This window comes from Esox lucius, chromosome 6 (assembly GCF_011004845.1).
Source record: "Esox lucius isolate fEsoLuc1 chromosome 6, fEsoLuc1.pri, whole genome shotgun sequence".
In the NCBI taxonomy this organism is placed as follows: Eukaryota; Metazoa; Chordata; class Actinopteri; order Esociformes; family Esocidae; genus Esox; species Esox lucius.
Genome location: NC_047574.1, coordinates 23,749,845 through 23,884,638, shown reverse-complemented (window position 1 = coordinate 23,884,638; position 134,794 = coordinate 23,749,845). Strand labels below are relative to the sequence as shown.

At 42.8% G+C, this 134,794-nt stretch overlaps 8 protein-coding genes and 1 pseudogene across 14 annotated transcripts; 5 read left to right on the top strand and 4 right to left on the bottom strand.

Annotated features, from left to right (window-relative positions):
- The first annotated feature begins 14,793 nt into the window (after nt 1-14,793).
- fgf8a (fibroblast growth factor 8a) lies at nt 14,794-21,001 on the top strand. Of its 2 annotated transcripts, none has more exons than XM_020047112.3 (5): nt 14,794-15,666; nt 15,759-15,795; nt 16,880-17,027; nt 18,522-18,628; nt 19,832-21,001. In XM_020047112.3, the coding sequence occupies exons 1-5, from the start codon at nt 15,635-15,637 to the stop codon at nt 20,114-20,116; spliced, it is 609 nt and encodes a 202-aa protein (XP_019902671.1). In that variant the 5' UTR covers nt 14,794-15,634; the 3' UTR covers nt 20,117-21,001. The 2 variants fall into 2 exon arrangements, with proteins under 2 accessions (XP_019902671.1, XP_010864772.1); XM_010866470.4 differs by having other exon boundaries at nt 14,795-15,666; nt 16,847-17,027; nt 19,832-21,000.
- A 15,598-nt stretch (nt 21,002-36,599) lies between these two features.
- Nucleotides 36,600-58,922, top strand: fbxw4 (F-box and WD repeat domain containing 4). Of its 2 annotated transcripts, XM_010866472.5 has the most exons (9): nt 36,601-37,003; nt 37,792-37,887; nt 38,331-38,516; nt 38,675-38,807; nt 39,005-39,090; nt 46,550-46,615; nt 51,284-51,424; nt 58,488-58,629; nt 58,703-58,921. In XM_010866472.5, exons 1-9 carry the CDS (start codon nt 36,819-36,821, stop codon nt 58,865-58,867), a joined length of 1,200 nt encoding a protein of 399 aa, XP_010864774.1. In that variant the 5' UTR covers nt 36,601-36,818; the 3' UTR covers nt 58,868-58,921. The 2 variants fall into 2 exon arrangements, with proteins under 2 accessions (XP_010864775.1, XP_010864774.1); XM_010866473.5 differs by lacking the exon at nt 46,550-46,615 and having other exon boundaries at nt 36,600-37,003; nt 58,703-58,922.
- A 10,888-nt stretch (nt 58,923-69,810) lies between these two features.
- LOC105008018 (steroid 17-alpha-hydroxylase/17,20 lyase) lies at nt 69,811-73,400 on the bottom strand. The gene is made up of 7 exons (XM_029120486.2): nt 72,998-73,400; nt 72,590-72,728; nt 72,245-72,474; nt 72,069-72,155; nt 71,530-71,918; nt 71,070-71,173; nt 69,811-70,878 (listed from the first exon to the last, which is right to left on the bottom strand). Exons 1-7 carry the CDS (start codon nt 73,307-73,309, stop codon nt 70,625-70,627), a joined length of 1,515 nt encoding a protein of 504 aa, XP_028976319.1. The 5' UTR covers nt 73,310-73,400; the 3' UTR covers nt 69,811-70,624.
- A 356-nt stretch (nt 73,401-73,756) lies between these two features.
- Nucleotides 73,757-79,000, top strand: borcs7 (BLOC-1 related complex subunit 7). The gene is made up of 5 exons (XM_029120488.2): nt 73,757-73,915; nt 77,905-77,967; nt 78,068-78,111; nt 78,288-78,308; nt 78,425-79,000. Exons 1-5 carry the CDS (start codon nt 73,784-73,786, stop codon nt 78,474-78,476), a joined length of 312 nt encoding a protein of 103 aa, XP_028976321.1. The 5' UTR covers nt 73,757-73,783; the 3' UTR covers nt 78,477-79,000.
- Nucleotides 79,001-84,353: 5,353 nt separating this feature from the next.
- Nucleotides 84,354-87,110, bottom strand: LOC114839429 (annotated as a pseudogene).
- Nucleotides 87,111-88,161: 1,051 nt separating this feature from the next.
- Nucleotides 88,162-92,355, top strand: LOC105008019 (BLOC-1 related complex subunit 7). The gene is given in 5 exon segments (NM_001303991.1): nt 88,162-88,299; nt 91,181-91,243; nt 91,344-91,387; nt 91,564-91,584; nt 91,701-92,355. Coding segments are annotated over 5 exon segments (312 nt in total). The 5' UTR covers nt 88,162-88,167; the 3' UTR covers nt 91,753-92,355.
- An 8,396-nt stretch (nt 92,356-100,751) lies between these two features.
- On the bottom strand, nt 100,752-115,068 carry nt5c2a (5'-nucleotidase, cytosolic IIa). 5 transcript variants are annotated; one of them, XM_020047281.3, is made up of 19 exons: nt 114,945-115,068; nt 113,467-113,585; nt 111,208-111,246; nt 109,327-109,400; nt 108,633-108,750; nt 108,030-108,125; nt 107,836-107,927; nt 107,611-107,668; nt 107,443-107,536; nt 107,292-107,345; nt 107,106-107,189; nt 106,986-107,027; nt 106,777-106,884; nt 106,570-106,636; nt 105,909-106,079; nt 105,750-105,801; nt 105,425-105,485; nt 103,320-103,496; nt 100,752-103,158 (listed from the first exon to the last, which is right to left on the bottom strand). In XM_020047281.3, the coding sequence occupies exons 2-19, from the start codon at nt 113,562-113,564 to the stop codon at nt 102,925-102,927; spliced, it is 1,719 nt and encodes a 572-aa protein (XP_019902840.1). In that variant the 5' UTR covers nt 113,565-113,585; nt 114,945-115,068; the 3' UTR covers nt 100,752-102,924. The 5 variants fall into 5 exon arrangements, with proteins under 5 accessions (XP_019902840.1, XP_019902839.1, XP_028976129.1 ...); XM_020047280.3 differs by having other exon boundaries at nt 114,917-115,067; XM_029120296.2 differs by lacking the exon at nt 114,945-115,068 and adding an exon at nt 114,733-114,751.
- Nucleotides 115,069-115,822: 754 nt separating this feature from the next.
- On the top strand, nt 115,823-119,161 carry inaa (internexin neuronal intermediate filament protein, alpha a). The gene is made up of 3 exons (XM_010867189.4): nt 115,823-116,936; nt 118,215-118,339; nt 118,525-119,161. The coding sequence occupies exons 1-3, from the start codon at nt 115,869-115,871 to the stop codon at nt 118,736-118,738; spliced, it is 1,407 nt and encodes a 468-aa protein (XP_010865491.2). The 5' UTR covers nt 115,823-115,868; the 3' UTR covers nt 118,739-119,161.
- Nucleotides 119,162-126,463: 7,302 nt separating this feature from the next.
- On the bottom strand, nt 126,464-131,603 carry pcgf6 (polycomb group ring finger 6). Its single transcript, XM_010867188.4, has 10 exons — nt 131,136-131,603; nt 130,781-130,880; nt 130,582-130,678; nt 129,465-129,520; nt 129,296-129,355; nt 129,050-129,167; nt 127,612-127,639; nt 127,399-127,497; nt 126,701-126,787; nt 126,464-126,567 (listed from the first exon to the last, which is right to left on the bottom strand). Exons 1-10 carry the CDS (start codon nt 131,292-131,294, stop codon nt 126,517-126,519), a joined length of 855 nt encoding a protein of 284 aa, XP_010865490.1. The 5' UTR covers nt 131,295-131,603; the 3' UTR covers nt 126,464-126,516.
- Nucleotides 131,604-134,794: the final 3,191 nt, after the last annotated feature.

Below are 134,794 nucleotides of genomic sequence, written 5' to 3'. Positions count from 1 at the left end.
CAAAAAAGAACAAGGTACCGATCACCTGGACTATACCATCCCTGCAGAGAAGCACTGTGGTGGGAGCATCATGCTATTGGGATGCTTCTCAGCAGCAGGGACTGGGAGACCAAAGCACACAGCCAGGGGGTGAAGATTAATATTTTAGAACAACAACAAAAACACAGTCACGACAACACTGGAGTCACTGTAGGAAAAGTTTGTGAATGTCCTTAGTGGCCCAACCAAAGCCCAGATATGAACCGCATTGAACATCTGTGGGAAGACCTGAAGAACACAGTTCACTGACAATCTTCTGACTCCATATGCAATCTGATAGATCTTAAGAGGACGCTCAAGGAAGACTGTGAGAAACCGCCCAAATTCAGGTGTGCCAAGCTGGTAGAGGCATTACCAACAAAACGTTGATCTGATTGCTGTCAAAGGCACTTCTACAACGTGTAGAAAGGGCCTAAATACTTGCATACATCTGATATTTCATTTTTTTTTTTTAAGGATTTGGTGTACATTTCCAGTATTTTTTAAATGTAATTGTGGGGTATTGAGTGTAGATTGATGGCAACATATATTTTTTCAATTGTGCATTCAGTCTATTATGCTACACAATGTGAAGTGATGGGGTCTGAATACAAAGGTAATTATGGCACAAATGTGACTTCACCCCTTGAATCAGTGCTGCACCAAGGCCCCAAACAGAAAATTCTGGTAGCAGTTTTGGTTCAGTTTGGTACCTGTAAAGTGCTCTCCAGGCATTTTTAAGTACTCTAATCTTCTCACCCTGTTTTAAAGCTAAGTAGTGGTTTCCACTTGCAGTGTAGTCTCTGTAGTTTTGCTGGTGAAGTCTTCTGCAGATGGTAGTCAATGACACATACTACCTCCTGTAGAGTGTTCCTGATCTATCATAAAAATAAAAATAAATTATTATGGAAAGTATTTTTCAGTCATCCACTGTAGAGGTCTTGGCACACCAGAACATTTGCAATCACAGCAGATTCCAAAGGCAAATGTAAAGCCTATAACTAAGACTGAACATTGACAGCTCCAAAAATATCTGTAACTCAGTGAGAAAGTAAAAAAGTGTTTATGTTGATGACAGTACTGTACACTGATGCTCCATGTCCTGCTCAGCCATTTGCACACTTAGAGTCTGATTTCCAATATCTACAAAATTCCCTCATAGAGCTTAAGCTGGTGCTAAATGCAAGTAAAACAATATTAACAATATAAATACATAATTTTCTCAAAGTCCCTTAATGAACATTTACATACTTTCAACATTATCTCCCTTGACGGGTGATTGACTAGTTGGTGAAAAAGCTAAGGGTTACAAATTATTTATTTTTTTGAAACTAAGGGTCAAACATTGGCTAGTCTTGGTATATAGGGCTTTAAATAAAAACTTTCAAACTACCTAAACGCCCAAATAAATGGGAAAATCAGTAGTTATTAAATGCATACTCATGACTGGTTAGTCTTAGGGATACTGCGACTTTTGTCTACAATGCACCTTACTCGCAGATTGTTTTACAGAACAAGATTGAGTGATGTACCTTCGTGCCATTCAGGTCATTCAAATGCCTGATAAGTGACCTTTTTTGTTGATCATTGTGAATGTTTTTGTAATTGTTTTAATATTAATATGTTTCTTTTTATTTGTTTCTTCGTATTTACAGGCTCAGCTGTAAAAGAAACCTATTTCTCAGTCTGACTCGCTGTTTGTAATAAATAATGGTAAATGTGATTATGATGCAACACACCTGATTAACCAGAAACACTTGATAAAAGCCCACTGTCCCAATATGTTTGGTGCCCTGAAATAGGAGGACATCGTATTAAAACATTTTCTTTTTTTTTTATCCAACTTTATGGTGTATTAAGCCCAGAAAATGCCACAATGTCCCAATACTTATGGAACGTGCTGTATATGTATTTTTCAGTCATGACCATGATACAGGAAATATTGAAACTAATGTTTGCCAAACAAAATCCATGCTGAACCATTAAGTCTAGCTCAGAAGATAATTATTACTTATACTGTTCTCCCTTTTTCATCACTATCTGTCCAGCACATCCACAATGTAACAGTCCCATTAACTCCAACGACATTCATGTTATCGGTCCAGTGTCCATTCACTCTTTCATTAGCTCTGCCCGCAACACCCACCTTGGACAGCCTGTGCCCCCTTCTCTGTAGCGAAGGTGTAGGTACTCAGGGTTTAGAGGTCATGAAGTTTAACTCAAGAAGTAAGAAGTTGGCCTGACCTGTCTGTCTCTTTGTGGCTTTCTGTCTGTCTACCGCTTTCCCTGTGTCTCTGTCTCTTTCCCTCCTCTCATTGTGTCAGAGCTGTGACTCTTCCATTTGTAAACATGGTGGCAGGTAACTGCTGAATCTTGCACTTCTGTGCTACCGGGTGTTACAGCCTGGGACTCTCCTGTTTACCACGGCTTTGTGACACACACGGACACACACTCTCATACAACACACACACTAGGGTTGGGAATCAGAGACTTATTCTCTGGGGCCATGGCGAGCTTGTTTTTAGTGCTAATCATACAGCCCTGCCCAAGGGCCACAGACAGCACTACTGATGCTAATTTGGGGCCCAATAAGCATCCCTGGCTGGTTTCAGGGTTTTAGGGAGCGGAACTGGTTTCTCTCGGTGCTCTTGCATGCTGACATGTTTATTCCCGGAGATCATTAAAGCCCTAAGATGTTGATTGGCCCCTTTCAGATTTTGATGTGTATTTGTCAAGGCGTTTCCACCTGTTGGCTTTGATGTTAGTGAGCAGGGTTCATTTCTGTTAGGTCTGCCTCAGCTCTATCTCACTGGTTATTAGATTAGATTCAACTTTATTGTCTTTGAACAGTACAAGTACAGTAAAACGATATGCCGGTGAGGGATGTGAATGTAAGAGGAACCATGCAGTGTTCCTGGAATTAAGCAGTAGCTATTAAGTCTGCTGCACTAAAGTATTTATTGTAAAGGTAGCAATTATTGTTCAAATGAAGAGCTTTCAGCTATTCTAATGGACCTGTACCAGTGTTCCCACAGTCAGTCAGTTTGTCTCCCTGCCTCAGACACGCTGTGCCCAGCCAGACACTAGATGGCACCACAGACACACTCATGTAAACCTACTGCAGGACCCTGGGAGTTACAGGGCCAAAGGTCAGCTATGAAAACTCCTGGACCTTTTGGAGAAACTCAGCTTGAATGCGATACTTCGGTCAGTACCCCACCCCTCATCCTTGAATGAACAAACGACTAGAGTTTCCAGTCAATAAAGAGATACCATTGATGCATTAAAGACTTGTCAGTATGCACAGAATGTTGGTCCGCCGCCAACCTCTCCCTGTTGTTCCTGCCTCACTTGATGAGATCACAGCATTATTAGTCTGTGAGGTCATGACAGATCAGGCCAGCTCTCTGCCATTCACTCACCTCTTACTTTGTTCATTTACAAGGGCAAAAAAACAATGCGCCAATACACAGCCGGCTGCAATACGCAAGGTGCCCGTGTCTGTGGCTCGTCTTGTCTTTTCTTCCACTCAATAGGGAGTTTACCTTGAAACCTATTTGAAGTCATTGTGCCTCCATTTCTCTTTGTGTACTGGACCTAATCTCAACGAGTGGTGACGGTTCACAACTACCTGTAATGGCGGAGTCCCACAGTCAAAGGGATATGGGTGTCTGCTCCTATAAATGACAATGCACGCCGTTTCCCAGTTTGCATTGTGACCGTGGAATCCAGCAGTGGGAGAGGGGTTCTGGGAAGGCTCTTTACGGCTCTAAAGAGAGACACACACAAAAGAGGCTGCAGTCGAGCCGGGTTAACCCGTGACAGGAGCAGGACGTAAAGTGTGGTCAGAGGTTTGACCGTCCGGGGTTAACCGTGTAGGGTGAACTTAGAACCTGTCATTTTAAAACGTGGTAAGACTTTTGACCGTGCATAGTTAATTGAACGGGGGCGTGGGGGGGTTGAGTGTGGTTCACCAGGTGCTATTAGGGTTTTGTTAGTTGTGCTGTGGGTCAGTGTTGAGACCATGCAGAGTTAACCCGTGGTGGAGGAGGTGTGCTCATTGCTTTTATGGTCAAGCTGCGGTACACAGCTTGCTCTTGAAAGTCTGTATAGTACTCTCTTTTGTTTTTCCTGAACAGTCCGAACGAACCAACTGTTTTTCCACATCATATGGTACAGAATACATTATGTCAGACGCTAAATGTAGCAGGTGCAAACTTCCCCACGCGTGAAAATGTTTAGTACACAGACTTTGTTTTAATCTTTGTCTTAAAAGAAGAACTCTTATTTTCTGTCTTTCAATAAACAAATCCGGTACTCGACACCTCAAAAAAAAGAGTTGACTGTGTGACAGGAACGATATGAGAGCTGAAAGACTCTAAAGAGGAGGATTTAGTTATCTTCCCTCCACGGTGTGTGTTGTCGTCCAGCTCTCCATCCTAACCAATGTTTTTCACTCCCGGACAGCCAAAGACATCTCATCACAATTTGTCCAAATCACCCTGTAGGTCAACCTGTTGTTTTCTGTGGCTTGAAAACAACCCAAACTATGGTAATTACAGCAGTGCGACAGTGACTATCACACAGTCATAATATGGTATTGGCTACCGAGCCTTGGCAGGAGGCACGAGGATGAATGAAGGGAAGAGGAGAGAGAGAGCCCAGCTATCCCACAGTGAACACACCCACAGGGCCTGCTATTGCTCATCGGGCCCGAGACAAACAGAGCTTCACCTCAACACGCGCGCAAACGACACGCGCACGCAGGCGACACGCGACACAGACAAATGTCCAAATCCTTCTTCTACGCACATGTTAATGTAACAGCTGATGGACGTTTGCCCACTGATAGGCCTTCCAGCATCCCAAGGACCCTACCATCAAAAGGGCTCAATCAGTCTGTTATGTCGGGTGAAATCACGACACACTGTCACACTGGGGTGTGTTTCTTTCAGACCATTTCCCTTAGGGCCCCTCAATCTCCCTCTGAGTGATGCCTGTGTTTGTGTGTGTGGGTGTGTGTGCGTGCGTGTGTGTGGACATTGACGGAGTTGCGGGCTGTCTTTGTGTGTGGACAGGACAGTGTGTGAGTGGTTCCTGTCGTGGCCTGGTTAGAAGCAGCCTCAGAGCAGGGCTTTGCTCCCAACAGGGGGCTTTTCAGTCTTCTATTTATGAGCTCTACTTTACATATTCATTCTGCTACTGTTAAACAAAGGCCACAAAGAATGTATTGGGACAGGGGTGGTTTGTGGATGTGTGCATCCTTAACCCTTGCTCTGACAACAAGAGGATGATGCCTCATCTATAAGACTACAGCTTGTCTCTTCTAAAATGTCTAGCAAGACCAAATGATTGCGGTGGCAGATCTATGGTTCGTTCCCTCCTAACCGGCCCAAGTCGGGGCTGGGAGAGAAAGAGACAGCTGGGCAGATAGCAAGGCAGTGGTTGTCACGGTGAAGGTGTTTGATTGACGGATCGGGGGGTTGATTGATAAGGACTCCCCTGCTATTCCAGCGACAGCTCCTGTCAGAGAGACAGCATGTCCCACATCAAATGTATCAACTGGTCCTCTCAACATCCCTCCCACTCAACTGCCAACCCCCAAGCCTACTCTATCACGGGGGCCTCTGGAGTAACACCACACTGATGGGTTTCTGAAGACTTGGACAGAGATAATCGTTTTCTTCAAAATAACTTCACTGTTTCTGTGTAGACATTTAAGTAAACCTTGTCTAAAGTGTTTTACGTTGACAGAAAGTCATTGTACCTTATGGATGAGAATGACATGTATTTATCAGTAGTACACATGGCGGTTGGAAGAGGGCGGCGTGACGGCTTAGAGTAATACCTTTTTATTGTCCAATACGACCCTATTGACATGAAGCGCTGGATTTCATGTGAGGTCGCAGCGGGGCAAGTGTCAGACAAAGCTTCTCATTGACCCTGGTGGCTATTTCAGGTCTCTGATAACAGGAAGGAGTTACAGGTTTTTTGAGAATGAGGTCGGGGCGGGGGGGGGGGGGGGGGGGGGTTGGGGGGGGGTGGGGGGGCTAGTATGTAGGGTGGCCCATTACTCCCCATAAACCACTGGAAGACCGTTTTCCTGCCCAACTCACTGGCAGACACTGTCGTTAGCGGCTGAAACAGTTGAATGTCAGTGGACCACCTGTGTTGGAAAGGTAGGTGTACCGCACAGGCCTTGTTGCCCGTGTGTCGGGGGGGAGATGGGCCCTGCATGCGTGTCTCTCGCCGGACAGTTAGGGTCTTGGTCTTTGGGTCCAGGGGTTATCAGGGTCCCAGATATGAGGGTCCCTCTGTCAGCACCGAGGGGTGACGGCCACACCGACAGACCCGGCAGGGAGCCCAGAGATAACGCACCTGATTGACGCCTGAGAGGAGAAAACAGAGGGCGCTGCCGGTGGAATGTGCGCTCTGTCGTTTCTCTTCCACCCTCCTCACCCCCAGCCCCCCCCCCCCCCCCCCACCCACCCCGGCCACAAAACATTCCTCAATGGTCCGCTGCAGCTCTAAATACGGCCTGTTTACCTAATTAGGTATATGCAACAAAGACGGAAAGAAATTCTACACATTATTCACAATATCCATCCCTTTTGCTTGTTCCCTGTGTGGCGGTAGTAGGATGAAATCAGCCTCACTACGTTGTTGTAGTTTTCTAAAAAGTAAAGTCTGCCCCCCACAAAAAAACACACGATTACCCCCTAATTGCCCGGAACATTCTTTTGAGGATGACAACGATGACACGACAGCTCATAGTAAATGATGTGGTAGGAGTGCTATATCCTGGTGTGTTGGTGCTATATCCTGTCAGCAGGACTCCAGCGTTATGGACATACATTTGTATGCAGTATAACAACTGTCCGACAATGAGCAATCAGCAACATAACTGTGAAACTATTGATTTGTGTGTCGTCCCCATTGGGGAGAATGTATGCCGTTTTGGCTTGTTGGAGAAATTAGGCTAATAAGAAGATAATGGGTGCTACATGAAATGGACAAATTATGCAGGTTTGCAGGTATTAGGTCAAACATTGCCATTTTGAATTAATCCATCATTATGAATGTTACACCCTCTGTTATAGATGTAACAGAGTCAGATAGACATTCAAATGTGTCCGATTTCTCTATATTTTCTTTAATTAGGCAATACAGTACATACGTGATGCTTTTATTTGAACAAAAATCCCTCCAAGAATATTCACAGACTCATGATTAACACTCTCATTCTTTAGATTTCGGGCATATATTTGTAAAATATTTTTGACTGAAGTACATAATTTTCAGGAAATGAACCACTACTTTAGTAAAAGTCTAAAGAATACCTCCCAAAATCACCATAAATGTGATGAATCCATAAGTATCTGGAGCTAAGAAATGGTACCGTATTACCCTTCACATCCACAGCCATTCTGGGTGTTACGTATGTCATATGGACAACACTAACAAAAGGATTCTGACAAAGAAAGAAACCTATACTAAATCATGGAAAACCTTCATGAGACTAGGCTTTACAGACTTCTTCTGATTCTATGATCCCATGTAAGAAGTTGTCCAAAAATAAGTGGATGATGGATTGCTTGCCCTATTCACCCTCCAGTCTTTACAAGACCAGAACACAGCAACCAAATCTTAAAACACTTTTATTTAGTCTGTATTGCTTCCTTAACATCTCATCATAATTAATAAGCCAGCCCAACCTTAACCCTAAGCTATGTGTTGACCTTCGCTTAGAGTTGCCAACAGCAAGGGTGTTTTACATGGTTAGGATCAGTCCTGGATTCAAGTTTCGTGGGAAATTACATTCATGACATAAATGTTAGGAAGGTTTCAGGTTCGGAGTCATCCCGAACGCCCCTGGCTTCAACAGAATCGCAGTGGTGTGTGTGTGTGTTCTAGTTTTCTAGTGACCTACAGGGTTTAATGATGTGGTTTGAGTTTTGTACCTGACCCACAACCCAACCACTTTTGAGACCCTGAACCCCACTGACCCATCTCCCCCTTAGCCCCTCCTCCCACCTCACAGGGTCACACTGGCCTCCATAGGTTGGAGGTCAGACCCTGGGGGCATATAGGCGTGCGGCCTGCCGGGTGGCATCTGTGATTATTTCCCCAGGTTGCCTATGGAAGGTAACAGCACGTTGCCTGGACAACGCCACAAAACCTGTCTTTTACAGTGGCAGGGACACTGGAAGAATGAAGGGAAAAGGGCCTGACAGTACGCTTCTGGGAGGGGGGGGGTGTCCGTCCACGTCTGTGTTCGATTGCACAGCATGTGAGAATGTGTCCGCATGTCCCCAGCCCGGGCCTCCGTAAAGACCAGCACAGCTTAGTTCGCGGTAGCACAGAAGCAGTCTCTGCATGGGAAGCTCTCAAGCAGCCGTTATGTCACCGCTATTGAAGCCCCAATGTACGCCTTATGGCTGCTCAGTGCAGGTTCATGGAGAGGGTGACTTTGTGGGCTACAGGCTGTGTGGTTCCAGAGTGCCTAAGTCCCAGCGGCCCTAACCTGGAGTCATGCAGCGCATGGTAAAGACATCAGGCCCTTCGCTTTGAAGGGGACCAGTGAAACACAACAGCCTCTCAACACGCTGCGTCTCTCTTTTCAACTAACCCTTTCCCTCCAAATTCCTGCAAGACCCTGCTCCCCTCTGCTTTTTCAATTTATCCCCTCGCTCGCTGCGCCGCTCGTTCGCAGGTTCCTCTTTCCCTCCCTTTCTCCCTTTTACTGTGCTCTCAGTCACTCAGTCACTCTTCTTAGACCCCCTTCCTTACTCGCTTATTGTCCTCCCTCCCTCACACTCCTCCTTTGCTCCTCTGGTTGTTTCCGTGAGTGCACAGACAGGTCATAAGGTACAGTATCCTCAGAGGTCTCTTGAAAGTGGATATGGTGCTAGCGTTCTGTCGGGGCCGCTGACCGTCCCAAACCCTTGGTAGCGATGTGTCCTGCGCCAGTCACACCGTAAAGCATAGGTAGAGAACAGGCAACTCGTTGACCATTCAGAGCCCCACACCATTGGTCTCAATCAGTTACGACCTTTGTTTCCTTAAATGCCGCCCCTTGGATGTGACTTTGCGCACTGGATGTGACATAGGAGTGGAAGAAGGAGTGAAAATGCAACCATACCAATTGGCAACCACTTCGTTCCATTAGTTGTACATCAAAGACTGTCCACATGGTCTTTAGTGGGTGACATTGGGGTCCCTCTGTGACATTTGGGGATCCTGCCGTAGAGGAATGCAGCGTATCCAGGGTCTGTCAGATAAGTCACACATGCTACTCTACTCAGCTCCCTACCGCCCATATGGTGCTGTCCTGGCCTCCCAGGAATGTGAACACCAGCGCTGACCTCAGACCAGTTAGGGAAACTCTCTAATGTCATTGTCATTGGGATCCTCCCTCCGCACTGTGAATTAATCTCTGACGGGCTGTCTCTGGCCATCCAGGGGAAGGTGGGATCCAACGTGTTATCAGGAACTGCTGTGGAGTTTTGGAATTCAGTTTAGTCATTCATCGTGGTTTGCTTCCTGAACTGAATCGAGCTTCATCTCTGTACTGTCTTCATGGGTTTTCCTGAATCCAATAGTGAGAGAAAAAGGCATCTTTAATAACAGGGATCCAAAGTCAAATAAGGCATTGCCAGACAACAGATGAGACGAAATGAGAAGCGATGAGAGGGTTAGCAGGAGCGGGGAAGAGAGGATGTGATGTTGGGTGGAGTGGCCGGACTGGTTAGGAGTTGGCTGACACAACAGAGGAGAGTCCAAGTCCCTGAAGAACGTGGCATCCCCTCTCCTCCCTTCCTCCTCGCTTTCATCCAGCTTTCAGGCTTCTCCCTTTTCCTCTAGTGTTGGTTTGACCTGGCTCTGTTTGTGCAGACCACATCACTCCACAGACAGCCTGGAGAGGGAGAGGGAGCGTCGTGTTCATGTTTATTGTTTTGTTTAACTGTTAACAAGGTTACTTTGGGGATTTTTATGAAACAGCAGGACATCCCAACCATTTCAGAGACAGGTGCATGGAGAGAGGGAGAGAGAGAGAACAGAAGCTACATGACCTCATTTTCAATTCAGTATCTGAGAGGCCTCTTTATCTAAATAATCAGCAGATAAACTGAGACTACACACACTCCAGTTGAAAGGGGTTGAATAAGGACCAGTTTGTCTAGTGGGTGTTCTCTCTCTGCTGAACACTTTGTCGGACTTAATTTCGTTTGACATACATTACCCCCAACAGTGCATACAGGGTTTGCATGAAGTGTCGTGTGTCATTATAAAATATTAGTATTGAATTGAATTAAATATCAGAGGATATCTGCATTCTGTGTTTGTAGCTAGATTAATTTATGAGATTTCCAGTGGCTTCCACAGGTAGCTTTCTGTCACACTGCCATATGCAGCTTGTATATCATATACTTTGTATGAAGTTATAGATCATATATATATCGGGTCATATATCATATGTAGGTTTGAGACTTCTGAAGTATTGTTACTTTTTTGTGCTGTGTTGTGTTTCTGTGCGTGCACATGCATGTTTGCTTGGGCGTATTTTGGCAGAGTGAGAGATGGTCAACTTTTTTTGTTAACTTACAAAAACACCCACCTCACAGAGTCACCCCTGTTCAGTCATAAGTTGATATATCACATCCCCAGCCGGGCTGCAACATGGCCAGTTTGAATGGGCCACATCAGATGCAGATGTTAAACACTGGAATACTTCTCTTCCCACCTCACACTATAAGCCCATCAGGCCTCTGCTTCTCCATGCCTTAAAGCTTAAACCCACGCAGGTCTGTGCAACGTAATTTGCCAACTGGTGGGAACAATTTCCCACGCTTTTTTCCGTTCCACATAAAGGCCAGACTTTCTTGTCGCGTCTACCTCACTCCTCTCTCCGCTTCCTGTGGCATACTATTTGTTTTAATGTCCCGTCTCAGGCTCAGGGAATGAGCTAGGTGTGCGTGTCCGTGCATGCGCATCCATGTGTGTGCGTATGTGTCCGTGCGTGCGCATCTATGTGTGTGCGTATGTGTCCGTGCATGCGTGTCTATGTGTGTGCGTATGTGTCCGTGCATGCGTGTCTATGTGTGTGCGTATGTGTCCGTGCATGCGTGTCTATGTGTGTGCGTGTGTGTCAGCCAAGTCTGGTCCTTGCAGCGGGTCTCAGACATTCACTCGCTCAACCCCTTTAATTCTGAACAGCGGCAGGTTGCCAGGTATTTTACTGCCTCACAGCTGTCTGTGTGTCGCGCTCAGAGCAGCGCGGACGTCGTGAGCGGAGGAAAGATGTGAAAAGCAGCACGAAGACGAAGAGGGACCTGTGCTGACGCGCTGGGAACATGGCAACGATTGGAAGGCCTCCAAATCCATCACTCCCACGTCTCGCCACCAAAATGCAGACCTGACTGCGTGAAACATGCTAGAACACTAAACATTATGTTGTGACATGAAGTGGAACAGAATGCTCATGTTGCGCAAAATGCTGAAAGTGTGCAAAACATGCTAGACTCCAATGATAAGTGTGAAACAAATGGAGGACTAGATTTTTATTGCATGAAATGTGCCACAACTCAATGGGACAAGAGTGCTAGGGATAATACACGCATGAGCTGAATACTGCATGTACAACAGAACTACTAGGGGGCAGAACTATTGATAGGATTCTCCTGGAGTGTGACCTTGCATTGCTTGGGTCAGTCGAAGTATGGTGAGGGTTACATGGAGAGTCAGAGTGTAGTCTGTAATTGAGTTGGTTTGCAGGTCTGTGTGTGAAATTTGAAGTGTGCGTGAGTTGCGTGTAATCAGGGCTCAGAGGTCACCTTGGTCTGGTCCCTCCTACTGTACAGCTATAGTTCCACTTTAGCACCATAAAAGCTTTACCCTTTCAAAGAACATGGCTCCCACAAAGACTGAGAAAACAACACCAACAACAATGAGGGGAATATACCTTGCATCATAGAAATGGTCCAGCACACAGTTTGGCAAGCTGAGACTTAGCACCTCAGTAATTATTATGGTCTGTTGGCCTGTTTCATACTCATATACTCACATACATTTCTACTGGCATGACGACAGAGACTACTGAAAGAAAGGGCAGGATCCGCTCCCCATTCTATATGCTAAAACCATGGTGTTGCTGGAGTTCATATGGAATAGGTATTACTAGCATGTGTTCAATGAAAACACATATATCTGGGTGAACCCAACGGGGCTATGAAAGCACCTCTGGCTTTGAGAATGGGAATGGAGCTGCTGTCGGGGGCTCTCATAATAAGTAGATGCCAGGGAGGGACCTCTCCTTCTCTCTCCTCTCTCCAGATGGATAAACCGTTGAAAAGCACACCTAATGAGCAGGATGCCTGAGAATGTCACTTGGGCTGGATGACTGCTGGTTTTTAAGTAACTTCAGAGTAGGATACTTTTTACCAAAACTTTATTACTTGGACTCACTGTCACATTTATTACTTAGCTTAGCTAGTACAGTTCCATTGTTTTAGACATTTTATGTGGCACATAAATGAGTATGTCGGAGAGGTGGTTTCAGTGGAAGACACAGTTCATGGGTGGGAGGTTGGAGAGTTGGGGCTAGATAGAGTTAAGTGGCACACGCTTATAGAGATAAGTCTATTGAAAATGTGGCACATGCTACCTCGGAAGGTGGTGTCTCGAGCAATCGACCTCAGCAAGTTTACACAACCAAACAATCTTGCGTCTCTCGAGTATTGTCCTACATATCTCCGAAAATGATGCGTAATGTCAACAAGCTCACAGAGTTAGTAAAGGGGAGGTTGGAGAGATTGAGTTGGAATTAGTGGAGGGGACTTTGGAGAGATTGAGTTGGAATTAGTGGAGGGGAGGTTGGAGAGACTGAGTTAGCAGAGTGGTTAAAAGGAATATAGAAGTAGTGGGTGAGTGATTGAAGGTTTTTTTTGGTGAGAGAGAGTATAGTGGGAGAGAGAGAGATGGGTGGTGGGGGAGGGGTGGTGGAGAGGGACCCCCACAGGGCTGCTGATGGATGTGGGGCTCCCAGGGTTAAGGGGAGGGCAGGCAGGCCTTGTGCCGGGCCATAGAGTGGCAGCTACCTGCCGCTCCTCTCACGAACGAACACACACATTCACTCTCACACACACACAAACAGACTGAGAAACAAGTAGACAATGCTAATGGGAGGGTGGGAAGAAAACATAAATACAAACTAACTAGCAACGAGAGAAGCCTGACAGTTATAAGGAATATGCTAAACTACTCAAAGATTAGGTTCAGCGTGATGAAGTTGTCATCAAATGAGAGCTAGTCAGGTACATAGCTAGTAAGCCCTTAACATCACCTCTCTATACTCTTGCTGAGAATTATTTTGTGAGATTTAGGGAATACATTCTGCTTTCATTAAATAATTTGCCATTTTTATGTAGCAAAAAAGTAGACCAACATAGTGACCTCTGGTGGTTCAGATGAGCATAGTGACAAGGACTATTGATAGTGATTTGTCAATGACAGAATGCTGTGTGCATCCATTATAGCGTGTTTCAATAGCCTTCCATAAACATCAAAAATATTTTAAGCACTCACGTGTATGAGTTATGTGATTGAAAGTAGGATATGTTTTAGCCTGTACTATGTTTAAACAATTGTTGGTCTTTATTGGGTTGACAAATTACTAATCGAACAGATAGTAACCAACACACGACATATTAGACTCCAGGTTACCATGTAATATCAAATGCCATAATCTTGTTTTTATATGGGCTTTTACTGTTGGCTATACAAACTCTATACACCAAAATATGTGTAGCCACATCTTAATTTAAGAACTAAATTAATATTGCGGTTAGTCTGACCATTGCATGGCTGAAACCAACGTCAGGATCTGACCATCTGAAACGTATGTGTGTGCGCGGGACCACATAATTTAATTAATGGCAGGTCATTAATAAACCAGTGGGTCTTTCTGGTGAAGGACGTATTCAAAGTGTGTAGGTGGGGTCTGCATTCAAGAGGTTTCGCTTAACCCAGAGATTTATAGAGATTAATTAGAAGACGTGCCCACTTCTCATATGCCCATTCATGCACTCGAGGCGAGAATGGTCCCTATTTATCATAATTGTTTCTGATTTCTCTCATAATTAAGCCTAAGTATAATTTCGTTTAAGACGTCTATTGCATTCGGTACAGTGTGATTGAATAATCAATTGGAGAGGCTATTCAATGTTCTCGCAAATAGTTTCAGTTTTGAGATACAATACTTTAGTTTCTAGATTTGCAAATATATGTAACCTGGTATGATGATAAATCCTAGTTTGTTTAATAAAAAGCCCTAAAATCAGCACATTATGGGAACCATTGGGTGAGAAGCAGCGGTTTAAGTCGACTGCAAGAGATGAATGCTTCTCCCTTTTTCAAATGGAGGGTGTGTTTTAAAAACGTTAATCGCCTGTAATCCTGTTAATATGTCTCACACTCTTCTCCTGTAATACACAAGACGCAGCTCAAAAGTATGCACAGCTCTGTGACACGTCCCAGTTTCATCCTAAAAACGAAAAACAGGTCAAATGGCTAGTATGATTTCAAAATGCCGTGGTTTTTAAATTAATTTAAATTGTTTATAGTCCTTTGACACCTTTTTTAAAATAGACAGCTTTATATGATAAACTACTCAGAACGATCTATTTTTATGTCATTAATTAGTTCGGCTCTGAAGCGACATTGAGGGCTTAGTATAGAAGACTCCTCCTGCTTCTCCGCTAGTGTTGACTTTTCCTCAGGTGAAGATATATTTTAAATGCAGGGGGAGGGGGTCGCTTTTGTTCTGCAGAAAAAGTGGGCTTGTTCCTCGCAGATCGCCCTTCCATTTTAACCAGGGGTGTGAGTGCGAACAAGGGGTTGACATTGGAGCCTGCGATGGGAGTAGAGGGTAGACGGGAGAGTTGCCAGTCCTGCACTACGGATCAGTGAGGCAACATCACCGCTCTGAACGCACAGGACGCGCACGGTGTCCACCGCGGAGAAGACAGATATAATTTGTCTACAACAGGATAAGCTTGAAGGTAGCGACAGAGGATTCACTGAAGGAATTATAAAAAGACAAAAACTGCAGCTAATGAACTGTCATCGTCGTAGGCATTGGATGACTTTGTTTACCTTTGCATTCGTTATCCTTTTTATTAGGAAACTCGACTGCGCGTTTGCCAAAACTTAAATGCATCTCTCTTAAGTGCTCTTAAACGTTGCTTCTCGAGAGGGTCGTCTGACAGACAGACACTTGTCAATAATCATTCATCATTGTTATCAAGTATCACTGTCACAGTTTCACCTTTTACTGTCAAGGTTGTTGATCAGTCGTGAGCGTCAGCCTCGCCAAAATAGGCTATGGACCTTTATTTGACTTGAGAAATGTAGCATATTTTTTCCTTCAAATATTAGCCACGTCCCCTACCATCATTCATCGTTTTGGATTTTAATGAAGTCTTTGAAGAAAGAGGACTTAATCAGTTGGGACCGAAACCAGTGTTTCACACAGCTTATCTTTACCAAATAACCCCGACTTTCGAACACTGCAAGACCGGTGATTCTGCATATCGAAAGAACGATCAACATTATCAAAATGCGACGTCTCCCATCCCGATTGAGTTATCTGTGAGTATTTCCTGTGACTTAGTTATTCTGTAGGCTTGTGTTCCATTAATGTGCCCTTAATGTAAACTAACTCTATATTATTGTTTTTTCAGGTTCCTTCACTTCTTTGCATTCTGCTACTATGCTCAGGTATGTCTATGATTTTGTATGCTTTGAACTACTTTATGTATTTTATAAGGATAGACTAGGCTGTGTAAAATAATATAGGATTCTTGATTATGAGTTTAATTTAAATTATTTATTCATTTTAAATAATGTACAAACCGTTCAGTTTATCAGTGGATTAAAAAAAAAAAGAATAGGACTGTAGGCCCAAATGTTCTTGCAAGTAGGCTACATTTTTACGCCTCTTAAAATGTTGTAGAGCATCAATATAAATTGTTAAAATAATGGGTAGTTTGCTATGGTTAAACGCACAGTCATTGCAAGCATCGATGGAGAGAGGTGAGAGATCATATAATTTGTGATATAACAAAATATCAGATGGGTCGCACCGCGCAAGGGGCAGCGGGCGCACTGCATGCAGCCCGCGTCACAGCTTGGCAGGTATATTGCGAACATACTGCCCTCGAGCAGGATACGTGGGCACAGAAGGGCCATGGCATGGGGAAATGCCAGTCTGTTAAAAATGTCTTAGGGTTAATTATAACGGGCACATTTACCGTCATCATTCCTTTACAATCTTCCCATGACACGAGCGCATCGGCCTACGGCTTTATCAAAGAGACACTTTCAAGAAAGGCAGTCGTGTCCACTTTTTTAAATGTGAAGAAGATATAGAAAATAATGCATTATTTTTGTTTTAGACAAGTTTTACAGTATACTTACCTTATATACTCACCTACCGTGTACTACATCACCTTAACGCACAAGCTGTTGCAGCTTCCGCGCATTTTATTTAAATTAGGCCTAGTTTTATCTGTACAGTACTTATAAGGAACCCAATGACTTTGCATTGCACTATATAAACATCGTTTATTACAAGTTATATTGCGTTATTATGCTATTGCCTATAATGGCAAGCTGACTTACACTTAATACAATTGGAAAAATTCCTCCAAATTGGCTTCGGTTGGTTTATGAGCAATATTGATAGTATTGCTTAATAGCCTAAGATACTGTAATTACATTGAAGCCATAATTGCAAATACTGATTGTGATGACGTTCAATTTCTGACAGGTAACCAATCAGTCCCCGCCTAATTTCACGCAGCATGTAAGCGAGCAGAGCAAGGTGACGGACCGTGTGAGCCGCAGGTTAATTCGGACCTATCAGCTATACAGCCGAACCAGCGGGAAGCACGTGCAGGTTCTTCCCAACAAGAAGATCAACGCCATGGCAGAAGATGGAGACTTACACGGTATGTCCAATATCGTCGCTCTAAGGCGTTGTTTAAAATATGTCACAAGTTTGAAATTGATAATTCAAGTGTAATATTATTACAACTACAAGCGAACAAACCAAAAAAATAGGTAGGCCTATGTGATACAACAGGATTACAAAGGTGTAGGATATGCACCTTTTGGGCCAACAAATTATGACGTTGGTACAACAGCCTACTTACTATAAATGATACAGTGACTAAATGAAACAGAAACAGTTTTTCTGTCGTGGAATTTGACAGTTAATAACGACCACAGTACCAGCAGGTAGGCTATTGTTGAGAAGTGCTCGCAGACCGCCAAAAATGTAAAATGGATTGAAGATTGTGCTGTAGGTGATTCCCCAGAGAGACACAGGTCTGGAAGAGCTATTAGAAATCATCTTACCTCAACCTCCTGAACATTTCCTGCATAGCTTTCTCTCTTTCTTTACTCTGACCAGCTTTATAACCAAAATAGGCCCCCCGAATTTCCAACCATCCCGCATGCATGTCACGGACAGTTTCTCCTGGACAGTCAGGCAAAATGAATAATTGTCTTAGCAAATTCACAAAGAAACGCATTCAAAGTTGTAATTTTATTTCACCCCTTATCATTATTCCCGTTGCCTAAGTGTAAATTATTTTAATACATTTAATTTGGCGGAAATCTGAACCTTTGACTGTGTTTGTAGGCTGCTGTAATGTATGTCCTTTCTAATGTGGTTTATTGAAGTGTTTGTGGGATTTCGTGGTTTGCACAAGGTGTCTGATCACAGCCTTATATAAAACGGGTAACTCAAGGACCACTATGTGCATTGATCAGAGAAGGTTTAGCTTCTCTAATAAAACACATACAATAGAAGTAGCTAACATTTAGAAATGACCATTTACACCCTGGGTTTTTTACTGTATGTCTCCAAAATCTGATCCAGGAATGTGTGTGTCACTGTCATGATAACTCTTTATAAGTCTATGAAAAGTTCATTCATAATGTCTAGGTGGAAATCTTGTGCTTCTGTGGAAAGCTGCAGAAAAATATATAAATGCATTTTAGTTAAAAAGTAATATAATAAATGAATCATATCAATCAGTCATTGTGAGACTTACAGTAACTATATAAACACTATTATTATTATTTTCTGCAAACTTATATTGTTATTCTGTTTTTAAGTGATATTTGATAGAGATAAATGAGGTGCTTATGTATAAAATGATTACAGAATTTGAAGAAATAGTTGATAGTCCTGCCAAAAAGGTTTCTTTGGTTTTCAAAGAAGTGAAGTACACATGTTTTTATCATTCTGCAAGAATTTAAGCTTGCATAAATCCTCAGGAATGGTCCCCGCAAGTTGTGTGTGTGCGCGTGTGTGTGACAGAATTTGCTTAGTTAAAAATATCAACTCAATCAAGAAAACCAGTATGTACTATCAAAAGCTAACAGTACCGAAGCCCTAATCTCTGATTAATAATAAAAGTATTTTTTTTCCTCAGCTAAACTCGTCGTAGAGACAGACACGTTTGGAAGTCGTGTACGGATCAAAGGAGCGGAGACAGGCTTCTACATCTGTATGAACAAAAGAGGGAAACTGATCGGAAAGGTAAGAACAACCGCATTGGTTCTGCAAGTGCACTGACATTTCTAGATGTTCTAAGGCAGGGGTTCTGCCGTTTGATTATGCTACCTCTGCTCTGGGCCGCTCTAAGGCTGGTGGTTGTGTATGGCATCTTCGTGCAACAGTTCTCACCATTGATTGTGGCTGTGGTTCTTTTTGATGGTTCTCTGTGGCTCCGAAATTGCTCAGAGGTTCTGTAAAGCTCTAGAACAGTCTGTGCCGCTTCCAGGCTCTGATTGTGAGAGGGTTAGAGGCATTTTATGCAGTTAGATATCGACTCCTCTTGTATAGTGGGTTTTGGGTCCGAGGGTGTCTCTACTCCTCTCTCGCTGTGCTGGCTAATAAACAGGGCTGCCAGCTCTGTCCCCCCCTACAGAACGCTGCCAGGTGCACCATCTGCCCTGTGCTGCCTCTCTGCCATACTGGCCCAGCAACAGACTGTGGGTGGTGTGTGTGTGAGGTGTGTGTGTTCACGACAGCGTGTATGTTTGTGTAGGTTGCACTTGTTTTTTGGGATCCTTGGATGTAACATTTATTTTGAACAGCCCATTTTGACAAGCTAGGTTGAGCTTGTAGAGTAACGTTTGCACGGACGTAAGGCTCAAGGGGCTATCGGAGGACGCGGGGCTTAGATACTGCTCGTAGGCCAGAACGCCTCTTTAACTCTCACTCCAGAAGACAAGATCAACAGAAAGAGCATCCACCCTGTCAGACCATTTCAGAATAAGCAAATGGAATAAATACAAGTCAACCATGTATTTGATGGCACCAAGCAGGAAGCAGACTAGTTCCTTTCAGGATTTATTGGTCGATATTCAAGTCGAGGTTCCCTCCGGTTTGGTTCAGCCATGCAGTGGGCTGCTGAGGAAGTCCCCTCATGAAGCTGATAGAATGCTTGGACCACAGAGGCATTTCATCTGTGATGTCCAGCCTATGAGCGGTCCTGGGTACATCTCAGTCTTTACTGAGGGGGAGAGTCATTGCTTAACTGTCATCCCCTCTCTGATCTGGCCTTTAATGACAGTAGCATATGTGTGCAGGGAGGGATGCAAACACACACGTGTGCGTGTGTGTGTGTGTGTGTGTGTGCAGGGACATATTTGGTTCAGGCTTGGCATCTGATGTTTCCCATCCATGAATATAAAGGGATTCTCTTACCAACCCGGCGTGTGCATTTCTCTTTCACAGAAAAATGGGCAAGGCCGTGACTGCATCTTCTCAGAGATCGTCCTGGAGAATAACTACACAGCGCTTCGGAACGCACGTTACGAGGGCTGGTACATGGCGTTCACCAGGCGCGGACGTCCCCGGAAAGGCTCGCGCACACGGCAGCACCAACGGGAGGTCCACTTTATGAAACGTCTGCCCCGGGGATCCCATCCCACCCACCCAGTCCCTCATCGGCCGTTTGATTTCGTCCACTACCCCTTCAGCCCCAGGACTAAACGCACACGCTACTCAGCCGAACGCTGAGGAGGACAGATGGACAGAGGACAAAACCACTGACTGACTGAGTGAACCAGGAACTGACTCCTCTGTCAAAATCCTCCAGGGACATTTTTCTACTGAACTTTCCTAACCCTAACATGTAGTTTTTCGTATGTTTTCATAAAGTATTTTTTTTGTTTGTGTGAAAACAAAAACAAATAAGAAATCTATTTTTGTACTCAAGACATTTAGTACTGACATGTAAAGTTGTTTTTAGATGCACATAACTCATCATCAGACATTTGGGTGCTGACGTTTTAGTAGAGCGTGGACTTTTTATCGTCTCTCGACTCTGAGTTGTATTTTGCTTTGTTTTGACGGTTCAGAGTCATTCAGACTCACACTTGCTGCTCTAAAAGACTTGAAGGGCCCTGATCGAAGCACTGTCAGAGAATGCTGCATTCAGAGACACATACAGTATGTGCTCACAGCACCACTGCTTTGTTCAAGAGCGCTGCGTTTAGTAACATTGTGTTCATTAGTACATACAGGTACAGCACCTCTCCCGAACGCTTTGGCGTGACCTCGCTACTTCTGGAATTCTAACAAACAAATACAGATAAAGCTAACAGAGCTTTAAGCACACACAATGGAAAATGTGGCAGCTACATTGAATCACAGGTTACCTGCTATGGTTCTATCTGTAAATTAGAGAGGTTAAAATGCATTGAAATGTTATGAACCCCCATTGGTTTTGTTTTGTTGCCCTTTTTATGTTTTTATGCATATATGAATATATTTTTATTTGAGGATGTGTACAAATAATTTTAATGATGGAATATTTATTTAAAATGTGTAATAAATGTACATTAGAATACTGATATTAAACTCGTATTTGGCTCTTCTACGGCTTGAGAAGTGGGAATATCATAGGGCACAGCGAAGGGGGTTCACTTCATTATGCATGCACACACATACGTGTACACATACATACACACACCCACACAGGTTTCTAAACAAGCCATAATGTCTTCAGATGGGTGGTATATTTACGGTATATTTAAACAATAAGGCATGAAATACCATATCTAAAATATCATATTGTTCTTCGGCAAGACATGCCTGGTACATCATCTACGTTTTTAAAAGAAGCTTTTTTGTCATACCCATGGTATACGACCTGATATACAGCAACATTTAGCCAATGAGCATTTAGGTCTTAAGCCAACAGTAATGGCCATTATAAACTGGTTAATTTGGGTCCTGGATACAGATACTGAAAGCTGTGGTATATTTAAGTAATATGGGTCTACGGGGGTGTGGTATTTGGACAATATACCACGGGTGAGAGGTGTTCTTAGGCATGTCATATTAAGAAGGGCCTGGAAATATGCCTTATTGCTATTATAAACCTGTTAGAAATGCAATTAGAAAAGTTAAAGAAAATTGCTGACATACACATGGTATTCTGTCTCATATACCATGGCTTTTCAGACATCAGAGCTCAAGATCTTAACCAGACAAATTATAATGTGTTATATAGTTCTCCCGTGTCACTTCCCTTCCCTACCTTCAGGCAATGCCCAAACATGGCATCCCTACCCAAGCTCTTCGCTCTGCCGCTTCCGGCATCTTGGCTGTCCCTCACCTATTGGAAGGCAGCTGGCGATATGCCCAGTCAAAACTCTCCAATGTCCTTGCAACCCAGTGGTGGAACCATCTTCCCCTAGAGGTTAGGATGGCAAAGTCTCGGTCCATTTTCAGAAAACATGTGAAACCCTATCTTTTCAAAGAGTACATAAAAATGATCTTCTGTTTCCCCCTCCACAAAACCTTTGTGAACTTTGTATAAGTATTGTATTTGTATTGTGTACCTTCCATCACTGACTGTTTTTTCAGATAACTAATTAATTGAGTTTAATGTACTTACTGAGTTGTGTTTGTTCCACCTAGCTGCCATATTGTAAGGTATGGACTAACAGCAATGTGCTCTGGATAAGAGGGCCTATATGACTACAATGTCAACGATATACAGTACATACAGCTGGAATACTTTTTCAGCCAATCACCTTTCAAGATCCAAACAATTTGGTTTATAATAGTACATGGCACACAAATTCAGCACTTCTTAGCCTTCAAATCCTTTATGCTTTGTCCTAGAGATCTCCTGGAAAGCAGTAAATGTCATTTTCATTTCTGTAGTTAACTATCCGTCTATACATAGAATTAGTTATAGATTCCCTCCTCTGACCTTTTCGGAATGCACCTCTTAGCCCCCTAGATGGGCATGCTGCAGTCTATAGCAAGCAGTGTGTTTGGTCCTCCAGAGATGATAGCAGTGTGTTTGTTTAAGGCTTTGGTTTCTCCAGGTTCAGTTACTGTCTCTCAGAGTCTTCTCATGTGCAGACGGCTGTTTTTCTTTCATCCCACTCCCTTAACACCCGAGGGCTTAATCTGATTGGACAGCCCTGGTGTGTGTTTATAATCTGATTGGACAGCCCTGTGTGTGTGTATGTGTGTGTGTGTGTGTGTTTGTTTGTTTGCAGACTGTGTCCTTAGGGGCGGAGAGCTTTGCTGAGTGAGGGAGGTTGTGTTCTGACAACTTCTTCCCCACAGTATCCAAGGATTCATTTCATTCCAAAAAGTTGACTTTCAACCCCTTCTTGCTGCCCTTTCTACCCCCATCAGACCAAGTTGAACACAGCAGGGTCTCTGGATGCAGCTCTGCATGGCAGAACATGTCCTGGTGATGCAAATCTGTAAAAGACCACACACCGCTGATGGGCAGCTGATCCATCTCTTTGTTATGGCTGCTATGTGTTACAGGGACCACCTGCAGAGAGGTGGAAAATTGGAATATGAACAGACACTGACATCCAATATTATGAAAAGAAGCCAAAATCACTTCTGATTTTTTGTTTCTACCTGATTGTTAAATACACTCACCTAGTTTTTCATGTCTGAATTTCTGTCAGATCTGTAGAAAAGCTTGAAAAGCAGAAGGGGATTGGAGTTGCCTTCTTCTGACTAAAGAAGTCACCTTGTACTGATTGACAGTTTGCGATTTGTTTGCCGACCAGTTGAATGCTGGTGTATTTTAAGGACTAGCCGTTTTTGGGGGAGACTAGAGGCCATCATTTTCACACATTTCTACATGTAACTTATTTATGACTCCTCCCATTGCCAATCAGTGGTTATGGACAGTTCCTTGTATCGTTATGTTTTATTTAATTTCAAATGTACTCCCATCCAGTCACAGTTATTACATCTCTACTCAGTTGTTTTGTTTCTCAACCTCAATGCTCAATTGTTGAATTCTTGAGTAAAAGAATTGTCCAGGATCAGGCTTCCAACCACCTACGTAAGGACAGGCCATATATTGTATAGTATAATATTCAGGATTCAGACAATTTTGAATGTTTACTTGCCCATACTATTTCATGTCATACTGGCTGATATGTAAATGCCATGGCTACCATCCATTTTGTTCTCCATTGTGACTTTCTTTCCATTAAACTATACTCCTCAAAATGATTAAGGGAATACTTAAATCACACACTGGGTCTCGATGAACAAAATATATTTAAGATCAAAATATTTGCTGTACATTATGTAATTCATTGAGAATAAAATGACGTAACAACGGTCAATGGAAACCAAAATCACCAACCAGTTGAGGGCTGGATTCAAACTCACACCGAAAATCACAGTAAATGATTGAAATCACAGGCTGTTCCAACTTGCGTGAATTTCAACAGGGCAACTCAATGTGACTCAGTAGTGTGTATGGCCCCCACATGCTTATATGCACTCCCCACAATGTCTGGGCATGCTCCTGATGAGATGGCGGAAGGTGCCCTTGGGGATCACCTCCCAGACATGGATCAGGGAGGAGATCCCCCAGGACACCAGACCTGGATCAGGGCAACAGCTCCTGGCCAGTCTCTGGTGCAACATAAAATCCTAGAGGTTCTCAACTGGATTCAGGCCTGGGGAACGTGAGGGCCAGTCAATGGCATCAATGGCTTCGTCATCCAGGAACTGCCTACACACTCTGACCACATGAGGCCAGGCATTGTCCTGAACCAGGAGGAACCCAGGGCCCACTGCACCAACATAAGGTCTGACGATAGGTCTGAGGATTTCATCCTGGTACCTAACAGCAGTCAGGGTACCGTTGGCTAGCACGTGAAGGTCTGTGCGACCCTCCAAGGATATGCCTCTCCAGACAATCACTTCCATCACTTCACAACACATCCATCAGTTCACAACACATTCATGCTGCATGATGTTGCAGGCAGGATAATGTTCACCACCGCATCTCCAGACATGTCTGTCACGTATTCATCTGTGAAGAGAACGGGGCGCCAATGGCGGACCTGCCAATTCTGGTGTTCTCTGGCGAATGCCAATCGAGTTGCCTGGTGATGGGCTGAGAGCACAGGTCCCACTAGAGGACATCATGCCCTCATTCCATCCTCATGGAGTCTGTTTCTAACAGTTTGGTCAGAAACATGCACACCAGTAGGAGGTCATTTTGTAGGGCTCTGGCAGTGCTCCTCCTGTTCCTCCTCACAAAGGAGCAGATACCGGTCCTGCTGCTAGGTTGATGTATTTCTAGGGCACTGTCCAGCTCTTCTCGTGTAATGGCCCATCTCCTGGTATCTCCTCCATGCTCTTGAGACTGTACTGGGAGACATAGCAAACCTTCTTGCGATGGCATGTATGGATGTGCCATCCTGGAGGAGCTGGACTGCCTGTGCAACCCGAATGGGCTCCAGGTGCTGTCTCATGCTACCAGTAGTGACAAGGACACTAGCAAAATACAATACTAGAGAAGAATGGAGGAAGGAAAAGGAAAGAGCAATTGTCTGTGGCCACCACTTGCAAACCCATTCCCCTTTTCAGGGGTTGTCTTGCTGTTGCCTCCCCAGTGCACCTGTTGTCACTTTCATTTGCATCAAAACAGGTGTCATTGATTCACCATCGCTTATGCTCCCTAACTGGACAGATTAATATCCATGAAGTTGGATTTACTTGGTGTTATACTGTGATGTTTACGTGTTCCCCTTAATTCTTTTGAGCAGTGTACTTCTTCCTTTCCACAGATGGTCGACTACAGCTTTCCCCTCCTGCCCAGTGGTACAACTAAATCAACCCCCACCCACGTTCCAGACCACCTAATGAAACCATCAGGTCCATCACAATGACGTCCCCTGCCATTTATCCATATCGCTGCCATCTCAGTCCAAACACAGACTGTTTGACATCTGGCCTTCTACACCGGCTACCACAGACTGTTTGACATCTGGCCTTCTAAACCGGCTACCACAGACTGTTTGGCATATGGCCTTCTAACCCGGCCAACACAGACTGTTTGGCATTCGGCCTTCTAACCCGGCCAACACAGACTGTTTGACATCTGGCCTTCTAAACCGGCTACCACAGACTGTTTGGCATCTGGCCTTCTACACCGGCTACCACAGACTGTTTGACATCTGGCCTTCTAAATCGGCTACCACAGACTGTTTGGCATCTGGCCTTCTACACCGGCTACCACAGACTGTTTGACATCTGGCCTTCTAAATCGGCTACCACAGACTGTTTGACATATGGCCTTCTAACCCGGCCAACACAGACTGTTCGGCATCTGGCCTTCTAAACCGGCTACCACAGACTGTTTGGCATCTGGCCTTCTACACCGGCTACCACAGACTGTTTGACATCTGGCCTTCTAAATCGGCTACCACAGACTGTTTGGCATCTGGCCTTCTAACCCGGCCACCACAGACCATTTGACATCTGGCCTTCTAACCTGGCCAACACAGACTCCAGTCTTTGCTGCCACAATCTACATTGGGTGCCCCAGAGACAAGAATTCTCATCACCCCCAGATTTCGAAGCCGTAACCTCTTCACTGTCCTAACCGTCTCCAGACTCAACAATAACAACACACCTGCATTTGCCCAATAGAAGCATTTGTTTTCATTGCAAAACACACATCAGAAATTGTAATACTGCTATTTGTTTACACAATAAGGATTTACTTGTGATTATGGAGAATGTTTTATGTATATTTGTCTTTTACTTTAAACCAGATTTCAGATTTTATGATATCCAATTCGTAATTAAGGCCCTGCTTCATGTAACAACACTCAGTGGACTGTCTGAATATTGTCAAAAGCATTCACTTTAAGTGCCAACCCAACAGTCTATGACTTGCCATGGACACATTCTTTAAAGTTGCCTACCCGGTCCATAGTTCAGACATTTCCTTGCCTCCCATTGTCTCAGTGATGAATCACCAAGCCACGTCTGATGGGCAATTCCTGCTACTCTGCTCGTCCATCTCATTCAGGCACTTTATCACCCTACAGACATCTACGACCCTTTGAGAGCATGCACTCTCCAATACTGCCAACATCCACTCCTGGATCCTACCACTACCATGGCTACGGCTTCCTGAGATCTCCCAAGCTCTGCTGCTTCCTCCACTACCTATTCCAGCAGCTATCCTTAAAGACCTCATCCTACTTTACCTATTGCTTGTACCTTTTGCTAGCATCCTCCGTCATCTTCTTTTTTTGGGTGGGATCTCCGGAAGCATAATCTTCAGTGCCTCCTGCATGTTTCCTTACATGTAAGTGTTGACACAAATGACATATATAGGAACTGTAGGCTTTAGGAGCAAATAGCCAGACACATCTACCAGAGCGCAGGTTGCTGTTGGAGTAGCAGAGAGGGTATTGACTTAAAAGGAACGTGTAAATATGTTGATCCACGGAATCTGACATTTGTGTATTTGTGCGAGAGAGTAATCCGGAGTGCACACAGATCACAGTGATGAGTGTGGAAGGGGGAGCTGGTGACAGAGTGGATGGCAGAGTGGTCAAATTGAATATATTGAGGAGCTTTTTAGCAGCAGGGCCATATTCTACGTCTCTGTGGGTTGAGGATTGTCAGGATGGTCATTTTTGAGGGTGTACTTGGAAGGGAATGTTGTGGATTTAACTTCGATCTACTATAGAATGGGTATTGAATGAGAGTTTACATTTAAGATACGTAAGAGATATCATTTAGGACATTTAGATATGCAAAGATAGACCCCTGGGCGAAAGAGAAAACACTCTAGAACTCAAGATGACAGGTTGACTGTTGACCAGGAATTCTAAAACTTTAGACAGGCAGGGCAGGATTGAGATAGACCTATAACAGTTAGAGTCTGGCTTGTCAACTCCTTTGAAAAGATGAATGACAGCAGCAATTTTCCAGTCCTGTGGGATTACAGCTGTTTGTAATGAGAGGTTTAACAGGGAGGTTATATTTGCAGACAGCCTCAGAAAAAAATGCATCCAGATCATCATGCCCAGCTGATATGTAAGTGTCCAGATAAAGTGACTCCTGCATGTAATTGCACTAGAACTGGAAGAACGGAGGAACTCTAAAGGGGGCAGGAGGCAGACATCCAAATGCATGGCCAGATCCAACCAAGTGACTCCTGAAGCATTTTGCTTAGCTGTTTTGCAAATCTTCCTGATCATTTAGTGATAAAATTAACATTTTAATAGAAATTAGCAAGAATTTAAGGTGTTGACAAAATGTATAGTAATCATAAGAATAACTAAATGTTATACATAAAGTAAACAGCATCGCCCCCTGATGGTATTGACCACCTACAAACACCAAAAGGAAATCTCACACATCCAACAGTATCATGATAGATCTAGAATACCATTTATGTTTATGTAATCTGTCCACAAGTTGTAGCTAGACAAGCTCAAATGCATTAGCAAATAAAAACCAGAAGTAGCTATCCAACAATAGTTATCGTTTTACTCAACACCATCAGTCAGAGTTTGACAGTTGGTAGCACAATGAAGTGGCAGAGTCAGATGTAATGTATTCCTGGTATTAAGCAATATTGTTCAACTGCATTAGTAGTAGTCAGCAACTTCTTTGACCCCAAATTAACTTGTATTTGCAAAGTGAAATGTGCATTGCAAAGCAAGCTAACATTATTGTTGCATTATCATTGTAAAGAGGGGGTAGAGTTGGAATCCATACCCAACCCTCAGGTAAGCTACCTGTCTTGTACTCATTGTGATCCTCTGCTTCATAACATGACACCCCATTCTCAAGCATCTTTAGTGTTGTGCCACTCAAAACCTGATTGATGAGTGATTGATGAGTGGCACACACGTGGCCACTTAAAGCTAAGGAGTACCTTTCACACGTCACAATGTGCTTTAATGTCTGTTTTTGTGAGCCTTTATGTGCAGGTATTCCCTCCAAAAAATTGACAATTATTTGAAACTCCAGTGAACTTGGCTACTGCTATTGTATTCCTTGTATCATTATATCCATTAGATAAGAAACTGGGCTGAATGAGCTTCCACAGTAATTTCTGCTAATGTTTAAAGCAGTAGTATTTAGCTTACCTATTGATAATTAACTAAGCTTGTTTGCATCATATAGCCAAACCACAAACATCCATTGGTTCCAGAGAGTTTACATAGTCTGAATAATATTTACATTATTGTGTAGGATCGACGGTATAGTTATAGCAAATTTTTTTATGTGACGTGACTTTTCAAAAACCGTAGCTGACCACTCTTAAAAATATTTATTTGTAATAGCGACATTTGTGTGACTTGTGTCTTTTCTGGAACCTTTTACTCTTGGCAAAACAAAGCCGACAATGCATTCATTACACTGCAAAAATGTATGTCTAACATTGGTGTACTTATAAGAGTCTGAGAGTGAGATTGACAAAGATTGACAGAGATTGACAGTGAGAAATAAGACATTTCTACCACATACACACACTAACTTATTCATAGCAGGGTGTGGTGACATCATGCTGTCTTGCAGGCGAGAGTCAAAATTTTGTAGTTTAGTTTGGAAAAAACTGTGATCAAAATTCAACCACAGTTTTGTACATTTTGTTACTAATGCTATTTAGATTGAGTTCAGTTCCTCTTAAATGGTTGTTTATGTCAGCATTGGGCAAGGTTTCACAGCTGCTTTGGTGGCAGCTCATTTCTGGTTCAAATATATACAGCTCCGGAAAGAATTAAGAGAACACCTTTTTCTTTCCTTTCCAAAAAAGTTGAAAAGGACATTTATGAGTGAGGAACCGAAGGGTTAAAATTAAGAGACCACTGCAAATTGAACGCTTCTGTTCCTCACTCAAAATGTTCCTTTTCGACCTTTTTGGGAAGGAAAGAAAAAGGTGCAGTGGTCTCTTAATTTTGTCCAGGGCTGTATATATATATATATATATATTAGATATTTCCCCTACTATAGTTTTGAGGCACATTAGACCAATCAAAATACATTAATATCTTATTTATTACCACATCTAAGCTCACATCTTAACTGTTTCATTCAGCGTTGAAAAGTTCTTCCATCCTTGAGGACTGAATTATAATGTCCATTCACAATACCTGACATTAATCTGATTGAGTCCTTCCATGATGGATTAACAGGGGTTTCTGTCCCTTCTGGGCTCTCTGCAGGGACTCTCCTAGTCTGCCGACTAGGGTTCTGCTTTGTGTGGCTCCTCTGACTGGGTAGCCCTAACGGACCCTGATGAAGGAGCAGGTTGTGGGAAAAGTCACACCTTCTGTGTAGCCTGTGATGCCATGCAAATGCAGAGTAATTCTGTTGCAGAAAAATGGGGTAAAATAGCTTTCATCCATTTTATTGAGCCGCAGCCATCATCCTTAACCCCAGATAAACAAACAGAGCTACCTTCTTCATTTGTTTAGGGAGCAATTTAGCCCCTGTCCAGCCCCCCCCTGCTGAGGCCGTAGAATAGCAGGGGTGAGCAGGGAGCATGACCCTGCCTCCTTATGCAGCACTACCACAAACTGACGCAAAAGACTGTGATAAAAAACAACACATCCAGATATCTAAACAGTCAGGGGATGAGTTGGTATCATTCTGAACAAACCGACTGTTGTGAATGCTCCGATACAAACTGTTCTTCAGGATAGTTTCTCTGATCAGGAGGCTGAGAAACACAGTGAGGCATACGGTGGGTTATAGTGTCCTGGATCTCAGGTGTTGATGTTAATGCCTTAAGATGCATTATGGGGGTTGTTCATGTAGTTACCTTAGCGTGGTTTGTTTACAGTTGTTTTCTCTATAGAAAATGTAACAAAAAAACACATCCGGAAATCCAGTACCCAGCAATTGATGACGTGAGTCTTAGGTTCATGAGTGTTTTACACTGTGCAGAAATAGTAACTTTCCTTGTCACTGGATTTTATTCTGAAAGCCTAGAAAACTAGTTGCACGGATTTGCATTCAGTGACAGAGATCCCTTTAAATACATGTACTTATTCTTCCTGCAATGTTGAAGAAAAGCCAGCAGCTAAACCAAGCTGGATAATTGAAACGCAAACACTGATCAAAGTGGAACTCCAATGTGGCCATTTCATTGTTTGTATACAGACCTTACGGGAGATCTGTTGACTTTTCCAATTGGAGCTGTAAACTTTTGTTTGTCGATGCATTTCCAAGACTGATTGTCAGAATGATATGAACAATTACCAGCTAAATGTGTTTGCCAGTTCAGGGAGAGTCCCCCTCTATGCCCTAAAAAGATCAAAAGGGAAGACCCCCCTGCTCCCTGGGAGCCCCCTTGCACTCCTCAGCTCCCTCCTCCCAACCTCTTCATTTCCTTTTAGCTATGTCAGTTCAGCTGGATACCCGACCATAAATGATTTTTTTAGACGTCCCAGTGTTTGGGACATGGCCTTTCAGAGTGTGCACCTTTCAACAGAGGACACGTCTCTAAAAACGATCTGCATATTTCAATTATGTGCCGTTATGCACAGCTGATCAAAGACTTTTAGGGCTGCCGGTTGAACTGAAGGCTAGAGCCCCTCATGATGTGAATGGGCACAAATTGATGCTACTGACACTAAACGGTTAAGCTTTATGTACAGTTCAATGGTCAACATTAGTAGTAATTTCACCATTGTATGACTTTCGATATTTTTAGGTTTTGGGTTGGTAACGTAATATTCTGGACATGGTGTGAATAAGAAGTATGTATCATTCCGAATTAAGTAGTTTTTGTTTTTTTATGCCCACATTATTTACTTTTTGCCATTTGAGCTTGCTCTGTGAGAAATTTTATATCACTGAAACTATATCACTGCTGCGTTATAAAGCCATTTCCATGTCTTTCTCTCCAGAGTATTGTATATCACATTTGGTATCCTCCTATTAATCACAAGTGGTTTATGCTCCGAAACTGTGTTAGTCATATACAATCTCTGATACAGAAAGTTAATTATATAGTTGTTTTCTGAATCATATCTTTTTCTAAATCATATAGGTTCCCTTGTCATATAGTTGCTTTGAGCGATGGGATTTGACCTGGTCGCCTGTGTTTGACCTAGTCACCGTTCAGTTGCTGCAAGGAACTTGGTCGCAGTTGGTTCACCTCTCATTGAGCGAAGTAGTCACGACACTGAATGAGATGAGGTCAGTTTGGTCTAAATAAAATAACGCCACCTAGGAGCTGCATTTCTGCCAATCACACACCATGACCTCCGATCAAATTACCAATCACATACTATAACCCCTGATCAAACGCGTCCATTGTGGCTGTAATAGAAAAACATGTTAATGAAGGCTTTGAATACCAAAATAAGATTGAGGTCCCCCAACAATGACAAGAAGCTTACCATACAGAAATAATACAACCAAAACATCGGAGAGACTGGGTCAGTCAATACACCACAGACCAGTGGAGGCAGGGAGAGGGAAGAAGGACTAATGTGTCAGGGAGAGGGGAGAAGGACTAAGGTGTCAGGGAGAGGGAAGAAGGACTAAAGTGTCAGGGAGAGGGGAGAAGGACTAAGGTGTCAGGGAGAGGGGAGAAGGACTAAGGTGTCAGGGAGAGGGGAGAAGGACTAAGGTGTCAGGGAGAGGGAAGAAGGACTAAAGTGTCAGGGAGAGGGGAGAAGGACTAAGGTGTCAGGGAGAGGGAAGAAGGACTAAAGTGGCAGGGAGAGGGGAGAAGGACTATGGTGTCAGGGAGAGGGGAGAAGGACTAAGGTGTCAGGGAGAGGGGAGAAGGACTAAGGTGTCAGGGAGAGGGAAGAAGGACTAAAGTGGCAGGGAGAGGGGAGAAGGACTAAAGTGTCAGGGAGAGGGGAGAAGGACTAAGGTGTCAGGGAGACGGGAGAAGGACTAAGGTGTCAGGGAGAGGGGAGAAGGACTAAGGTGTCAGGGAGAGGGGAGAAGGACTAAGGTGTCAGGGAGAGGGAAGAAGGACTAAAGTGTCAGGGAGAGGGGAGAAGGACTAAGGTGTCAGGGAGAGGGAAGAAGGACTAAAGTGGCAGGGAGAGGGGAGAAGGACTATGGTGTCAGGGAGAGGGGAGAAGGACTAAGGTGTCAGGGAGAGGGGAGAAGGACTAAGGTGTCAGGGAGAGGGAAGAAGGACTAAAGTGGCAGGGAGAGGGGAGAAGGACTAAAGTGTCAGGGAGAGGGGAGAAGGACTAAGGTGTCAGGGAGAGGGGAGAAGGACTAAGGTGTCAGGGAGAGGGGAGAAGGACTAAGGTGTCAGGGAGAGGGAAGAAGGACTAAAGTGGCAGGGAGAGGGGAGAAGGACTATGGTGTCAGGGAGAGGGGAGAAGGACTAAGGTGTCAGGGAGAGGGGAGAAGGACTAAGGTGTCAGGGAGAGGGAAGAAGGACTAAAGTGGCAGGGAGAGGGGAGAAGGACTAAAGTGGCAGGGAGAGGGGAGAAGGACTAAGGTGTCAGGGAGAGGGGAGAAGGACTAAGGTGTCAGGGAGAGGGGAGAAGGACTAAGGTGTCAGGGAGAGGGGAGAAGGACTAAGGTGTCAGGGAGAGGGGAGAAGGACCAGAGGAATCGGGGAGAGAAGGTGAAGGAATGTGGAGGTAGAGAAGGAGACGGGAAAAGGATCAAAGAAGGTAGCAAAGAGAGGGGAGAAGGACTGAAGGGGTGGCAGAGAGAGGGGAGAATGACTGAGGAGGTGGCATAGAGAAAGGAGAAGGACTGAGGAGGTGGCAAAGTGAGGGGAGAAGGTCTGAAGAGGTGGCAGAGAGAGGGGAGAAAGACTAAAGAGTCAGGAAGAGGGGAGATGGACCAAAGGAGGTAGCAGAAAGAGGTGGCTGATGGAGGATAGGAATGAGGAGATGGCAGGGAGAGTGGAGAAGGAAGACGCAGGGGGACATTCCACAAGCCACAAAGCATGCTCAGGTACAGCCAATAGACAAGGAGAAACCATCCAGAGGCCAACTAGCCTAGCAACTAAAAGCCTGAGTTCCTTCAGTGGATGTTACTGAAGTTATCACACAATTCGGATAGCCTGTTGAGAGAACAATTTATATATTCGAAAAAAAGCAGAATGAAAGATGAAAAAACATTTACCAAAAAAAGCTGAATTAAAACAGCTAAAACAGTTATTCAAATTTGCTATAGGGTTCCACACATCAGAATCCCCCTTAAGCTGTTGGAGTACTTTTTTTTAATTCAATAATTCTTTCAGTACACAATAATAATAAAAATACAGAACAAAAAGTATCCTTGTATGTATACATATCAAGAAACAAGCAGTGGGATAGGAAAAATACACAGGTTTACATAAAGACCTCTAATAATGCACAGATATCAAGGTTTTTATAGCTTTTTTGTTGCAGGAATAGGAAATTGTATTATTATAATGTTCAAATGAACTTAAGAAAATAACAAAAAGAGGTTTTGAGGAATATTTTTTTATTTATGAATGTGAAATTTAGCTAAAATAACAATCAGGTTTATTTAAAAATGTGTTTCTCCAAGTCTGCTGATATTTTTAAAACCAAAAATCTAATTTTCAAGTTTAAAAGACTAATTATTGTATATATTGTCTAAAGCAAAACTACAGATGTCTTGCCAACGCTTCTGTGTATGATAATAAAACCTAAATATATAGAAAACAGATTCTGATTGTACATTACAAAATGTTCAAGGAACATCAATGTCTTAAATCTTTTTAGAGTATTCTTTAGTAGGGTAGCACTCATGAATCAATTTTTACAAAACCTCCTTGACCTTATTAAATAAAAGAACATTTAAAAAAAAGGACTAAACCATTTTCCAATTAATATTATGTACAATACCATTCCAGTAAGAAATGACCTAAGGTACTGAGCATACGTCACATTGAAACGAAGCTTGTATTTTCCTGATGTTTTTGGATACAATGGAAGAAAAACAAATTAAATTCTTTGGTGAGCCAGCCAGATTGATAAAATCCAGACGGAATTGCATCAAATACAACTGCAAATTTAGGAGTTATAGGAATCTTAAACAGGCTAGAAACTCTGCATAACTGAATAATATACCTTTCTCTTTGAACAGTTGACAAACCAGAAAGAGACCATTTTGGAACCAATTGTCTTCAAATTAGGACTGTCCTTTATAAAAATATATCTTTATTGTTCCAAATAAAGTATCTGTGAGGAGAGAAATAGGGACAGTGTATGAAAATGACATTGTTTGACTGGGATTTTTCTCTGTATTGTAATTACAAAAATAAGAAATTTGAGGCTGCCTAAATGAGAAAAAACATAATGAGATATAAAATCCCATTTAGAGGTATTGCTTAATCCAGTTAATCCGAAAGGTGTGGTTCAAAGTTGGGAAATCAAGAGAATTTACACCACCCTGATCATAAATGTTCATTAGAACAGCTTTCTTAATGTAATGAGTTTTGTTCTGCCACACAAAATTGAAAAGCATCTTGTCAATGTTCTTGCATATCTGGTTTTAAACATTTAAAGATAAAGTTGCATATGTAAATCTGGAAATCCCTTCAACTTTCATGAACAATATTCTATCCTTAATGGACAAATCCTGTTGTAGCCAATTATTTAATTTATTTTGTGTTTTTACTATTATGGGGTTATAATTAAGTGTGCATCTATCTTTCTGGTTTTTACTTATTACGATACCAAGATAAGTGATTGTCTCTTTCACAGGGATATTAGAAATTGAGTTAAAGTCACAATATTTCACTGACATCAATTCACACTTGTTTATGTTCAAACATTGACCAGATGCTTCAGAGACAGTATTAATTATATTATGTGCAATTGGGATTTGAGAAGAATATTTAAAAAAACAGGGTAGTGCCTTCAGCTAATTGGCTAATAATGATCTCCCTATTAGCACAATAAATTCCCTTTAGAACACTGGCCTAATTATGAGCAGTAAGAAATTGATTGGCTAATAAGATAAGATAGGGGGAAATTGGACATCCTTGTCTAATACCACGCTTTAAATCAAACCTTGGAGAGGTGCCTGTTTTTAACTTAATAGAGCAATTACAATTACTATACACAGTTTTAAATGTTTTACAAAAGTAGTCTCCGAACCCAAATATTTTAAGTGCATGGAATATAAAGCCATGCTAAACCGTGTCAAAGGCTTTATAAAAATAAAATAAAAAGTATGAAACTCTCATCAGATACAAATCTCCTAAAACGAGTCTAATATTATTGGAAACATGTCTATTTCTCATGAATCGTGATTGAGACTTATCTTTTGTGCTCTCAGCCATTCAGGAAAAACAAGAGCAATAATCTTATCATCATTATTTAACAGGCATATCGGATTCCAATTATCAATAAATAATGTCTTTCTTAGGTTTAGGAATTAGTGTAATTAAACCTTGTGTTAAGGTAGGGGAGTGTTATATGTATTATATATACTTTCAAAAATATAATACTTTCAAAAGAAAGGGAGACAATTTTTTCTGATAAACCTCTGTAGTGCTTAGCCGTAATATCATCAACACCAAGGCATTTGTTGGATTTTTCTGATTAGATAAGGTTACTCTATCTGAGTCTGATAGACTATCAGGAGGTATAACACTTTCTTCTTCTATCCTTCTAGACTTTGCAAGGTCACCTCCACATTTCCTTAAATATTGTGTTAAATCAAATTTTAGAAGTCCCCAATATGATCAAAAGAGCTTTTCATTCTGGCCTTTTGTCCAAAAGTAGGTAGGATATGGATTTTGACTGCTTCGTGTTTTAAAATGGAGCTGTTAAGCTTCCAGTAAGAGTGAGAGGGAGTATCATTACAACTAAATAATGTTGCTTGTTAATGAATAGCTCTATGATCCATAAGAGGCATCAAGGATATTCACAGAGGCAACATTTCTTAAGTTATCTGATATTAAACAATAGTCAATGCATGAACGTCTGGAACCCTTTTTGTTCCTCCAGGTATATGACTTCACCAAAGGGAAATTCTCTAGCTGTATCCACCAGGTCATTTTTTGCATTAGTAACTTTAAATTTGCATTGGAAGACGTAGACTGCCGAGGACGCCATCTGTCAGTGGTGTCATCTAAGGTGATATTAAGATCCCCACCAATTAAAAGAAAATAATCTGGGAATTTAGATAACCAATACAAGATTTGAGTTTCTATGGTGTCAAAAGGGACCTGTTGGAGTGCTTGTCAGCCCCGTGAGAGCAACAGGTTACAGATGTATTACGTCATTACGTCTCACAACGACGTAATCACGTGATCGGCTATCAGTGTTTTGGAATGGCTTCCTATATCTTCTTCATTCACGCGTTCTGAAAACATGGAATACTGTTTACCGCTGTTTAACCCTATTTTAAACTACCACCGAAGAGGAAATACACCGCCTAGAGAAAAATATAGACCAATAGATAAACGGAAAAGAGAAGCCTTTATTAAGATTTTTAAATGTTCTTATTACAGTTACCAGAGGATGTGCTCTACCACATCATGTCATATTTGGATTACAGGGCTTTAAGTCGGCTTTCACAAGTTTGCAAAACAATTTACCATTTCGCAAATCGTGACGCAGTGTGGAAGAAGATAGCGAAAGAGTTCATAAACACTGGAATTACAAGACAAGGGAAAGACTTGTAAGAAATAAATGTTATCTATAGTGCAGTCATTTCATCAAGACAATCATGTTATGACTTCCCAAGAGTTTACATCTTCAAGCGGGTGGCTTGCTATAGACACTGAACGATCATTGATGTAAATGAGGACAATATGTCTCATTGTGGTTTCAGAAAAAACTTTAAAAATGTAATGAAAGTCTCTTGATTACTTATATAATATATATATGAACGCTGGGCGTTATTAAGTTGTGGCCGTTACATGCTTTTTGCACACAGTTTGCTGCTACTTGAAGCTTGGAATGTTGATGGTACTATTCATGTTGCCTATATTTATTGTAAGAAGTAGAAGTAAGCATAGGCTGCTGTGGAAGTCCTGGTTCTAGAGGAACCTATCATTGTGAATTGGCCAGGAGCCATTCCGCCATACACTGCGTCCTTCCCCAGCACAGATCCTAGTTCCAACGTGACATCCCCTCAATCAAAAATCCATTTAAACCATGGGTCTCCGTCGAGATGCCGCCTACCCTCCCCCCACCCACTTAACTCTGTAACAGAAGCAGGCTGTTCCCCCTATGAATACATATGCTACTATTCAGGAAAACATTGTTTGGTTCATGCCCACTCAAGTCTGACAAATCTTTCTAGCTGCTTTTTTCCTTAGTGTGTCATATATTGCTAATATTGTTCTGTTTGATGCATCCATTTTTGCCTTGTGGTTGTACTGGAGCTTTGTGTGCATTCTGTTAGGTTATACATTTATGTGATTAAGGATCATATTTTGTTAACCATCACTGTCCATGTTGCAGATATCCTCACATCCCACTGAAGGACAGGGTGAAGGTATCTCAAAACTGGTACCATGGGATCTGCAGAAAGGAAGTTATGCTCAAATGGAGGATAAAGTGAGTGGGTTTGATGACATTTGATTTCATGGCACCCATGCATGCATTGAGGACTTTCTGAAATCCATCTAATCTCTAAACACATTAGAGGTGACATAATTGCCAAAGAGGCCCTATGTTCATTTGTTTTTATAAATCTGTTTACTAGGTAACATGCTTAGTTAGGTCCATTGAAAAATGGAAGCCTGCTAGCTGAATAAATAGATTGCTTAGGTGTCTACATTTAGGGTCTGAGAAGTGCATTAGGAGTACAGTTAAGAACTAAATGGCTGGCTTACTGTTCATCCCTAGATTGCATTGAAAAGTGTTCTCTTCTGGCGGTGCCCTTGACAAGAATTTAAAAGGAAAGAAATCAAGAGTTTTAGTCACTGTCTCCTCAATCCAAGGTATAGAAAAGCACACGGATGAGTCATTTCTGTTTTTTGATTGTGTTCCATCCACAGTTTGCTGCCATGGATACAGCTGGACGGGGATGTACTGTATCTGTCTCAGGCTGCAGACATCGGAGTGTACCATCTGAGGCCGGATAGGGGGAGGCTGCAGCGCAGTCCCATGGCACTGTTCTCAGGACACCAGGAAGACGTGTGTCGATTTGCTGTGACGGATACACACCTTGTTAGCGGAGGAAGGTAATCATTAGTAATCACCTTGACCCAATGTCCTGACAGGATAATTTACACAGTGCCTTCATTTACCTGTATATATTTTGGGGCTTTTAGCTAATCAATGTACAGATTTCTAACAGAGTTTGAAATGAACTAACAAACACATTTTCAATCTCTGTCAGTGATGGTAAGATCCTGGTGCACCACAGAAGAAATGGCTTCTCTGTGGAGTACTCGGGTCACAACCAGGAGGTGAACTGCCTGGACTGCAGAGGAGGACTGATTGTCAGCGGCTCCAGAGATCGAACAGCCCGGGTGAGACACACTAATATGCTATGCCGTCATATGTGTAGAGGTGACATCCTGAGTTGATCAGCTGGTGGACCATGCAGCTCGCAACCACAGGATCGTTCAAATGTGGATAATGCTGGCTGATCATTGGCCTCCTAGAAAACAGTTCACGGTATTTACAATTGTTTTAATGATTGTCTTTTCCTGATACCTTCTTTTAGATTTGGACTTTGTCCTCTAACTTTCCCAGATGCACGATCCCCATGAATGACCGGGTTTGGTCCGTGGCTATCAGTCCCACACAGAGGTACGTACATGCCTAGAATGGCCCAGTCAGACAGCTACATTAATGTCATACATCAGTGTGTGGACAGTAGATTCCCGTCCTCACAGGACAAGCGTCCTGACTTCGGTAACACCGTTGGCCAGTACCCCGACTTTGATTTAGGCGATGGGTGAGGTTGGGGTCAGATGAACCCAGTCAGGGGGTTCAGTGTCCTCTATTACCACATTAGATAGATATTCATTTCCCTCAGGTGGTCTGGAGAACGGAGAGGGATGGATTGGGAGAGGTGTAAAAACAGGATATCAAGTCAATGTGGGGTGGCCTTCACAGGCGCTTTGATTTTTCAGCCATGTATTCACCCACACACTTAATGATGCTTACGCACACGCAAACACACACACACGCAAACACACACACACACCTTTAATGATACAGAGACGTACGAGACTGTAACCCTATCCCTGTTTCGCCACCTGCCCCGGACCAGCAGCCGGGCAGCTGATCCGTCAGAACCGGGGGAGTGGAAACACTGTGCGACATGGCCACCAAGCGGATCACCGGCCCGGGGTCGGCTCTGTTAGGTCCAGGCAGTCGGTGACACCCATCATCCTCCGGGTGGACCATTCACATCCCCGCATCGCGTTTTCCGCCGACCGATCTGAAAAGGATCGGGGGTTGAACCCAGATGACCAGTGACCGTGGGCCATTTCTCCTCATTGTACCTCACATATGTTCGTTCCGCGCAAACGCTGCTATGTGTGCACTTGTCACAGACCATATGAACTCACCCGGGCCTCTCTGTCACACATACACCCTCCTTTCGGTGTATATTACTCTCCCACAGAAAACGCACACACGCTGAGCCCTGGTGGCCATGTCTGCTCAGCCAGGACGTCTGATCTGAGGGTACGGGCCGATTATCCACATCATTAATTCTCCAATTTGCTGGCTGAAATAGCAGCCGTGCCTCAGCCTTGGTAATGGGCCTTCTCCTTCCACGCTGACCAACAGCCTGGTTAATTAAAAGGCCCCCGTGACCGAGGTGTCAACACGCTGACGGACCCAGAGCCAGGCCGGTACCGCCAGAGAGTTGCCGGCGGAGTCGGCGCTTTGTCGAATGTTACGGGCCGTGGTGCCGCCAAGTCGTGGGAAACGAAGGCGGGACACGTGTCTCGTGAGGGAATGGCTCGGGAATAAATAGAATCGCTTTTCTTTGCTCACTCCCTTCCACTGTTCCAACTGGTGCAGTGAAAGTTTCTTTTATTGTAAAGGACGGTCGGAAGTAAGGGGAAATGGACTCGGTGGTAGCGCTAGGTTTTCTTATTTGGCATTGTGGGAAAAGGGAGAGAGGGAGGCCCCTTGTGCTGTAAATGTAATTGTCTGACGCTTCACGCTTAAGGAACCTGGGGGCGGGGGTGGTGAGGGAAGCCCACCATGCTATAGCCGCATGCTGTAGTCATGGTATCACACCGTAGGTTCACCGCTGCTCTACATCTGCTTTTCCACAGTGTATTTTATGCTGTTGATTGTATGCTAACCTGTAAAGCCCGTACTGTCAGTTTGATCCTAGCGCCGCTATTCTGCCGCTGTCACTGCCTTCCTCATATTGCCCCTAGTGATCGAGTGGTTGGCCACCCCCTCTCTTCTTCTCTGTATTATCATCTGCTCTCGGTCTCGCTCTTTTTCCATCTCCCACTCTCTAGTTTTCCAGTGAATATCATCTCAAGGTTTGTTAGAGGATTACAGACAGGTGGATTGTGGATGCAGCAAAATGCCAAGGCCGACGGGCTCCATGTCAGGCCCCTGCCTGTGGGGGACCAGATTGATCCCAGCGGTGCATCTGACCCTGGCCTTTACTTTCAGATTGCTTTTCTCAATCAGACGTGTCTTTCCACAACACGTCGCCCGATACTATATCTGCCCAGGGTTCCGCCTCGTATGGCTCGTTGTTTCTGGAATAGGACTTTCTCTCTGTTGGCTCCACTTCTCGAGGGATTTTTCCATCGTTGAATAACAAGTCAGTTAGAGAGGCCGAACCGTGTCTTGGATTTTACTCTAACATGATCAGGGACACACTTCCCTACCCTGTACCTGGGAGGCACATTCCATATGAGAACTTTGTACCAGTGATAGATAATACGGGTGGTGACAGGGTCAAGTCCTGGCCTCATTCTAATAAAAGAGATTTGACACAATACTTGCCTTGCCACTGCTCTACAACGTCTCTAAGTTTGTTTTTCTATTTTTCCTTTCTCTCATTCCCTTTCCCACACTCCTGTACTACTCTGGGCGCAGTTTCTTTGAATTATAAGGAAGCGGGCAGGTGGTTAATGGTTGACGGAGGTCTTTCCTGCAGTCAGGCTTGGGCCAACAAGACCTGACAGGTTGAGTCTGGAGCTACCGTGGCAGGTCACTGTTTAACAGGAGAGAGTATGGAGTCATGGCTGATTGGATTTCCTATGTGGTTGCATTGGGTTTCGGTACTGTTTTATTGGGGCAGCAGATAGCCTGGTGGTTAGTGTTGGGCTGGAAACCAGAAGGTTGCCGGTTCAGATCCCTGTACATTAAAGCAAGGCACTTACTCCAATTGCTCCTTTAAGTATGTCTAGATTAGTGTGTATGTTTAATACTAAAGCATATTTTTGCTGTATTGCTCCTTTCTAGGAGGAATTTCCAAGAAATTCTAGCTATTGTAAACTCTTTCTTTTTTTTGTTTTGTTACTGTGGTCTTAAATCTAACGCTTTGTGACAAATATAGGCCATCTGGAAAATCGACAGCCGCACAAAGATACGAGTCAAAAGTGTTATTCCAGCAATTTCTGGGGTTAATCTGATAGTATTTCCAGGGGAGCTGTCACTCACACAGGGTCCCCCGCATGGGGCATCATGGGTAACAGGCTTGTCCAAGGCACCAATCAATCCATTCCTCATCGCCAACACGCAGGCGCATACAAAGTATATGGGAAAGGCTGGCAGGGGGGTGTTATAGGGGGAGGAGGGGGCGGGTTACACTGACCACTGGTATAGCAGAGGGGGCTGGAAGCCACTGAAGGGAGAAGCTACCCCAAGGAGAGGTGAGAATGGGACGCTTTTTCTGTGATTGTTTTGTCTAGAATTCCTCAAGCACAACTACAAAGATGTTGCAGGGGCAGTGCCTTTGAAAGTTTCCAAAGAAAATGATTGTTGGATAAACCGCCCCGATTCGTCACTTTCTCACCACGGAGGGAGGCCGACCTCTGACCTTCAGTATCAAAGTACAGGGAGACGCCCCCCTACTGCCCCCCCACCCCACCCACCCACCCCCACTCCAATTTCACCCCCACCGCTCTGCCCCACTCAACCGCAAGAAAAAGCCTGAAATTCATGTCTTTCTCTTTCGCCTCTCTCAGGCTGGGCCTGTGGCTCAGGAGTCAAGAATTCAATTAGTTAAAAAAACGAGAAGAAAAGAGAGGCTGCAACAATGCAGCGATAAGGGGCAGAATGTGCGTTCCCACACGCTAAATACATTCTCTGGGGCCCACAGAGCCGAAGGACCCACACCGCAGGAGGCGAGAATAATCACAACTCCTCTGAACCACTCATTACGCACAGACACACAGACACACACAGATCAACGCACAGACACACACAGACCCACACAGACCAACGCACAGACACACACAGACCAACGCACAGACACACACAGACACACACAGATCAACGCACAGACCCACACAGATCAACACACAGACACACACAGATCAACGCACAGACACACACAGACACACACAGACCCACACAGATCAACGCACAGACACACACAGACACACACAGACCCACACAGATCAACGCACAGACACACACAGACCAACGCACAGACACACACAGACCAACGCACAGACACACACAGATCAACGCACAGACACACACAGACCAACACACAGACACACACAGACCAACGCACCTGCGAGTGCATAACTTACACACCTGAGATCCAACAGACGTAAGTTACCTTAAGGTTACAAACAGGTTCAAACGTACACCCGCGAGCACATAAACATGTATACGCTCAAACACACACCATGAAGTCATTTTACTGACACACACTAACAGCTCATACGCGCCTCACACACACCTCACACAGGCCTTTCATTACATGTAGAACGGATGCAGGTGTCCCAGCTATTCACCAGCTCTACCTGAGAGACGGGGCTGGGTGGTCACTGTCTGCAGTGGAAACCACTGACCACCATCAGGTCAATGATTCGCCACCCAGCCGTCACGAAACGATCGGATTCTTTCGCTGAGTTCGTTAGGAGTTCTGTCGACATTCAGTTAAGCCTGTTGTCGTAGAGGGTCTAGGTTGTCAGTGTTTGTCGGGGGAAAGTTTCGTCACTTGCGCGTGCACGTTCACTAAAACCAGTTTTCAGTGGTAAACTGAATTGCTGTTAGATGTGTGGTCCAGTACCCTAAAGGGTGTCACTCTTGTCCCGTTTCTGAGTAAGAAGAAGACGAACCGCTCTGATGTGCCGGGGGACCAGGAGCTGTCTATCAGCCGGTGTCTCCTACTGAGGTGGTCATAACCGGCATCGTGGAAATATTCTGTTGTCGGACGGCCATTTGTGCAGCGAGACTTGCCAGTGATTTCAGGAAGTGGTGGCGGGCCACTCTGTTCCGTTCCAGCCTGCTGAGCAGAGCAGAGGACTGTGTATGGAATGTCCCGGTGGTGTCCTGGTGACCTCAGACAGAGGGGACATAAACAGAAGCCAAAAGGGCCGGGGGGGGGGGTGTATGTGTAAGGGGGGCGTAGGGGTTAGGGGGTGTGTCTGCCTGTGTGTGTGTGTGTGTGTGAATGAGAGCACAGGGTTGTGTGGGGTGGGTCAGGTCTATTGTCCCCCCTCCCGGCTGATATAAAAGCATCATAACCCTTTGAGCTCAGACATATTTAGGGAGCAGATAAAAGCACTTTTTACAAAGTAGATACACGTTGGGCACAAAGGCGGGGGTCAAGCGCAACAAATTAACAACCTCTTTTGGCTAGTGGGGTGGGGGGGCATAGCTGAAACGCCACTGGAGTCCATCTCCATGCCTCTACATTCCCATCGCCTGCATGGGTCTGTGTTCATCTCTGCTGTTTAGTCTATTCTTCTGTAATTGGCTGGGGCTTAGTTAAGATAAATGCTGACTTGTTTTGTTTGGTGTCTTCCTTTCTACGGGCTAGGGCTGTGTGGGATTCTTTGAATTTCACAAAAGTGGTGCCAGTGCTTTACATCTTTAGCAATAGCAAAGGGCTTAGCGTCGGGACAACTGTAACATTATGAATATGCTATTTGATAGCAACACGTCCACTTTCAAGCAGTGAGCTTTGCTCGTTTGTGTTATGCAGTAAGCCACAGTGCCGCTAAGAAGGAAATTCAACTGAGAACTTTAATGTCCATTTGTTCTCTCAGAAGAAAAAGCATTGCACGACTAGGAGTGTAGTTGTCCCATTTGGTGTTGTACAGCTGTTTAGGTAGTAAGTCCACAGTCCTACACATGGAAATTGTATACTTTTGGAGTGACTAGTGATGCGAGCCAAATTGCCGAAGCCACACTGGTGGCTTAGAATGTGCAGTCTGACACCAGAGAACACCACTAACCACAGGACTGTTGTATGGACGTATCATTAGAACGCTGAGCCAGAGACCAGACGGCAAAACGCTGCTCTCTGCTCCATAAATTTACCTTGTGGTGTTTATGACACCAAAGGTACATAAAGCATTTCGTCCATGTTTCAGAGGTTGTTTAGATTTGCTGTCGTTTGACCCGTTGAGGTAGCTTTCCATAAAGGTCATTTTTTATTTGCACAAAGAACAAATCAGAGAGATCTCCCACTGTAAAAAAAAAAACATAACATTGCGTGTGTTTGAATAGATTCCGACGCCCGTATCCACAGTTCTACATTGAGAAACTGATGTTGAGTTTGTGGCTGAGAACGGGGAATGGTTAAGCGATGGCCTTGGGAAAGCGTGGTGCGCCCTGTGCGGTCGGCTTGTTGATTTGGAGCTAACAATGTTGGTACTGTCAGGCTCTTCTCTCAGCGGGGGCCCTGGGGCGGGGGGGGGGGTGCGTGAACACGAGCACGCTGCTCTTGTTTTTTTTTTCTCAGTGCGTAATTATGTCCATGCTTGCCTGTGCTTACGTGGAGTGTGTGTGTGTGTGTGTGTGTGTGTGTGTGTGTGTGTGTGTGTGCGTGCGCGTGCGTGCGTGCGTGTGTGTCAGTTTGGCTGTGTTTCCCAGCGGGAGCGAGGTTAGTTTGTATGACCCTGCCACACAAGCCCTTAGATAATGCGGCCAGCTGACGAGGTTACCCAAACGACATGTCCTAATGACGAGGAGGGGAGCGCTGTGTGGCTCGGGGTGGGGGGGGCAGTAGCATCTCAGGGACATGACGGGAGTGTGGGGGGGGGGCGGGTTGTCTACTGGAGGGGGGGCACCTGTCCCCCACGTCAGGCGAGAGAGGCTTCGACCTTAGCAGCTATGATATCAGTGAGCGGTCTGACCCGAGATCAAGCCGGTGGTCGAGAGGACAGAACCGGTTCATTGTGTGTCTGTGATGCCTCTCCCCCCGCTCCCCCAGCCGAGCAGTGAGGGGTGGGTAATGTGAGTAATGGAGAGTAATAAGGGGCCAGGCAGCGAGTGTGACCTTAACCTATTGTGTTCTGTGTCACCGCGGTTCAAAGGTCAAACTCGCTCAGGGCCCGCCGCCCTGATTGGACCAAATGAGTTTACCCAACACTAATTAACGGGGGCTTCGCTAACGGGCCTCACCGCTTAACGGGTCTGGCAGCTGCCCCTGTGCCTCAGTAACCCCGGCCCCCCTCGCTGCCGTTCCGCTGTCTCTCAGCGCCGACCGTACACTGACGGGAACCACAGCCAAACCGACCGCTCGGGGACCGCAGTGTCCGTCTGGAACCTCCTGTCCTGCGGTTCGTCGTTTCAGATCTCGGTTAGCCGCCGGGCATTCTGGGCTGGAGTCGTCGACACGCTGAAGCTGTGGGGTAAAACGGAGAGGTAGGGAATGACTAAGTGCCGCACAAGGCAGGGGGAAAGATAATGTGACGGAGGTTGTGCCCCAGGGTGTACTGGACCTCCCCCTGTCATTCAAATCTGCAGGAGGCCCTAAGCTTCAGACCTGGGCTGGGTCCAACAGTAGCCCCCCTGCCGCCCCTCTCCCCCTGAGTCCACCCCACCCTCTACACAGCGCCATCTCCACCCCTCCTCCACCTCTCCTTTAACCCCCCCGCCCCCCCCGCATCACCACGCATACCTAGGCCGCTAATTCCCACCTGTCACTCCAATCGGAGAAACGCGGGTGTTTTCGTTTCTCCTCCTTTCTTCTCCCCCGGCTGAAACAATAAATGCGTGTCTCTGACCGGAGGCTGTGGACGATGTGTCCCGCCTTGGCGTTCCTCTCTCCGAGGCGTCTTTCCTGAACCTTCCTCTGTTCTCTGCTTCGCAGCTCGTTTGTGACCGGCACGGCCTGCTGCGAGAACTTCTCTCCGCTGCGGATCTGGGACGTCGAAAGGTACGGTGGTTGGCCTCACGACCCTGACGCACTGCGGCACACCGCTTTCACACCTCTGACTAGCACAGAGCTGACATTCACTCGCTACACAGTTATACACTTTTTACTACAAGCACCACTTACACCCCTCTTACTTAATCTACATTACCGTACCGCGTAGAGTTTATTGTGGGAGTCATCCTCCACTGGGCTGGATTGTGACCAACCCAAGTGTTCCAAGACCTCCCATTTGGAGCTGTCAGTATAACGTATCACAGCAGTGAAAGTGGAACCCGGCTGTAATGATAGTTGTTTCGTCGTCATCGTCTCTTCTAAAAGCCCGTGCTTTGGGAAGTTCAAAGGGGACTGGGAAAATTCCTGGCCCTGAAAGCCCCAGCTTAAACCTGATACAGCCCTGACAGGTCGCTGTAATTCCCAGCTTTACCTGACGAATTAACCCTTCTGACACGTTGCGGGCTGGACAGATGAATGAGCTTCCGGCACAAAATGACATGGACATTTGAGGATGGGGAAACGATGGGGAGGCTGGCGGCGGGCGGGGGGGGGCGGGGGGTTGCAGGTGTTACCAAAGTACGTGGAGACTGTAGGCAGTTGCTAGCACACGTCCTTTACATGCTTTTGTGTAGTACCAACGTGTGTAGTCTATAGCTGTTATGTGTTTGAACCTCTCAGCGGAGGAGTACATATGGAAAAGGGAATACTTTTACCTGCGATATGACGATGAGCTCCATTGGCCCGGCTGATGTGTGTGTGTCCATGGTGACTTCCTGTCTAGTCAACAGCTGATCAACAAAGCATTCTGGGGAGGTCGGGTGTGCATACAGGAGTATCTGAGGGTGATGCGGGCACTCTGTGGATCCGCAGCGTTCATATTCGTCATATCTCAGAGGAATCCGCGCGGCGCTAACACGAAACACATTGAACCACTCCAGTCCCACTATCTTTGCCGCCCAAACCCCCGGGGCACCCCACCCAGCCCTAAGTCTACCAGCATTGGCACAACCCGGCCCTGTGCATTAGCGCGACCGCAGTCCCTTTGACAGTAAACACATCAGAGGGGAAACCTCCCGACCGGGACACTGTTACACCTGCAGCCGTAGGGGCAGCTGGCGCTCGCGCCCCGCGCCCCACGACGCCTTGTTGTTGATCCCAGCGACGACTCGTCCTCCCATGGCTGAACACGGCAGCACAGGATGAGACTTAGATCAAATACACTGATGCCCCAGTCGTGGACGGGCGCTTTCTCCTCAGGGAGGATGTTGATCGGGAGAAAGGAAGAGAGATAGTCGGAAGAATGATGGGTAGGGAGGGAAAGACGGGCCAAGAAAGGATTTGTTTCTTCTTCATGTTACACTTGTAGGTTTGATATATTCCATTGATCTAGCCTTTTTTTTTTTTTTTTACCCTTTGATTTATTTTGCCAGGATTCGCCACCTGAATGAAAAATGTCCTTGTTTTGTGACAGATGTGCTTTAACAGTCTCATTAAAAACAACATCCTTTGTTCTTTGTTGACCCTTGGAGTGTTGCCTTGCAAAACCAGAACCTCCCCTGATGTGGGGCAAAGGAACCCCAACCATTCACCCTGTGGCTTTGATTTTAATTTAATTTAACACATTTCTCTAATTAATTCTGTCTTTTTCATCTCGATGGCACAAAGCCTATGATCATCCATACAGAGGGATCCCACACAAGTGGCGCTTTCGAGCGCACCCCAACTTTTCATGGGGCCTTCGCTCATGGATAAACAGGGAAAAAGCATCAAAGAACCCAGCCATTGCTCCGAGATTCCCGTCAAAGGAACCCCACAATCGTCTGGCAGATTCCTGGCATTCCGCTCTGAAAAGCGGGGGTTAAATGTCTGCTTCAGGAGGTCACTCGGTTATACAAATTGCACAGGCATTGTTTTTGGAGAGAACGCGTGTGACGTTTAAAGGTGGCTATTGTCCGGCCTGTACATTCCTGCGCAGTTCTGTGCCCCGCGGTTCTCCCAGCTCCGGGGTTGAATTAGTTGGACATCCAGCGGGTTGCGTGGCTCTCCGAGTCCCCTCTGTTTGTTTTAGGGCCTGAAAACCCCAGCAGGACTCTTTCTCTACCTGTCTGACGTCCTTTCAGAGGAATGGCTGTTTCCCAGCGCGGATGTCCCCAGGCCCAGTTTAGACTCCAGTCTTAAACTTACAAGAGCCGCCCCCCCCCCACACACACACACACGCACACACACACTGCTTTTCTATAGCCGCCCAACACCAAGAGAGAATGCTCTTAGCTTCTCCTTTTTAAAAGTCGGTCAATTCATTAATGGTTCCTTTCAGACCCTCGGTGTGTGTGTGTGTGTGTGTGTGTGTGTGTGAGAGTGTGTGTGTGGCCCTAAAGCCAAACTGACTCCTGGAGTGGGACCAGACGGGCTTACATCAGGACTGACTAATACTCCCTATGTCTCATAGGCTGTCACTTACACTCATAACAATCAGCCAATCACCACCTTCCATAACAAAAGTGGGCCTTTATTTCATCTCAAATCCTCACAAATTAATACCCAGTGAAAAACTCTAAGTGAAAAACACAGAGGTATTAAATTCTTTGGTCATTTCTTCAACTTGCTGTATGCAACTGTTTCAGCCCCATCTCAGAGCTAGTTAAACCAACCCTACGTCCTTAACTCGAGCGGTGTTATTGGGCTCCCTGTGTTCCGAGCACTGCTTTCCATTGTCATATGTCCTGTATGTTCTCTCCCTCCCAAGAAACCCGGTTCCACCTCAGCTTAGTCAAGCGTTCCACCTTATATCACGTAAACATTTTCCACTCTCGCCCCAATGCAGATGTAACCACTCACTCTTTGTGTCACGCTGAGGTCTAGCACACCACAGACCCTATCTGCCTTTCTGACTCCTGTAGCGTTTTGAAATCGAAACCTGACTGTGTGCTTTTATTGGCTGCGCGACAGAGTCTGAGCTGTTCTACAGGAACGGTCGTGTGACTCGTCCCTTTTGTTGGAGCGTGAACCCGAACGTGGGCGTCAGTCATGTGACGGGGTGCGTTCCGACACACTCCGGTATGTGACGTTCTGAACCTTCAGTGTTGTAGACTCTGCCGTGTGACATTCTGCTAAGGCATGCTTTGGGCCCGATTCAGGTATGCGTCGGTGTGGACCCAGACATCTAACGGTCAGGTCGCACAATCTAGCCACGACTCAAAGTCAGGCGGCAGATACAGTCGTTCTGACAGATTATATGGTTATGCTCTATCCTGTAATCTTCCCGAAGCTCGTAAAAGTGGTGACCTGACAATTTAAGAGTCCCGGCTGTTTTGCTGCTTACCAACCATTGCACAGTGCTATTACGGGGTTTAAGGTCTCGGCGCAGATGTGCGGACCGCTTTTATGGGCCTTTTGGCGTTTTCAGTTGGCCGCGGAGGCCTTCAGTGTGATCATTTCAAGGGTGCATGTTTGCGATAGGTCATACTTGGGTTGTGAATTGATTGGCCTGTTTCCCTGTGGTTTGAGTGTCATAGTGGCAGCCTAAGACACATTTGAGCTATGAGTCCATTATTCACGTGTGGCTTGAGTGGTATAGGTGTTCTTTGTCCAGTATACGTTAAGCCCCTGGGTTTTAGCAGGAGAAAGAAAATGAGGGGTCGTCGCCCCACACAGACACAGGGCCAGAGAGGAACCCTCATCATGGACTCCCCATTGGCCGGGCTTAGGACCCGGCGCTAAGAAAGCTCTCATCCAATAAGACGCCCCACGGGGAAAGCCCTCGTCCAATAAGATGCCCCCCTGGGGTGTGGCTAGCGGATTACCAGTCTGCCCCCGGTGTTTGGGGCGGGGGGGGTGGGGGGCATGGGCAGGGGGAGGTGGCGTTTGGGGGGGTGCGTGGTCGCTGGGGCTAGCGGGCGCCTTAGCATGGTTGCTAGGGAGCAGGTATCAAAGGTCTGCGAGTTGCACACAGTCACGGTCATGGAGGGAATTAAACCGCAACAAAGAGACAGTTATTCTGCAATAATCCGCCCTGCAGAGGGCAACTTATTCTCCCAAACCAGAATCGCAGAGTGGGCAGCCGACGGAGGACTGTGATCACAAGGGCATAGTGCTGCTCTCTCACACACACACACACACACACACACACACACACACACACACACACCATGCCGTCTTCTGTCTCTCTCCCTCTTTCTCACATGCACAGACACACACCACACCTTCTGTATCCCTCCCCCTCTCTCTCCCTCACACACACACACACACACACACACACACCTCTCCATCCTTCACAGTTCTGTAGCCTGGCAGGGTCCCTGTAGTGGACCTCAGAGCCCTGTCCCTTAAAGAGAGGTGTTGACTTTGATCTCCTCTGGGTGGTCTGGAGCCACTGGCATTGGGAATATAGAGAGTCTATGGGAATGTACAGAAACACAGGGCTGGAGGGTTGATCAAGGAGCAACACCTATAAAGTCTGGGACAGACAGGTGAGAGTAGTATTTGTCTGACTTACCTCATTATTCCCGGTTGCTCAGGGGTGTATGTGGACACTGTATATCATAATTTGAAGCACTACAGACGTCTTATACTAGCCAATGTTCATGCATAGTATTGTGTTGTGAGGTTCACATCTGCCTGACCCATCTCTTTCTTTTGTTCGTGCTTCACCTCTCTCCCGTCTCTCGCTCTTAGGTGTGAGCTGCTGTGCTGTCTGGGGTCAGAGTTCAGGCGGGGTGCTGGTGTGTTGGATATCGTGTACGAGTCGCCATTCCACCTGTTCACCTGCGGCTATGACACCTTCATCCGCTCCTGGGACCTCCGCCTCAGCCCCAGGTACAGCGTCCACCAGTCATTCAGTCTGTACATGTATCAAGCAATTGACCAATTTGTGGTTTTTTTCCTCACGTATTCATTCACAATCAAGAACAATGCTGTTTTAATTTTATTCAAGCTTTCACACTCTGATGAGGGTTAGTTGACCAAAAGCTCTAATAAATAGGAAAACTGAAAATCCTGAGTGTGTGTGAGATACTTCTAATTTCTCTGTTCTTTCTTCTTCTCCTCTTCTTCAACTCCTACACCTCAGTTACTTACATGTGAGCAACAAAAGGTTCTAGCCTACATGTTGTTATAGCAAAATATACCACCATGACCGTATTGGTCACTTGGCATTATAAAACATTCCAAATGCGATTTCTGGCTCTAAAATATTGCTTAGCTACACTGGGCAAAAATGTTAGCTTAAATAAAAGAGCAAAGAAATGTTCCATACCCACAAAAAGCTGTATGCAGGTTTATGATGTAAAGAAGCTGATTGAACTGAATGATCATTACTCAGGTGCACCTTGTGCTAGGGACAATAAAAGGTTTCTGTAAAAGATATCTCAAGTTTTTTATTAAGTGTGCAGTTGGCCTTCTGACTGCAGAAATGCCCAATATAGCTGTTTCTAGAGAATTCAATGTTAATTTCTCTACTAAGGCAACCTCTGACATCATTTTAGAGAGTTTGAAAGCATGTCCCACCGGCGCCATGACCGCAGACCATGTGTAACCTCACTAGTCTCAGATCTCAGAATTCAAACACTTCACCTGTGGGATCATTGATACCAGCCCCACGGACAGCTGATGAAACTGTGGGATAACACAACCGAAAACCCTGATCCACCTCCTCACCAGAGTCCTATCTAATTTCAGTGGACAAATGCTCATCTTCAATGGCCATTGACATGCTGAAGAAGCGTGCTTTTCACAGGTAAATCCCGGCTTCAACTGCAACCAGGCAGATTTCCGACAGCATGGATGTCAGTTTAAACATCCTGTGGTCTGCCGTTGTGCCATTCATCTGCCATCATCACCTTGTTTTCCAAATTTGAATGCAAGGCCCCACGTTGCAAGAAACTTCACACAATTCCTGAATGCTGAATGTGTCCTGGTTCTTGCGTGGTCTTGATATTCATCAGATTGTGAATCAACGTGTATGACTGCGTGTTCCAGTTCCCGCCAATATCCAGCAGCTTCACATTGAAGAGGGGCGGGAATACATTTCACTGGCCACCTTCCAATCTGTGAAGAAATCGTGTGGCTAAAAGGCTAATAGATACAGACTTGGTTTCTGATCCATTTCCCAAGGTATCACTCTTCACTCAACACACCCCTGCACCATAATTCCCCCTCAATCTTTCTCATAGAAAGAGTGTTGTATGTCCCTGACCGGTCTCCTCTGGGCGGTGCCTGTGTTGATGCCGACCCGGGCAACCCCCCCCCCCCCAAAAAAAATAAAACCATCCAGGTCCTGCTTTTAGGGGTGAGGGAGTTTTTATTTGGGTGTGCAAGGGTTGTTGGTTAGATGGGGAGGGGGATCAGTGAAGTAACACAAATAAGAGCTGATTGTCAACAATCGCTGGGGACTCGAGCGGGGGGTTGGGCAGGGATGGGGGTCCCTCTTTAGACATCAATAATTCACGCACACAGCACCCCCAGGAGGCTCCTCGGGTCAGTGAGGAGGTACAGGGCGTCTGGATGTGGGTTTCCTGTAAAAGTGGTCCTTTGACTCCTGCAGATATCTCGATTGTACCTGATCAGCAGTGAACATATACATGCAAGCTTTATTCTCTGGCTGATATGTTGTCTTAGTGTTATACGCACCGTGTTCTGGTTGTTGTGTGGTGCTGTAGATATTTGCGTAGTGTTTTCTTTTGCTAGCTTATTCTGGTTTTTGTATGTTGTCTTTTGTTAGGTTTTTCAGGTTTTTGTGCATTTTGTTTTGTTAGGATGTTCTGGTATCTGTTGTGTATTGCTGTAGGGATATAAGTTGTCTTTTGTTGGGTTTATGTTGTGTAGGGTATGATCCCAGATTCCTTCCTTTTTCCAATCTCTTAACCAATTATAAGACTAGACTCAATCAATCGTTTTGACACTTAGTTTTTCAGGAATAAAGGAAGAACCTGAGAATAGTTTTTTGGGGGGTTTATTAACGTACTTACAACCTAATCCACGTGTTTGAAAGTTGCAATATATAGTTGTCATTTTCTGTTTTTATTTTAATAGGCTACGTACAGGTCTATGGCACCGAAATCTGTGAGTGTAATGTTAACATTTGCAATTGTTTTAACATACATTTTCCATAGACCATTTTATATTTTGATATGGAGTTGTAGGACCTATTTAGCTTTCCTGAAAGAAATATGGAAAATGATTAGATATGACAATGAAAGTGCCTTTAGTGTTATTGTGCATAGAAGCAGATTATGAAACATTTACTATTTTCCAAAACTACATAATGTGGAAATACAAAACCACTCTGTTATGGCAATTGTTTATATGACAAGACAACTGCCACTGACAACTCTGGACGGGTGAGGCTATAACGAATAGTGATGACCAGCACATTTCACAAACGCTTTGACGTTTACATCTTGTTAGGGCTCCTCATCTGCTCAAAAAGAGCCCAAGTGATGCATTCTGGCAATGCTTTTACCGTAATGCCATATGTCCCTTGGTTCGCAAGATTGTGCTGAACACAGTAAAAGAAAAATGGCGCAGCTGCCACAAATATAACAGAATCAGGTAACACACAATGACTTGACCACATTGAATCACACCCGCGTGATGACAGACTCGTACGAATCAGGCTGCGTTGATCAATTTTATCACGAATGCCGTTACTAATTTTGGATGTCGCTGTACATTGTTTCGTTAGATTTATATTGGGTAGTGGTGTTATGTAGGTGGTCTTTTGTCCGGCTGTTCTATAATATACAGGACTTTTTTTTTGTGTATTTTTGGTATTTCTAGTATGGCTTTATCTACCCATGTTATGGCAGTTTTGATGTGGTTTTTCATGTTGTTTGTTTTATGTTAAGACTTTCATGTCTTGCCTTTGACATTCTCTGGATGACATTCTCTGGATGACATTCTCTGGATGACATTCTCTCCACAAATGTTTTCTCCTCGTCTGACGATCCACACACCACGTCGGCTGTCGGTTTGGCAGAGAGGGAAACATTCAGCTGTATTGGCCTTCTACCTCACGCACTGTTGTCTGAAACTCACAGGAATGACACCGCTCAAACTCCTTCTACGTTACTCTTTCTTCATGCTACGACAGGCAAAGTAGTCTTGCAGATGTTCATCCATGGTGCTACACATTTCCATTGTAAAAGTATATAAAAGCTTTCCCAACCATTGATGATCAATCTGACTTGTTGCGGATAAAAGCCTGTATGTTATGACGTAGAATGACGCACATAGAAAACACGTTTGTGCTTAAGTCCCTGTTATCAAATACCATGAGATTAATGGCAAACCTTATAATCCAGTTTTGGCACAATCTAGTCATAACTGTTGATAAGTTTGACAAGGTTTCATGATGACAAAACATTTTGTGCTGGCAGTAATTTAAGTGCATAGCCAACGATTTTGACAAACTGAATAATATAGCCTATTGATGTCTATTGTATTTTAAATTAATTGTTTCCAAAATACCCAATAGTAGTAGTGTAAATGAATTATTATTCATTATTGAATGAATAATTATGATTCCAATAAACAATAGTTTTTTCGTTCTGTCAAACTGCCTCCATAAAGTGTGGACTATTTAAAAATGTTCTCCTTTCAATAATGCAGTAGCATAATCTGTATCAGTCCTGAGAACCTAGCTATACGTAATACAATGGGTTTTTTTGTATTTAAGGCTGAAACAAATTTTTTTATTCAATTATTATTATTTAGTTATTTAGTTTTAGTTATGAAATAAAAATTTATATTTAAAACAAATACAAAATGTATCTTTAACAGCAAAATTAACAAACGTTTTAAAAATAATCATTAATATCAGTATATGCCTATAAGTTAATTTCTAGCACTGTGCATTAACCATAGTTGTGAACAATGGCGTCAGCAAACACAAAACGAGCACTGGTCAGTAGTATAAATCAAGGCATTATTTTGACTATATTTCTGGAAAGTACAACGTTTAATGTATTCTAGAGTCAGAAGATGGCACCTTGATCCACAACTGAGAAGAAAGGGAAAAGTCCAACTAACTTAAAATTGGATCTGAATATTGTCCTTAAGGAGTCGTACACAGTATTTCAGGATAAAAATATGTTGAGACAGCCCCCAGCTACTCATTGTAACTCAACAGCAAACAGTAGCTGCACATCAGAAAATCGTATATGAAATGAGCAGAATCGTAGCAACCTAACTTAAATGATCTTTAAACGGTAGAAGCAGAAGGCTGTTCATATTCTGGCCAATACCTTGGACTGTGGAAAGAGCCATATGTTGGAAAATGCAACAACACGTAAATCTCAAATGTATGTGTTGATGCTTCTTGAGATTGAGTTGAGTGCTTTGAAAATGGTTAGAGCAACCCGGAGAGTTCAGGAGATTCTGACTGAAGCATGAAGGATAACCTTGTGTGTTGATTACTTTTAATATCAGTTCCCCTCAACGTCTCTAGATTTTGTCATCCACACACTGGGGAAGTAGTAGTGCAGTCTATTGCAGTCTGTTGACTGATTTAGGGGTTGGGGTGAGTCACGCATGAGACATGCTAGAGGAGACATCATTATTATTACACTGCATCTTGCTGTGTTCATTGTGGTCAATAAATATAAACATTGTGTGGAGAAAGTTGACCTTCGAATTTCCTCATAGAAATCTGATGTTCTTCTCTCTAATGTATGTAGATGTGACTGTAGATGTTTTGGTTCTAAAATAATATACATTACCATAACATGTCAAATGTTTGTTGTTTTCTGCCATGTGTCAGACCATGGTAAAGGTCATTGACTAGTACATGTACTATTTAAATAAAAAACGAAGAAACAGTAGCTGTAAACATTGTCAGGGGTTTCCTACCACCGTATATCTTGCACCAGCCTAGGAGTTTATCATTTGAAACCCAATTAATTTAAACCTGTCCAATTCGAAGACCTGGCACCTTTTGTGTTACTGCCCCCCAGTGGTAAAACGTGACACCTGGATTTAACGAACTATAGAGATTAAAACATAGAAAGGTTTTTATTTGAATAAATGAAAAACTATCCAATCATGTCTGAAAACTTAATGAAACTAAACTGAATTTCAAATATAAAAACATCTGTGGCACGAAATGAATAATGTTGGCAAAGCTCTACATTTTATTTACTTTCTAAAATGCTTAACCGATGATAAAAGCCACTGTCTGCTGAAATCATTATGTGGTTCTGGATGAGTCTGGCCATCTGAGTGAATGTAATGAAGACAAAGTGATGAAAACTGAAGTTAAATCCATCTGATTTCAAAGTCTTGCTGGACAAACAGCTTCACACTTCTACAGTACAGGCACCATGTGGTCGATTTGTTTACGTTGGTTGCTAGGCTACCATGTAGCTTTGTTTGCTTATCACAGCAAACAAACTAGTGGAGAGAATGGTGACTCCCCTTACCTTGATATTTTAATGTTTATAATAGTGACAAACCGTCACCGATAAATAGATATTTATCCGGGTGATTATTTTTATTTGCTAATATCAGCCCAGCACCAATCGTCATACAAGTAGGCGTGATGATGTCTGAACACTAACCCCTGTGTCCAAAAATGAGAATAATACATTTAATCTGTCCATAAACTCTGCCTATTTTCTTGAGAACGAAAGTTATTATATACCGCAATTGTTGCATTTATTTTACTGCCAAAAGACACTAGTCTAGTTTGGATATTTGTTTCAAATGAGAAATAAACAAATGTGCAAAAACAACATATGAGCTCCTTTTTTTACATATTTTTACTATAACATATTTACTACAAAACAAACAGTATAAAAAACATACAAAAAGCAAATGAAACCGATAAGTAAATGTAATAAAACAGTTCCAACCCCCACCCTCTTTTACCCTCTTGACCACCTGTCCCCCCCATTGATATTAGGTTTTCAAGCTTTCGTTTATCATCTGCTTGAAATGATTGGAGGAAAACCTGCTTAATGACAGTGAATTGACCTTGCAGTCATTCGATTGCTAAACTCAGGACATAAAGAGGGTGTGTGTTTGTCTGTGTGTGTGTCTGTGTGTCTGAGAGAGCCCAGACATCTCTGCTGCCCTACTGTCTGCTACCGGTCCCTGTGCATCACTTATGGATGAGGGTCTAATGGATGATCGATCTTTATTGGCAGATCCCCAAAATACTTCCCGTACCAGCGACTCATTCCCCACCTCATACCCTGCCAGCACTCCAACACCCCCGCACTTTTCCCTAAACAACCGATTATGTTTCAGCATCCTCCTCAAAACACACACAACCCCTAAAACATTCACACTACTCAAAACACACAGTAACGTTCACACTTCAACTTCCTGACAATGTGCACTCGCACATTTACCTTGTTTTTTTGCACACTGTTCAAAATTCAGTTGCACTCAAGTTCAGTTGTCCTAGATCAAAGTTATTTAAACAAAATCCATCATTTGATTATTTTATCATCAGCAGCTCATGGTATGATTTTCTTCTACTCCTTTTGTCTCTCTTCCTGAATTTCGTGAAATCCAATTGTATCCATGGATTTGTCTCACAACGACATGTCCCAACAGATTTTGGAGAATTTTATATTGAGCTGAAAGCCTTTGTCATCCGTACCAGCTGTTCAGCTTTCTTCCACACTGCTCTTTGGACCAGGAGGTCATCTGGGTCAACGTGTGTGTGGGCAAGCTCTTCAGTCTGATGACAGCAGTCAGCGCCAGGCACCAGTAGCATCTAAGTGGGCACTAGGTTGCCATGGGGCCAGGATCCTTGGGCGATGCTTGCCAAATCGGAACGCCCACGAGGCTTCCCCGCCACTCTTCCGCCATCGTCACAGTCTCTCCGTCTCCTTTCCCACAACCTCCTCTGATGTTATTTCCTCCTGTCCGACAGGAAGTGTGTCATGGAGTGGGAGGAGCCTCATGACAGTGCCCTCTACTGCATCCAGACGGATGGGAATCACATGATTGCCAGTGGCTCCTCCTACTATGGCGTCGTGCGGACTTGGGATAAACGTCAGACCCGCTGCTTAGAGGTATGTGTGTGTGTTTCTGTGTGTGTATAATCATTTGTGGGCCAGTTTCTGACGGTTTTTCTCTTTACCACAGATGTTCCAGTTGTCTACGGCTGTTAGCAGCCCAGTGTACTGTTTGCGTTTCAACACCTCTCACCTTTACGCCACCCTGGCAACAACACTGCACTCTCTGGACTTCAGACAGGGCCCCCGGCCTCGCAGGTCACACCCACTCCCACAGACAGCTGTTGGGATTTAGAACAATAAATTGTTTTTTCGCAGTAAAATGCTTATTTCTCTGTATTCACTGGGAGACTGAGGTGAACAGACCGATGGAAAATACCCATTCATGAAATACTGTATCAAATATGGAGGGCCGTGCAGATCCCGGACGAGTGGGCATGCGAGAACCTGTTGTTACAGGATTAATAAAGTGTCCTGGAGGTTCTCTCTCTCTCACACACGCACTCACACAAACACACCAGCTAAAGCTCTCTCCTAGATAACTCTTTCATTGAAGATAACAGAAGGTGTTTCCACCTCACGCTTTGAGTGGTTGTGGATTCTGTCGGACGCTTTGAGCGGATGAAACCATGTAAGCCACTGACAGTCGGATTGTAAACACAGTGTTTGGATTTCTATTCATTTGATGTCAACACCTGTGATTAGTCAGTTTTATGGATCCCAGTGTTAACCTTAGACAATCGACATCTTACAATGCGGGGATTCATCTGACATATCTGGCATACCAAAGTTGTAGACACATATCCCAACCCCCCACCCCCCAAAAAAAACATTCTAATTCCAACTCTTCAGATTAATTTGGTCTGAGGAGAGAGGATTGGAGGTGCATTCATAGTGAATACTCTCCCTGCCGGCCATTAATGGCAAATATTCGATCATATGTGACGTGGGGGCCGTCCATTAGCTAATATCACAATTCCAGATAAGAGGAATGGTCAGTCTGCGTACACACATTGCACAACCATGCAGGAGATGCGGCCCCCCAGGGACGGTGCCCGGTTAAATTAATCATACCGACCTTGGGAGGGGCCCCGGTGACGCTGTTTAGCAATGGCGGCCCAGTTCAGGTGCAACGCCATGTGAGACGGCTGGAAACGCGCTAACAAGATGGTCGACGATTGGACAGCCGGGCGCCGCTTTGTATGACCTCATTTTACAAGGAGGGTGGCGTAGACTGGACAGCCGTCTGGCCACGCTACTCATTCTGTCACAAGGTCAACACACGATTCCACCATCCCACCCCCACTTCCTCCAGGAAGAGGTTGAAATTAAGACGCCCAACCCCAGTGGGACTGAAGGGGTGGGGCTGGGTTGTGGGTCACAACCAAGGGCGTTTGTGGTTCCCCTGGTCCCACCTAAGGAGCCCACACACACACCGCACCCGCCTAGCTATGTTTGACGGTTTGCTATGATTGAGTGATGCGGACCTTGCCTGTACCTGCCTCTCTCCCTTGGTACTGTCAGTTTGGTAGAATGGAGGATGGGGTGGGGGGTAGAGGGCACCTGTACAAACCTCTCTCAGGCACACAGGTGATGGGAGCTTAGCAGGAGGACAAAGGGTTCCACGGCGACGTCTCCGCCACAATGGCTTGTTTTGTGACATTGTATTCGGTTACATCATGAATCTCAAAGCTAATGTACAAAGTACAGCGCTTTGTAATTTACCCTTAAACTGTAAGATTCCCCTCTCAGACATGCAGACCGAGGCAACATTTCCCCTGACAACTATGTGAAATCAGTGGTTTGTTCGTCGCCTAACAACAAAATGCTATTTTTTTATGTTCATTGAACCAGTACAAATACTTGTGACGTGTCATTGGAAAATGAATGATGGCTAGCAGAAAGCGTCATGAATACATAGGATTCGGTTCAATGTTCTGGGAATGGTGGGTGTTGTTTAGCAGGATCTCTTAAAGAACCGAACTCTAGCATCCAGTCGGTGGGAAGGTAGCGCATGTGACCTCAATGTTAAGTCAGCCAGCTGAGAGACACGGCTGTATTTAAGTTGAGGGAACCATATGAAGAGCATCAATATGCCTCTGTGGGTTAGTGGCCACCCGCTTTAAAAAGTTAAATACACACTTGGGTCTTGTATATGCTGATATAGAAAAGTGTCTAGTCTACTACCAGGGCTGGACTGGGACTAGAAATTGACCCTGGCACTTCTAACACAAATTATATTTTTCCTCTACCAAGGTCCCAACACTGGTGGAATTCTTTGCTGTTGGCACCCATTGTAAACCGAATAGTGATCTTTATGATGTTTTTAAAAAACAACACCATTCTCTGAGATAATTTAACCATGGGGAGAATAGTTACTGGGTTAATAAGTACTGTTTTAAGGGTTTGATTGAGTTCTTGATACAAAAATGTGTTAGCAGAAAACTGACAGAACAACGAAGCTGCGTGTTAAAGTGTTTTGTTACAAAATAATTTTTCTGAGAATTGTAGCACTGCTGTTACTGGTCCCACTAGATAAACACAGATACCCACCGGCACCTGTCACAGAGCAATCCACCTCTCACTTTGTTCTCACAATGGATAACCTGTCCTTTACCCTCTGCACTTAGCAGGACTAGCAGAGTAACATGAGAACATATAAAGAACCACATGGTGTTTTCTTTGGCCAAGTTCATTGGTTTTGAATGGAAGGAAGGGCTTCCCTTTCAGTGGAGGTGAGCCCTATTTCCTTGGGCTCTGCCACAACCACGGACAGGATCAGATATCAGAGCAATGCAGATAGGCTGAGCATCCAAGCATCCTAGCTTACCAGGGCTGAGATCGTTTTTTGGGTGATGGTTCAACTGTTATAAATGGCTGGCTTTTACACTGATATACTATGTAAATAGCTGGACATCAAAAGGTGCTGGAGCTCATGGAGATACTGAGGCAGATGTTTGCCACGGTTTGAATTCTGTGACTTTTGGAACAATGCTGCCATCTACAGGTGGTGAGAGTAAATGCATGCACTGAAATCACCTCTTTAATACACATACACAGAATTTCTGTGTGTAATGGTACTTCTAGTGGTAAACAACATATAAGGACACAATACACAAAATACTGTTCATGCGAAGTTAACATACAATGTTCTGGGTCAGTACAGTGCAGCTTTTTACTTTACAGTTTGGCGGTGTCTTGATGTGGTGAACGCTGTCATGTTAGTCTCCGTGGGCCAGATTGCCATTCGCTGAGGGCCACAGTCCTGGGAACGGTACTGTTCAGGCTGGATCGGATTGTCTGATCGTTTTTCAAATAGTAGGTGACCTGGGTAGGAGTTGTCAGCCATGATCTTGCTTGCATCCTTGCTCTTGGTTCACGTAGGACCTCGATGGATGGAAGGTGGCAGCTGATTATCCTTTCTGTAGACTACACAATGGGTTGCAGTTTACCCCTGCAGTGGGCAGATGTAAACCAGGAGAAGATGGAGGATGTGAGGATGGACTGTAGTATTGATGTGGTTGGACTCCCGTACTAAAGAATTGCTGTCATTACTTTATTATAATAATATCATGACCATCTGCCAATTTTCACAATGATGAAAAATTTCTCATAGGCTATTTATTTTCTTTCACAAATGTTCCGCTGAAAAAGAAAAAAGAAGAAATGCATTTTGTTTTCTAAAACGATTAAAACAAAATTGTCTTAGCTGAATTCTAGAAACTGAGTCACAGCAGGATTGAGCCTGTGTGTTTGCGTGTGTGTGTGGCACTGTTTGTACCAGAATGTGAATGTGAAGAGCGCCAACTGTTATCCCATTCCCAATACACACACACACACACACACACACTCACTGGCTCCACTGACCAACAAACCCTCAATTTTTAAGTCACCCCTTACCTGTCAGTCATTCACGGGTCCCTGGGCTGAGGAACACAGGCCTGTCAGAAGGACCTCCAGCAGCCCCTCAAAGAAAGACCCCCCCTCCCACCAAAATAAGTAAAATTGAAGAAAGTCGTCCCTACTTTGCAGATCAGTCAGTAGATACCTGATTGTCACTCTGAGAGTCGCAGCCTAATCCTATTGTGTCCTCTATAGGATTACTCTCTGTGGTCCCTCTCTCCCTTTGGCTGCGCACGGGAGAAAGGCCAGATTAAGGGGATTAGCTTGTATCCTCCTGACTTGTCAAGCCGGGATGTAAGGAACCATTGACTTCGGGGATCTGAATGAGAGAAGTGCCTAAAAAAGAGGCAATGAAAGGCAGTGAACAAGAAAAATTCCTGAAAGAACAATGTGATTTGTTTGCTTTTGTTCCCTTTAACTGGGCTGAAAGGTTCAAAGGGCTTCCCCGAGGAGAGGAAACCACCAAGCACAGAGAGTGATAGAGAGAGGAAAGGAAAGATGGATGGAGGGAGAGAGAGAGACAGAGAGGCCGGGACAAATAAGAAGTGTTTGAGAGGTTAAAAGGGAAAGACATGAAGGAAAAGACAGGGAAATGGTGAAACAGAGGGAGGGAATGTTGGAAAGAGAGATCCACAGCTATTTTCTGTTACAGTAATGTAGGCCAAGTTGTATTTTCCTCAGTATAAAACAAAGACCTTGTCTGTAGTGCTAGAATTGCACACACACAAAATAAAATCCCAGCCCAGGATCATCGTCACAGATTATTATAGATTCCTGGAGAATGAACGATGACATCGGTAAAGTCCACACTTGGCTGGAGATTAAATGACGGCACCCCCCCCAAAAAAACAAACAAACATGGAAACATCCTCATGGGTATGTGCTAATTGGTCTTAACCCCACAGGGCCCCCTGTTAGTTAAAAAAATAATCCCAATAGATGTCCAGGTTGGGAAATTATGTTAAAACTCCATGCTGTCCCCTAGAGGTGAGTGTGTGGCACAATCCATGTTAGTTATGGGCCAGTATTCTAGATGTAGGACTTGTGAAGGACTGTTGTACATATTTGGGCTGTAGCCTGATTGGCTAGGTTTAAATGTTTAAATGCTGTTTAGCACACTGGTAATTGGGGTGCAAATGAAAATATTTTGACATGTATGGCACCTTGTCAAGGAAAAGATTGGGTGAAGTTCATGGATCGGGTGACATCCCTTCATTGCTGTCATTTGCTTTCTCCTGTTCTTTTGGACCTCCTTATGCTGTCTCTCTGCTATTTCTTACTGTTTAAAAGATTTAGGCACTTTCGAATATCTGGAACAAATGGAACGGTAGGCCAGATGTTTTTGTAGGTGAATAATATCAGGTGCATCATCATTTTCAAGAGCGGACGGTATGAGACGGATCTGGATTGTTTTGTTTTTGCAGGGCTGTAACATTTGGGAGAATGGAATAAAGTACTGATAATGTGCTGTCAAAACAATGGAATCAGGTCTTTATAATGTTCATTAGTCTGTCTTCCTGGTCATGGAGTTTGGGCAGTGTCTCTGATATACAGAGGCTAACCTACATATAGGGAAGAGGCATGGCAGTAGTTCTTAAATGCTTGACATCTACTTGTCAAACTGCAGTGGAGATTTGCAATTCAAATCGTGATTACACCAGACTGTACTATTTGTGGATGCAGGCCTGAAAATGTATTAGAATGAACTGTATCGCCTCCATACAGCCCTGGGAGTTATATGTGAGCTTGTTGGTATCGCCTCTTCTCTGTATCTTTTTGTCATAATATGTTCTCTTTTATTCCCTGTTCATCTCCCTTGGTTTTATAGTTTTCAGTTGATTCCATAAACAGGTAGCTGTAGCTGATTCCGTGAGCAGGTATCTCTAGTTGTTCACAGGTTATGTAGGCTCTGTCATGATGATGCAGCCTTTTAGACTGACTTCAGTTACTTTTATTGTACTTAGCATTTGCTTTAGGCCTATATTGCATTAGCACTGGGGGGTATGTGTGTGTGTGTGTGTGTGTGTGTGTGTCTGTCTCTCCATAGTGTGTGTGGTTGTCTGGAGACCTGAAGGACTTTGGGGTCAAGGTTAAGTTTCCAGTCCCCACAAAGATAAATAGACAAAGGCGAGTGTGTATGTCTATAGTGTGTGAATGTAAATATGTCCCTCCCTATGTCCTTGATGAAAGTAGAACAATGCTTGCATCATAATGTCCATTCCCCTGTAATACAGCAGCAGTCACATGTGGCCCTATCTGGAAGTAGTGACGCATCGACCCTAAAAGTCTGGATACACAAAGGCCAGTTCCTCCCTCAACATATATGTATCCACTGCTGTACATGAACTGGGATACACTGTTTTCTATTGCATAAGTTGTATAACCGGAGTGATGCTACTTTGTAGTTCTCTCTATATGACTAAACGGTCATGTCTGATCTTCTATGTAGGCTTTGATCGCATTCATACATATCTACTATCAGTCTCTCCAGGGTTTGCATAATTTTTTTTTTGTTGTTGCTATGTCAACAATTCCTGGCCTATTATGCAAGGTCATATTAAGGGCACTATTACAGCATCAAACAGGGTTCACAGTTACTCCACCAGTAACAGTATCAATACTAAATAAATGAAAGAAAGCATGACCTAGGGTTTCTTTAACAGGAAAGTACACTTTACTGGCAATAATTGGTCAGCAATTCTGTATGGTTTCTTTTAAAGAAAATAACAGCTTTACAAGCAGTGGGGCAGAACTTTTGGGTTAAACTACAAGAGGTTTCTCCAAATTATCTTTTTTTGCATTCTCCAATTTCTGTCAAGTTGTTTGTTGATCAATGCTATAAAGCCTTATTAACTCGATTTGTTTCCAGGAACGTTTCTGTCACTTTGCTTAGAGTTATTGCTGGATAGGTCTGGTTACCATAGTAGAGTACAGGCTACCGTTGCAACTAGCAACTGTGATCTCTGGCTCATGAAAGTTTGGTAACCTAGCTGACATTACCTCTAGCTAATTACCTCCCGTAACGTATGAGGTAGATAATTATCTTAACAGTGTTTTTCTAAAACCGGTAAGGTATAGTAAGGCTAACGTTATTATATATACAAAATATATATCAGCTTGCTAGCTAACGTTATTTCACTAGCTAGGAAACCGTCTACTTGACACTAGGTTCACCTCACTCTCAACTAGCACCGTATGACACCAGACAAGAAAAGACTGAAGTTAGACAAACTGGTATTTATATATGCAAAGGCAAAGTGAGTGGTACAGCTAGCTAGCTATGAGACATTAGACGATTCAGCTAATTAACTAGCTTAGTAGTTGATCTCTTGAAAAGTTGGTTTACGTTGTAGTTCCCTATCTAAGTAGTTGCATTTGACATTTCAACCTAATGTGGGTCTTATAGATCAAACATTGCCATCTGGTTCTGCAGGCATCAATGTAGCTCAAGTTATTCATGTCAATTTTATGTCCTGCATTTTAGCAGGATCAGATGGTGACAGTGAGAAGGTCCTTGTCACAACAGGGTCAGACAGCCAGGTAGAAAGGGTCAACCGGGGGGCTGAGGTTGTCTTTAAAGGTGGATCAAATTAGTTTTGTTATGTTATGTGTGGATTTGGAGAAGGCATTCGACTGTGTCCCTCGCGGCATCCTGTGGAGAGTTCTTCGGGAGTATGGGGTCCTGGGTCCTTTGCTAAGGGCTGTCAGGTCCCTGTACGACCGAAGCAGGAGCTTGGTTCGCATTGCCGGCAGTAAGTCAGACTTGTTCCCAGTGCATGTTGGACTCTGGCAGGGCTGCCCTTTGTCGCCGGTTCTGTTCATAATTTTTATGGACAGAATTTCTAGGCGCAGCCAGGGGCCGGAGGGTTTCAGGTTTGGGGACCACACGATTCCGTCTCTGCTCTTTGCGGATGATGTTGTCGTGTTGGCCCCTTCAAACCAGGACCTTCAGCATGCACTGGGACGGTTTGCAGCCGAGTGTCAAGCAGTTGGAATGAAAATCAGTACCTCCAAATCTGAGACCATGGTCCTCAGTCGGAAAAGGTTGGCTTGCCCACTTCAGGTTGGTGGAGAGTTCTTGCCTCAAGTGGAGTTTAAGTATCTAGGGGTCTTGTTCACGAGTGAGGGAAGGATGGAACGGTAGATTGACAGACGGATCGGTGCAGCTTCTGCAGTAATGCGGTCAATGTATCTGTCGTGGTGAAGAAAGAGCTAAGCCACAAGGCAAAGCTCTCGATTTACCGGTCAATCTACGTTCCTACTCTCATCTATGGTCATGAGCTTTGGGTCATGACCGAAAGGACAAGATCCCGGATACAGGCGGCCGAAATAAGCTTTCTCCGCAGGGTGGCCGGGCGATCCCTTAGAGATAGGGTGAGAAGCTCGGTCACCCGGGGGGGGGGGGGCTCAGAGTAGAGCCGTAGTAGTGCCTCCTGAACGCCTTCCCGGGAAGGTGTTCCGGGCCCATCCCACCGGGAGGAGACCCCGGGGAAGACCTAGGACACGCTGGAGGGACTATGTCTCCCGGCTGGCCTGGGAACGCCTCGGTGTCCCCCCGGAAGAGCTGGAGGAAGTGTCTAGGGAGAGGGAAGTCTGGGCATCTCTGCTTAGACTGCTGCCCCCGTGGATAAGCGGAAGAAGATGGATGGAAGTTGTTTGCAAGAGAGTGGTGGAGCTTAGGAGGTGAGGTTGTGAAATTCAAGGACAGTACAGCCAAAATGTAAATGTAGTTCACAGATCAGCCACACACATTGAAATACAGAGGTCTGTAGTAGCTCTTCACTAAGAACACACATCATAGACAATATGTAAACTAAGTAATATTAAATTAAATGGCTGAAGGCTGTATTTAGCAAATTGGTTGTAGCAGAATCAATGAGATGTTGTGTCCATCAGTGCACATACAGCATATGGCCAAAAGTATGTGGACACCAGACCGTCACACCTATATGAGCTTGTTGGCCATCCCATTCCAAAACCATGGGCGTTTGCAAAAACATATTTGTCCCCACTGACAAAGCTATCCTGGGTGTACCAGGTTGCACCAGGGCCCGCAGTGGGTGGGTGGTTTGTGCTTGACCTCTATAAAAATGTTTTTTGGAATTTTATTTAAAATTGTGTGTTTCTATGTGGTTATCACAGTCAGACCTCAGGATCGGCTTTCCATGCGTATATACCGCTTTACAATTTTTCGTCCCGGGGGGTCATTGTGAGGACAGCTTGCACCCCGGTCCAGCGTCACTACTCTACGCCATTGTTTGTCCCCCTCACATTTGAAATCAAATCTACACCCCTGGTTTCTGTGGCCTGCTTTAATGCTGTCCAAATAAATTGCATGTGGTAGTGGAATAATTGTTGAATAGCAAAGAAATAGAGGAAGACACGATTGTTGGTCTTTAGCTGTAACAGTTGTAAATATACCGTTAGAGGATAATTCATGCTAATTATGCAGATGTTTTCAAATTTAAATGTAAGTTTCCATATTTTAACCTGGGATAGCCAAAATGTGAAACACAGTTAGATAGTTCTTTTTTACTCGAATGGTTGAAGAAATAACATTAGAGAGTTCCATAACTGTAATTATAGAAATGTATGCACATTTATATCATCATAGTCAATATCTGTTTAAGCATTTTAAATTGGGATGGCCTAAGCATGTGAAAGAAAGTTGGTTTGGCCTCTCTAGCTTGAAAGGTTCAGGACATACTTTTTAGGGTTAATTAATGCTAATTATGAAAAGATGCACATATTGATCATCATATTAATGTAAATAGTAAACAATTATTTATTAAAGTTTTGAAGAATTTTAAGTTGGGATCGCCTAAACATTTGAAATAAGAAGATACTGTTAGATGGTTAATTTATTCTATTTATGCAAATATTTACATATTTCAATTGTCATAGTCAATACACGTGTACACATTTTAAGTTGGGATATCCAAAACATGCAAAACAAAGTAGGTTTGGTCTCTAGCTTGAACAGTTCAAGAGACACTGTTTTAGGGTTAATTAACACTAATTATGCAAGTTTGGCAAATGAAACATTTTAAGTTGGGATAGCTAAAACATAATAATAGTAATATAATGTTGATTTAATCTTTCTAGCTTTAACTCTGTGTACATGAGTCAATGACAACAAAGGGAGTGTCAGATAATGAGACTGATACTAGTATAATTATAATCATTGACTTCATCACCCTCAAAGGGATATTCATTGTCTTCTTTTAAATTTTTGCTTCTTTGTGAAGCATTAGAAAATGTCCTTGGTCTTTGTGATAGTAATTAACTGCTAAAAGACTGTGGGACTTTGAAGATAATTGTATCTGTTAAGTACAGAGAATAATGTTAACCAATATTACTTAATGTCCAGTAGGCTTGATACTGTCCACCCTTGCTGTCTTGCCAGGTGGGCTCTCGTCTCCACTGGGATGCCCTCCCTCCAATGCCCTTCGGGGGAAGAGTCACTGGCTTGTTGTTGACTCTCTATTGCGCACTTGTGCAGTTGGGCTGTACGCTACTAGCAATACTCGGCCCTCATACAGGGGGGTTGCGGTTGGTGGGTGTCCCTTTGGTTGATGCCTGGCAATGTGGTTGGATTGATTTCCTGCCTGTTGGGCCCTGTCCGGGGCCTCCCCCGGGTAGGGCCACAGTGTCACCGGACCCCCCCGTCTCAGTTTCCAAGGTGTTACGCTGCTATATTATTGTGCTGGGGGACATGAGGGATGTACTACTAACTTTTCTCAGTTACCTCCAATTTTAAATTTTAGAAGGAGATGAGGTCCTGGTCCACACCTGCGGATTACCTGGTTTGGGGGGACCGTTGCTGTTCCTGTCCTTGTCCACCTGGTCATACTTCTGACCTAGTCTAAAATCAAATATACTCTGGATTTAGCCAAGAGAAATTTATTTATTATTCCAATTGGACTCTTAATATCTCACCCGGCACAGCCAGAAGAGGACTGGTCACCCCTCTGAGCCTGGGTCCTCTCTAGGTTTCTTCCTAAAATTCGACCTTCTTAGGGAGTTTTTCCTAGCCACTGAAATTCAACACTACTGTTGTTTGCTCCTTGGGGTTTAAGGCCAGGTGTCTCTGTAAAGCACTTTGTGACAACTGCTGTTGTAAAAAGCGCTTTATAAATACATTTTGATTGATTTGATGAAGATTGAGATACACATTTATTTCAGTTTTTTTAATTTATATTTGTGAGCATTGATTAAAAAAAACCTTGACATTAGTAACAAACAATTTACATTTAATATTGTATCTGTAACAAAACAGACACATTCAAACACATTAGAAACCAGATAGGAATTGTTAAACAAAAATATTTATTTTTGGAGTGGCTAGCAATAAGTAAACATTTAATCCTATCAAAAACCTATGGTGAAATCTAAAAACAGAAGTTTTTCGAAAACACCCATCAAATGTTTAAAATGTGTCGGAAAATGTGTAGTGAATTTTCATACTGTTGTGGAAATTCACATAAGAATAAAAAATTATGTTGTATTCATCACTAAAAGACAATATAATCTAAAACAGCGAATACAATAATACAGCTCAAAGAGGCAAACATAATATAAAGCACTATTCCATATTGATACACATGTAGAGGTGAAAAATATAAAATCAAAGGACTCGGCAGTCATTTCAAGCACTGTCTCTCATGTACAACCTTGGTTTATGCTTGTTTCCATGTTCTATGGGGCATTCAGTTCTGCTTGAAATTTGTAAATATTAGTTCCTGACTCTGAAATAACCACTACACCACCCACCAAGTCTTGAAACAAGTGCCAAAATGATAATACACAAGTTATCAAGTTGTGATATTTCATCACTGACTTTCGTACCCAAAATATGGTGAAATAGCTTCTTAGACCCTTAGAATAGGGTTTGACACATTGCCAACATCCGCTAAGTAACATTATTAGCAACTTAATCCAGCTTCGCCATCTAGGTGAAATCTCATTGGTTGTTGTTCCACTAGAACACATTTGTATTGTCTTCACAACTTGACCAACTGGGAGATATGACATTCCAAGGTTAGTTCAAATGAACTGATGTTAGTGTTAAACCATTAACCCTGATGTCCTTCTTTAAAGGTAGGCAAGGTTAGGGGTGTGTCTAACAAGATGGGAGCTGGCTCCTCTCCTATCTTGCCCTTGGTGTGGCATTGACCTTGTATTTGACTGGCTGGAGTACCACCCCAAACTTCCCCTCAAGGCTGGGCAGTGGTTGACCAGTGGGCACAGACAGTGTGAAGCGCTGCAGAATCCAGGAGAGAAAGAGGAAGATTTCCATCTTAGCCAGCGACTCCCCCAGACACACTCTCACCCCTGTCCCAAATGGCAAGTAGCTGGGTGAGGGAATGCACAGGCCTGTCCCCTCCTCGTCCAGGAAGCGACCTGGTGAAACACAGAAAGACTCAGCCAAAGAAAACTGAAGACACAGGGAGGACAGAGGATACTAATAATACATTGAGAATGTGTTATAAATGATTCATGAACTAACACACAGAGAAGAAATGATACATGGTCAGTGAGATAATATTACACTAATGAGGCAAAAAGGGTCTGTAAACTTGACACATTCTCACCAGGGTCAAAAATCTCTGGGTTCTTCCACTCTTTCTGATCATGATGCAGGGACCAAAGGTTGATGATGACACGAGCGCCTTTCCTCACAGTGAACTCCCCAATACTATCAATGAAACGTATACAGAGTGAACTTGTCATCAATTATAAAAAATATCTTTAGATTCAAACCAGATTGGTGTGAATGTATACAGTACAGTACTGGTGTGTATGTATACAGTACAGTACTGGTGTGAATGTATACAGTACAGTACTGGTGTGAATGTATACAGTACAGTACCAGTGTGAATGTATACAGTACAGTACTGGTGTGTATGTATACAGTACAGTACCGGTGTGTATGTATACAGTACAGTACCAGTGTGAATGTATACAGTACAGTACTGGTGTGTATGTATACAGTACAGTACCAGTGTGAATGTATACAGTACAGTACTGGTGTGTATGTATACAATACAGTACCTAGTGTCTGTTTGGGCTACATGGGGGATGAGTAGAGGGGCAACCGGTCGAATCCTTAACACTTCTCTAATGGTGGCCTCCAGGTAAGGCAGGCTCCCCCTGTCACTGAGCTGGGGGGATCTGTCTCCTCCCACCACGCGGTCCAGCTCCTCCTGAATGCGCTTCTGAACCTGCGGATGATGGATGAGGTAGGCTACGGCCCATTTGAGGACGGTAGTTGTGGTTTCTACACCAGCTCCGAAGATGTCGCCCACGGTCATGAGCAAATGGTCTTCAGTAAGGCCCACAGTCTCCGTGGTGATCTCGGTAGTGTTGTTGTTCTCTGTGCTGCGTTTGGCCCTCAGCAGTGCGTCCAGCAGGTCTCTTTGTACATGATCACTGTAGTCTGCCTGTAGAGAACGGTGTAAAGCACAGTCATTGACCATGGCCAAACTCTAGCTTGAACACTGCAGCTGATATTTCCCTGATATTAATCAGAGTTGTAAGCGTCAAACATATACATTCCTCTGTATTTTATTTAACACAACTGTCTGCAGTACCTTGTGTTCTTCATATTTCTTCTGAAGTAGTTTGTCTCTGATAGCCACACACTGCTTTAGGAGGGACAGGTCTGCGTTGGGGAAGATCTAGGAGGGAGTGAAAAGGGCATTTTGAGATACACTGATGAAAGCTGGTGGATGTGCGCGTCTGTTCCATCCAGGAGGATGCACAGTACCTGTAGCCAGGGGAAGATGTCCACCAGGCTGTCCTTAGCAACTGTATCCACGATGCCCTGGCTGTACTGCAGCATGGCTTCAAACTCTGGGTCGCCGCGGCGATAGGAGGAGTTGAAGCAGAGCGAGCAAACCACGTTTGTAACAGCTCTTGTCAGCTCTGGGGACAAGTCCAAAGGCACACTCCCTGACTCTCCCAGAGTCTCAGACAGAGAGAGGGCCTCCCTACAGACTGCAGAGAAAAACACGTAGAAGCCCTGTTCATGCCTGTTTCTCACATATTCCTACAGTTTAATAAGGTGTTAATAAAAGCTTGTTATAAAGGATGAACATTGTTCGATACTCACTAATTTTCTCAATAGAGGCAGAGCCCTCACCAAACATGCACAAGGCTCCATGCACTATTTTGCGGTGAAATCGCCAAGTAGCACTGTAGTCAGCAAAGGCAATATCTTTACCATCCCTTGTCAACAGGTCGGTAGTTACCTTGGTAAAAACAAAACATCAATTTTGTAGGCTATGGCTCTGAGAAAAGTGTATGCCCTCTTAATGATTAGGCTACGTAACACATGCTAACTGAAGAACATCACTGCATTACACATTCAAATTATTTTAATTGAACTTTCAATTAGATAGGCTACATTTTAGTATGCAGAAAAGGCAAGCAACTAATCAGAAAGTACATAAGCAGACTGACAATTAAATGTCTCCGTGATAAATGAATAAAATTGGTTCACCAAAATGAAGCTACTCACTGTTCGGGGTCTCCCTGCAAATATTTTCCCCTTTTTCAGGAGAACCTCTTTAGCGTGATGGTGGTGGTTGACAAGAATGACTGTGTGTGAGCCCATCATGACGGAATAGGTCTGCCCATACTTCTGCTGCAGCTTCTGAAAGAGGATATGCGGCTGGTCGCTTCGCAGGCTCAACAGGCTGCCTATAATTGGAAGCGCAGGCAAGCACGGAGGTCCTCCCCTGGTTGCAAGACAGTTCCGAAATGTAGCCTGCAAGAGAAGCAGAGTTAGTGCGATTACAGGGAATATGCACGCGCACAAAAACCACGCCATTCGATGTAATGTCGTTCTGAGGATCAAGAGACAAAATGCAAATTGATGGATTACTAAACCTCGAGAGCAACAGAACTGAGGAGCAGTGCTTTAGCTTTATACAGCTTCTTCAATGCCATTGCCTTGACCCTGCATATTTTAGGGTTAGATATCTTTAGCAGCTCATGCCAATTTAAACAAGATAAGCTTGTTTAACTTTGATGTATCCCACTAAATGTTTAGCAAATAACAAAAAATATAATGAAAACTTAATACTAGAGTACATAAATTAATTAATGATGTAATACGGTATTTATTAAACAAATGCATTAAGGAATGGCTTGTAGAGGGCAAGATACATCAAATGGCAAGGCAATGGGTTTTCTGAATATTATTTTCTTCATAGGCGCTGTAGCCGTATAATAAAGGGCGTTTTCGTGACAAACTGTATACTTTTGTCCTGCCTGCTTTTCCGTACGCAACAATAATACTGCAATGGCTTCCACGGAGTCGCAACCACGGTTTGGTCAGTCTGTGAAAGGTTTATTGTCAGATAAAGTGGGCTCCTGCAGCGGGGATGTAATTGCCCTGACTCGCCAGGTACTAAAGGGATCACGGAGTCAAGAGGTAAATAGTGGAAATTAGTATCAAATCGATTCACATCTTGTTGTGAGACTGCTTGCTCCATCTGTTTAGCTAGCTAGTTATGTGGTTGCCATAAATAGCTAACAACGTTAGTAACGTTAGAACTTAGAGTAGGCCATCATACAGATCAACAATACGTAACTAAGTGTTCATGTGTTTCACAGATTTGCTGACTTTTTTTGATGATAAATTGTGTTTCAAAAATATTTGTAGTTGGCATAGCAATTAATGTAGCACCTACTTGGCTTTGCATAGACACTCTCAGGGTGTTTTATAAATGATGAGCTAATTTACTAAGTTCCTCGCTAATGCCATTTTCTTAACCCTCATACCACCAAGACACTAATTACATTGCATAGCTAACGTTCTTAAATAAAATCCCACCAGTGGCCATTTTGATACAAGAAAAAAAAACAATAAGGAAAATATGACCGTACTTGCAGTCAAAACATCAGATGCGAAGTTACATTATTAGTTGTATCATTATCTAAAACTTTAAATAATTGTAAACATGTTTAAAACGAAATATACTTTCCCGTCTTATAATGTGCAGCTTTTGTTCACATCCAAATTAGTAATAAAACTGATTTACCATAATTTGGTAGTAGCATCATTTCGTATTGAACGTCACTCCGTGTTAACGTCACGCCAAGTGCCTACACCATAGTACAACGGCCACAGCCTACCCATGACTCGTGTGCTCAAATGCTACAATGACCATTATGGAGGATTGTAACCACACAAGCCTTAAATAAAAAATAAAAACATCTGCTTACAACAGTGGCTCCATGCCCTTTTCAGTTACTGTACCACTGAAATTTGCTCTGCTTGGAGCCCCTCTGAAGTACCCCCTCTTGTTAATTTAACTAGTAAGTCTATGGTGTCATGAGTGTTTTTAAAGTACCCCCTGTGGAGAGGCCAAGTAAGGTCCTAGTACCCCTGGTTGGGAACCACTGCATAAGACATGATGAAAGTGAAACATGCACAGCCCTATTAAATCCTAACTGCAAAAGCTGTCAAACATGGTTTTGGCACTGGATTGAGGAAGCCTTTGAAGAGCTGAAGGACTGACTTGACACTACAGATTGAGACATGCTCAAGGACAGTGATGCTAACATACACAACCACACTGACAGGGTCATTATTTAAATGTGAAGAATTCTACATAAAAAAATACATCTTTGCCCCCATAGGGTTCTGCTCTGCTATTAGAAAAGGAACACAAGGTCAGACATACACTGGACTCCAAGGGGTGATTTCGTAGACACAGATGCAGCCTAGTCTACCATAGGACAAAACATGAATTCCCATGGAGATTCTCCAATGAGCATCATTTACTAGGCTTTACCTGTGACTAGGAAACCATGGGCAATAATATTTGGACAGTGGCACTTCTATTTACTTTTTGTATTCCAGTACTTCAGGTTTGAAATTATACAGTAACTATGAGGTTAAATGCAGACTGTCAGCTTTAATTTAAGGGTATTTTCATCTATATTGGATGAACGATTTATCAATTACAGCATGGTACATGTTAATACTATGTACAATAAAGTAGTGATGTTTAGTATTTTTTTTTGCATATCCTTTGCATAAAATAAGTGCCTGAAGTCTGCAACTCATAGATATCACCTGACACTGTATTTATTCACTGGTGATGCTCTGCCAGGCCTGTTCTACGGCCATCCTCAGTTTCTGCATTATTCAGGGCCTTTTTGTCTTCAGTCTTGTCTTCAGCATGTGAAAGGCATGTTTCAGAACAGGTGATTGACTTGGCCAGCCATGAACCTTCCACTGTTGGGCCCTGAAACACTCCTTAGTAACTATGGCAGTGTTTGGGGTCATTGTTCTGCTGCGTGATGAGGTGTGAAATGAGTTTAGAGACCTTTGTTTTCATCTCAGCAGATAAAATGTATCTGTACACTTAAGTACTCACCCTGCTGCAGCCTTAAGCAGTCACATCGCCATGGAAGAGGAGTGAACCAGGTCTAGTTGCCCAAGCCATAACACTACCACCATCATGTTTAACAAATGAGGTGATATACTTTGGACTGCGGGAAGTTCCTTTTTTCTCCACCCTTCCCAACACTCTGATACAGGTTATGCCTTGTCTCATATAGCAATAAGACTTTTTCCAGAAGTCTTCTAGGTCCTTTTTTGTAATCAAACTGTGACCTGGCCAGCTCTGTTCTTGTTTAGTATCCGGTTGGGTCAGATGGTGTACCCTCCTTCCTACGGGGAGAATGACCAAAGCATCAGAGGGATCTCATTGTTGAAAGATATCAGTGTGGAATCTGAGCATTAACACTTACAATGTGAATGTACGTTTCATTGTAGGTGAATGTGCCTAGATAATGAGAACAACAGAAACCTCTCTGTTTAGATTATCTCTCTGTAGGTTGCGCTCTACGAACCCCAGGAATGTTTTACATTGACCATTTGGCATGGGGGTTACTGTCTTGGAAACCTGATCTTTGCTAGGTAGACACACCCTTCAATGTAAATATCAGCTTGTAACCAACATTACAGTGAGAAGAGATTGAGTGAGATGAGATTGAGGTTGTGTAAGGAAGACCAGGTCCGTAACCTCATGAATAAGACTTTCTAATGCTGCAATAAATAATATAATTTCTCTCTCCCTTGACAAACGGGTATGCAATAAATATTACAACCACTATACAAAACGGCCGATTTCTAACTGAGACATTACCAAGAACTGGACGTCCCTCCAAAATGTATGAAAAGATGACAAGAGAACTGGTCAGGGAGGCTTCCAAGAGGTCTACAGCAACATTAAAAGAACTGCAGGAATTTCTGGCAAGTAATGGCTGTGTGCTACATGTGACAACAATCTCCCGTATTCTTCATATGAATGGGCTATGGGGTAGAGTGGCAAGACGGAAGCCTTTTCTTACAAAGAAAAACATCCAAGCCCGGCAAAAACAAACATCAAGTCTCCCAAATGCACGTGGGAAAATGTTATGTTCTGATGAAACCAAGGTTGAACCTTTTGGCCATAATTCCAAAAGGTATGTTTGGTGCAAAAACAACACTGCACATCACCCAAAGAACACCATACCCACAGTGAAGCATGGTGGTGGAAGCATCATGCTTTGGGGCTGTTTTTCTTCAGCAGGAACCGGGGTCTTAGGGAGGAGGGAATTATGAACAGTTCCAAATACCAGGCAATTTTGGCACAAAACCTTCAGGCGTCCGTAAGAAAGCTGAAGATGAAGAGGAAGTTCCCCTTTCAGCATGACAGCGACCCAAAGCACACTTCCATATCCACAAAAGCATGGCTTCAACAGAAGAGGATTAACGTTTTGAAATGGCCCAGCCAGAACCCAGACCTGAATCTAATTGAACATCTGTGGGGTGATCTGAAGAGGGCTGTGTCCTCGCAATCAGATAGATTTGGAGCGCTTTTGCAAAGAAGAGTGGGCAAATATTGCCACGTCAAGATGTGCCATGCTAATAGACTCCTACCCAAAAAGACTGAGTGCTGTAATAAAATCAAAAGGTGCTTCAACAAAGTATTAAAGTGTGTGCACACTTATGCAACCAGGTTAATGTGAGGGTTTTTTTCCCCCCTCAAAGATTTCAGTTTGTTTTTCAATTGAATTGTTCACGTTAAAGGTAAAAAGTTCTAAAATGATGTATCTTTGTCTCATTCTTTTACATCACAAGAACCTGACGTTTTAACAGGGGTGTGTAGACTTTATATACACTGTAATTGGTCCTGTTTCTTCAGTGAGAATGACTGTCATTATAATTGATCCTGTTTCTTCAGTGAGAATGACTGTCATTATAACTGGTCCTGTTTCTTCAGTGAGAATGACTGTCATTATAACTGGTCCTGTTTCTTCAGTGAGAATGACTCATTATAACTGGTCCTGTTTCTTCCTTCATGTATATGTATGGAGGGAGAAGCTTAGTTAGATAATTGACAAATTATCCAATGTCTATTTCAGCTGCTGGGACAGGCCGCCAGAAACATGGTTATTCAAGAGGACGCTATTCTGCACTCTGAGGATGTAAGCAGTACTGGGAGCTAACAGCCCCTAACCCTGTTCACCCTTATCTAGCACTGGTATTTCACAACAATACAAACATTTTTATTTGTTTGTATTACAGAGTCTGAGAAAAATGTCCATAATCACCACCCATTTGCAATATCAGTAAGTATTCCCTTTGTTTTTTTTGGACAAGATGGGTCCAATGTGCATCCGGTTGACATGATCTTTCTGAATTGATTCACATGTCACGTCTTTAGATGACTATTCTTTGATTTTAGACACATACTATGGAGATAACGAGATCATAATCAAATGCCTGTCTCCGTTTTATCTTCCAGACAAGAGGCCATCCAGAAAAAGTATGTCAAAATATGAAGTCTGTTTATGTTAATGACATGAGTGTCCAAATGCAAAGTCATAACACTGCTTGAGGACGCAATTGACTGTATCTTCATTTTGTTGTGTTCTTCCACAGCGTGGAACACTCCAAAAACCTTCAGGATCAACTGAGACATTTACTAAAGTGAACTATCAGCCCTGAGACACTCAGGGGAAAGACAATGAGCTGCTCCCGTCTGTGAGGCTGGACGCAGGTCACCATGTCTAAAATGGTGTAAAGGATATGTGGTAACTGCAGACGCTGTCTGACTCCCACCAAAATGTGCAATGTTCAGACCGTTGAGTACAGAAATGTAATGGAAGGGCTGTGAAGTCCACGAAATATTGTACCTGTAATAGCAGATTTTTCCACTTGAGTACATTCACGCTCCTTGTAAAAAGAAAAAGAAAAGCATAGTGCCCTGTATGTACAGGATTTATTCTGCATACCAGAGAATGTTGTCTTTGACACAATTCTATCAGTATGTTTATGTTTTACCTTCCTGACGTAACACCTTGCCTTCTGGACTGGATGCTGCCTGGTAGCTTCCACAAGTACATGCTGTTGTCCAGTGTATGCACATTAGCTTATGTCATTCTTATCTCACAGTATTGATGCACATTGATTGATGCACAGTATTTAGTGTACATAAAAATAATTTCATGTCTTTGCTTTTGACTTGATCTGTAACATAATTAATTCTGAGGCAAGTTATTTGTTTTTGAGAGAAATTTATTTACCTGTATTTTTTGAAATCCTTAATCATAACTTTTGCTCACTATATTGACTAGCGTTTAGAGTACACATGGTATATGCAGTTATTGGCTGTCTTATATAACCTTGATCAGCCTCCATGATTCGCCTGATACCGTTGTACTTGGGCCATCAGGCAGGTAGGGTCAATTCAAATGTGGATTTGAGTACTCATTAGAGGCATTCATGGTGATGATATCAGCAACCTTCAGAGGTTAAAGCAGCTGGCTGTCCTAGACTGTGACCCTGAGTTTCTTCAAGGGGAGTTTTGCATCTCAACGCACAACTCTCGCAAGTTGCGAAAACAGGTGTTGTAAGTGTATTATGTGCCACACCATACATTTGTACTGTGCCATCAGGAAGTATTCACAACCCTTCACTTTTTTGCACATTTTCATGTGTTATAAATTGGGATGGCATGGATTTATATTTATTTTTCATACATATCTTTTTCTGGGTATTTTTATCTAAAAAAGTAAATGCTTTATAGGAAAGGAAAGTGGGGAAAGGAGAGGTTCTTTCTGAAAGAACATTGCTGCATTCAAACCAATGCTGCAGCATTACATGGGTCACTGCACCAGTGTAGGTCAACTGTCAAGGTAGAATAAAATTACTGTTAAATAATATAAATGTGTATCAAGGTGAAATAAAAATACTGTTTGAAAATATACAGTGGGGAGATATACTGCCGATTTTGCAGGTTTTCCCACTTACAAAGCATGTAGAAGTCTGTAATTTTTATCATAGGTACTCTGCAACTGTGAGTGATGGAATCTAAAACTAAAATCCAGAAAATCACATCGTATGATTTTTAAATAATTAATTTGCATTTTATTGCATGACATAAGTATTTGATACATCAGAAAAGCAGAACTTAATATTTGGTACAGAAACCTTTGTTTGCAATTACAGAGATCATACGTTTCCTGTAGTTCCTGACCAGGTTTGCACACACTGCAGCAGGGATTTTGGCCCACTCCTCCATACAGACCTTCTCCAGATTCTTCAGGTTTCGGGGCTGTCGCTGGGCAATACGGACTTTCAGCTCCCTTCAAAGATTTTCTATTGGGTTCAGGTCAGGAGACTGGCTAGGCCACTCCAGGACCTTGAGAAGCTTCTTACGTAGCCACTCCTTAGTTGCCCTGGCTGTGTGTTTCGGGTCGTTGTCATGCTGGAAGACCCAGCCACGACCCATCTTCAATGCTCTTACTGAGGAAAGGAGGTTGTTGGCCAAGATCTTGCGATACACGGCCCCATCCATCCTCACCTCAAAACGGTGCAGTCGTCCTGTCCCCTTTGCAGAAAAGCATCCCCACAGAATGATGTTTCCACCTCGATGCTTCACGGTTGGGATGGTGTTCTTGGGGTTGTACTCATCTTTCTTCTTCCTCCAAACACGGCAAGTGGAGTTTAGAACAAAAAGCTCTATTTTTGTCTCATCAGACCACATGACCTTCTCCCATTCCTCCTCTGAATCATCCAGATGGTCATTGGCAAACTTCAGATGGGCCTGGAAATGCGCTGGCTTTTGCTGGGGGACTTGCATGCACTGCAGGATTTTAATCCATGATGGCGTAGTGTGTTACTAATGGTTTTCTTTGAGACTGTGGTCCCAGCTCTCTTCAGGTCATTGACCAGGTCCTGCCTTGTAGTTCTGGGTTGATCCCTCACCTTCCTCATGATCATTGATGCCCCATGAGGTGAGATCTTGCATGGAGCCCCAGACCGAGGGAGATTTACCGTCATCTTGAAATTCTTCCATTTTCTAATAATTGCGCCAACAGTTGTTGCCTTCTCACCAAGCTGCTTGCCTATTGTCCTGTAGCCCATCCCAGCCTTGTGCAGGTCTACAATTTTATCCCTGATGTCCTTACACAGCTCTCTGGTCTTTGCCATTGTGGAGAGGTTGGAGTCTGTTTAATTGAGTGTGTGGACAGGTATCTTTTATACAGGTAACAAGTTCTAACAGGTGCAGTTAATACAGGTAATGAGTGGAGAACAGGAGGGCTTCTTAAAGAAAAACTAACAGGTCTGTGAGAGCCGGAATTCTTACTGGTTGGTAGGTGATCAAATACTTATGTCATGCAATAAAATGCTAATTAATTATTAAAAAATCATACAATGTCATTTTCTGGATTTTTGTTGAAGTGTACCTATGATAAAAATTACAGACCTCTACATGATTTGTAAGTAGGCAAACCTGCAAAATCGGCAGTGTATCAAATACTTGTTCTCCCCACTGTATGTATCCACTGCTGTACATGAACTGGGATACACTGATTTCTATTGCATAGGTTGTATAACCGGAGTGATGCTGCTTTGTAGTTCTCTCTATATGACTAAACGGTCATGTCTGATCTTCTATGTAGGCTTTGATCGCATTCATACAGATCTACTATATCAGTCTCTCCAGGGTTTGCATAATTTTATTTTTGTTGTTGCTATGTCAACAATTCCTGGCCTATTATGCAAGATTATAATAAGGGCACTATTATAGCATCAAACAGAGCTCACAGTTACTCCACCAGTCACTGTATCAATACTAAATAAATGAAAGAAAGCATGACCTACAGTATGTAGGGTTTCTTTAACAGGAAAATACAATTTGGGCAGGTTCATCCATTTACATCCTATAAATGGAACATTTTCAGTAATTCTGTAGGGTTTCTTTTAAAGAAAATAACAGCCTTACAAGCAGTGGGGCAGAACTTTTCAGTTAAACTACAAAAGGTTTGCACAAATGTGATTTTTTTGCATTCTCCAATGTCTGTCAAGTTGTTTGTTGATCAATGCTATATAGCCTTATTAACTCGATTTGTACAAGGGACGTTTCTGTCAGGGGCGTAGGTTTCATTATACATGAGTAGGACATGCCCCCCCCCCCCCCACACACACCTTTAAAAAATTGCATTTTGTCCCCGCCAGTTTTTACCAAAACAACTCTTATAAGTAAAGCTCAAACTCTTTACAACGTTGCAGTGGCAGTACGGTAAGCTATTGAGTAATTCGAACCAGACTGCTTTTATGACCACACGCAGGCACTTTGCTTAGAGTTATTGCTGGATAATTCTGGTTACCATAGTAGAGTACAGGCTACCTTTGCAACTAGCAACTGCGATCTCTGGCTCTAAGTAGTTGCATTTGACATTTCAACCTAATGTGGGTCTTATAGATCAAACATTGCCATCTGGTTCTGCAGGCATCAATGTATCTCAAGTTGTTTGTGTCAATTTTATGTCCTGCATTTTAGCAGAATCAGATGGTGACCGTGAGAAGGTCCTTGTCACAACAGGGTCAGACAGCCAGGTAGAAAGGGTCAACTGGGGAGCTGAGGTAGTCTTTAAAGGTGGATCAAATTAGTTTTGTTAAGTGTGTATCTTTAATGTTCATATTTATTAGCAGAACCAGAAGGATGTTGAGTGTAGTCATGCAAGAGAGTGGTGGAGCTTGGGAGGTGAGGTTGTGAAAGTACGGTACTGCCAAAATGTACATGTAGTTCACAGATCAGCCACACACATTGAAATACAGAGGTCTGTAGTAGCTCTTCACTAAGAGCACACATCGTAGACAATATGTAAACTAAGTAATATTAAATGAATTGGCTGAAGGCTGTATTTAGCGAATTTGTTGTAGCAGAATCAATGAGAGGTTGTGTCCATCAGTGCACATACAGCATATGGCCAAAAGTATGTGGACACCAGACCGTCACACCTATATGAGCTTGTTGGCCATTCCATTCCAAAACCATGGGCGTTTGCAAAAACATATTTGTCCCCACTGACAAAGCTATCCTGGGTGTACCAGGTTGCACCAGGGCCCGCAGTGGGTGGGTGGTTTGTGCTTGACCTCTATAAAAAATGTTTTTGTAATTTTATTTTAAATTGTGTGTTTGTATGTAGTTATCACAGTCAGACCTCAGGATCGGCTTTCCATGCGTATATACCGCTTTACAATTTTTCGTCATAGTAAGGACAGCTTGCACCCCGGTCCGGCGTCACCACTCTACGCCAGTGTTTGTCCCCCTCACATTTGAAATCAAACCTACACCCCTGGTTTCTGTGGCCTACTTTATTGCTGTCCAAATCAATTGCATGTGGTAGTGGAATAATTGTTGAATAGCAAAGAAATAGAGGAAGACATGATTTTTGGTCTTTAGCTGTAACAGTTGTAAATATACCGTTAGAGGATAATTCATGCTAATTATGCAGATGTTTTCAAATTTAAATTGTCTTAGTCAATACACGTTTCCATATTTTAACCTGGGATAGCCAAAATGTGAAACACAGTTAGATAGTTATTTTTTGCTCTAATGATTGAAGAAATAACATTAGAGAGTTCCATAACTGTAATTATAGAAATGTATGCACATTTATATCATCATAGTCAATATCTGTTTAAACATTTTAAATTAGGATGGCCTAAGCATGTGAAAGAAAGTTGGTTTGGTCTATCTAGCTTGAAAGGTTCAGGACATACTTTTTAGGGTTAATTAATGTTAATTATGAAAATATGCACATATTGATCATCATATTCAATGCCCATCTAAATGTAAATAGTAAACAATTATTTATTAGCGTTTTGAAGAACTTTAAGTTGGGATCGCCTAAACATTTGAAATAAGAAGATACTGTTAGATGGTTAATTTATTCTATTTATGCAAATATTTACCTATTTCAATTGTCATAGTCAATACACATGTAAAAATTTTAAGTTGGGATATCCAAAACATGCAAAACAAAGTAGGTTTGGTCTCTAGCTTGAACACTTCAAGAGACACTAATTATGCAAGTTTGGCAAATGAAACATTTACGAATTTTAAGTTGGGATAGCTAAAACATGTAATATAAAGTTGATTTAATCTTTCTAGCTTTAACTCTGTTTGCATGAGTCAATGACAAGAAAGGGAGTGTCAGATAATGAGACTGATACTAGTATAATTATAATCATTGACTTCATCACCCTCAAAGGGATATTCATTGTCTTCTTTTGAATTTTTGCTTCTTTGTGAAGCATTAGAAAATGTCCTTGGTCTTTGTGATAGTAATTAACTGCTAAAAGACTGTGGGACTTTGAAGATAATTGTATCTGTTAAGTACAGAGACTAACGTTAACCAATATTACTTAATGTCCATGAAGATTGAGATTTATCATGAAATGTCTTACTGCTGAACTTAGGCATTTACACATGTATTTCAGCTTTTTATTTTGAAATTTGTGAGCATTGATAAAAAAAAAAAAACTTGACATATATGACATTAGTCTGTGACATTAGTAACAAACAATCTCCATTTAATATTGTATCTGTAACAAAACAGACACATTCAAACACATTAGAAACCAGATAGGAATTGTTAAAAAAAATATTTATTTCTGGAGTGGCTAGCAATAAGTAAACATTTAATCCTATCAAAAACCTATGGTGAATTCTAAAAACAGTAGTTTTTCGAAAACACCCATCATGTTTAAAATGTGTCAGAAAATGCGTAGTGAATTTTCATACTGTTGTGGAAATTCACATAAGAATAAAAAATTATGTTTCATTCATCACTAAAAGACAATATAATCTAAAACAGTGAATACAATAATACAGCTCAAAGAGGCAAACATAATATAAAGCACTATTCCATACTGATACACATGTATAGGTGAAAAATATAAAACCAAAAGACTCGGCAGTCATTTCAAGCACTGTCTCTCATGTACAACCTTGGTTTATGCTTGTTTCCATGTTCTATGGTGCATTCAGTTCTGCTTGAAATTTTAGTTCCTGACTCTGAAATAACCACTACACCACCCACCAAGTCTTGAAACAAGTGCCAAAATGATAATACACAAGTTATCAAGTTGTGATATTTCATCACTGACCTTCGCACCCAAAATATGGTAAAATAGCTTCTTAGACCCTTAGAATAGGGTTTGACACATTGCCAACATCCGCTAAGTAACATTATTAGCAACTTTATCCAGCTTCGCCATCTAGGTGAAATCTCATTGGTTGTTGTTCCACTAGAACACATTTGTATTGTCTTCACAACATGACCAACTGGGAGATATGACATTCCAAGGTTAGTTCAAATGAACTGATGTTAGTGTTAAACCATTAACCCTGATGTCCTTCTTTAAAGGTAGGCAAGGTTAGGGGTGTGTCTAACAAGATGGGAGCTGGCTCCTCTCCTATCCTGCCCTTGGTGTGGCATTGACCTTGTATTTGACTGGCTGGAGTACCACCCCAAACTTCCCCTCAAGGCTGGGCAGTGGTTGACCAGTGGGCACAGACAGTGTGAAGCGCTGCAGAATCCAGGAGAGAAAGAGGAAGATTTCCATCTTAGCCAGCGACTCCCCCAGACACACTCTCACCCCTGCCCCAAATGGCAAGTAGCTGGGTGAGGGAATGCACAGGCCTGTCCCCTCCTTGTCCAGGAAGCGACCTGGTGAAACACAGAAAGACTCAGCCAAAGAAAACTGAAGACACAGGGAGGACAGAGGATACTAATAATACATTGAGAATGTGTTATAAATGATTCATGAACTAACACACAGAGAAGAAATGATAATATTACACTAATGAGAAAAAAGGGTCTGTAAACTTGACACATTCTCACCAGGGTCAAAAAGCTCTGGGTTCTAACACTCTTTCTGATCATGATGCAGGGACCAAAGGTTGATGATGACGCAAGCGCCTTTCCTCACAGTGAACTCCCCAATACTATCAATGAAACGTATACAAAGTGAACTTGTCATAAATTATTTTTAAAAAATCTTTAGATTCAAATTGGTGTGTATGTATACAGTACAGTACTGGTGTGAATGTATACAGTACAGTACTGGTGTGTATGTATACAGTACAGTACTGGTGTGAATGTATACAGTACAGTATCGGTGTGTATGTATACAGTACAGTACTGGTGTGAATGTATACAGTACAGTACCGGTGTGAATATATACAGTACAGTACCGGTGTGTATGTATAAAGTACAGTACCAGTGTGAATGTATACAGTACAGTACTGGTGTGAATGTATACAGTACAGTACCTAGTGTCTGTTTGGGCTACATGGGGGATGAGTAGAGGCTACATGGGGGATGAGGTAAGGCAGGCTCCCCCTGTCACTGAGCTGGGGGGATCTGTCTCCTCCCACCACGCGGTCCAGCTCCTCCTGAATGCGCTGGCCCTCAGTAGTGCGTCCAGCAGGTCTCTTTGTACATGATCACTGTAGTCTGCCTGTAGAGAACGGTGAAAGCACAGTCATTGACTATGGCCAAACTCAAGCTGGAACGCTGCATCTGGTATTTCCCTGATATTAATCAGAGTTGTAAGTGTCAAAAATATACATTCCTCTGTATTTTATTTAACACAACTGTCTGCAGTACCTTGTGTTCTTCATATTTCTTCTGAAGTAGTTTGTCTCTGATAGCCACACACTGCTTTAGGAGGGACAGGTCTGCGTTGGGGAAGATCTAGGAGGGAGTGAAAAGGGCATTTTGAGATACACTGATGAAAGCTGGTGGATGTGCGCGTCTGTTCCATCCAGGAGGATGCACAGTACCTGTAGCCAGGGGAAGATGTCCACCAGGCTGTCCTTAGCAACTGTATCCACGATGCCCTGGCTGTACTGCAGCATGGCTTCAAACTCTGGGTCGCAGCGGCGATAGGAGGAGTTGAAGCAGAGCGAGCAAACCACGTTTGTAACAGCTCTTGTCAGCTCTGGGGACAAGTCCAAAGGCACACTCCCTGACTCTCCCAGAGTCTCAGACAGAGAGAGGGCCTCCCTACAGACTGCAGAGAGAAACACGTAGAAGCCCTGTTCATGCCTGTTTCTCACATATTCCTACAGTTTAATAAGGTGTTAATAAAAGCTTGTTATAAAGGATGAACATTGTTCGATACTCACTAATTTTCTCAATAGAGGCAGAGCCCTCACCAAACATGCACAAGGCTCCATGCACTATTTTGCGGTGAAATCGCCAAGTAGCACTGTAGTCAGCAAAGGCAATATCTTTACCATCCCTTGTCAACAGGTCGGTAGTTACCTTGGTAAAAACAAAACATCAATTTTGTAGGCTATGGCTCTGAGAAAAGTGTATGCCCTCTTAATGATTAGGCTACGTAACACATGCTAACTGAAGAACATCACTGCATTACACATTCAAATAATTTTTATTGAACTTTCAATTAGATAGGCTACATTTTAGTATGCAGAAAAGGCAAGCAACTAATCAGGAAGTACATAAGCAGACTGACAATTAAATGTCTCCGTGATAAATGAATAAAACTGGTTCACCAAAATGAAGCTACTCACTGTCTGCCAGCAAATATTTTCCCCTTTTTCAGGAGAACCTCTTTAGCGTGATGGTGGTGGTTGACAAGAATGACTGTGTGTGAGCCCATCATGACGGAATAGGTCTGCCCATACTTCTGCTGCAGCTTCTGAAAGAGGATATGCGGCTGGTCACTTCGCAGGCTCAACAGTCTGCCTATAATTGGAAGCGCAGGCAAGCACGGAGGTCCTCCCCTGGTTGCAAGACAGTTCCGAAATGTAGCCTGCAAGAGAAGCAGAGTTAGTGCGATTACAGGGAATAAGCACGTGCACAAAAACCACGCCATTCGATGTAATGTCGTTCTTAGGATCAAGAGACAAAATGCAAATTGATGGATTAGTAAACCTCAAGAGCAACAGCACTGAGGAGCAGTGCTTTAGCTTTATACGGCTTCTTCAATGCCATTGCATTGACCCTGCATATTTTAGGGTTAGATATCTTTAGCAGCTCATGCCAATTTAAATAAAATAAGCTTATTTAACTTTGATATATCCCACTAAATATGTTTAGCAAATAACAAAAATATAAAGAAAACTTAATACCAGAGTACATAAATTAATTAATGATGTACTATGGTATTTATTAAACAAATGCATTAAGGAATGGCTTGTAGAGGGCAAGATACATCTAATGCCTATTAACATGGCAATGGGCTTTCTGAATATTATTTTCTTCGTAGGCGCTGTTGCCGTATAATAAAGGGCGTTTTCGTGACAAACTGTATACTTTTGTCCTGCCTGCTTTTCCGTACGCAACAATAATACTGCAATGGCTTCCACGGAGTCGCAACCACGGTTTGGGCAGTCTGTGAAAGGTTTATTGTCAGATAAAGTGGGCTCCTGCAGCGGGGATGTAATTGCCCTGACTCGCCAGGTACTAAAGGGATCACGGAGTCAAGAGGTAAATAGTGGAAATTAGTATCAAATCGATTCACATCTTGTTGTGAGACTGCTTGCTCCATCTGTTTAGCTAGCTAGTTATGTGGTTGCCATAAATAGCTAACGACGTTAGTAACGTTAGAACTTAGAGTAGGCCATCATACAGATCAACAATACGTAACTAAGTGTTCATGTGTTTCACAGATTTGCTTACTATCTTTGATGATAAATTGTGTTTCTAAAATATTTGTAGTTGGCATAGCAATTAATGCAGCAACTACTTGGCTTTCCATAGACACTCTCAGGGTGTTTTAAAAATTATGAGCTAATTTGCTAAGTTCCTCGCTAATGTCATTTTCTTAACCCTCATACCACCAAGACACTAATTACATTGCATAGCTAACGTTCTTAAATAAAATCCCACCTGTGGTCATTTTGATGCAAGAAAGAAAAAACAATAAGCAAAATATGAATGTACTTGTTGTCAAAACATCAGATGCGAAGTTACATCATTAGTTGTATCACAATCTAAAACTTTAAATAATTGTAAGCATGTTTAACACGAAATATACTTTCCCGTCTTATAGTGTGCAGCTTTTGTTCACATCCAAATTAGTAATAAAACTGATTTACCATAATTTGATAGTAGCATCATTTCGTATTGAACGTCACTCCGTGTTAACGTCACGCCAAGTGCCTGCACCATAGTACAACGGCCACAGCCTACCCATGACTCGTGTGCTCAAATGCTACAATGACCATTATGGAGGATTGTAACCACACAAGCCTTAAATAAAAGAAAAACATCTGCTTACATGCCCTACAACAGTGGCTCTCTGCCCTTTTCAGTTAGTGTACCACTGACATTTGCTCTGCTTGGAGCACCCCTGAAGTACCCCCTCATGTAATTTAACTAGTAAGCCTATGGTGTCATGAGTGTTTTTAAAGTACCCCCTGTGGAGAGTCCAAGTAAGGTCCTAGTACCCCTGGTTGGGAACCACAGCATAAGACATGATGAAAGTGAAACATGCACAGACCTATTAAATCCTAACTGCAAAAGCTGTCAAACATGGTGTGGCACTGGATTGAGGAAGCCTTTGGAGAGCTGAAGGACTGCCTTGACACTACAGATTGAGACATGCTCAAGACTGTGTTGCTAACATACACAACCACACTGACAGGGTCATTATTTAAATGTGAAGAATTCTACATAAAAAAATACATCTTTGCCCCCATAGGGTTCTGCTCTGCTATTAGAAAAGGAACACAAGGTCAGACATACACTGGACTCCAAGGGGTGATTTCGTAGACACAGATGCAGCCTAGTCTACCATAGGACAAAACATGAATTCCCATGGAGATTCTCCAATGAGCATCATTTACTAGGCTTTACCTGTGACTAGGAAACCATGGGCAATAATATTTGGACAGTGGCACTTCTATTTACTTTTTGTATTCCAGTACTTCAGGTTTGAAATTATACAGTAACTATGAGGTTAAATGCAGACTGTCAGCTTTTATTTAAGGGTATTTTCATCTATATTGGATGAACGATTTATGAATTTCAGCTTGGTACATGTTGGTACATGTTAATACATCGCCATGGATGAGGAGTGAACCAGTTCTAGTTGCCCAAGCCATAACACTACCACCATCATGTTTAACAAATGAGGTGATATACTTTGGATCACGGGAAGTTCCTTTTTTCTCCACCCTTCCCAACACTCTGATACAGGTTATGCCTTGTCTCATATAGCCATAAGACAGGCAGGAAATCAATCCACCCACATTGCCAACCAAAGGGACAACCACCAACCGCATCCCCCCTGAATGAGGGCAGAGAGCCCTTTTGAGGCAAGACAGAAGCCTTTTCTTACAAAGAAAAACATCCAAGCCCGGCTGAAGTTTGCAAAAACAAACATCAAGTCTCCCAAACGCACTTGGGAAAATGTTATGTTCTGATGAAACCAAGGTTGAACCTTTTGGCCATAGTTCCGAAAGGTATGTTTGGTGCAAAAACAACACTGCACATCACCCAAAGAACACCATACCCACAGTGAAAGCATGGTGGTGGCAGCATCATGCTTTGGGGCTGTTTTTCTTCAGCAGGAACCGGGGTCTTAGGGAGGAGGGAATTATGAACAGTTCCAAATACCAGGCAATTTTAGCACAAAACCTTCAGGCATCCGTAAGAAAGCTGAAGAAGAAGTTCCCCTTTCAGCATGACAACGACCCAAAGCACACTTCCAAATCCACAAAAGCTTCACCAGAAGAAGATTAACGTTTTGGAAAGGCCCAGCCAGAACCCAGACCTGAATCTAATTGAACATCTGTGGGGTGATCTGAAGAGGGCTGTGTCCTCGCAATCAGAGAGATTTGAAGCGCTTTTGTGAAGAAGAGTGGGCAAATAGACTCCTACCCAAAAAGACTGAGTGCTGTAATAAAATCAAAAGGTGCTTCAACAAAGTATTAAAGTGTGTGCAAACTTATGCAACCAGGTTATTGTGAGTTTTTTTTTTTTTCCCTCAAAGATTTGTTTGTTTTTTAATTGAATTGTTCACGTTAAAGGTGGAAAAAGTTCTAAAATGATGTATCTTTGTTTCATTCTTTTACATCACAAGAACCTAACGTTTTGACAGGGGTGTGTAGACTTTATATACACTGTAATTGGTCCTGTTTCTTCAGTGAGAATGACTGTCATTATAACTGGTCCTGTTTCTTCAGTGAGAATGACTCATTATAACTGGTCCTGTTTCTTCAGTGAGAATGACTGTCATTATAACTGGTCCTGTTTCTTCAGTGAGAATGACTCATTATAACTGGTCCTGTTTCTTCCTTCATGTATATGTATGGAGGGAGAAGCTTAGTTAGATAATTGACAAATTATCCAATGTCTATTTCAGCTGCTGGGACAGGCCGCCAGAAACATGGTTATTCAAGAGGACGCTATTCTGCACTCTGAGGATGTAAGCAGTACTGGGAGCTAACAGCCCCTAACCCTGTTCACCCTTATCTAGCACTGGTATTTCACAACAATACAAACATTTTTGTTTGTTTGTATTACAGAGTCTGAGAAAAATGTCCATAATCACCACCCATTTGCAATATCAGTAAGTATTCCCTTTGTTTTTTTTGGACAAGATGGGTCCAATGTGCATCCGGTTGACATGATCTTTCTGAATTGATTCACATGTCACGTCTTTAGATGACTATTCTTTGATTTTAGACACATACTATGGAGATAACGAGATCATAATCAAATGCCTGTCTCCGTTTTATCTTCCAGACAAGAGGCCATCCAGAAAAAGTATGTCAAAATATGAAGTCTGTTTATGTTAATGACATGAGTGTCCAAATGCAAAGTCATAACACTGCTTGAGGACGCAATCGACTGTATCTTCATTTTGTTGTGTTCTTCCACAGCGTGGAACACTCCAAAAACCTTCAGGATCAACTGAGACATTTACTAAAGTGAACTATCAGCCCTGAGACACTCAGGGGAAAGACAATGAGCTGCTCCCGTCTGTGAGGCTGGACGCAGGTCACCATGTCTAAAATGGTGTAAAGGATATGTGGTAACTGCAGACGGTGTCTGACTCCCACCGAAATGTGCAATGTTCAGACCGTTGAGTACAGAAATGTAATGGAAGGGCTGTGAAGTCCACGAAATATTATACCTGTAATAGCAGATTTTTCCACTTGAGTACATTCACGCTCCTTGTAAAAAGAAAAAGAAAAGCATAGTGCCCTGTATGTACAGGATTTATTCTGCATACCAGAGAATGTTGTCTTTGACACAATTCTATCAGTATGTTTATGTTTTACCTTCCTGACGTAACACCTTGCCTTCTGGACTGGATGCTGCCTGGTAGCTTCCACGAGTACATGCTGTTGTCCAGTGTATGCACATTAGCTTATGTCATTCTTATCTCACAGTATTGATGCACATTGATTGATGCACAGTATTTAGTGTACATAAAAATTATTTAATGTCTTTGCTTTTGACATGATCTGTAACATAGTTAATTCTGAGGCAAGTTATTTGTTTTTGAGAGAAATAAAGTCAATTTATTTACCTGTATTTATTGAAATCCTTAATCATAATTTTGCTCACTATATTGACTGGCGTTTAGAGTACACATGGTATATGCAGACATTGGCTGTCTTATATAACCTTGATCAGCCTCCATGATTCGCCTGATACCGTTGTACTTGGGCCATCAGGCATGTAGGGTCAATTCAAATGTGGATTTGAGTACTCTTTAGAGGCATTCATGGTGATGGTATCAGCAACCTTCAGAGGTTAAAGCAGCTGGCTGTCCTAGACTGTGACCCTGAGTTTCTTCAAGGGGAGTTTTGCATCTCAACGCACAACTCTCGCAAGTTGCAAAAACAGGTGTTGTAAGTGTATTATGTGCCACACCATACATTTGTACTGTGCCATCAGGAAGTATTCACAACCCTTCACTTTTTTGCACATTTTCATGTGTTATAAATTGGGATGGCATGGATTTATATTTATTTTTCATACATATCTTTTTCTGGGTATTTTTATTTAAAAAAGCAAATGCTTTATAGGAAAGGAAAGTGGGGAAAGGAGAGGTTCTTTCTGAAAGAACATTTTGCTGCATTCAAACCAATGCTGCAGCATTACATGGGTCACTGCACCAGTGTAGGTCAACTGTCAAGGTAGAATAAAATTACTGTTTAATAATATAAATGTGTATCAAGGTGGAATAAAAATACTGTTTGATAATATACAGTGGGGAGATAAACTGCCGATTTTGCAGGTTTTCCCACTTACAAAGCATGTAGAAGTCTAATTTTTATTATAGGTACTCTGCAACTGTGAGTGATGGAATCTAAAACTAAAATCCAGAAAATCACATCGTATGATTTTTAAATAATTAATTTGCATTTTATTGCATGACATAAGTATTTGATACATCAGAAAAGCAGAACTTAATATTTGGTACAGAAACCTTTGTTTGCAATTACAGAGATCATACGTTTCCTGTAGTTCCTGACCAGGTTTGCACACACTGCAGCAGGGATTTTGGCCCACTCCTCCATACAGACCTTCTCCAGATTCTTCAGGTTTCGGGGCTGTCGCTGGGCAATACGGACTTTCAGCTCCCTTCAAAGATTTTCTATTGGGTTCAGGTCAGGAGACTGGCTAGGCCACTCCAGGACCTTGAGATGCTTCTTACGGAGCCACTCCTTAGTTGCCCTGGCTGTGTGTTTCGGGTCGTTGTCATGCTGGAAGACCCAGCCACGACCCATCTTCAATGCTCTTACTGAGGGAAGGAGGTTGTTGGCCAAGATCTCGCGATACACGGCCCCATCCATCCTCCCCTCAAAACGGTGCAGTCGTCCTGTCCCCTTTGCAGAAAAGCATCCCCAAAGAATGATGTTTCCACCTCCATGCTTCACGGTTGGGATGGTGTTCTTGGGGTTGTACTCATCTTTCTTCCTCCAAACACGGCGAGTGGAGTTTAGACCAAAAAGCTCAATTTGTCTCATCAGACCACATGACCTCCCATTCCTCCTCTGGATCAAGATGGTTATTGGCAAACTTCAGATGGGCCTGGACATGCGCTGGTTTGAGCAGGGGGACCTTGCCTGCGCTGCAGGATTTTAATCCATGACAGCGTAGTGTGTTACTAATGGTTTTCTTTGAGACTGTGGTCCCAGCTCTCTTCAGGTCATTGACCAGGTCCTGCTGTGTTGTTCTGGGCTGATCCCTCACCGTCCTTATCATTGATGCCCCCCGAAGTGAGATCTTGCGTGGAGCACCAGACTGAGGGAGATAGACCGTCATCTTGAACTTCTTCCATTTTCTAATAATTGCGCCAACAGTTGTTGCCTTCTCACCAAGCTGCTTGCCTATTGTCCTGTAGCCCATCCCCGCCTTGTGCAGGTCTACAATTTTATCCCTGATGTCCTACACAGCTCTCTGGTCTTGGCAATTGTGGAGTGGTTGGAGTCTGTTTGAGTGTGTGGACAGGTGTCTTTTATACAGGTAACAAGTTCAAACAGGTGCAGTTAATACAGGTAATGAGTGGAGAACAGGAGAGCTTCTTAAAAAAAAACTAACTGGTCTGTGAGAGCCGGAATTCTTACTGGTTGGTAGGTGATCAAATAATTATGTCATGCAATAAAATGCTAATTAATTATTAAAAAATCATACAATGTGATTTTCTGGATTTTTTTTTTATAGTTTCCGTCTCTCACAGTTGAAGTGTACCTATGATACAAATTACCAAAGACCTCTAAATTCTTTGTAAGTTGGAAAACCTGCAAAATCGGCAGTGTATCAAATACTTGTTCTCCCCACTGTAAATATGTATCAATGTGGAATTCAAATACTGTTTAGTAATATAAATATGTATCTTGGTAAGTATTAATCCCCCTGAGTTCATATATCACAGCTGTTTTTATGTCTCACTCCTGGATTGTGCAAAGTGTGCCTTTTTTTGTTTATTTACGTACTGTGTTGATTTTGGAAGTCAAGTCTTGCAATACTTTTTCAAGCAGATTTAAATCAAAACGGTTACCTGGCCAAGCTCCGTAATAAATTCTAGTTTTGTCAATGTCATATGTTTTATTATCCTGCTGATCAGGGATTTATTTTGCTGCGCCTGTTGGAAAGTGGAAACCAGGGATTCCTCTAGGATTTGGCCTGTGCCTAGGCACTAATGATTATTTTAATATTGAAAACCCGGTCTGTCCAAATTACATTTATACCCATAAATACACCCATAAATTGATGCAGCCACCACCATGCTTGACTCTTCCCAAACAGTACTGTTGCTAAATTGTTGTGTAGTATTACTCTTCTGTGTTATTTTCTGTACACATTCCGTTCTCTTGCAGCAGATTTAGTAGTAGGATAATGTAAAATTATGTACAAAAACATATATATGTCCTTGTTCACATATCTTTTTCTTTCAATGAATTCTGAGACCAACAGACCACCAGATGCATGGTATTGTAGAAGGGCTATGAATGGGCTTCAGAGAACACATTTCGACAACTGTCCCAAGTCCGATGTGACTTTCAGAGACGATGAAGTTATTGGGAACAGGAGATCAGAAAATTGGGGAGAAAAAAGTCTAAATATAAAACATTCAAGCACTTGATGTATTTAAGTATTACAAATGTACAACCCCATTTCCAAAAAAGTTGGAGCGTTGCATGAAATGCAAATAAAAAAAGAATGCAATGATGTGCAAATCATTTTTCCCTATATTTAATTGAAAATAGTACAAAGTCAACATATCAAATGTTGAAACGGAGAAATGTTATTGAGTCTGGAAAAAATATATGCCCATTTTGAATTTGATGCTAGCAACATGTTTCAAAAAGTTGGGACAGGGGAGTGTTTACCACTGTTTTGCGTCACCTCTTCTGTTAACAATCCTATGTAAGCGTTTCTGTAGTTTTGAAAGTGAAATGTTTCCCCATTCTTGCTTGATATACAAACCCGATTCCAAAAAAGTTGGGACACTGTACAAACTGTGAGTAAAAAAGGAATGGAATAATTTACAAATCTCATAAACGTATATTTAATTCACAATAGAATATAGATAACATATCGAATGTTGAATGTGAGACATTTTGTAATGTCATGCCAAATATTGGCTCATTTTGGATTTCATGAGAGCTACACATTCCAAAAAAGTTAGGACAGGTAGCAATTAGAGGCCGGAAAAGTTAAATGTACAGATAAGGAACAGCTGGAGGACCAATTTGCTACTTATTATGTCAATTGGCAACATGATTGGGTATAAAAAGAGCCTCTCAGAGTGGCAGTGTCTCTCAGAAGTCAAGATGGGCTGAGGATCACCAATTCCCCCCAATGCTGCAGTGAAAAATAGTGGAGCAATATCAGAAAGGAGTTTCTCAGAGAAAAATTTCAAAGAGTTTGAAGTTTATCATCATCTACAGTGCATAATATCATCCAAAGATTGCCCGTGATCTTCAGGCCGTCAGACGGCATTGCATTACATACAGGAATGATACTGTAATGGAAATCACAACATGGGCTCAGGAATACTTCCAGAAAACATTGTCGGTGAACACAATCCACCGTGCCATTCGCTGTTGCCGGCTAAAACTCTATAGGTCAAAAAAGAAGCTGTATCTAAACAGGATCAAAATTTGAAGTTCATTTTGGAAAACTGGGACGCCATGTCATCCGGACTAAAGAGGACAAGGACAACCCAAGTTGTTATCAGCGCTCAGTTCAGAAGCCTGCATCTCTGATGGTATGGGGCCACATGAGTGCGTGTGGCATGGGCAGCCTACACATCTGGAAAGGCACCATCAATCCTGACAGTTATATCCAAGTTCTAGAACAACATATGCTCCCATCCAGACATCGTCTCTTTCAGGGAAGAGCTTGCATTTTCCAACATGACAATGCCAGACCACATACTGCATCAATCACAATGTCATGGCTGCATAGAAGAAGGATCCGGGTACTGAAATGGCCAGCCTGCAGTCCAGATCTTTCACCCATAGAAAACATTTGGCACATCATAAAGAGGAAGGTGCGACAAAGAAGACCTAAGACAGTTGAACAACTAGAAGCCTGTATTAGACAAGAATGGGACAACATTCCTATTCATGAACTTAAGCAACTTGTCTCCTCAGTCCCCAGACGTTTGCAGTCTGTTATGTCCTCTATGTTGTATTCTGAATAAAATATTGAAATTTGAAACTTCCACATCATTGCATTCTGGTTTTATTCACAATTGTACAGTGTCCCAACTTTTTTGGAATCGAGTTTGTATGATTGCAGCTGTTCAACATTTCATTGTCTCCTTTGTCGTATTTTTCATTTCATAATGCGCCAAATATCTTCAATGGGTGACAAGGTCTGAACTGCAGGCAGGCCAGTTTAGCACCTAGACCATTTTTACTGCAGGGCCATGCTGTTGTAATACATGCAGAATGTGGTTTAGCATTGTCTTGATGAAATAAGGCTTATTTCATGAAATAAGAAAACAAAGTCTTCCCTGAAAAAGACTGTCTGGATCGCAGCATATGATGCTCCAAAACCTATACAGTTGTGCTCAAAAGTTTCCATGTCCTTGGATAATTGGTAATATATGTACCATTTGTAAAGAAAACATGAGTGAGCTGGCAAACATTTAATTTCTTATGGGATTCAACTGTAGGTCATAACAGAATGGCACAATCATGAATCAAAACATGGCAACAAAGAAAAATACAAAATGCGCTATTACAGACCTTAATTAATCAAAGGAACAAGCCTAGGCTGATTGATATCAAATAAACATGTGTTTTTTAAAGGTCAGTTATTTTTAAGGTGTTGTCACACCTTGCCTATACAGAAGGAACTCTTTCTGAGCTGCACCTCAGAGACATTTCACTGACAACTTTGGTGCTATGTTTTCTCTCTCCTTGTTAGTTATTTAAACTGTATTTGTGTAAAAGAGTATTTTGATCTCTACCTTACTAGCCTTAAAGAGTCTTGACTTAAGATTTCTATCACAACTGTTATGAGGTGTGTATGAGGGCTGGTATGTTATTGCTCGGTGGCTACATCTGCTGGCCACGAGTGGTCTTGTAAAATGTATATATATTCTACATAATGTGGACAACAATAAAAGGAATTAGGACGCTTTGTTAACAAATTTGCCATTTTCCTTTAGTGACATACATTCTGATGGAAAGGGTTCTCCCTGTTTTTGCAAATTAGTTGTAACAGTGGAATTGTTGAGCCCTAAGGTTGTGCCACGTAATGTGTATATCCACATCAGCGGTCTCTGCTGTGTTTGCACGTTTCACAAGGTTTTCCTCTGAGCCGTTGGGCCTGCCCTGCAGTCTGATTGGAAGTCATTGCGCGGGCCTGGGCAAGGCCCCTCTTTTCAAATTAACAAACTTTTCTAACGAATGTGCTAGATCTCATGGCACGAAAACTAGAAGAGTACATTTTTGGTACATTAAGCGATTGCAGTTCTGAACATAGAAAAGGGTTACTCGGTTACTACATACAGGTGCATCTCAAAAAACGATATATATAACGGAAAAGTTACTTTTTTTCTGTAATTCAAATCAAAAAGTGACACCTTCATATATTCTAGATTATTACACAGGAAGTGAAACATTACAAGCCTTTTTTGTTTCAATCTTGATGATTACGGCATGAAATCCAAGATCTTAAAATATTAGAATAAAAAATGTATAATACAGAAATGTTGTCCTGAGAAGAGCTCTAATAAACTAATTAACTCAAAACACCTGCAAAGGTTTCCTAAGTATGTTAATTTATGCACTCAGAACTTGGTCAGGGCTCCTTTTGCACAAATTACTGCATCAATGTGGCATGGCATGGAGGCAATCAACCTGTGGCACTGCTGAGGTCTTATGGAAGCCCAGGTTACTTTGATAGCGGCCTTCAGCTCGTCTGTGTGGTTGGGTCTGGTGTATCTCATTTTCCTCTTGACAATACTCCATTGATTCTCTATGGGGTTCAGGTCAGGCGACTTGACTGGCCAATCAAGCTCTAATACCAACTTTCAACTTTCCATGAATATACTTTGATAAAGCACTCTGCAAACAGCCAGCCCATTCAACAATGACCTTCTGTGGCTTACCATCCTCGTGGAGGGTGTCAATGAGTGTCTTCTGGACAACTGTCAAGTCTTCCCCATGACTGTGGTTGTGTGTACTAAACCAGACTGAGTGATTGAAGGCTCAGGGAGTTAATTAGCTGAGTAGAGCTCTTCTCAAGTTTTATATTCTGATAATTTGAGTTACTGGATTTTTGATTTCCAAGAGCTGTAAACCGTAATCATCAAGATTATAACAAAAAAGGCTTAAAGTTTCACTTTATGTGTAAAGAATCTAGAATATTTCAAGGTGTCACTTTTCCACAATATTCAAATTTTCTGAGATGCACCTGTAGAATTAAAGTGGCACAGTTTTTCCTGGAATCCAGCAATATGCTACAACATCTAACAGGATTCAAATTGGCTACGATATTTGTTGGGTTATCTTACAAGAAAAGGAAACAGGCAAGCCTAGTTCAGCCAGCCCTCGATTAGGACGGATGTATGTTGTCGCCCTCAACAGATTTAAACCTGGGTCTCCTGAACTGCATGGCTTTTGCCACTGGGCGTTTTAACAACTTATTAGCCAGTGTTGAAGTTTAACACTTCCCTGAGTTGGTTTGTTGGAAAGGAGAATAAAACACCAGGAGTCAGGTCAATTACCGTACCACATATTCCGTTTATTACGAAAGCTTTTGGAGACAAGTGTCGCCGCACAATGTCTAAGGATCAACAGTCAAAACATCATTTTATACTTCTACTACGCCCAAAAGATAGAGGCGTTAAGTTACAAAGCAAGTGTGCCCTTGGCCCAATCCCAGTTCTATTCCTTATAGGATAACTGCAAGTATCCCCTTGCCCCCCTTGTGGTTTCTGTGTTGTCTGTCCGACTATGTGTGTGTGTCTCTGACCTGTGACCTGTTTCTCAAAAGACAGACATACTAAATCTTTCTCTCCCCGGCAACCGCTTGAACAGGGTTTCCTATTCTCCTACTTGCACCTTCAGTTTCAGCTCATATTACAAACAATATTTTGTTTCATTTCTTTTAACAGCTTACAACAGTTTACTAACTTATACAATCAATATATCTACACCAGTAATAGGCTAACTAGTATCTACTAACTTACAACTTGGATTAGTCATAACAATTGAGCAATATTTCTGGTGAGACTGAAGATTTCACAGCACAATTTTTCACAGCACAACAATGATAGTTTTTCTTTCATTCGTAAATGACATTGATACAATAACTATCAATATAGGTGACGATAACTGAAAAGACGAGAAAATTGTGGAAACCCCTCCTCCTTTACTGGCCATAAGGGGTTGGGATCCAGCCTATATTACCCCAAAAAGCATGCACGGATGCATGCATTTTGGGGTAAATAGTCACAATATAACTGTAATCAGTTTTATTTTAGGCTTACTATAACGTAGCTACTGAAGGTTGTGGCCAGTTTCTGTCTATCCTGAAACAATTCCTAATGCATAATTTGCTTTGACTGTGGAGAGGCTCAAACACTGATCCCCTGCGTGAAAGTCTGTGTCCCTAACCATTACGCTATTTAGCAAGGGATAATCAGTCAGTCAGGCCTCAATAAAACCTACATCATTAATGCACTGTGATACACGAAGTTAATTCATGTCAAATGGAATGCTGTGATTGGCTTGCAGCATTGCAGCACAGAAAAAGTTGCAGAAGGTTTGGTCTTGTGTATGTGTTAGATTCATGTTTTTTAATGCCTTTGTTGATTATAGAAGTACTTATATATGATAATAAACCTACGAGTTTTAATGACTTCCCATTTCTAATCTGAAATTTGATTGTCAGAAATCAGACATAATCCAAAAACCTGAATGTAAAGGCAGAAAAACACAGTAATTCCAACCTAATGTAACAGCAGTACATTTTATTTAACATCAAAATGGTCATTCTTGGAAACAATCCACAATTTAAACAATGGTAACAACTGAAAAACATGCAAAAAATAATGTTTTCGGTAAGAAAACTGCATTACATTGTCACTGACACATTTGTAGGTAGCCTGGAATTCTACAGCTCAATCCTGTTCTTGGAGATTTACCATCCAGTAGGTTTCTCCAACCCCAGTTGTGACTAATCGTGTGTTAGAATCAGGTGTGCAAAATTAAAGTTGGAGAACCTACAGGGTGGTAGCTCCCAGAACAGGATTGAGCAGCAATGTTCTACAGTAAATTAAAAAAACTGTCATCTCCAAACATTTTAAAATATGCTTATATTCTTTAAAATGTTGGAAAGCATTTCCTAAAATAATAGCATGAAAATTATTGGCACACTTTCATACGAGGTTAATCTGTCACAATGCAAATGTGAATTTAAATATTTCTGAAATAATTGCTGTCCAGGAGAGGGAGGTCAATCCAGTTCCTTACAGTAGGACAAGACTGGCCAGTAAAAGTTATCAAAAACAAACAGCCAATAATTTTTCAGCACATACCTTACTGGCATAGTAAGAACTTTGCACAACATTCTACCACCCCATGGGAAGGTAGAAAAAAATACTCTTCAAAAGAAAATGGGATCCAGGCCACATTAACACAGTTCTAGGTCATGCTATGCACCATAACAAATAACAGACACTCACAAAAGGAAATATCACAGTGCAGCATTACACCTCTTCAACATATTCATGCGGGTGAATACTTACAGTGGTTAAGCTAGCTTTTGGAGGAACCGCAGGTGCATTTCATTACCATGTTTTTTGGGCTTTCACTAATTGACTGCAATTTAATGAGTTTTAAGCATCGGTATGATAGTCTCTAGGTAGTCAAGCCGCATGCCATTAACCAGGGCAATGTCTTTGAACTACAACCTCTGAAAAGCACAGAATACATCTCTTCCATTTTACAGTAAACAAGCAGAATACCTGCTTTTTCCTGGACGGTCTCCTTTTCAAACATTAGACACAAAAATATACTCCTCTTGTATAGAATATACATTCAATCTCACCAATCCAGAATTCAGAAACAGACTAAGGCAGTAACAGCTTCAGAGAGCTGATCAATACAGTATTTCATGAGACAGAAGTGGTTGGATTAAAACATAACACAGGCCACTGGGGTATATTATTGCCATCATCTGTACAATTGGTAGGGCACTTGGAGATAGGACTGATTGGCTGAGCTATAGAATACTGACTTCTGGGATGTTTAGTCGACAATTCTGTGGGAGCTGTTTATAGGAAAATCTGCTTTAAGTAACCAAATGTCGTAAGGATTTCTGGAGCAGAATTCGGACTTATACTGCTATGGATCGGCAGTTGCCGTGTAATGTCAAACAACTAACATTACATATAAAGTACATTAGACATGTATTGTATCACAGTGGCCAAAACATGCTTTCAGTTGTCAAATTAATTATTTTGTAGCCATTTAGAGAAAATTGTACTCTATAACCACAGTCTAATCTAGTGCATATGAATAAATTACAGTTGTACTATTGTTCCTCGGGTGTTAACTATCATTAACCAAGGCAACGATTTCATTCAGTTCAAAAAATTAAGTAAAACTTCAACTACAAAGGCACACCATGCGCTATGGGACAGTAGTCCTAGTCAGCCAGCCTGTGTGGCTCATGAATGTGATCCTGACTGCATAATGACAGTGTGAACATGCTGGGGAGGCTGGGGGGCGGGCCATTCTCTCAAGGTTTGGTCTGAAGAGATACCTCTGGAAATGATTCTGGAAACTTCACCAAGCAAAATTAGTCAAACAAAAAACAATTACAGTCTGCTGTGAAATATATACAAATGAAATATATTCAAAGTCAAATCTGTGTTGGTCTTTCCCAGATCCTTACTCTTACTCTCCAATTCCTTGGATGGGTATATCTGATGAGCTACCTGCCTAAACTACAGTACTCGCCATATGCCTTCTGGAGTAGTTTCAATATGCCACTAGACACTAATCTAAATTCAGTTTTGTTTCACCTTCATTTAGTTAAGAATGAAGGAGCTGATATAAACCGATCCTGGATCAGCATCTAAAGCAAACGTCTACTCTCCAGGAGCATCCCCCTTTCTGCCTACTCTTCTTCTTCTTCTTCCTCGTCATCATCCTCGTCGTGGCAGTGGGTGATCTCCTGGGGGGTCTGAGGGAACAGGTTCGGGGGCTGGATCTCACTGATGGAGCGGGTCAGCTGGTGCCTCTTGCAGTCTAACTCCAGCAAGTCAACGGAGTGGCGGTTACGCGTTGCCAGGGGCGACTCTGTGTCGTTGATGTCCACGTGGGCGTGCTCCACTGTCGACTCATGGGGCATCTGGGAGAAGAGGGGGCGTGAATGGGCAGAGTGTCATATTGATCCACACAGAACCAAAAGGAACCAGCACCCACTCAATCACTAGTCTTCACACAGACTTTATACGCAAAAACATCAAGACACACAGCATCCTACTTTTGGACAACATTCTCTGAACTCACCAGAACGTGCGCAGCTCTGAACAGGTAGCTGAATGGGTAATAGAGGAGGTTGATGAAGGAGGCAGCGTACAGGTCGGCGTAGCGCATCACCTGAGAGGCAAACAGAGTCTGTCTGGAGCCAGAGCGGAACAGGCTGCCCATCATCCCATAGCACATGTCCATGTCATGGGTCACTTTCTGTGGACAGGGTAAAATTAGGAGAACAGAAAGAAGATTTAGATCTTAGTCATTTTCTGAGTTTGTGTAATGCCACCCCTGATGAGCAGTGCGCAACACATACCCTGTTGGGACGCTGTGTAAAATGTAAAGAAAAACACAATGCAAGGATATGCAAATCATTAGAACCTTATATTAAATAGAAAATAGACAACATGTGAAATATTGAAACTGAGAAATGTTATAGTTTCTTGAAAAATACATGCCCACATAAAATTTGATGTCAGCAACACATTTCAAAAAAGCTTGGGACGGGGCAACAAAAGACTGGAAAAATTGTGTTATGTAAACCTGGAAACAAGTCAATAACATGGGTATAAACATAGCACCCCAGAGAGGATGAGTCTTTCAGAACTAAGTAAAGATGGGGAGGGGTTCACCACTCTGTGAAAGACTGCGTAGGCAAATAGTGCAACAATTAAAAATAACGTTTCTCAATGTAAAATTGCTAAGAGTTTGGGGATCTTATAATCTATGGTACACAATATCATTAAGATTCAGAGAATCCGGAAAAATCTAAGTAACACAAGGGACAAGGCCAAAAACAAATACTGAACGACCGTGATCTTCGGCCCCTCAAACAAATATGATTCTGTAGTGGACATCACTGCATGGGCTCAGGATCACTAATGAAAACCACTCTGTGAACACAGTACGTCACTACATCCACATGCAAGTTAAAACTCTACCATGAAAAGAAGAAACCAGATATAAACAAGATCCACCAATGCAAGTTAACACTCTACCATGCAAAGAAGAATCCATAAATAAACAAGATCCAGAAATGCTGCTGCCTTCTCTGGGCCTGAGCTCATTTAACCCGATGGACTGAGGAGAAGTGGAAAACGGTCCTGTGGTCTGAGGAATCAAAGTTTGAAATTATTTTTGTGAACCATGAACACTACGTCCTCTGGGCTAAAGAAGGGAGGGACCATTCGGCTTGTTATCAGCACACAGTTTAAAAGCCAGCATCCGTGATGGTATGGGGGTGCATTAGTGCACATGGCATGGGTGACTTGCACATCTGTGAAGGCACCATTAATGCTGGACAATATATACAGGTTTTGGAGCAACATATGCTGCCATCCAGATTACGTCTTTCAGGAAAGGCCTTATTTCAGCATGACAATATCAAACCACATTCTGCATGTATTACTACAGCATGACACCGTACTAAAATAGTCTAAACTGGCCTGCCTGCAGTCCTGACCTGTCACCCACTGACAACATGTCAGATTATGAAACGAAAATACGACAAAGAAGACCTCAATGTTGAATAGCTGCCATCTTACAAACAAGAATGGGAAAACATTTCACTTTCAAAACTACAGCAATTGGTCTCCTCAGTCCCCAAATGCTTAGAGTATTGTTAAAAGTGGAAGTGATGCAACACAGTTTCAACATTTGATATGTTGTCTTTGTAGTATTTTCAATTAAATACAGGGAAAAATGATTTGCAGATCACTGCAATCTGTTTTTATTTGGATTTTACACAGCGTCACAACTTCTTTGGAAACAAGGTTGTAGATAGAAGCAACACTCCACCAACACTAAGTCATTAGACTTAAAGGATGTAACTCATAGGCATTGTGTAAGTGTCATGGACACCTGACAGCCCTTTAAGCTGCACACATCCCCCACGACCAGCCTGAGAGTCTAGGGGTACTTTAACCCTGACTCAAACTCTCTCTGACCTCTGTGACCTGGACCCTGATCAGTTGAAAGTCCCTTATAATCTATATCTTTCAGTATACATCAGGCAGTAACTGCGAGAGCAGCAAACCCAGCTGTCCCACAGAAACATCTGGAAAAAGGTATGTTTTTGGTTCAGTCTGATGTGGTACAACAGCCATGCCTGCTGAATACTGTCCAGTATGTAGAGTGTGTACCTTGATCCTGCGCTGGAGGGAACTAATATCAGGTCTCTCATTGCTGCTGCTGTCAAGATGTCTGTGGAAAGAGGTACACTTCAATGTATATAAATATTGACGTTTACAGCTTCAAATATGCAAATAATCTAACAGGAAAATATTTTAAAAGACAAATTAGTAATATAAGTAGTTGATTTAAATGACATTCAATAAAATACACTGAATTACATGACAAGTAATGAACATAAACATTTTAACCCAGGAATGACCATTTTGTTGTAGATCAAACAGATTGTGGCTGAATGTGGTTTGGTTGCAGTAAAGATGAGGCAGAGATACTCACTTGTAGAGCTCAGCAAGGAAGATGTCCAGAGACTGGAGCTCCTCAAACAGAGCTAGAACACAGAAACACATACATTTATAGGAGATGCGCAACAGTGAGAGAATAGACATACATGCTGTAGACAAGCATCAGTGTCTACGATAAGAGTATGTAGCTCACAGCTCTTGTCGGTCCAAACATGCAGCTCCTGGGCCAGTTCAGGGATCACCAGGAAGGTCCTCCATCCCTGGCGTTTCTTGGACTTGAGAATGTCCCCAAATATGTGGTCACCAATGTACACTATGTCTTTCCCTTTGGCCCCGAGCAGGTCACAAACTATGTCAGAAGAACCTGGGAGAGCAGGGACAGAACCGATAAGACAATAAGGCCTTGGAATACCTTTTCCTTCCTCTGGTTTAGAGTCATTACTAGAGGTTCAACTACAACACAACAGCAACATCTCAAAGGGTTAGTCTTAAGGCTTAAACTACAACACTGGTGATATCTGTAAAGGGTTAGTCTTCGAGGCCTAGTCGTCAATCAGTGACTGGAATGCAGATCCAAAGTAATCGCTAACAGCTGTCAATGTTTGGCTACTTGTGCATGCCCATGGTCCTTTAAAATGCATATCCTTTCAGGCCACAGACAAATACTCTGGGTAATGAGGCAGTATGGAAGGTCTTCTGGTTGGTACAGTATGTGTCAACAATAGACTGGTCATCATGATGTGTGCATCAACTTGATGTGTGTGTACTTAATGTATGTCGCTCTGGATAAGAGTGCCTGCTAAATGACAAAAAGGCGAGTGCGTCAACTGGACGTGTGTCAGGAGGTGTGTTACCTCCAGAGTACACTATGCCGTGCTGCAAGGGTCCTGTGTAAGTGCCAATCTTCAGCCGGCCAGTGGTCTGCAACAGCAAGCGCCGTGATGTCATTGCGGCAATACCAACAGAAACCCACACAGAAAAGCGCGCAGACACACAGACGCCTCACCACTGCACACAAACATTTTAACGCACATTAGAGCCTAAACACAGCACCCACTTACTGTGTCCACCTGCCGTAGCACGGTGCCTTCTCCGAAGAACACAGGCTTGCGGGCGTCGACTAAAATCAGGTCAAAGTAGGACTGCCATGGCCGATGGGGCATTCCCATCTGAAACACCATGTATATGTTCTCTCAGAAATACCACAACATCATTAACCCTAAAAAATATTTTGTTATTGAAAGTGTTAGTAAAAGTAAAATGTTCTTACCTTGGGGCCATGGGGGAAGTCAAACAGGTATGTCATGATTTTCTGAAATGAGAAAGAGACACTGTATAAAGGAGACTCATTGACTGCGTGGTTGTATGCAGCCCTGTCAGTAGGCCTCACCTCTGTGTACTTGTAGTCACTGTTGGTGGCCAGGAACACCTTGGCCACTTCATTCATCCGACTCAATAGGAGAGGGAGCTTCCCCTTCATTAAAACAATACAAGGTCACTGGATCTGTGTATAATGCAAGTAATTAAAAAGCAGAATATAATATAAATACATTTCTGAAATGTATAGCTTACTTACATCCTTGACCACATACTTCTCCAGGTTTTCTAGAGTTTTTTCTTTCAAAGACCCCTGATGAAACATTTATAGGAACATTTATAAGGGAAAACCTAGACAGTGAGAAATAAATGAATGGATTTAGAGGGAAAATGTGCAGGTAGGTTGGTACCTTCAAGTGGACCCAGTCAACAGCGTCACGGACATCCTGGAACATGCTCTTGTAGGACATGAAGAGGTCTCCATTCTTAAAGCCAGTCTCACAGCTGGGACCAGAGTAGCTTTAATTAAAAACCTGAAACTGGTGATAATATTGAAAGGCATTCAGGAGTGTCCTTACCTTGTGTATTTGGAGCAGTGTGTAAAGAAGTCGACCAGACAAGCAAAGAGGTATGTTTCTGAAGATGCAGGAGAGTAATGCAATTAGAAACACCAACGCACAGGGCAAAACAACATACCAAGACTAACTTACAGGACAACAAACAGTGTATTTCAGCAGGATCCTGCAATGTAAATAAAATCAGAGGGCTTGTTAACAGAGGACCGCAGTGAAGACTGCTCTCACCAGGGAGGTTGAACAGTGTGTTCAAAATGTAGAAGCGCTCAGTATCACCACGTTGGATAAACTTGTTGGGATACATCTCTCTGATCTCAGGTCTAGAGGAACAGAGTGTGACGAAATGAAGCAATATCCAGGTGCCGGACATGTGCTCCATGTTTCTCATGAGTGTAAAGTAATATCAGAGTATCAGAACTCACCCCCTCATGAAGTTGAAGCCATGGGCACAGACTAGGATGTTACCATATGCGTCAACCTTGAGTAGATTCCCGTGCATTGTGTCAAAAACCAGGCCCCTGGAACCAGAAAGAGGCAGATTCATTTGTAAGAACAGTGTGTGAGATAAAACTGTTGGGCTAAATAACTGAAAACCCCTAACCAAAGAGGACTAACTACTGTTTAACCTAGGCAGTAGGTGAAGAATTTTATCAATCTGAAGTCATCACTTTGAAATCATACATCTGTCAATACCTTGATGTAATAACTAGACCAGTGTCTCCCAACCTTTTTCAGTTACTGTACCCCCAAAATGTTTTTGCACTGCTTTCAGTACCCCTGAAGTACCCCCTCATGTTAATTTCACTAGTAAGTCTATGGTGTCATGAGTGTTTTCAAGTATCCCCTGTGGAGAGGCCAAGTACCCCCAGGGGTCCTAGTACCCCTGGTTGGGAACCACTGAACTAGACTAACAGATCAAACAGAATAAGGTTTTCATAAGAATTTAATCATGTGCAACTAATAATCAGCACACCCGGATAAGAGCGTCTGCTAAATGATGCAAGTGTGATATCAAACAGGCTGACCTGGTGGGGAAAGCAGGGTCGTAGACAAAGTTTAGCAGCTCCTGTGGATAACCGATGTGAACGAGACGTTCCACGGTGAGGTCAAACCCCAGGGACTCGTACTCAGGGGACTTATACACTGGATCAGACGGGCAGAAAGAGAGTTACCATGGTACCAAGGGATATCATTACTGGAACTAAGCCTCGGAGTAGTCACTGTGTTCAGACGAGGGAAGACAGGTTTGTGAGGTGACAAAGCAAAATGTAGGGCCTAGTTACACACTGGAGGACATGGAGGGATTTGACCTCTTGGGATCGTTAAAGTGAAACGAGTAATAGGCATGACAGCAGAGTGAATGAGATACTGTACATCTGCCGATCGTGTACATAACACAGAGGGCACTTCGCTACACTACCCAAGCAGATGACTTGTAGTGGGTGGTATGTCTCACACCCACAACCAATGACTGGAAACACAAAGGAAACAACCTCTCAGTAGCACTTATGTGACAGGCACTGAACCCGTAAACGGATGGAAGTGAGCAGCTCAGGTTACATTTGGAGGGCATAGTGAGGGTTACTGGTGGAGTACGGGGGTAATCAGGTTTCCAAATCAGATATGGAAGAGCTGACCCACGAGGGGGACGTGGCTATATCCAGATCCTAACACGCACCCATTCGGTCAGTACATAAACATGCACCCACACGCACTAACCTGCCAGAGTGTAGTCCATATCAAATCCAAAGCACTTAATCTTCTCCATTGCCAAGCTTCTGTTAACAAACACCCTGCAAAAGGAAATGGAGAATATATCACAGAGAGGTTCTGATGGCGCAAACATCCTGAACAGGATACTTGGGCATTAAAACATATGGTTGAGAGTAAAGGAAATGCTATAGCTCATTAGACATGGAACACAGCATATAGTAGTGTACTATATTTTAAAAGATGCATTCAAATAGATCTTCTCACAGTCTGCTAAATAAATGATTTGAAAGACCCTATATCAAATGATTTGCCTTTATATGTATGCTCTGACCATTTCCGCATTTGATTAGGGTATGTGTATGCCTGTCAATAAACAACATTTGGCGATAGCTTGAAGGCAATTATAGTTAAAAGGAAATTAGCAGAATTACACACGGAAACGAAAAAACCAATATACAAAATGCTGCTTAGTCTTTCATCACTGCTGTGTCAACTTTAACCCACTTCCTGAAAGGATGTGGTTTTGTACACTGGTTAGACTAGCCTTAGATATAAGGTAAAAAATTATCACACAAAAATAAATCCCAACAAATGTTTTGGCAAGCAAGTCCATTCCTATTTGTTATGTGGTTTGCTACACGCATCTGAGTGTTAAACTCTCAAACAAAGGTAACAGTAAACATGCCCATCCTTCCAAATGGACAAATTAAGATCTTGAACGACAAAATTAAGTTATAGCTTTCTCCCTGTGCCAATCAGTGCAATTTTTGAAATGCCAACTCTGTGGCAAGACGCATAACCAATATTTTTAGGTTCATAGTCCCACCTGCATTTCATTTTGGGGGACAAAATCTTTCCTTAGATTTCCTATGAAACCTGGAAACAATACATCCTGTACTTAGTGGATTGTATTGAAATGTACTGTAGGCACCCAGATGTACTTACACATTGCTACGATGAGTCAATGATGTAATAAGCACTCCTTGGTACAATGAAGTCTTCAGGTAATCCTATGTTGGGAAGTAAAAAGGAATATAGGCACATGCTTTCTTGGCCACTTCTGCCAATAGGCATTCTGTAAGGCCTCAGGAACCTTTCTGCTGGTGCCAAAAGGCATACTGAAACACAATGGGAAACTCTCCAGTTGTGTAGTCAAGTCTTACCTGACCATTCCAAAAAAAGCTAGAACTACATAATTTCACGATAGACAAAGACAATTTGGCGCTTCATCTAATTTTGACTGAAAAGATAAGAGGGTTAACACCAACCAAAATGGACAAAGTGGCTCTACTGCAATATTTAGACCTACACTAGCATACCACATTAAAACACTTTGGGGAGGGATTTTATGTGTGGATATTGGACCCAAGCAACACAGTGATGTTCACCGGCCTTTTTTTGGTGATACATCATACAGACTAACAGCAAACATCTGTTCTCAGAAGGTTACAGTATATTAAGACAATGAAATGTGAAAACTATTAAGAAACCCCACTCAAAATGTTTAACTCCGAATAGTATGCTTGTTATCAGCTTAGATTGGTGTGATAGGGAGGAAATGAAGATATTGTACTCCTCCAACACAACACTGAAGTTTCTATTCAGACGGTATAAGACTTGAGTTATGGTGATGGGGAGGTGGCATTAAGGAGTGGGGTGAGGAGAGATGCAGTAAGAGGGGGAATGAAGGCGACTGAGGGGGAAAGAGTGAGCTTACACCAAGAACTCAGGACCACCTACCACCCTCAAGGACCTATGCAGCACGCAGAGGGCTCATGTCAGGATGAACATGGGTTTCATGGAGTTTGAATGGAGAATAAATACACATCATGTAAAAAAAGGGTCATTCAGTCAGTATTGAGGTTCAACAACAAAAGTTTGGCGTACCTCATTGCAGGATGGTATTGGGCCAGTTCCCTTGGAAAGCTTTGTAATAGAGAATACATGTGCGATACCATTACCACTAAATGTGAATGGGATGTAACCTGGACTCCAGTGATGCACACCACATAATGTAAATGGGTTCTACACTGCTTTTAGACATGTATGCCTACATTGGCTCTTAGGAGAAGGCATGGTGTGTTTAATCCACATAATCAAAAAGTAATAAATATCAACACATATACATCATACAAAAATATAAAAAACTCTCAGAAGTTTGTAAAGTTTACTTCAAGAGATTTTTCAGCTAAAAAAAACATGAAATCCAGTCTGCCAACCCATCACACAAGCCTCTATTTCCAGTGGACAATTGCATTGCTTGACAGTCATTTTGCATCCTGTGAATTCTTGTGATTGTCAGGGCAGGTCACAGTATTCCATCGGAAGGGAAGACCGTTGACAGAAAGGGAGATGCATACCAACATTCCTGCAGTCCAATAAAATGGTTACTAACACAAAAGGCTTATTCAAAATACCAATGATCTAAACTGATGATATCAATGTACAGTATATGCATAGCACAAAAATAGGCAAAGATATACATTGACAGATACCAATGATTTTTAAAGCAATCTAGTCATTCTAAGACACTATACTGCAGGGGTTCCAAAATGTCTTTGGCCCATGACCCCATTTTGTAATCAAAATCTTTTTGCAACCCACCTTATTAAAAAGGTGACATATCCAGCAACCAAAGAGTGTTTCTCAATTGGAGCCAAAACTGAAGAAAGTCAAGTTTGAAATGCATATAGGAAGATAATCAGGCAATAAGTGTTTATGATTTTCTGCTTAGAAAATAACACTGTGATTCAGTGCAGGGCCATGTGCCATTTGTTGTAAAGGTCTTTACAGAAAACCGAAGAGTAGGAGCAACATTTGTTAAACGAAAACCCTGCTTCTATATACCAAGCACAATTTGTTTGAGTATCTTTAACCACATAATTTTTTTAATACAGAGACCACAAATGGGGTTGTGACCCCTAGTTACGAAACACAGCATTAATGAAAATATTAAACAGAACTTGACAATCTATTAGAAAATATAATGACAGATTGCCATAAAACACGGTAATCAAAACAGCATTTTACAGGAAATAGTTGCCTGCCAGACTGTACAGACACCAAAAAGAACAGCACCTTGTTTCCTTACAAGTTTATTACACTAAATAATTAACAACATTTAATTAAGTTTGAATGCTGTATGAAATCTGAAGTATTGTATGTTTCACAAACCACCAATATCATAGTAAAAAATGACATGAGACATAATAAAGGAGAAATTATATCTCTATGTATCTTCTAGTACTAATAGGCAATCTCTTTCAGACTCCCACTAGCCATTACAGTGACTAAATGAAGACTCCAAATATTCTTAATCTATCCTGGGTTTGGTGAAACATTCTCGATTCGTGGAAACATGATGCTGCTAAAAAGGCCTGTATCTAAGTGGTGTACCGTGTGAGATGGTTCGCTAGCAATTACGGAGGGGTTAAAATGTAGCCAGTGGGACAATAATAAAAACATTTAAAAGATATACATATAAAAATTTTAAAAAGAGGCTCCAGGCCAATCTTAAAATTGTACCTTCCTGTAATTGCTATTAAAAACGGTTATAGAAAAAAAAAAAAAAACTTATTTTTAGTTCAAATCAGAAGTAACACAAACAGAGCAAATGTTCTGTTGAAATGTCATTTTACGTTAACAATAAAAAGAGTGGCTCCCTGAGCGGAGTATACAGAATTGTGTTCGCCTTTTAGCGAATGCATATTTAGCTTTTGCAAGAATCTTTGCAGGAACTACACATTTCAATGCAATGCAGACACATTCAGTTTTCCTTTTGGATGACCTACAACTGGACACCGACATTCTAACAAACACCTGTTTCCTGGAATCCAGACTCAAGAACGTATCACAAAACACAGGTTAGTTAAACAATGACTGGCGTCGTCTACTGTCAGTCTAATGGCTGACTCCAGTCCGATGTTCAGCTATGTTTTTGCTATTATAACTATTCCCAATCACTCAGTGTCACTGATCCTCATATTTGGCATGACAGTGAGTCAAGAGAAATTGGCCAGAGCAGAAACACAACAGGACCCGGTCTAATCAACATGGACTTAACCTGATAGAATGCCATGGATGAAACCAATGGAAATGTATGCTTTGGGAAGATGTCTATGACATTTTATGCACTGTATGTTTTACCTGTGGTAGGCTTCACGCCGATACTTCTTCATGGCCAAACCATCCATGTTCGCTGGGAGGTCTGCAAAGTTCTGTAAGCGATCGCTCCATGACGTCATATTGAACTGCTTGAAATATTTCTGTGAATCAAAGCAAATAGGCTTTAAGGAACAGCATGTTGTCAATGGAAGAAGTGTGGAGGAAAGTAACATGGAAGACCTCCAATAAGTCCCGCTCAGGCTAAAGCATTGTTCATTTTAAAAATGTGTACTTATTATTGATAAGCATCTGAGGACAGAAAAACATGGCCTCAATGTTACTTGCTTCCTTTCAGAAGCCCATGAGATTGTTCATGCTGGCAGAAAGTCCCCAAATACTTAAATAACCATGTAGTATGACGGCATCGCCAAAAAATCCTTTGTGTACCTGACATTCCATGTCTATTGGTTTTAGTCTAACAGGTCTATTGGTTGGTGGATGTGCAGTACAGTTGTTGCTGGTCACAATATTCTGTGTCTGTACTGGTTTCACTGAAAATGGCTGCCCAAAGTTTAGGCTTGTTTGATTAATTTATGATAAAATGTATTGATTTTTTTGCAGGATAGCTAGATTTTATGTTTGGTGCAAAAAGTAAATGACTGAAGTATGGTTTTTCAGGAGACAGGTCCAATAACGACAAGTTTGCCACAGCGTAATAATACCAACAAGTAGAAACTGTTACATGTATCCTTTTTAACACCTAACTAGTTTGATTATAGGTCCTGTGCAGGCAAGCTTTTTAGGGCAATATGTAAGTAACATGCTATTTATCCTGGTAAAGTAGTCAAGTAGCAAATCAGTGCATTCATGACAAATACTTTGGTCTAGACTAGAACTACTGTAGAGACATGTACAACTAGCTATGTCCCTCTGATTCGGCCTTACTGAATTTGTCCAATAGAGACTGTTTGACGAAACAGCTCCACCCAGTTTCCTTCCGTTTCGCGAAACGTTTCTCAACAAAACAAAATTAAAACAAACCTGGTTGGACATTCCCACAATAGTTTTCTAAAGGTAGTTAGTAACGTTCACTTAAACACAACATTAGCATGTAAACTAACAGTAATACAACGTTTGTTAGATACAGTTGGCTAGCTATTTCCACGGCTGAAAAACTGATACGTTCATATTGTCTGTCGGCCCCACAATAACAACTGTCTGTCGGCCCCAAAATAACAACTGTCTGTCGGCCCCACAATAACAACTGTATATCGGTCCCACAACAACAACCACAACAAGCTAACTTACACTAGCTTGTTAGCTTAGCTACAAGAAAGCCAGTTCGCTTGCTGCAGGCGACGGTTTTATTCGACATTCATGACTGCACCATGGCTCACTATTTTGCCTGCTAAATAACAATATAACGTGTAAATATTATAAACATATATATAGTACATTCTTCGTTATTATACTGCTGAACAAAGCTACATACCCACTCAAAGCTTTATACAAGTCCTCACCTCAGTCTTGTCGCAACATTGAGTGGGAGCAATGATTCAAAGAGCATGCGCAAAGCCATGACTGACTGGTCAAAGGTAAAACGTTCTCTAACGCAGATACTAATTAAATGTATAGAGCCAATCTGATTCCACACAAGTATCTTCAACATAGCGCATTTCCATCAGAACGTTCAACGATGTCGCATCTCCAGGACTCCATTTTCGCAGAATATGTAAACACAAACGTAAAACAGAATGGATATTCTATACAGATGTTATTATAACAATATTAATGGCACACCTCGTCCACGTTCAACCGCTTTTGATAAAAAAATGAAAGTTTACTTTTGGACTTGACAACATTGAGAGACAATTATTATCCATTCTAGATAGGCTAAAAAAATATTTTTTTAAACAATATAGTGAATAGGCCTATCACTTCATCTCTATATCTGTTGGTTTCATTGATATGCTGAATTAATCACTGGGGAGAATTCACTTGTGCCACGCTGCGACATTACGCACGACCAGAAACACCGATGAAATGTATAGCCTAACTAGATTTCCATATATCTCATCTTCATCCGCTTATCCGTATAGGGATTTCCATATATTTTAAGCAAGAAAATAGAGCTCTAGTTTCCGAGGCTACAGTAGCTCTTATTGCTCTGACATCAGTACTGCGCCAACTGGACAGTTCCATAGACATGCCTATTTGGGGAAAGGAGCGAGCCTTCTCTTCACAATAACAGAGCTCTTGGATCCCATTTTACATTTTATAACATACTTCTACGATTCCAACTTTATCGTGCGAGAACATTAAATAACAAATGCTATGAGGTGTGAATAATGGAAAAACTCCGTGCGTAATTGGGTCGGTCCGTCTAAACCTATATAAGCTCAGGTAAAGCTTTACAGAGCCACTGAGTCTCCTTGACCGCAAATATGAACTACGGATCTGACCATAATACTGCGTCGTCTTACCGAAAGATCTTCGGAGAAGCTCCTCGCTTCTCACCCTCAACCACTCGCATGAGCAGTCTATCCAATTCATCTCGCAGCTCCATGTCTTCCAGCAGTTACAGGTCCGCGTTGCCTCTTACCCGCAGCAACGCATCATTGCTGGGCTATAAAAGGACCGGTCGGTCAACTTCTTTCTCGCCCGTGCCAGGCGATAGCCTCGACTTGACGCAATCATCCGTCCTCAATAATGAGTTGAAAGTCACTCGAACCAATGAAAAGGAACAACTTCAGGGTCTCAATGACCGCTTCGCTATGTTCATCGATAAAGTGCGTAATCTGGAGCAGCAAAACAAAGTATTGGAAACGGAGCTGGTGACCCTGCGCCAGAGGCAGCACGAGCCATCCCGCGTCGCTGAGCTGTACATGCAAGAGTTGCGTGAGCTTCGCGCGCAAGTAGATGAGATCAGCAGCGAAAAAGCGCACATTCTAATTAATAGGGATAACTTGGAAGAAGAACTCCATAAACTTCGCGGCAAGTACCAAGAAGAGATAAGGGCGCGCGAGGATGCTGACCAGACCATGCGGTCATTCAAAAAAGATGTGGACGACGCCACATTGGCTCGGTTAGATCTCGAGCGCAAAGTGGAGGGCCTTCTTGATGAGATATCCTTCCTAAAGAATCTCCATGACGAGGAGGTGGCCGAATTGAGCGGAATGGTCCAGGCAGCTAATGTGTCCGTCGAAGTAGAACTAGCCAAACCCGACCTCACCTCAGCTCTGAAAGAGATCCGTCATCAATACGAGACTCTGGCTTTCAAGAACATGCACTCCGCGGAAGAGTGGTATAAATCTAAATTCGCCAATCTCAACGAGCAGGCCACCAGGAGCAATGAGGCAATACGTGCGAGCAGGGAGGAAATCAACGAATTTAGGAGACAATTGCAGTCTAAGACAATTGAGTTAGAGACCCTGCGTGGAACTAACGATTCTTTGGAACGGCAGATCCGAGAAATAGAAGAGGGACACAATCTTGAAATCGCAACTTTCCAGGTAAAATAAGTTTGTTTGCACTTGACACCTCTCATATTTGGACCGTTCTATTTATTTCACCATTGCACAGTTGCAATATATGTTGGGGAAAATAGATTGTTATTTTTTAAATAACAATTAACATTTTAACTTATGATTTATATTGTCTTGGATACCCGTCGTTGCATCTTAAATGTCATATTTGAGACCTTTTCTCCGGGACAAAACATTGACATCCCTCCTTGTCCATGGTTCTGACATTCTCAAAATCTGACACCGCACAAAGAAAATGGAGCGCCCGTGTGCTCTCCAAACAAGATAATTTTTTATCAGTTGTAACAGACAGCATAAAGATCAATGCTACAGATGTCAAGCTGAGAAAGTGTGGCACAAGGCCATGTTGTGCTGCCGCTATGTTTATATCATGCTGCTTGACGTGACAGGAAAGATAACGTAAAGTTAGCGTTAACAGTTGTCTACTTATAGCTCGTACTTGGTACAAAAGATTGACCAAATGCAGTGTATTAACCCCATGTATGATACTAACCCTAAATCGGATTAGTGGTCAGCCTGTTCACAGACGGCCACGGTAAGCCCCTGTTTAAATCCTGTTCCATGCCACACACAGGCAAACACTTAGTCATTTAGAGAGGACATAATGCATCTATAGTTACTGTACCAATACATTTACATACAGCGCTTTGAGAAAGTGAAAAGTGGTCTTTTTTTACATGGATACTGGATGTTCATGACTGACATTGCATACTGGAACTGTGTGCAATGGACAGACATATCAAGTGGAGATGCCACAAAGCAATACATTACATCTGAAAACAGGAAACCCATACCAACTGTTAAGCAGCCCAGTTGCTCATATGGTATATGTGTACAACACAGAAATAAATGAAGACTTACGTGCCATACTCATGCTAAAATCACCTTTGTCTAAGTGCAAATTCCGTCCATTACCATACCAAGCCTTGGTTGCTTTTAGTATGGCCACCGGCCACTTGGGCATTATTAGGTGCAATGAGCTTTAAATAAAGTTTTTCTAGGGAATGGCTAAGGATACTGAATGGGCGTCAACACCAACAGACCAGTCCCCAAGGCTTGTGAATTAATTAAAATCACAAGAGATTAACAGTATTTTTCGGGGTGTGAAGACTTACAATAGTTACTACATAATTAATGATACTCAGAAGGTGTAGTTGTATGCATCAACCTAGCTGGTTATTTTTCCCTTGGTACATAAAATACTATAGAGAAGTTTAAACTTGTTTTTGCCATTCAACTAAACAGGAAACCATTGGCCATCTGGACAATGAGCTACGGAGTATCAAGAGTGAGATGGCTCAGCATCTCAGAGAATACCAGGATCTGCTCAATGTCAAGATGGCTCTTGACATTGAAATAGCTGCCTACAGGTAATATTTACAAATGTGACCTGTTCATGTTAACAAAAAGGCCTACAGTAACTCACATTATTGGAATATGTTGTAGCCCTATTGTTATAATTGAATGCAGAAATACTGTATGCTAGTAATAAGCAATCATCAATATTCATTGGAAATGCATTGACAGAATGTTCTGGCTTGTGTTTGGTCCTCAGAAAACTGTTGGAAGGAGAGGAAACTCACTTTAGCACAGGAATATCATTCAACACCTCAAACCATGGCGCCAGTCACTTTGGATACCAGCCACGTGCCTCAGGCTCTGCACGGAGCACCAAGGAGAAGGAGGTGCCTCAGAAAGATGGCTTCAAGGAGATCACAGAGGAAAAAGTGGAGAAGAGCGATGAAGCAGATGTCAACTCTAACAACTAGAGACACTCCAAAATATATTTATACAGTAAATTGGGAGGTCTACTTAGGCACAGGGCAAAAGTACTGTATATTGTAACTAAACTGCAACAAACTTTAGACTGTCCACTTAAGACACTGGGATTCAAGATGTCTCCTTTGTATGTTAGTGTTATATGGAAGGTAGTTCAACAGAGTGATACTTAAAGTATTTATTTGGAACAATATAGTCAATTACAATAATTTAAACCAAGATATTTTAAATATATATATATATTTTGTAGCATTGTTTCAACATCTGCTTGTTTCAGCGAACTCTGTTGTTCGTTGTCATGCCATGCATGTATATAACATGGCTGACATTCTTTAGTCAAGCCAATAAAAATGTACTGTAACCCCTTTACCCCTATTTATTGAACAAATCAATAAATTATTGAGAAGTCTGTTTATCATTCTCAGCCCACTACTTTAGCACAAAGTTTAGGATGAACCTACTTGAAGGACTGATTTCAATATAAGCTACACATCTCTGAATAAGTCTACTAACACGCTATAGAAAATGGGTTAGTATTTAGATTAACTTGTAAATCATACACTGCTCAAAAAAATAAAGGGAACACAAAAATCACACATCGGGTCTTGATATACGAAAAATATTAAAGATCAAAATCTTTTTGTAATTTGTTGGGAACAAAATGATGTAAAAATGGTCAATGAAAACCAAAATCACCAACCGATTGAGGGCTGGACACAAACTCACCAAAAACCTAAGTAAACAATTGAAATCACTGGCTGTTCCAACTTTGGTGAATTTCATCACTGCAACTCATAATGTGACTCAGTAGTGCGTATGGCCCCCATGTACCTGTATGCACTCCTGATAATGTCTGGGAATGCTCCTGATGAGACAGCGGATGGTATCCTGGGGGATCTCTCAGACCTGGATCAGGGCATCGGTGAGCTCCTGGACAGTCTGGTGCTATTTGGGGGCAATGGATGCACAGATACATAACATCTCAGAGGTTAGAAATTGGATTTAGGTCTGGGGAACGTGAGGGCCAGTCAATGGCATCAATGCCTTCGTCATCCAGGAACTGCCTACACACTCTGGCCACGTGAGGCCAGGCATTGTCCTGCACCAGGAGGAACCCAGGGCCCACTGCACCAGCATAAGGTCTGACGATTGGTCTGAGGATTTCATCACGGTACCTAACAGCAGTCAGGGTACAGTTGGCTAGCATGTGGCGGTCTGTGCGACCCTCCTAGGATAGGCCTCCCCAGACCATCACTGACCCACCGACATACTGGTCATTCTGGATGAGGTTGCAGGCAGCATAACGTTCACCACAGCATCTCCAGAATCATTCACGTCTGTCAAGTGTGCTCAGTGTGAACCTGCTCTCATCTGTGAAGAGAACGGGGAGCCAATGGCAGAAATGCCAATTCTGGTGTTCTCTGGCAAATGCCAATTAAGCTGCACGGTGCTGGGCTGTGAGCACAGTTCCCACTAGATGTCGGGCCCACATGCCACCCCCATGGAGTCTGTTTCTAACAGTTTGGTCAGAAACATGCACACCAGTAGCCTGCTGGAGGTTATTTTTGTAAGGCTCTGGCAGTGCTCCTCCTGTTCCTCCTTACACAAAGAAGCAGAAACAGGTCCTGCTGCTGGGTTGATGCCATCCTACGACCCTATCCAGTTCTCGTGTAATGGCCAGTCTCCTGGTATCTCTTCCATGCTCTTAAGACTGTACTGGGGGCAAACCTTGCGACGACATATGGATGTGCCATCCTGAAGGAGCTGGACTACCTATCCAACCTGAATGGGCTGAAGGTACCACCTCATGCTACCAGTAGTGTAGGGAGGGGGTAAATGGGAGAGGGGTTGGAAAGGTTTACCACTAGAATATTACCGGGAGCGGCTAGGGCAACGAGTGCAAGGGAACATAACCTTAGTGATAAATATACATACACAAATAATCTGACTCCATATTGTTTGTAAACATGTGCAAACCTCAATGTCCATGATATGCTGGAAGTTCTTATAAAAGGCATCTAATTTTCGTCACAAGCCAAACATTTAAAAGATCATATGTTTCGTTATCTTCAATGCTCCTCATCAGTCAAGCCCAGAAGACAAGGGACGGTGTAGCAACGCGGGAACTCAGAGATGATCAGTCTGGTCACTTCGATTTACATGTGTATGTGCCTATATCAGTTATCATAAGCGCCAATAAGGTGTTGGTCATTTAACACGAACCATACAGTAAAATGGCGTTTTCCTGGGTCTAACAAAAAGTTAATTATGCCCAACGACTCGAAAGGGATGACTAGAATGTCGTATGTTCCTGGGCCTAACCAAACTGCCTCGAGAGTTCCAGGACTCAGGGACTCCAAGTCTGGTCGCTTAGACTTATGTGTGTGTAATTACCAGTAGCCTTGAGTATGCAGATGAACTAGGAATGCCGTAGTAATCTATATTCCAAAGTAACACAATTTTTATTCCAATCAAGTAATAAAGTTACAATACAAAACAGTTACATACCAACACGATTCAACGTTCTCCCAACTAGCCTAACGATCTGCTAATTAGACACTGTAGTACAAAGGTATGCTAACAGCCTATGTTAAAGATAGACTCCTTAATGACTACAACACAATGTGTTGGGGGGTCTCTTTAACGATGACATACTCCTAAATATGACTACAACACGAAGTATCGGGAGGACAAACTCAAATAACTTTTTGTAGACATGGATATTTATCCTAAAATCAGACATATCTAAAACACTCCCCCAAATAGTCATTAGCATTACTTTACCTTACCAAACACAATGAACAGGAACTGTCCCACTTAATCAATGCACAATTATCGAATGGATGGGGCATTGCCCTCTCCTTGAACTGCCACCTTAACGTGGTGGAGGGGTTTGAGTACCCGAGTGACCCTAGGAGCTATGTTGTCTGGGGCTATATGCCCCTGGTAGGGTCTCCCAAGGCAAACAGGTCTTAGGCGACGGGTCAGACTAAGAGCGGTTCAAACCCCCCTTAATGATGAAAAAAATATTGAGTACCGTGACGTCGCCCGGTATGGCGCAGCCGGGGCCCCACCCTGGAGCCAGGCCCGGGGTTGGGGCTCGTATGCGAGCGCCTGGTGGCCGGGCCTTCCCCCATGGGGCCCGGCCGGGCTCAGCCCGAACGGGCGACGTGGGGCCGCCCTCCCGTGGGCTCACCACCCACAGGAGGGACCATAAGGGGCCGGTGCGAAGAGGATCGGGCGGCAGTCGAAGGCAGGGGCCTAGACAACCCGATCTCTGGACACGGAAACTAGCTCTAGGGACGTGGAATGTCACCTCGCTGGCGGGGAAGGAGCCTGAGCTAGTGCGTGAGGTTGAGAGGTTCCGATTAGAGGTAGTCGGGATCACCTCTACGCACGGCTTGGGCTCTGGAACCACACTCCTTGAGAGAGGATGGACTCTTCACCACTCTGGAGTTGCCCATGGTGAGAGGCGGCGGGCTGGTGTGGGTTTGCTTATAGCTCCCCAGCTCTGCCGCCATGTGTTGGAGTTTACCCCGGTGAACGAGAGGGTCGTTTCCCTGCGCCTACGGGTCGGGGATAGGTCTCTCACTGTTGTTTGTGCCTACGGGCCGAACGGCAGTGCAGAGTACCCGACCTTCTTGGAGTCTCTGGGAGGGGTGCTGGAAAGTGCTCCGACTGGGGACTCTATTGTTCTACTGGGGGACTTCAACGCCCACGTGGGCAACGACAGTGACACCTGGAGGGGCGTGATTGGGAGGAACGGCCCCCCTGATCTGAACCCGAGTGGTGTTCAGTTATTGGACTTCTGTGCTAGTCACAGTTTGTCCATAACGAACACCATGTTCAAGCATAAGGGTGTCCATCAGTGCACGTGGCACCAGGACACCCTAGGCCGCAGGTCGATGATCGACTTTGTTGTCGTCTCATCTGACCTGCGGCCGTATGTCTTGGACACTCGGGTGAAGAGAGGGGCGGAGCTGTCAACTGATCACCACCTGGTGGTGAGTTGGATCCGATGGCGGGGGAGAAAGCTGGACAGACTCGGCAGGCCCAAGCGTACTGTAAGGGTCTGCTGGGAACGTCTGGCCGAGTCTCCTGTCAGAGAGATCTTTAACTCCCACCTCCGGCAGAGCTTCGACTGGATCCCGAGGGAGGTTGGAGATATTGAGTCCGAGTGGACCATGTTCTCCACCGCCATTGTCGAAGCGGCCGCTCGGAGCTGTGGCCGTAAGGTCTCCGGTGCCTGTCGAGGCGGCAATCCCCGAACCCGGTGGTGGACACCGGAAGTAAGGGATGCCGTCAAGCTGAAGAAGGAGTCCTATCAGGCCTGGTTGGCTTGTGGGACTCCTGACGCAGCTGACGGGTACCGACAGGCCAAGCGGGCTGCAGCCCGGGTGGTTGTGGAGGCAAAAACTCGGGCCTGGGAGGAGTTCGGTGAGGCCATGGAGAAGGACTATCGGCTGGACTCGAAGAGATTCTGGCAAACCATCCGGCGCCTCAGGAGAGGGAAACAGTGCCCTACCAACGCTGTTTACAGTAGAGGTGGGCAGCTGTTGACCTCAACTGAGGATGTCGTCGGGCGGTGGAAGGAATACTTCGAGGATCTCCTCAATCCCGCCGTCACGTCTTCCATTGAGGAAGCAGAGGATGAGGGCTCAGATGTGGACTCGTCCATCACCCGGGCTGAAGTCACCGAGGTGGTTAAGAAACTCCTCGGTGGCAAGGCACCGGGGGTGGATGAGATCCGCCCTGAGTACCTCAAGTCTCTGGATGTTGTGGGGCTGTCTTGGCTGACACGCCTGTGCAACATCGCGTGGCAGTCGGGGACAGTGCCTCTGGGATGGCAGACCGGGGTGGTGGTCCCTCTTTATAAGAAGGGGGACCGGAGGGTGTGTTCCAACTATAGGGGGATCACACTTCTCAGCCTCCCCGGGAAAGTCTATGCCAGGGTTCTGGAGAGGAGAATACGGCCGATAGTAGAACCTCGGATTCAGGAGGAACAGTGTGGTTTTCGTCCAGGCCGCGGAACACTGGACCAGCTCTATACCCTCTACAGGGTGATGGAGGGTTCATGGGAGTTTGCCCAACCAGTCCACATGTGTTTTGTGGATTTGGAGAAGGCATTCGACTGTGTCCCTCGTGGCATCCTGTGGAGGGTGCTTCGGGAATATGGGGTCCTGGGTCCTTTGCTAAGGGCTGTCAGGTCCCTGTACGACCGAAGCAGGAGCTTGGTCCGCATTGCCGGCAGTAAGTCAGACTTGTTCCCTGTGCATGTTGGACTCCGGCAGGGCTGCCCTTTGTCACCGGTTCTGTTCGTAATTTTTATGGACAGAATTTCTAGGCGCAGCCAGGGGCCGGAGGGTGTCAGGTTTGGGGACCACACGATTTCGTCTCTGCTCTTTGCGGATGATGTTGTCGTGTTGGCCCCTTCAAGCCAGGACCTCCAGCATGCACTTGGACGGTTTGCAGCCGAGTGTGAAGTGGTGGGGATGAAAATCAGTACCTCCAAATCCGAGGCCATGGTCATCAGTCGGAAAAGGGTGGCTTGCCCACTTCAGGTTGGTGGAGAGTGCCTGCCTCAAGTGGAGGAGTTTAAGTATCTAGGGGTCCTGTTCACGAGTGAGGGAAGGATGGAACGGGAGATTGACAGACGGATCGGTGCAGCTTCTGCAGTAATGCGGTCGATGTATCGGTCTGTCGTGGTGAAGAAAGAGCTGAGCCGTAAGGCGAAGCTCTCGATTTACCGGTCAATCTACGTTCCTACTCTGGTCTATGAGCTTTGGGTCATGACCGAAAGGACAAGATCCCGGATACAGGCGGCCGAAATGAGCTTTCTCCGCAGGGTGGCTGGGCGATCCCTTAGAGATAGGGTGAGAAGCTCGGTCACCCGGGAGGAGCTCAGAGTAGAGCCGCTGCTCCTCCACATCGAGAGGGGTCAGCTGAGGTGGCTTGGGCATCTGTTTCGGATGCCTCCGGAACGCCTTCCTGGGAAGGTGTTCCGGTCCCGTCCCACCGGGAAGAGACCCCGGGGAAGACCTAGGACACGCTGGAGGGACTATGTCTCCCGGCTGGCCTGGGAACGCCTCGGTGTCCCCCCGGAAGAGCTGGAGGAAGTGTCTGGGGAGAGGGAAGTCTGGGCATCCCTGCTTAGACTGCTGCCCCCGCGACCCGGCCCCGGATTAAGCGGAAGATGATGCGATGCGATGGGGCATTGCTACCAGTTGTCTGACATGCAACAAGGACAATCATTTCCACAATGTTCTTGTGAAGTTTAACCCATAACCCGTACAGTACAATAAAGCATATCAGCCTATTCTGCCCCTTTATGGGGAACCGGGAAAATCCAAACACAACAGATAAATGTCCACAATATCTTGCATTTAGTTACACTCCAGTTTGCTCAGAGTTTCACACCTCTCCAGGTGAGCTCAGGAAGGTGGGGCTGATGGCCCATACCTTGGTGTTCCAGATTTCTGGAGAATCAAATGTTACCCAGGTCACTGATTAACATCACTAAGGGTCTGTTGGAAACTTGGTGGGGCCGGACGCACCTCTTTATCAAATACCCTTCCACTCTTCCTCTCATTACACTACAGTAGTAACAAGGACACTAGCAAAATGCAAAGAATCAGTCTGGAAGGATAAGGAGAAAGCAATTGTCTGTGGCCACCACCTGCAAAACCATTCCCTTTTTGGGGGTTGTCTTGCTGTTGCCTCTCCAGTGCACCTGTTGTCACTTTCATTTTCACCAAACAGGTGACACTGATTCACAATCACTTGTGCTTCATAACTGGACATATTGATATCCATGAAGTTTAACCGACTTGGTGTTATACTGTGATGATGTCATGTTCCATTAACTTTGCTGAGCAGTGTGCTTTCAATGCTGCTAACCCCATCATTTTTCCATAGTAGTTACTGCAGTGTAATGAAACGTCCCATATTCCTTCCCCATCCCTCACGGGTAAACACTAGTAACTGTTCTAACTGACTGACTAAGAGAATGACTGCATGGTTCTAAACCTTATTCCTGGCTTGACCGGATGAGTTATACATTCAAAGACACATAACAGGTTAATCCCCCATAGACAATCCAAACATACATCCATTACCATACCCAGACATTCTTATGCAAGATATAGCATGATAAAACAAAACTTAGTTACAATATTGCATAGTAATTTATTAGTGTTCTTATTGAGAAACTGTCAGTAACAAACATATGTTGTATCAAATCACAACTTGTGTTGGTTGTATCAAAACAGACTCTCAAATTCTCTAAGTAAAATCTCAATGTTTCCAGAATCTGGCCAGGAAAAACATAACAGTTAATCAATATTCATGACAATAACATGAAGTGCCAATAAGCATTTAAAGACAGTATGTACATTCAAAACCCATTAAATTATGTATGATGTAAAACAATTAATGTGTAGAATATAGATTCAAAGTATTAAAGTAATTACTGCAATGTAGCAAAAACACTGGTACTTTGGTAAGAGTAGCTCGACTGGCACTTTTGTCTTTGAGGCCTCTCAAATCACTTCAAATTGAACAAAATCCTGCCAACAACAACAAAAAATACAAATTAACAGAAGGCATCTTGACCCAGGATTCGGCAATTCATTGTAAACTGTCAGAATGATTAGTTTGAGTGCCAGGCGTAAGTAGCGCAGAGAGAAGAGTTTGGATTCTAAGGCCTCAGAATGACGGTTCCCTGAAGGTGCTCATCACTATCTGCATCATCCATCCCACTGTTGGCCATTCACGTGTGAGCTGGCAACACCAGTCCAAAGTGCAGAACCAAAAGACCATCCTGGAAATAAAAACCCATCCAAGAAAATAAGCCAATGTAAAAGTACTGAATGATAACACTAAAATGACATTATCAGGGCTATTTCCCAATCAGGAAATAATCATTAACATGCAGGACTTTTGAGGGGACCCACCTGTAGAGCGTTGCCTCCTACTGAACTCTGAATCTCTCGCAGCGACTGGTACCGGTCCAAGAGGTGGTCTCCACACACAACATCCACCTGTAACAAAATTTGATCAAAAATTGCAGGCAATTTTTATTTGTAGTTTTTAATAGATTTTATTTAATTAAAAGAACTTTGGACAATTTCAGTGCTCGTAATGTGGTTACAATTTGCTGTCCAGTAGCTCTGATCACAGCTGAGCTCTGGGTTAGTTATCCTTAGTCTGTCCTCTACAGCTCTTACTCAAGTGCCAAGAAATCAGCCTAAGTCTCTAATCTCCTTCCAAGTGAGTTACCCTTAAATATACTGTGTACAGGTATAGTAACTCCGGTACCTAGCAAGGCAGTTAATTTGCACTTATATTAGACACAGAAGCGTGAACCTCTCTCTGTCCTTTGGTGAGACTGTGGTGTCCACCACCTGGAAACCCTAGAAGAGTACATTGGGATTGCAAAAATGTAGCCCACTAATCTATATTTCATGGGTTATGTCTGAAATGGGTTCTTCACACAATGTAAAACACAACAAATTGAACTGACATATTTCATTGAAGCAGAGTGCTGTGACGTTATAAGTTAGATTTGTACATGAGTACATTTTCCCTTTGAGAAATTGTAAATAACATGATCAGGAATGCTAGTGAAATAAATGTTAAACTCCCTACAGACCTGGCAGGTGGGACTCAGTTCCATCTTCCTTCTGATGAAGAGCTCCACATGGCGGACTGTGGCCTCCCCAGATACACGCACGTAGCGCCTCTCCAAAGGCTGGACAAGACACCAGTGTTAGATTATATTGTGGCTGGAGAGCAGGAATATCCCTCTTACTGTCATTTCAACAGTCTCATACAACATACTGACACTTAAGGAAAAGAGCAATACCTTGTAGTTGTCAATGCCTTCTTCTGCACTGAAAATAAAAAACAACTTTAGATATATTTTTTAAATACCAATTGCAATTATGTAAAGTTACTATAACTTGAAATATTCTCCCTATACACGCTAAGGAAGCACAGTAGCACCTCAGTACCATATATTGGTGAAGACAGGAATGAGCAACTTTTTGTCAATTTGTAATCCCCATATCTCAGTAATGTCAAACCTCATCATGTGCAGGACATGTTGCTTTAACACTAATGTTTTAAAAAAAAAAACATCTGCAACAAAAGGGTTTTTGGAGCTCCAATACAACTTTATTGCCTCACAGAGAGCATTTGGTGACCTAAAATTGTTTTTTAAATGCAGAAAAACCAATCATAGATCTTAACTCTTAGAATATCAACCAAGTTTATGAATAGGTTTTGTTTCACCCTCACTACTCCCTGGCAACCTTCTTAGAACAAAAGATCGAAATCACATCCTGTGTATGGGTTATTTTACACACATTCACATTTCACCCATTACTCAACCTCTTCGGAGCCTGTCTGTTATTGTTTTTTTCCCCGTTTGCGCCTTCAAAGTTACGATCAGACAGTGATGGTAAGAGCATATTGTTATTCATAGCAAACAAAATTCTGTCTTAGCAGTTTTGTAAGTATTTATGTAGTATACCAACACTAATCTCTTAATTGTAAGCAACGATTTATGAAAGTGGCAGGCACAGACTGCCCAATAAACCATCAGTGGACCGACGTAATGCTCATCTTGCTCTACATAATTTGAATCTTCTTATGTGAGACAGTCTTTATGTTTCTTGGTTATTAAGTCGGTTTTAATCAAATACCTGTTTTTTTTCAATGTAAGTTTGAGTTCAGACTGAAACTGCTAGCAAAGACGCCCGTTTTAAGCTAGTGACGAAGAAATGTTCCACAATCCATAACATGGTAATTAAGAGTTTCAGCTTCAAGTCAGTGCCTGCAAAAAATACCTTATAGGTGAGAAAATATCGCTTGAAGGTTGAAAGTTTTCCTAACAACTGGGAGTGACGCAAACGCCATCACATTAAATCAGTATATACAATGTTTAAGACTGAAGTGGTATCTTGAAATCAGTAACACATGATACATGTTTAAAAAGCACAATTCAGTTTCAGTCATTATTTTATTATTCCTATGACCACATTTTAGAGTCATAAAGTCATATCTTGTACCCAACTGTTTGAAATTCATAATCGTAACTGCAATATTCAGCCAAAAGAAATAACACAATTAAATGTTTTATCTGAAATGTGCAGCCCAAATGTAAACTTTTGTGTTATTATTTAGAGGTCACATCTCAGACATACATTTTGGCATGACTACCTTTGAAAATAGAGGTTAAATAAACTGATTCATAAATTCAAGTACATTCTAGAAGATGCTATTGCCAGGGAGAAACTCACCCTACAAACTCCAGCTGCAGAGAGACGTCCAGTTCAGCAGGAATAGTAAAAACAGACTGAGGCAGCATCTCCCTCCTCTGCTTCTGGCTTTTATGAGGGACAACGGGGGCCGCCATCACTGACGTCCCAGAAAAAGTTGAGTTTCAGTAGGATTTGCAGAATGTTACACACACAGCAGCCAGATAATAAAGAACTAAGACGTAGACAGTTAGAGGCTTACGTCAGTCTTTAAACACCAAAAAATACCTGTTTTAGGTACATCCAGTCCTCTTTGTTTGTAAAAATCAACCATCCTTGCTCTCTCCACTGCAAAGCAAATTAAGAGTAGCGTAAGGAAAATAAGTTTAACTGTGAAACAAATGTACAAGATGCAATTGAATAAAATGTCAGACATTAAAGGCTTCTGGATACTTACTTTCTTCCAAATGTGGCAGCATCTTGTAAACAATATCTTGCAACTGTCGGTCAGGTCTGTGGAGGTGCAAAAAGACCCAGCAAACAGTAAGCATCTTAACACCTGCATTCATATCTGTACTTGCCTTTGGAAAGTAATCACTTTCTCCACATATTGTTGTGTTATAGACTTACTTTATAATTAACTAAACATTTTCCCATCAATTTACACACAATGACAAAGCCGAAACAGGTTTTTAGAAATGTGTCACAATTTATTGAAAATAAACATACATATTTATGTATGTATGTATATTCAGTAGTACTGCAAAGTACCAATATTCAGTACTTTGTAGAAGCACCTTTGGCAGAGATCACATCTTCAAGTCTTCTTGGATATACCTCTTTTCACAGACTTTTCCCAATGCCACTCCAGCATTGTCTTGCCTGTGTGCTTTGGGTCATGCTGAAAGATTAATCTTCACCCAGGGTGAGGCCCTGTGCGCTCTGAATCAGGTCTTCCTCAAGGAGCACTGTATTTTGCTCCGTTCACCCTTCCCTCAATCCTGACTAGAGCCAGACCAAAAAATTGGTTGGACATATAATATCAGCCGATATTAGCATATACATTTGTATCATCCTTTATCCTAAAGAGAAACTGATATTATTTGCATGGAAGGAACAAATGCGACTGCTCATTTACATTGGTTCTGTTGTACTGTTTGATGGGTTGTAAATACTTTGCAAAGAAACTGTAACTCAGTATTAGTATTTAGCTCCTTGTATTCTTCAATAATGTGCCAGTGGGAGAGGTACATTTATCGACCAGTAATATTTTTAAATGAATCCGAAAGATAAAGTTTTCACATTATAAATATTTTTGTGTCCCTTTGGACTGAGCAGGAAGTAGAGTTGTGCAACACTATCTGCAGGTCACACCAGGATGCTTTGTTCCAAGTAACTCTCCAAGAGGAAGAGTGTAACCACAGAAACAGAAACTCCTGAGGGTCTGTAAAGAACACTAATAACAAGCAGAGAAAAATCATTTGAGGATGTCTGAAACTATTTTTATGTTTTGGCAGTCATTATAAACAACACTAATTGGGCTTTGCTCAAAGATGCCAGGGAGGCATTATTACCTTATGTTGTACAGTGGCTGTGTCTGATGGACCACAATGCTACAATTAGGACACCTGTTACTGTAGAAGAAGTGCTTCACTATGCAGCTTTTACAAACTGGGGGAGAAACAGAACAGAAAGCAATTATAACTGCTGAAATTAGACTAAAGTTAAAGCAGTTACATGTGTGGAACATTTATCTCCATTATTCTTACTTACAAGTGTGTAGACACTCTGTTATGGTGGTAGCATCAATCAGGAATCCACAGCAGAGAGCACAGCGAATATAAGGGTAAAACTGATTAAGAGGGAGTTCAGGCTGTGAAAATAAGAAAACAACATCCAGTTTGGAGCCAGGTGATTGTGTTATTTTGCCATATGAACTATTAAGCACAGAGGATTGGTTTTGCCATAATTAACATACACGAATATGGCAAAAACAACAAAACCCCTGGCATTACATACAGTTGAGTACAAACAATTGTAGCTACAACATACATAACAGAAACATTACATTATCACTGGCGTAACCAGCAAAAGACAAAACAGTGTCCAAGTAAGTCTTCAACCTCACCTCATCCTCCGAGTCAACATTATTAGACGTTGCATCGCGATCTTCAGAGCAGTCATCTTTGTCCACACCGTTCTGACGGTTCGTATCGGTAATTGTCACTTCTTTCTGATGTCCGACATTCAAAGAATATGGTATTTTTAACGCTGCACTGTCTTCCATGGTATATTGTCAAATTAGTTTGATTTCCGCACCAGAAAACTATAATTTATAATTTGCTAATCACAAGACACACGTCGAGTTATCCGATGTCGTCGAATGGCAGAACGTACTGTCTACTTTGGCGCAAAAACTAAAATAAGCAGCAGACTAAATATGAATACAATACTTAATGTAACTAGTAAGTCCTGCCTTAAGATTAACGGTTACGGTTACCCCACTAAAAACTAACAAAACAAACCGTTCATAGCTACTTTTGTTGCCCATGTCCCTCGACTTCCGGTTTGGCGCCTAGTAGGTTGGTTCAACAACATATGAGAATGCTCGTTTTGCCAGGCCCGGTTCTCAGTGTAGAAGGCTAAGCAACCTAGGTTTTTGAGAGCCATTTCATTTTGCTATGTTGTTCGCCACCCAAACGGGGCACCGGATAATGCAATGGTTACTTGATCTCCAATGCTACGATTTAATCAAATTTGGCGCCAATGCAGTGAAATTAGCTAGTGAAATTCAAGCATAGGAGGGTCATAAAAATGTAATTTGACGATTAAATGAGGGTGATGGTGGAGGACGTTTAAGAATCCACTAAATTAAATGTATTTTATGTTGAACACTATTTTGGTTACTACATGATTCATGTGTGTAATTTCATAGCGCTGATGTCTTCACTATTATTCTACAGTGAGGAAAATAGTACAAAGAAGAAATACCCTTGAATGAGTAGGTGTGTCCAAACCTTTGACTGGTGTGTGTGTATATATATATATATCTGGGAAAAAATAAAATACCTAAATTAGCAGTTTCTCTGGTCTTACTATTCATAGGTATGTGTTTGAGTAAAGTGAACAGTTTTGTTTTACTCTATAAACTACTGACATCATTACTCCCAAATTACAAATAAAAATACTGTCTTTTAGAGTATTTATTTGTAGAAAACAACAACTGGTCAAAATAACATATGCATTGTTTTCAGACCTCAAATAACACAAAGAAAATAAATTAATATAACATTTTCAACAACAAAATACTAATGTTTTAACTTAGGAAGAGTTCAGAAATCAACATTTGGTGGAATAAACCTGATTTGTAATCACAGCTTTCATGTGTCTTGGCATGCTCTCCATCAGTCTGTCACATTGCTGTTGGTTGACTTTATGCCATTCCTGGCACAGAAATTCAAGTAGCTCGTCTTTGTTTGATGGCTTGTGACCATCCATCTTCCTCTTGATCAGATTCCAGAGGTTTTCAATGGGGTTCAGGTATGGAGATTGGGCAGGCCATGACAGGTTCTCAATTCTCAGAGTAGGGGAACATTGTCAGAGCAGAAGGAAGCTGGTGTTATTCCAGGATAACCTTGTACTTGGCTTGATTCATGCGTCCTGCACAAAGACAAATCTGCCTGATTCCAGCCTTGCTGAAGCATCCCCAGATCATCACCGATCCTCCACCAAATTTCACAGTGGGTGCGAGACACTGTGGCTTGTAAGCCTCTCCAGGTCTCCGTCTAACCATTAGATGACCAGGAGTTGGGCAAAGCGGAAAATTTGACTTGTCAGGGGAGGTGACCTTACTCCATTCCTCTACAGTCCAATCCTTTTGGTCTTTTTTTAAACTTCAGCATGGCTCCTCTTTGCTTCTCATTGATGAAGGGCTTATTTTGTTTTGTTTTGCATGACTTCAGCCCTGCCCCTAGGAGCCTGTTTCGAACCTTCATCGCTGTGCACTTCAGCCCAGCTGCTGTTTGGCATTCTTTTTGTAGGTCACTTGATGTCATCATACGGTTGTTGAATGACATTCGAATGAGTTGACGGTCATCTCGGTCAGTGTGCAGTCGTTTTCACCCTCTGCCACTCTGTAGTTTTGTTGTCCCCAATGTCTGTTGCTTGACCGTGTTCTTATGAAACGCTGTCTTTAAAATGTTCAGGATGGAAGCAACCTGACGCTCACTGTATCCCTCTGCCAGTAAAGCCAGAATTGAACCCTTCTTTTCCTCACTCAAAGCTTTTCTTTTCAACTCTTTTGTCATGCTGAATAGTTATTTTTTTATTCACATTACCTTTGTGGTACTACTTGCACTGTTTTTGCCATCCAGCTGGTCCTATTGCAAGAGTATAGTGATGACCACAGCAGTGGTTTTTATATTTTTCCTTGTTAAATTAGTTTTGGTTCAGGTAATCACCTAATCAGTACCTCATTAAGTAAAATGTCAACAGTCAATGGAAACCAAAATCACCAACCGATTGAGGGCTGGATTCAAACTAAACAACTGAAATTACAGGCTGTCCCAACTTGCGTGAATTTCATCTCGGCAACTCATAATATCTGCACTATCTGACATGATCCCAATGATACACTTAATGTAGTCATGTGCTGAGACACCTTGACTGCTTGGAATGGAACATTTTGGACGGTGTGTTTCCCCAAAAATCCCATTGCTACATTCAACTCAAATCGTGTCTTTAGGTCAAGATATACATGAGCTGCGGAAGCGCTACTTCTATTCATTTCCAATAACAATAAAGTGTCGAAAAGCGATTCGGCAGCTACTGGATGCTGAAAAGTTATTTGACAGAGTGGAGTAGGAGCATCTGTTAGACGTACTGGAGAGATATGGCCTGGGAGAATATTTCTTTGAAAGAGTAAACGTCTTGAGTTCCAGCAACCAGTTTTATTACTAATGGCCTTCACTCGGGCCCCTTGAGATAGGGCTGCACCCTCTGCTTTTTGTGCTGGTTCTTGAGCCTTTAGCCAAAACAATTAGACGCCATCAAAATATTCAGGCATTTCTGTTGAAGGCAGCAGAAATGAGATTGCGCTATACGTAGATGATATCATCTTATCCTTATCTCACCCCATCTCAATGCTGGCTACTCTTGCTGTCTTTGAGAAGTTCAGCTCCTTTTATGGATACAAGATACATTTTAGCAAACCTGAGGCCATTCTGTACATCTTCCTCAGTGGCCTAAACTGTACGTCTCACTTTCGCTTTAAGAATAAACTAAATTGTTCCTCAATAGTACATGCTGTGTATAAGGACTTTGTCTCTAATGGGATTGGAGAAGCCCATTGAAGAATTAGTCTAAACACAATCAATGTTCTGCCAAGACATTTGTACCCCCTTCAAATACTTCCCTTGTGGATTTCTAAGAAAGTCCCTTTAGACTTGGAAAGGGATTTTTCTAGGTTTATTGGGCATGGTAAAAACATTAGAATTGCCTCCAGACGGAGGTGGTCTAGCCCTGCTATTCAATAAATCTTTAGGAACAGAACAATTTATATCTCTTTTGACCAGGGGTGGAACTTATTTTTCACTCCCATGTTTGATCCCGTGGTCACAGATTGGTCGATCCTAACAATGCATTATGGAAACTTAAAACAAATGCAAATGTTTATCATTTTAGTGTCAACTTGAGCATTATCGTAATTAAATAGTAGATAGCAAATAAGCAACAGAATTCATAATATCTTTATTCTGCTTGCAATAATTTAGTTCAGTGTTAAATGTT

What these genes read in the sequence shown, in the direction of transcription:
- fbxw4 (XM_010866472.5), top strand. Translation starts at nt 36,819, where the DNA reads ATGTTCTTATTACAGTTACCAGAGGATGTGCTCTACCACATCATGTCA. An exon ending in ATGCTCAAATGGAGGATAAA is followed by an intron (nt 37,888 to 38,330) that starts GTGAGTGGGTTT and finishes TTCCATCCACAG; the next exon opens with TTTGCTGCCATGGATACAGC. An exon ending in GACCTCCGCCTCAGCCCCAG is followed by an intron (nt 51,425 to 58,487) that starts GTACAGCGTCCA and finishes CCTGTCCGACAG; the next exon opens with GAAGTGTGTCATGGAGTGGG.
- fgf8a (XM_010866470.4), top strand. Translation starts at nt 15,635, where the DNA reads ATGCGACGTCTCCCATCCCGATTGAGTTATCT. An exon ending in CATTCTGCTACTATGCTCAG is followed by an intron (nt 15,796 to 16,846) that starts GTATGTCTATGA and finishes AATTTCTGACAG; the next exon opens with GTAACCAATCAGTCCCCGCC. An exon ending in GAGGGAAACTGATCGGAAAG is followed by an intron (nt 18,629 to 19,831) that starts GTAAGAACAACC and finishes TCTCTTTCACAG; the next exon opens with AAAAATGGGCAAGGCCGTGA.
- pcgf6 (XM_010867188.4), bottom strand. Translation starts at nt 131,294, where the DNA reads ATGGAAGACAGTGCAGCGTTAAAAATACCATATTCTTTGAATGTCGGA. An exon ending in AAGGCATTGACAACTACAAG is followed by an intron (nt 127,498 to 127,611) that starts GTATTGCTCTTT and finishes TGTCTTGTCCAG; the next exon opens with CCTTTGGAGAGGCGCTACGT. An exon ending in TAGGAGGCAACGCTCTACAG is followed by an intron (nt 126,568 to 126,700) that starts GTGGGTCCCCTC and finishes TTTTATTTCCAG; the next exon opens with GATGGTCTTTTGGTTCTGCA.
- borcs7 (XM_029120488.2), top strand. Translation starts at nt 73,784, where the DNA reads ATGGCTTCCACGGAGTCGCAACCACGGTTTGGTCAGTCTGTGAAAGGT. An exon ending in CTATTCTGCACTCTGAGGAT is followed by an intron (nt 77,968 to 78,067) that starts GTAAGCAGTACT and finishes TTTGTATTACAG; the next exon opens with AGTCTGAGAAAAATGTCCAT. An exon ending in CAAGAGGCCATCCAGAAAAA is followed by an intron (nt 78,309 to 78,424) that starts GTATGTCAAAAT and finishes GTTCTTCCACAG; the next exon opens with CGTGGAACACTCCAAAAACC.
- nt5c2a (XM_020047281.3), bottom strand. Translation starts at nt 113,564, where the DNA reads ATGACGTCATGGAGCGATCGCTTACAGAACTTTGCAGACCTCCCAGCG. An exon ending in TATGGACTACACTCTGGCAG is followed by an intron (nt 108,751 to 109,326) that starts GTTAGTGCGTGT and finishes CGTCTGATCCAG; the next exon opens with TGTATAAGTCCCCTGAGTAC. An exon ending in TCAGAGCTGCGCACGTTCTG is followed by an intron (nt 103,159 to 103,319) that starts GTGAGTTCAGAG and finishes CTCTTCTCCCAG; the next exon opens with ATGCCCCATGAGTCGACAGT.
- inaa (XM_010867189.4), top strand. Translation starts at nt 115,869, where the DNA reads ATGAACTACGGATCTGACCATAATACTGCGTCGTCTTACCGAAAGATC. An exon ending in TTGAAATCGCAACTTTCCAG is followed by an intron (nt 116,937 to 118,214) that starts GTAAAATAAGTT and finishes TCAACTAAACAG; the next exon opens with GAAACCATTGGCCATCTGGA. An exon ending in ATTGAAATAGCTGCCTACAG is followed by an intron (nt 118,340 to 118,524) that starts GTAATATTTACA and finishes TTTGGTCCTCAG; the next exon opens with AAAACTGTTGGAAGGAGAGG.
- LOC105008018 (XM_029120486.2), bottom strand. Translation starts at nt 73,309, where the DNA reads ATGGCGTGGTTTTTGTGCGCGTGCATATTCCCTGTAATCGCACTAACT. An exon ending in ACATCTTCCCCTGGCTACAG is followed by an intron (nt 72,156 to 72,244) that starts GTACTGTGCATC and finishes ACTCCCTCCTAG; the next exon opens with ATCTTCCCCAACGCAGACCT. An exon ending in GTAGCCCAAACAGACACTAG is followed by an intron (nt 71,174 to 71,529) that starts GTACTGTATTGT and finishes TTTCATTGATAG; the next exon opens with TATTGGGGAGTTCACTGTGA.